The sequence below is a fragment of the Peromyscus eremicus genome, chromosome 19 (genome assembly GCF_949786415.1).
Source record: "Peromyscus eremicus chromosome 19, PerEre_H2_v1, whole genome shotgun sequence".
NCBI lineage: Eukaryota > Metazoa > Chordata > Mammalia > Rodentia > Cricetidae > Peromyscus > Peromyscus eremicus.
In genome coordinates this window covers 63,758,435-63,902,613 of record NC_081435.1, presented here as the reverse complement: position 1 = coordinate 63,902,613, position 144,179 = coordinate 63,758,435, and the positions used below count along the sequence as shown (strand labels likewise).

General features: G+C 42.5%; 1 protein-coding gene across 3 annotated transcripts; it reads right to left on the bottom strand.

Annotated features, from left to right (window-relative positions):
* Positions 1-59,796: 59,796 nt before the first annotated feature.
* On the bottom strand, positions 59,797-137,391 carry Smad2 (SMAD family member 2). 3 transcript variants are annotated; one of them, XM_059246092.1, is made up of 11 exons: positions 137,305-137,391; positions 103,864-104,151; positions 79,068-79,157; positions 77,894-78,087; positions 77,003-77,137; positions 73,866-73,940; positions 67,514-67,567; positions 65,853-66,065; positions 63,789-63,926; positions 63,447-63,591; positions 59,797-60,949 (listed from the first exon to the last, which is right to left on the bottom strand). In XM_059246092.1, the coding sequence occupies exons 2-11, from the start codon at positions 104,097-104,099 to the stop codon at positions 60,826-60,828; spliced, it is 1,404 nt and encodes a 467-aa protein (XP_059102075.1). In that variant the 5' UTR covers positions 104,100-104,151; positions 137,305-137,391; the 3' UTR covers positions 59,797-60,825. The 3 variants fall into 3 exon arrangements, with proteins under 3 accessions (XP_059102075.1, XP_059102076.1, XP_059102077.1); XM_059246093.1 differs by lacking the exon at positions 137,305-137,391 and adding an exon at positions 137,016-137,128; XM_059246094.1 differs by lacking the exon at positions 79,068-79,157.
* Positions 137,392-144,179: the final 6,788 nt, after the last annotated feature.

Below are 144,179 nucleotides of genomic sequence, written 5' to 3'. Positions count from 1 at the left end.
AACTCCTCTGGGCCTCATGTTTCTATAAAATGAGGAGACTGGTAGGATTAACCTATTAAAATTATGAGGGAAATTAAATGACCCAAAGTGCCTGTCACACAGTGCATGCTCTCGATATGCATTTGCTATTAATATTGCCTGTCTGTTAAAGAAACAGAATTCCACACAGCAGGTTTGAAGAAAGAACAAAACACATTTGAAAACCTACTGGATCTGACGATTTCCAAGTCTGTTCTGGCTCTGAACGTCTGGAATTAAAATGACGCCTTTTAACTCAGTCACTTCCAAGCCTGCGCAGCTGCTCTTCTCCCCATCCCTTCTCTGCCTTCTGGAAACTTGCTTGCCCTTCAAGTCTGCCTTAATGAGTGCCTTCCTCGGAGAAACTCCCTAAAAGTCAGCCATAATTGGGACATAATCCTCCACACAGACTCCCAGCCGACTTCACCCTCAGCCTCCACGCTATTGTCTCCTGTCCCCTCTCCTCCTGTCCCCTCTCCTCCTGTCCCCTCTCCTCCTGTCCCCTCTCCTCCTGTCCCCTCTCCTCCTGTCCCCTCTCCTCCTGTCCTCTCTCCTCCTGTCCCCTCTCCTCCTGTCCCTGCACAGCTCTCTAGAGAAACCCTGGCATCTGTAGAGTTTTACTTCACCTGACCTGCCACCGGCTGCTCAAACAGTGGACCCGTTAAATTGCACACAGGGAAACTGAAGCACAGAAAAGCAGGTGGCTGGAGACACTCTACAAGTCAGGGAGTGGGGGACACTGGGCCTTTGGGCTCCCAGGCTGGCTCCGCTGCATCTCGGTTCAAACTCTTATATCCCAGGAATGGTATGAAAGGGCACACATGCATGCACGCACACAAGGGCGCGCACGCACACACACACACACACACACACACACACACACACACACACACACACACACTATGAAGCATTTCCAAACAAGCACTTGGAACTCCGATGCCATCTCACATCTGAACCGCTGCAGTCGCCTCTACTCAGCGTCCTGGCTTCTACCCACACCTCCATTTGTACCCCACCCTCCATACAGCAGCAGGAGGAAAGGATGTTGCTGTCTGCTCGTGATCGCCCAGAATTAAAGCCAGAGTCCTTCCAGATCTTGCACCCCCCACCCAGCTGTTCTCCTCCAGGCTCATCTGTCCCACTTTTGAGACCCAGAGCCATGTTTATAGGAGCACTACCTCGCCTTGTGCCCGCAGTCCACCTCCCTACATGTCCACAATGTGCCCTCCTCTCAGGGACCTCCACACTATCTCAAGCAGCAGCTCCCACTCCACGCTGTTCTCCATCATCGTTTCTTCTGACCGGACTTCTTCACCTAGCAATCTGCCTCTATGCCTTTTTATTCCTCTGCTGGACCAAAGGCTCCAAACAGCAGGGACATCCCTCCGATGTGCATTGCTCATGGGTACCACAGTACCAGACACAATGTGGGGCCAGAAACCTCTTAGAGAATGCCAGTCCCTCCCGATGAATTTTTTAAGCACCCTGTTGCATGGACCTTTGTACTGGTTGGCTGTATGGAGGGAGAGAGTGCATCCAGTCTCCACATTGGAGGGCTCACCGAAGCACACAGCATCTAGGATCCCCCGCTACCACCCCTCGCTTTAGGTCCCCCCACCCAATTGCTTCTGGCTGACCAAAAGGAAAATTTAGTTTCCAGCTAATTAGCTTTGAATTAGGTGGCCCTCTTCAAGTTACCGGACTAGCTTTCTCCCAAGGTGGGAGGGATGTCCCTGCACACACAGAGCCACCCACCACTTGACACTGCTCTTTTGGGAGAGAGACAAAGGCTTCCCCGGCCCAGGCATTGTCTCTGTGCGGAGTTCACCGGCAGGCCAACACAAAGGTTGGATGAATTCTTCATGACTCTCTGAAAGCCTCGCCCTCCAGGACCCTTCCTAGCTTTGCCTACAGGTGGGTCCTTTATGGGGAGATAGGGCATCATCTTCCCCGGGGAACCCACTTCCTTTCTGGAATATCTGAACAGGGTTCCCCTCCCTCTTCTCCTCCCTCCTTTCAGAGATGCACTTTGCAGGTTAGCTGAAACCTGAGGTCCCGTCCATCCTGGACGAAGCAAGGTCACCTAGCATCCAGAACAATTCCCGGGTCATCCACGCCAGCATTTGGTGCTCGGCCAGGCTTCCAGAATAGGGCACGACCCTGCTTCTCAGCAGGATATCTCCTCGATGCTTCAGTAAAGGTCCCCAGAAACGATGTGCCCTTCCTTCTATGAGGAAGGCCCTGGAGTGGTCTTCCTACTTCATCTTCATCCTTACCCGCGCACAGGCTAGCTGCGCCATGCCGCCCTCTGCCGGTGGGATTCAGGCAATGCATGGGCTGCAGTGTTCCCCTAGGTCCTGACCCTCTCTCCCACGACCCGACCCGTGCACCTGTATCCCTACCTCCACCCCCACATCTAAACCGCTGTCCCTGAACTCAAGCCCCTTCCTCCGCCCACCCCTCTAGTCTTCAGAAAGAAGAGGCGGCAATAGTCTGGAAAAAGGAGGGAGGCAGGCCGAAGCCTGGGGGAGGGGCTGGGATTTGAGTTAATGAGCTATGTATTTTCCTTTCCCTATAATCCACGGTATTTGATGCAGCAGCCAATTTAACTTAGCAGTGGGATAATTTGTCATGAGGTTGTTAGGATTCAGAGGGAGGCAACACAGGATGAGGAAGAGTAGGAAAGTCCAAGTGGGTTGGGCAGAAGAGGGGACTCACTGGTGCATCCTAGAAATTGCCCCAGATGCTGTCCTGGAGCCGGGAGCCTACAGTAAGGAGCATGGACAGAGCCTAGGGTTTATAAGCAGCAGAGTCGAGGAGGAAGGGGTCCTACGCAGAGGAGAGACCCACGCCAAGGGTAAGGAGCCCCCTCCCTTGAGGACAGGAGTGTGTGGGTCTCAGAGCCTGATGCTGGTGTTTCCCCGCACACCGACAGAAGGTTTGATGTACTTGTCCAGTGTGGGAATTCACCCAAGTCTCCACGCACCCAGAATAAGGCAGCAGCCGAGCCCTCTGTCCTCACGTCTGTTTGCCTTATGTTCAGAAACCAGAGCGTCTAGATGAGAAGGTCCCGAGTGGGAAAGCCACCATTGCTCAGGTAAGTCCAGAGAACGTATGTTCTGGTTTGTCCCGGACAGCCATCCCAGGCTTAGCCTGCTGTCCCAGGGCAATTCTTAACCATACTCTCTCACACACCAGTTCATTCTGGCGTGGACCACAAATGTGATTATCCTGCAGAAGGGAAACTCAGTCTGAGATGAAGCCACTGCCCACAGATCATCCATAGCCTCTAGAGTCTCCTGACAGCATGTGTGGTTTGAGTTGTTTGGGTTTTGTTGTTGTTGTTGTTGTTGTTTTCTTATCTTTGTTTTGTTATTGGTTTTTTTTCCTGCCAAGTTAAACTAGCACGGAGCACCAAGGTCTGGCACCTGAGGTTACAGATCCTCCTATCAGGGACCTCCTCCTCCAGGAAGCTCTCCCTGACCAGCACAGACAGGACACCATCCATATGGACCCATTCATAACTGATTCCTACTGGTGTGGGATATCCCAATCCTGCATGTAACACTGAATTTGTGTTCTCCACCAGGATTTGGCCAGGCCAGAGAGAAAGAGGTGTTGAGACGATCATGGAAGGGAGATGCTTTGGTGGCAGAGGATCGACGGTGAGATCTGAAGGCGACCATTGCATGGCTTCCACTCTACATCCGAAACTCAACAACGAGGGGGCACCACTAGATGATAATGGAACTGGAATCTGCGTGTTGCTGGCCATTTACACACTGTAGTCCTGGGAAGGAAGAGAGGCTGGTCCTCTCCACCAAGAGCCTGAAAGGATGCTTGGCTGTGGACTGGTCCTGTCTCCATCCGCTTCTCTACTCTTGGGTCCCATTTTTCTGATGTTCAAGCTTTCTGGGAAGCAACATCAGGCACCAATGAAGGCGGTAAGTGCTCCTTTCTCCTCTCTCTTCTGAGGAGGGTGTGAGTCTGTCTTTTCCTTCACCAAGCCTCCCAATTTCTTAATGTACTGCCTCTTCTCCACTCTGATGATCCGAGGGCTGGGTAGCAGCCACTGTCCACTCGCTGGGATGTAGCACCATCTACTGGCCACCTTCAGCCTGGCCGTGTCACTGGTAAATTTTCAGGGCACAGTTTCATTAAATAACAACCATATATGAGGTGCTATGCCAATCCATCAGAAGTACACAAAGCACCACACACATACGCCTATAAAGAGAGAGAGAGAGAGAGAGAGAGAGAGAGAGAGAGAGAGAGAGAGAGAGAGAGAGAAACCATATTCCACGCTTCACTCACATGAAAGTACTTGCTCCCTAGTGGGAAACTGAACCTAACACAATGCAACAGAGCATGCCAGGTGGTGGTGGTGCATAATTTAATCCCAGCACTCAGGAGGCAGAGGCAGGTGGATCTCTGTGAGTTCAAGACAAGCCTGGTCTACAGAGCGAGTTTCAGGACAGCCAGGGCTACACAAAGAAACCCCGTCTTGAAAACACAAAAAGGAAGAAAAGATAGGAAAAGAGAAAAAAAAAAAACAGCATGATGCTCATAGGCACAATTTCCAAGTAACACCATGCAAAGTTCAAATCCTGGCTCTGCCAGTTACAAGTTGTGTGGTCCTAGGTCTGTTATCTATCCCCTGTGAGCCTAGATGCCTCTCTTGTAACATGGGCATAATTAAAATGTCTCTCTCAAAGGAAGGTTGTGAAGAAGTCATTAGAAGTATTAAACATACAGCACAGTGTTTGGCATGCCAGAAATGGCTTCTAAATGCATATTATTATCATTACTGTTTGAATGATAAAATATTGATTCAGGGTAACTGCTATAAAAATTCAAGGAAAGGTCAGCCTTAATGGGAAGTACAATAAAGAAAGTAATCAGGGAGGTAAGAATTGAGCAAACCCTGGGGAACTGCAGGTTGTGTGACCGACCATGCAGTCAACGATCCTCTTTAGACCTCCTCTGTAAATAAAACAAAGCACTTAAATACAGGGACCTGGGCCAGACAATCCTTTGGGTAAGGTCTTTAAGTAATAAATACACACTAGTAGCTGTAATGTGCAAGGAAAGCCTGTGAGGGTGTGCAGTATGGTTGCTGTTCTCAAGGTTACAATCTGTCTCACATCACAGAGAAAAGATGGCGGGCTTCTGATCTCACCTTGACCTCCATAGCAAATCCAGAAGGTGAAGGCTGGGGGCACTGTTTAGTACTATGTCCCCAGCAGACCAAAATCTCCAGAATGCATCCCAGGAGGCTGGGGGTATGGCTCAGTGCCAGAGCAGTTGTCTTAGTACCCATGAGAGTTGGTTTAATCTCCAGCCACCCCCACACAAAGAAGTCTAGGATCCTGTGGTAGTTTGAATGAGAATGGCACCCAGTTGCTGGAACTATTTGGGAAGGATTGGGAGGTGTGGCCTTGTTGGAGGATGTGTGTCACTCGGGGTGGGCTTTGAGGTTTCAAAAGATTTATGCCAGTCCCAGTGCTCTCCCCCATCCCTCTCTCCCTTCTTTTCCCCCTCCCCCTCTCTCTATGTCTCTATTTCTATCTCTCTATCTCTCTCTCCTACTTATGGATCAAGATGTGAGCTCCCAGCTGTTCCTGCCACCACCACACCTTTGCTTCACCATCATGGACTCTCACCCTCTGAAACCTTGAGCCCAAATTAAACACTTTCTTTTATGAGTTACCTAGGTCATGCTGTCTTATCACAGCCATAGAAAAGTAATGGAGAGGAGCCCAGCCTCTTCTACCACAAAAGAGCCAAGTATTTGGGAAAGTCAGGTGGGAGACAGTGATTAGATCCCAAGTCCAATCCCAGTCCCCTAAGGCTTCTGCTTTGTGACCCTCACCCCCAGACATAGACACACACACACACACACACACACACACACACACACACACTTATAAATAATTGCGAAGAGACTAGAAAACAGCTAAGAGAAATAAGGGATGCATGGGAAACCACAACACAATAAGCAATTACAATCCCAGGGATGAGCGCAGAGTATGAGCCACCTGAGAAGGAAAAAATAGTTGAGCTTTTCCAAAATTAACGGAAGAACTAAAGTCATATAATAAAACTGGTGAAAAGGAAATGCATAGATAAAAATGTCAAAAAGCAGTCCCCCAAAAAAGGTGTATTTAAAGGCCCTCCGAATAAAAAGACGAAGGACAGACACATCTTCTAAGAGCCAAGAGAAAAATACTTACAATTCTATACCCAGAAAAAAATGTCAAGAAGGGAAAAGATGTTAAGAATGGAAAAAAAATGCTTAACATTCAGACTTTTAAAATGGACATCAATTCACTAAAGCAGACTTACAGTGAGAATAGTAATGAAGATTGTTATCTAGGAGCTGAAGAGATTGCTGTGGGATGTTCTGTATGGCAAATGTGTTGCTAATTAGTCAATAAATAAATCACTGATTGGCCATTGGCTAGGCAGGAAGTGTAGGCGGGACAAGGAGGAGAATAAAGCTGGGAAGTGGAAGGCTGAGTCAGAGAGACACTGCCAGCCATCACGATGACAAACAGTATGTGAAGGTGCCGGTAAGCCACGAGCCATGTGGCAAGGTATAGATTAATGGAAATGGATTAATTTAAGCTGTAAGAACAGTTAGCAAGAAGCCTGCCACGGCCATACAGTTTGTAACCAATATAAGTCTCTGTGTTTACTTGGTCGGGTTTGAGCGGCTGTGGGACTGGCAGGTGAGAGAGATTTGTCCTGACTGTGGGCCAGGCAGGAAAACTCTAGCTACAAGAGATGGCTCAACACTAGCTGCTCTTCAGTAGGTTCCTGAGCTCAATTCCCAGCAACCACACGGTGGCTCACAACCATCTATAGTGGGATCTGCTGACCTCTTCTGGCATAAAGCCATACATGCAGATAGGGTACTCATACATAAAATAAATAAACCTTTTAAAGACAGACCGAGACACAGAAAGAATTATCTGGGCCAAAGGAAAATTATTTCAGATAGAAGCTTAGAAATTCAGGAAAAAGAGCTGGAGATAAAGTTCAGTGGTAGAGCACTTGCCCGTCATACATAAAGCCCTGGGAACAATCCATGGTGGTGGTGGTGGGGGCAGACACACACAGAGACACAGAGATAGAAATGCAGACAGGAAAGATCACACTCATGTGATTTCAGAGGGGGGAAATAAGAATTGTGTGGGAAACTGGGCTATAAGGACCATTTATGTTATATTGGAGCCAAGAATCTAGCAGTGTTCTTCATGTATCCTGAAATTTTGAGTAAGGATGAATTGAAAAGTAATAGATGAATTTGGTAGAAGAACTTTCAAGTCACTGAAATATTTAGACTGTGACATGGTTACTGATCACTGCTCATAGCCATGTTTACAGTGAGAGAGAACTAAAAACTGAACCAAAACAATATATAAAAACATGAGTGTTTTGCCAAGGACAAGAGCGTGAACAAGGTTAAAGCTGCAGGCAGGGTGGGTGTGGATAAAGCATTAGAGATTGGTGATGCTGGAGAGAAGCCACGGACTTTGCAGGGGATGATAGGAAAGATGCGTTAACAGTGAGACTCCACCATCTGGAGCTCCAGAGCACAGCAATGTGATTCATTAGGATGGAGAGTGCCTTGCTGGAAAGCCATTGCCTGGAGAAGGCACACAGAGGCCACGGCATCGGTGGTTCAGGAAGGCCTGGCAAGCTCCGTCTCAAACCGGGAGCAAATACTCGGCACTGTCCACACCATGCTGGTATAGGAAAGGATCGTGGAGGCTTACACCAGGCACTGTGTAGCACATACGGTCAATACTATCACACATCATTAGAGCACCCCACAACCCCCAAACACACGTATGGGTGCCCTTGGATGTCTCTTAACTCAGCCCAGCTAGCCTGCCTTGACCTTGGCCACACCCTCACCATCTATGTGCAGACCTGTGTTCATCCTGACAAAATTAACAGTGTACTTTGGCAATGAGGCCTGAAAGAAAGCTGATTAGGTTGTTTGGAAAAAGAGACTAAACGCGAGCAGGGACTTTGAGGTTTGAGGGATTGTAAGCTAATTGGTTATCTAGAGTCCAGAGTCTGAAATGTGTTTAAAAATCAGTCACCAAGGTTCCCTTTCCCATCATTCCCCCAACATGCCCACATATCAGGATTCAGATGGACCAGGGGCACTATAGAAGGAAGAAGATGAAGGAAGTTTAGGGCATAGGGACACAGTATCCTTTTTGGTGGCCTGGAGGCTGCTCTGAGGTCTCGAGGAGTCTGTGAACTAAGGAGAACAGGCACTGAGTCACAGTAGATACCTCACCACCCCCGGGTGGTTGCATTACCACAAACAAGATTGTAAACTGATGAGATAGATCCAGGAGAAGGAATGATAAAAGACAAGTGTGAACGCCGGGAGAGTCACAAAGGACTAGAGGTTCATAGAGCCCAGAGCACCGGAAGTTCTAGTCACCATCTACCCTCCTTTCTAGCACCTTCCACGTCACTCAGCCCCAGAACAAGAGTCACTCATCACAAATGTGCCCTGAGTGTTAGCATCTCTCAGTTCCTGAAGTCAGGGGATGTCCTGATGACAGACTCCCACCCTGTCCTTTGAGAAGCCCGGAGGCACTGAGACGTGCAATGTGAGCAGTGGGTGGGTGGGCGGGGGCAGGCAGCCTTCCAGCCGGTGCAGGAAGGGCACATGGTTAAACTGCAAGTTGCTCATGTATGTTGCGGTGAGAACAGAGGCTGGGGTGAGTACGAAGAGTAAAGGGTAACACGGGGCACTGGGGACGACAGACAAGAGGCTTGTGTTTGGATAAGAGATAGCCAAGCGAGACAGATAAGAGTGAGGATGGGCATCCGGGCCAGGGATGACAGTAAGGCAGTACCTCTCCCTCCCCCAGAAGCCCTTGAGGGACATATGTATGCCACTGTTGTCCTCTCGTATTCCTGCTTCTAATGCAGGTAATTGTAGTAGATTAAATAAAGGTAGCTTCTAAGAAAGACTCCTATTTCCAGAGACCACCCCATAGGCAAGGAGCTAATAACCATGAGGTAAACAAGAAAGACTGTAGCTGCCTTTGGTGATTGGATTAGCATTAAGTCTGCTTTGGTAGAGGCAAGTGGATGATATAAATGTGAGAGCAATGAGAGCCTAGTGTAATCAACAGCACTTGAGACACCTGCAAGGTCAGAGGACCGTAACGCTGGTCAAGTGAATTACAGCTACCAGACAGTCAAGGCCAAGAATGATCAAAGCCAGAGTCTGAGATGGACAGTGGGTGGGCAGCTCATGAACAGTGTACCATCGTCTCCCTGATGAGGCCAGGGCAGGCATAGAGAGAGTGTGTAGACCTTCCATTGGCTGGGCCCACAGCAGCCTAGGAAATTAACCAATCAGAATAGAAATTACCCGTCTTTGTCCAGTTTCTTCCTTTGCCATGTTAACAATCTTAGACAAAGGAGTTTGAAGGCTCCTTCCTCTCTTGGAAATTCCTCCCACTGGCTGGAGAGATGGATCAGCATTTAAGAGCATTGGCTGCTCTTCCAAAGGGCCTGAGTTCAATTCCCAGCAACCACATGGTGGTTCACAGCCATCTATAAAGGGGTCTGAAGCCCTCTTATGGTGTGCAGACATACATATAGACAGAGCACTCATACATTAAAAAACAAGAAAGGAAGAAAGAAAGAGAGGGAGGGAGGGGAGGAGGGAGGGAGGAAGGAAGGGAGGGAAGGAGGAAGAAAATGGGACTGGAGAGAGGCTCAGTGGTTAAGAGCACTAGCTGCTCTTCCAGAGGTCCTGAGTTCAATTCCCAGCACCCACATGGCAGCTCACAACTGTCTGTAACTCCAGTTCCAGGGGATCTGACACCTTCACACCAATGCACATAAAATAAAGTTAAATAGATTTTTTTTAAAGAAAGAAATTGCTCCCACTCTACAGTTTTTTTCTCCTCACTTTCTCACTTTTCAGTCATTGGTGGTGGTGGTGGTCATTGTTATTTAGTCAGGGTTTCACTATGGAGCCCTGGATGACTGGGAATTAGCTCTGTAGATGAAGCTGGCCTCAATGGTGCAGAGATACACCTGCCTCTGCCTCTTGAAAGTCAGTAGCAAAGACATGTACTCCCAGGACTGGCACCTTTCTGTAGTTCTTAATAAAACTTGCTTGCCGTTTTGCACACTCCAGTGAGAGTCTCTGTCATTAATCATCATGAGATAACAAACTCCCAGGCATTGTCTCAGATTGACCTTAGATGACCATGCCAGGTGTTTTCAGACCCCTGGGTCATACACAGCTGGGCTCTGAAAGGTCCCATTACACTCAAACACTGCATTACAGCATATTGTCAGGGACAGCATAACAGTGGAAAGGGACATGACAATACGGGATCTTTGAAGTGTAGTGCAGGAACCATATCAGCAATGACCTATAGACCAGAGAAATTAGCAGGAAATACCAAGACAGACCATCCTCTACATCACCAGTCACCTTGGTCTCCCCCCCCCCCACTGAGTCTTGATTTCATTATTGTTCTCGTCTCTCTCTCTTCCCCACTCCCAGCAAAAGCCCCTCCCGGAGGTGCGTTTTGACCATCTGCATCCCATGAGTTTCCATGTGCATTCTGCGTGTGTTGGGCTCTAGCCAAGGCAGTTAGAGTCTACAGAAAAACAACCGAGCAAGGGAAACAGTAGCTTGTCCTCGCTGGCACAGGACAGTTTCCTGGAATTAGAGTTCTTCTCTAACACCTTCCCAAGCTCCTGCCTCCCAGTTTAATATTAGCCTTCTGGTATCTCTCAGAAGTGGACCCAAAGCCTGGAGTCATGCCGATGCAGAACGCCACAGGGCCATCAGCTTCCCTTGGTCTCTAATTACAGACATGAATGGTTGGGTCCTCCTGGCAAGGTGCTCACCCCTGCATCTATCAGTTATGAGCTGGGATGAAACAAGACAACAGTTCCTAACACAACCTTGCAGAAGAGCTGAGAGTGTCTGCACAGATGACATTACAACTGGTGTCCAAAATGAGCCACTGGAGGTCCTGTCTGGCCTGTTAGAGATTTGTAGGCCTTGCCCAGTGAATGAATGATGTAATTCACGGAAGTATTGAAACACATGGCAGGGCCACCTATCAATAAGATCCACAGTGATCTAAGTAGATCCATGTCAAACTCATGTTCATGCATGGTGAACAATCTCTGACAAACCTCCATGGTGGCCATTGTTACTTTTCAAACTCATAGCATGACGCTGCTTCAACTGCACACAGCTAGGTGGAGAATTCTTGGTGAATTCACTCACAGGGAGCCAAGATTCCTGGGAAACATCCATTGTCATCATTTTACCTCTTCTTGACAGAACCACTTTCCAAATGAATCATAAACAGTTCTGCCTCTTATTTGTTTGGTTGTTTGCTTTTTCTACATAGTGTCTCACTGTGTAGCCCAAGGCTGACACTACCTTGGCCTTCCCAGTGCTGGGTTTATAGGCATACACCACCCTGCCTGGCTCTATGTCCTCTTAAGGGGAAGACACTGGATAGATGCAGACTCTTCTCCACCTTTTAGAGTGATTCTTGGATCTACAGTTGTTTGAGTAGATGGCGACTTTGTGCCAGGCATGGGGAGACAATAGTGGCCATCTACATGCACATGTTCCTTGTCCTACAACCCAGTGAAACAAAATTAAACTGGAGTCTAGAAAGACTCCTGAGTAGTTAAGAGAACTTGCTGCTCTTACAAAGAACCCAAGTTTGAGTTCCAACAGTATCATATCAGGTGACTCACAACCACCTCTAACTTTAGTTTCGGGGCATCCAATTCCCTGTTCTGGCATCCTCAGGCAGATGCACACACAGGGTGTACATACATATACTCAGGCACACACACACACACACACATACAATAAGTTAATAAATGTTTTCTTCTAACAGACAATTGCACTCATAATTAACCACAACCAAGTGGTAAGCATCAAGAAATATGTTCTGTGGCTATAAAAGGAGGGATCTGAAAGAGAAGAGGAGAAAAAAAAAGGTTTTCTTGAGAACTGGATGTTTAAGCTGAGACTGAGGGAGATTAAGAGAAAGGAAGGCAGGGAAGAAAGGAATAGGACCCAGGGAACAGGTAAAAAAACACATGGCTGGTGATGACCAATATGGCTGGCGTAGAGGCCCCAGGACAGTGACCACTGGTCTGCCTTGTGCTTTAGAGGTGTCTCAAAGCTACAGAGCAGGCAAATCTACAGAAATTGAAGGCAGATTTGTGCCAGTACCAGCAGTGGGGGGAATAGTTAGTCACTACTGCTGGTGTCCACACTAGGGGGAGCAAGATTCCATTTGAGGGCGATGAAGATATTTTAAAACAAATTGTAGTGACTCTGTGGACATAGTGAAACCATTATATTGTACACTTTAAATAGGTGGACTGCATGGTATGTGTCTTAGTTAGGGTTTCTATTGCTGTGAAGAGGCACCATGACCATGGCAACTCTTATAAAGGAAAACATTTAATTGGGGCTGGCTTACAGTTCAGAGGTTTAGTCCATTATCATCACGGTGGGAAGCATGGCAGCACACAGGCAGATATGGTGCTGGAGAAGGAGCTGAGAGTTCTACATCATGATCCGCAGGCCACAGGAAGTGAACTGAGACACACTTCCTCCAACAAGGCCACACCTTCTAACGGTGCCACTTCCTGTGAGCTTATAGGGGCCAATTACATTCAAACTACCACAGAATGCAAATTGTACTCCAGTAAAGCAGTGTGTAGAAAGTGTCAAATCCCATTTACTTGATCTGGAGGAGACTGGGCCATTGTTTTCTTTATACTTTATGATTTCTATTGTTTTCTGTATTTTACCCCACTTGTCTGTCTGGATTGTTTCTTACCTCCAACCTGGCTCTCTGCTGCCTCCATCCTCTCCCGCCCCCATTCTCACTTTCTCCTTTCTCCTCCCCACCCCCTCCCCCTGCTTCTCTTCCTCTTTCTCCTGCCTTTGGGACACGGCCTCTAGGTTATAAGAAAGCTCAGGCCTCAGGTGGAGGACACATGTGTGCTCCAGCCAACCCTGGAATGAGGGGCCTCCACATGACGTCACCCTCAGCCTCGGATCTACCCCAGCTGTTAAGAGAAAAAGGCATATTATCCCCCTGAGTCCTTCAGAAACTGCAGATCCCCAAGGCATTAGCTATCCGTGCTGCATAACAAATACCCCCAGAAGTTAGTGGCTAAGACAAAGCTGGTTTCTCACAGCCTTTGTAGGTTAAGAACATGTGTGTGAGTTAGCTGGTTTTTATGTCAGAGTCTTTCTCAGACTGAGCGTGTTGTCTTGGCTTCTCACCATCTCTCTCCCAAGCATTTGCATATTGTCACTCATAGGTTTCCTCTCCCTGGGGACTGCTGAGTCGTCCTCACTTGGGCCTCTCTCACATGGCAGCCTACAAGAGGGCTGAGATGAGCAGTACTGAGGTGGGCATAGGGATGGTTTAGCTTCGGGCCCCATTTGGTTTGGGCTATTCACACACACCCTTTGTCATAATGCACTTGGCAGCCTAGTTTCTTCACCTGCCCATACTACAGACACCTTCCCCTCTCCAAACAAGGCACCTGGCAACTTCAGAACTCCCTCAAACCTGATTTGCACCGAGCCACACATGTTCTCAGCTTTGAACCATGCTATGAGTTTCCCCATCTCTAATAGCAATCAAATTTAAACAATTTATATTAAATATGCTTCTAATGTATCTGGGTATGAGGAATAGAAGAACTAGCCCAGCCTGAACCGGTTTGGGGTGCATGCACAGTAGGGCAAAACTGTTTTTTCTAGTAACCTTTCTGGGTGACTTCCTTGTGTACCATCATATGCCTATGCATAATTAATTAGTGCATTAATTAAAATCAGATCCATTATGGGAAGGGAAAAAATATATGTATGACACAAATTATCAACCCAAATAGAGAACAGTCTAAACCATAATCCTTAATGACCAGCTCTTCCTCCTGACTCCCATAAAAGGAAGTTCCAGATGATGACCAGGACCCTTGGGTACTCTCCTGTTGACGTTGACAGTGTCTCCTTCTATAGCCCCACTACTGCTTTGATCTAAATAAAGCTCTCTCACCTCTTCAGCAGATCTGCATGAGTCCTTATTTTCAATCACTGGGATAAGAGGCCAAGAACCTGGAAACATCCAGCCCAGGACCCAACCACCAGCAACAGTAGCAAGACCAAAGACCCAACCTCTGATAAAGTGACCAAAGACATTGCATCACTCATGTAACAACCATTCATTGGAAGCAGGTGGCGAAGTGCAGCCCCAGGTAGGGGAAAGGATTCCACAAGATGAGAACAGCACCTGCCCCAGGAGAAGCCCTCTTGCTGAATGAATGTTCTGTCATCTCAAGCCAGAGGTTTGGGAATAGCCTGGAAGATGGTATGAGACAGACAGAAAACAGCAGAGTTGGGGAAGAAAATCGTATCTGTAGAATATTTACTATGTGCCGCCACGATCATTTCACAAATACTAAAGTGGAGGCTCAGAGACATTCTGGAAGTCACCATAGCTGAGCAGAATGAGAATAAATGGCCCCTGACCTTTTCACTTTCTGCTCTACTTCCTGGACTCTGGAGAAACAAAATTTCAAACTTTCTGAATATCCAAGAGTTTTTTTTATTCAAGTGTGTGTGTGACTGCTTGCATGTGTTCGTGTGCACCACATGTGTGCTGGTGCCCCGGGAAGCCAGAGGAGTGTCAGGGTCCTGGAACTGGAGACAGTTGTGAGCCACACACTCTGTGGGTGCTGGGAACCGAACCCAGGTCCTCTGCAAGAGCAGCAAATGCTCTTAATCACTCAGCCATCTCCCCAGCCCCTGAAACAGTAGTTTAAAGATGACTTCATTTCTAGTCCCTAAATTTAAGCATCCAGAAGCTATTTCAAGGCACTCTCCCTACACACAGCTCTTCATCTCTGGGTTATAAAAGACTTTCCTCTTACCGTAATTCTGTATTTTACTAAAGCTGGCAGGACAAGTGGACCCGGCTTAGCTGGATTTTCCTCCATAAAAACAAGCTTTTGGGAATACTATCGCTTACCATGGTGAGGACATAGATTCCAGGAAGCTGGTTTCAAATGCTAAAATAAGCACATGAGGCAGCCATCTGCTGGAGTAGAGGGAAAACTAAGAGCCAACTGCTCCTGCCTCGGCTTCAAGCCCACCCACCCCTGCAGAGGTAACTCAGACTGGACACACACACACACACACACACACACACACACACACACACACACTACAGAGCTCATTTTGTGTCAGCCTTCCCTGGAGTGTGGTTGACATACCAGTGACATGCCATTGGATAAACTGATTTTCCCTCTCCCAGCAGAAAACAACTGTACAAAGCTTCTTCATCTTGGTGTCCACTTGCCCTTCCCCGTGCTGAGATTCGTCTGACTTGAACCTGTGTGGTCCTTGTGCATGCTGTCACAGTCTGCGAGTTCTTATGTGCTTCAGCTCTGTTGTGTCTGGAAGGTGCTGTTTCCTTGGAATCATCCATCTCCTCCTGCTCTTCTGCACAGATCCCTGAGCCTTGACGGGAGGAATCAGATAGCAGGAATTAGATAGCACTATCACATTTAGGGCTGAGTGCTCAAAGCCTCCCATTCTCTGCACGTTGTCCAGGAATAGCAACTTCTTAATTGGGCTGGATAATATATTTCCATTTAATTATTAATATGATGGGAATGAGATCTACCGTTTCATCATTTGCCCTCCATCTGACCATTCTGGCTGTGATGTTCTGGCTTGATCAAATTTGGGGATTTTGTTCCTTCTGTTTGAACACATTTTAGAATCCAATCTTGATGTGTCTGTTCCCTTGTCTTTTTTTTTTTTACTTTTGTTTTTAAGATTTATTTATTTATGTATACAGTATGTATGACTGCAGACCAGAAGAGGGTACCAGATCTCATTACAGATGGTTGTGAGTCATCATGTGTTTGCTGGGAATTGAACTCAGGACCTCCGGAAGAATAGTCAGTGCTCTTAACCTCTGAACCATCTCTCCAGCCCATCTGTTCCCTTTTCAACTTTAACTATTTGCGTTATTTTTAGAGGCTGCTCCAGGGATCACAGTAGGTACTTTTTCTCCAGCAGTTAATTTCACACCCTTTGTACATAACAGACATTTTATAGCCCTATAGCTGCCTTTATTCTCATCTTCTACCCCACCCATGAGACTCTTCATGCCATGTGGTTGTGTACAACACATCACGCCACGCATTACATGTACTAGATGCTCTAAGAAATGCAGTTATCTCTTTTGTAAGCAGTAGTGTATTATTGGAAGGAAAACTAAATTTTACTTATTTACCCAAACCTTTGCCATTAGTGATCTTCTCTTCAGAAGGTCTGGGTTTCCCTCTTGTATAGTTTCCTTACAGTCTGAAGACCTTTCTTTCCCATACAAGTCTATTGAAAACGTTCACGTGTATGTCTGTGGGTACAACTACACATATGCATGCAGTCTACGCATGTGTACCCACTGTTGTCATCTGAATATGAAATGTTCCCCATAGCTTCATGGAGTCAGAACTTCTTTACCAGATGAGGGGCACTGGAGAACTGATCGTCTCCTCAGGGTACTACCTAATTGATGAATTAGTTACTCAATGGAGCCATAATACGATGCCGGTTCTAGAGGGTTGGTTAAAAGTGGGAGACGGGGCCTGGTTGAAGAGAGCAGGTCACCGGGGTGTGTCCTTGAGGCCACATCTTACCCTGACTCTTTCCTCCATGTCTCTCTCTTGTTCCTGTCACAAGGAAAAGAGAACCACTGAGCAACACACTCGAGCAGTTGTAATGTTCTGCTCAAGTACGAAAGTTCAAGCTGACCTCTCTGAAACCGCGCAAATGTCCTTACATTGTGTCAGGCATTTGGGCCACAGCAACAACAAATCTCCTGATACCGTCGAGCATGCTCAGATACGTGTGTACACGTTTACTTTTCTGAAGGGTGTGTTTGCTGGGTGTAGAGTCTTATGCTCACAGTCGTATCTGTTTGAGGGTTTTATCAAATTAAAGATGTTTCCCAGGGTTTTTGCCTCCATGTTTTTCTCATAAGACGTCTCTGGACATTAAATTATCATTTTCCCAGCATGCCAACCTCACTGTGTCAGTTTTTTTCTGGTTGCTTATACATTTTCTCTTCACCTTGGGTCTTTGGTGTTTGACGTATATATACATATGGATTTGGGGTGTCCTCTTATGAATTTATCCTGCTTAGGATCCACAATATTTATTTATCTGGGGGAGGGCATGCACATGCCATGGTGGGTGTGTGGAGGTCAGAGGACAACTTGTGAGAGATAGTTCTCTCCTTCCAGCAGTATTTGGTGGCAAGTGCCTTTACCCTCAGGGCCATCTTGCTGTTCTGCATTTTTGGATCTATATATTTATGGTTTTTTTTTTTTTTTTTGGTTTTTTGAGACAGGGTTTCTCTGTGTAGCTTTGCGCCTTTCCTGGAACTCGCTTTGGAGACCAGGCTGGCCTCGAACTCACAGAGATCCGCCTGGCTCTGCCTCCCGAGTGCTGGGATTAAAGGCGTGCGCCACTACCGCCCGGCTATTTATGTCTTTTACCAAGTTTGGAAAGTCTTGAGTTATTATTTCTTCAAATGCTTTCCTGACTAGCTCTTTTCTCTCCTCCCTCTGAGACTGTCAATACATGGACATTAGATCTTTGGCTATTTTCCTGTATGTCCTGGAACTTGGTTCAGGTTTTTTTTTTAATCTCTTCTTCATTTCCTCCTCCTCCTTCTTTACCTTAAGTCATTTTCACCTTACATGGAGTGACTCTTTTGTTTTCTGTCATCTCCATATTGCCATGAGATCCACACTACCGTTAAGAGTGTGAATTTTAAGCTGGACATGAAGCCTCATTCAGAGACAGATGGATCTCTGGGAGTTTCAGGCCAGCCGGGAGTATTTAGTGAGACTCTATCTCAAAAGAAAAAGAAAATTAATTTCTAGTTAAGATAAGCCATTTTTCACTTCTAGAAACTTCATATCATTCTTTTGTATTCTTGTTTATATTTTTAAATCATATACAGACTTTTATTTTCCTTGATTTAATTGAGTATGATTTTAAACATGGGTTCAAGGCTGGAGAGAAAGCTCAGTCAGGAAAGAGCTTATATAGTAAGCATGGAGACCCCAGATCCCCAAACCATATGTAGAAAGCTGGGTGTGATGGTGTGTGCTTATATTTCTAGCTGAGGTGGTGAAAGGCAAGGGTTTGCTACACAACCAGCCTGGCCAACTTGCTGAATTCCAATAAGGTGTGTGTGTGTGTGTGTGTGTGTGTGTGTGTGTGTGTGTGTGTGTGTGTACATATATGGCCATGTCTGTAGTGGTATTTGCTCTGCCTATAACCTAGGGATATACAGCCCAAAGGAGCCAGTGCTTCCTGCCATTGTATGTGACCTCTTATAAGAAGGAAACATGTGACCCCTCTCCTCTCCTTATAAGAGGTCAGGAAGCACCGCCTCCTTTGGACCTGGATAGCCCAAGGTCATGGCGGAGCACATACCACTACACATGTCAAAGGATATATACCACTCTGAAAGTGTTTCTAGAATAAAGGTATTGAATTATACCCCAAAGAATAAAATAAATGACTATTAGTCCATTCCGATAAAAATAATATAATTGATTAAATAAGAGAAGGGTTTAGAAATATTAGGAGAGAAATGTCAAGAATTTGTATAATAATATCCTCTGAATTGGAATTTTTCATCCTGGCTGGGGGCTTGTTAAGATTCCAGAAGTTCCAAATTGAAGCATTTCATCCTAGAAGGAGACTCCCTTAAGATTCAGGAAGTAAACAACATACAAATCTCTGGAAGCCCCTGAAACTTAGATGATTCACAAGACCCTTCACTCCCGAGGTTATATAAGCAGTAAAGGCTACTTGGAGGGGACTCTCTCTACCATGGTCATGTGTCTACAAGTCAGGCAGACAGCTCCAGGGCTTCAGCTTCCTGAGCTGTCACTCATTCTGGTGTATACTTTCTGGTAATGCAGCTGCCTTTGAGCTATCCATACTCCTTTACCCATAATTCTGTGTTACCCCAATAAACCTATTGGCTCATCAAGTTGGACTCTGGTAGAACTTTGGGGGTTTGTTTGTTTGGTTGGTTGGTTGGTTGGTTGGTTTGGTTTTGATTTTTTTGTTTGTTTGTTTGTTTGTTTTGCTTTGTTTTGATTTTTGGTTAGTTGATGATGCCCTATCTGGGATAAGCAAATACTTGTTCACATTCCCCCAACAAAAGTCACCCACCGGTGTACCATTGGGAGAGTGTTCCCAGTAAAACTGTATTGCATTATATCCCAAAGACTAAAATAAACATCCAGTAGTCCACACTGATGTAACCAAATGATTGAACAAATAACTGGAAAAGATGGACCGCTCTTCCTTTCTAAGAACTCCAGCTAATAAGTAGAACAAATGAAGGAACTAGGTCACCATTACATCATCACAATAGCCATCACTGTGGGTGGGATCCAGCAGTGAATGTTAAAATTAGTGGACAAAGGCCTAAGGAAAAACAGGAGGTAGTTTCAAAATATCTTCCTCAAAATATTTACTAATTTCCATGGCAGGTCACATTCACAAACTCTGACACATCTCTCTCCAGGAGGTGGATTTTAATTCCCCTCCCTTTGAATGTGTGTTGGACTCAGAGAACCTATTCTAACAAACAGCATAAAAAGGGTAAATATACTGATGGTGAAAGTTAGCTGACACCACCTTCAGCAAGTGACGGAAGATAAAATCACCAGTATTAGAATATAATGACATCATGTGCTCTTTCATGAGAATAACACCTCGCTTCTCCGCTCCTCTCCCCCAAAACCTGTAATCTTGGTCTAATCATGGGGAAGCATCAGACGAACCCAAATTGAAGATCATCCTACAAGATACCCAAACAAGGTGTGATGGTTCATTGTGATTGTCAACATGACTAGACTTAGAATTACCAGTGAGACATTCCTCTGGGCATGTCTGTGAGGCATTGCCAGAGAGGCTAAGGGAAGAGAAAACAGGGAGAGGCCAGGGGACATCACAGTTGGAAAGGACTGAGGAAAACATGAAAATCAGTGCAGGAGGTAGTTTCATGAAAACATGAAGATGATGCCCTGCCTTGGATCCTGGAACACGAAGCAAATGCTAGGCGGGTCTTGGTGGGAGGTGGGTGGTCTAGGGTAGTCGATCTCATTCATGGAATAAACGAGGGATTGGATGTCCAGGAGGAACACGAAAGTAACAAAGGGAGAGAACCCGCAAGCAGCGAGCGTGGCACACAAAACGCAGGAGCAGAGAAAGTGAAAGCGACTGGACGAGGGTGCAGGGGCCCCCGATGGAGGGGCAGAGAAGCGGCTGCCACACCGAGACAAAGGACAATGAAAATGACAAATTGTATTACGGCGGACAAACCACTCCCATCTGGATTGGAGAAACCCCAAGGCTGGGGATCTGCCAGGGGCCTCTGGGTTGGACATTTTATAGGGTCCCAGGGCCCCGACTCCCTTATGAGTCCCACCTATGGTACCTTCCCTTGGACAAGCTGTTTTCTACCTACTGGGGGCTTTTCTTCTGGCTGGCCATTAGCAATCAAACAGTTGGGCGGGGCACTAATCTTAAAGGGGCCTTCCTTGCTTTCCTAATCAGTCTAAGGTCCCCTGCCCCTCCTTTGGGAATACTAGTACAAAATTTCCAGTTAAGTTTTTGCCATTGTTAACCCATATTGGATTGGTTAGCTTCTTAGCTATATTAATCTCTCTCTTCAGATCATGGAGATACTGTAGGTTCCTGGTGTTAAGAGGAGCCAGGTAAAAGATGTAAACAAACACCCTGTACTCCACAGCAACTCCTCTATAAGTAGAAACTATTCCAGGGGGAAAAGATGCTGTTCTCAACCTCCCATCAAGAGTGGAGAAGAATGACCATCTCTTTGCCCACTCACTGACACTAGGGATTGTTACCCTTTGAATCTTTGCCAGTTTGACGGGTAAAATTTATCTGGCTTTGATACCTAATTCATCATTGTAGGAGTTACTAAGCATTTTTCGTGTGTACTGTATCCCTTTGCATTGTCTGTGTGTGTGTGTGTCTGTGTGTGTTGGCTATTCAATATATCATCCTCCATTTCTTCAGCATTCCTATTCAATAATTATTATTCTGCTCATTTTACAGCTGTAAAAACTGAGGCTCAGTAGGGTGAAAAACTAACCCCCAAACTACCTAGCAGCAAGTAATGCAGTGAGCTTCAGCCGAGATCCACTCAACTCCAAGGCCCATGACCTTCCAGTATCTTGGATAAGTTGGGACTTGGCTGTGTATCTTACCCGCCGGCTTCCCACTGCCTCCTGGGATGAAGATTAAGTAAATGCTAAAGGTTCCTGAAGCAGTCTGGCGGGTTTGGCTCAAAAGGAAGAAGCAAACTGAAAGATGTGATTAGTTACCAGTTAAGGACTCGAATCCATTCCTATTGGCTACCAGTCATGGGATCCATGGCAGGCAGTGGTCTAGGCCATGGAGGTCATGTGCTCAGTAGTAGAAAGTCTTATCAGTGATATTCCCAACCTTCCATTACCTCATCTGGAATCAGTGGGATTGTGTTATTTATTTTGTTTCTCTACAATAAAAGTTTTCTACTTCAGGTCAATTGTTGGATTGAAGGTTTTAACAAAGACCTTCATTAAACTCTAATTGTATGAAAACAGATGCTCCAGTGGCTGGAGAGATGGCTCTGTGGTTAAGAGCATTGGCTGCTCTTCTGGGTTCAATTGCCAGCACCCACATGGCAGCTCACAACTGGATGTAACTCCAGTTCCAGGGCATCTGATGTCCTCTTTGGCCTCCTTGAGCACCAGACACACACTGGAGCACAGGCAACATATCCATACATATAGAATAAAATAAAAACAAGTTTTCAAAAAAGATTTTACAAAAGAAAATAGATGCTACAGCTTTCTCCTTTCCCCGGTCATCTGATACCTCCCTTCTCGGGATCAAACTTCAAGTCACATGACATGGGAGAGTTCCCATCTTCAATTGTTGGCCCTTGCCAAGACCTTCTGCGGCCATTGTTCTTGCATTGACATGTTGACTATGGCATTTGTATATGTCTTTGTGCTGAATGTGACTCATCTTCCCACTAAGACATTAGACTCTCTGATGATCAAAACAATTACTTCACTCCAAATATTTAGCAGCTTACTCTCAGCCTTCTTAGTGCCGCCAAGTCACACTAGCAAGAATCACACTTAATGTATACCAGGTGCTACTTGGTGCTTCCTATACACTTTGTCATTGAACATCTTCAACTCCATATGGCAAATAGGATGCTGAGCACAGACAGGTACATTCATTTGCCCAGTATCACACAACCAGAAACTGGAAGAGCCAGAGAGTCTGACTTCAGAGCCCACGTGTTCTCTGATGCTTGGTCTGTAGGGATCTTTATTGAATTATTGGTTTGAGAAGTTAGGAAAACCCATTCTAAAAATACTTTGAATCATCAAAAGCAAGAGCCAGCACTGAGAAGAAATTCTCTGAAGAACCCTGTCTATAGCCTTGTTTCCTAGACTTTCATCATCCACCAATAGAACCTGTTCTCTTAGTCACTTAATATCTTTCAAATTGACTTGTTTCTGCTTAAGCAGATTACTTAAAAAGGAAAGTGACCTCATGTCACTATTGTAAATGGAAAGGCAGTATCGCTTACTTTAAGTAAATGGTAACCTAAAAATAAATACTATGGAAATGAAACAATGCCAATAAATTATAGTCAGATGCCCTTGCCTGCCAAAGCACTGAGCCTTGCTAAATCCAAGTCTCTCTGCTAAAATGGGAGATTTAGCAAGCCTTAAGAAAGGTAGTTGTGACAGACTTATCAAAGATAATCAGAAGTGCAAGAAAATGCAAAAAAGGATTCCCTGTGAATTTAGGCTTTGGGGACAGAAATGTCCATGTGCTAACTCATCATTAAAGGGCAGGAACTCAAGGCAGAAGCCTGGAGGCAGGAGCTGATGGAGAGGCCGTGGAGGAGTGCTGCTTACTGGCTTGCTCCTCGTGGCTTGCCCAACCTGCTTTCTTACAGAACCCAGGGCCACCAGCCCAGGAATGACACCACCAACCATGGGCTCGGTCTTCCCACATCAATCACTAATGAAGAAAACGTCCCACGGACTTGTCCAGAGGCCAATCTGATGGAGGCAGCCCCTCTATTGATGTTCTCTCTTCCCAAAGGACTCTTTTGTCCAGCTGACATAAAACTAGGCAGCACAACAAATAAAAGAAGAAAGGTTGCAGGACTTACTGGAGAAGAGGGGGACGGCCTGCTGAGAGTGACATCTGTCAAGGCTTTCTCACTGCACCTTGGTGTACCATGACCACCTCAGAGCTATTGCATAGGTCTACCCAAGCCTGGGTCTTTAGGAGTCCCCAGCTCCTGCCTCCGAAGTCAGCCTTAACCCCATGGCAGCTCTGGAAACTGCTCCTTTAGAGCCGAGGAAAGCAATTCTCTTTCCCACGGCAGGTGCGTCTTGCTCTTATGTCCTGAAGGGGCTGCCATCTGGGATCCATGGTTGACAAGCTCTCCAGCTGAGGGGGCTCTGGTGCAGGACGGTACCCTTAAGGTGGAGAGCACTGCCTACGGGGCTCACTTTTCTCCCTCCCACTGGGGATCTAACAGTCCACTCTCTCTGTGCCTCTTCCTTTTGGAACCTAACACCACAACACAAGAACCTCCGGCCACAAGCTGGAGGAACTCACAGCCCTGGACTCCCGATGACTGTGCCTATAGCTACCCCGATGGTGCAGGAATTTGGTGTGCCACATCATGGAGAAGGCATACAGAAGCCAGTTTCAGCAGTCAGGTGGCCCTGGCAGTAGTCAGCAAGTTGAAAACTCCTAGGTCAAGAAATCTTGAATTACAGTCTTCAGCAAGAATATGACACTAGATTGTACCACTGCAGAAAGAATTACCTAAATATTTCTCCTTCCAATGTTATGGCTCCTGTTTTTGATTATTCAAAGTACTTTTTATTTTTTAATTAATGATTTATTTTTATGTCCATGGGTATTTTGCCTGCATGTGTGTCTCTGTGAGGGTGTTGGATCCCCTGGAACTGGAGTTACAGACAGTTGTGAGCTGCTGTGTAGGTTCTGGGAATTGAACCTGGTTCCTCTGGAAGGACAGGCAGTGCTGTTAAACCCTGAGCCATCTCTCCAGCCCCCAAGTATTTTTTACAATGGAGGGAAGTTCCAGGTACAGCCTTGACAACTCAGAGATGAGTCACAAATGGTGGGTACCTCCTACCTAGGTCATGGCTTGATTACAAAACTTCCCTCGTAGCTTCTCACATATGGGTCTAAGTTGCCAGATAAGCTTTGGGGGAGTGATTGGATGCTGAGGGCTTGACCTATAGGTGAACAAATGTATTGATAAGCGTAATTAGAGGTGATGAAGAGTAAGAGGTCTGCTACTGGAAGGATGCAGTCATTGGGAGCATGTCCTTGGGGCTATACTTCGCCCTCAGCCCTTCCTGTGTCCCCCTTTCTCTGCTTCCAGGCTTTCATGATGTGAGCTACTGTGCTTCAACATGCCATTCCCAACCACGACAGATCAACACCCCTGAAACACCCCTGAGCTAGCCAAATAATCCTCTTTATGTTGTTCTCTGGGTGTTCTGGTCACAGTGAGACAAAAGTAATTAGTTCAATCCCTGAGATGGGGGCAGGGTAGGCCCCCGGAGCAGGAGGCAGGTGGGACACCCAAACCAAAAACATCCTTCTAAAAGTTCCAATTTGGGCTGGGCAGTGGTGGCACATGTCTTTAATCCCAGCACTTGGGAGGCAGAGGCAGGTGGATCTTTGAGTTGGAAGCCAGCCTGGTCTACAGAGTGAGTTCTAAGACAGCCAGGGCTACACAGAGAAACCTTGTCTCAAAAAACCAAAAAACAAAACAACAACAACAACAAAAAGGTCCAATTTTGAACACCTCCTTTTAAAAATTTCTTTGCCAGCTAAATTGCACAAGTTTAGAATCTGTGTACGTTTCTTATGTTTTCACCTAGGACACAGATCTGCTGATCAGAGCCTAGTGAGCCTGACCTGAGAGACGCTAGCATACGAGAAGCCTGCTCAGACACGTGAGAAAAGAAACTCAGTACTATAGATAGGATTTCTTTTGTTTACATTTTAATTGATTTGTTGTATGTGATGCCCGCCATCACTCACATGTGGAGGTCAGAGGTCAACTTGTGTGCGTTGGTTCTCTCCCTCCACCATGTGGGTTTGAGAGATCAAACTTGGGTCATCGGCCTGGGCAGCAAGTGCCTTCACCCACCTGAACTATCTAGTCAGGCATAATTAGGACTTTTAAAACACCCAAAGCCATGGGTGGAGCCACCTTACCCTGGGTATCCTTTACCATCTCTGCTGACCTCTGACCTCCTTCAGGGTTGAAAAGAGCTAGTTGCTACCCCACCCCCATTCACTAGTCCCCTCCGTACTGGTGAGAATGCTGAACCCAGAATGGTACATGGTTTGCCAAGGCCACACATAGCTAGAGAGATGAAGCCAGGACTATGTCCTGGATCTCCTGATGCCTGACCTATCCCTTCCATGACTACATACTCCCCATTGCTCAGCTTCCAAATTTCAACCACAGTCGTGACGGTGTGGTATGGGTGCAGCTGGACTCCATCACAAGGAACAGTTCCTAGGGGAAGGCATTCAGGACTGTCTACACCCAAACAAGTAAGGGACTTCAGGATCAGAAGGCCAAAACCATGCCGTAGGTTCCCTAAATTAAGCAGCCGCCAAGCACGCCCGACTTGTTCTAATTACCCAGAAGGCTGACGGAGTCTGAAGGCTGCAGGCTTTATGGTGGGGTCAGGGTGTGAGTCTAGCTTGGTATATGATCTCTGAGGAGTGATAAGGGAAAGGTGTTGCTTTTCCCAAACACCGTCTAGATGAAGTTCAGGATTAGACCACCCAGAAAGCGCTTGTGCCACACTTCACAGAACACATTCCATATGTGTTGCTCCCAGCCTGTGATGAAATGCTGACTCACATGGAGAACATATCCAAGCCTGTGGTGTGGACAGAGAAGCCAGGTGTTAACTTTGTGTTCTCAGGGGCTATGTGTTCTCAGCTCTCAGAGGCTCAGGTCCTCAGCCTCTCATTCATAAAATGCTAGTTTAGACCCTGTGTTTGCCTGCTGGAGCCACTTCAGCAAAATATCAGAGACCGGAAGCCTTATACAGCAAAAACACATCATCTCAGTTCTGAATGCTACGAGACCAAAGGTCAAGTGTCAGCAGAGTGAAAACTTGTTCCAAGTCTCTCTGTCTCTCTTGTCTCTCTGTCTCCCTGTCTCTGTCTGTCTGTTTCTGTCTTTCTCTGTCTCCCTGTCTGTCACTGTCTCTTTGTCTCTGTCCCTTTGTCTCTGTCTCTCTGTCTCTCTCTGTCTCCCTGTCTGTCTCTCTCTGTCTTCCTGTCTCTCTGTCTCACTATCTCTGTCTCCCTGTCTGTCACTGTCTCTTTGTCTCTGTCTCCTTGTCTCTGTCTCTCTGTCTCTATCTCTGCATCTCCCTGTCTCTGTCTCTCTGTCTTCCTGTCTCTGTCTATCTCACTGTCTCTGTCTCTATCTCTGTGTCTCCCTGTCTCTGTCTCTGTGTCTCCCTGTCTCTGTCTCTGTGTCTCCCTGTCTCTGTCTCTCTATCTCCCTGTCTCTGTCTCCCTGTCTCTGTCTCCCTGTCTTCCTGTCTCTGTCTCTCTCTCAACCTTTCTGGAGGCTGGTTGGGAATCTCGGCATTCCTGGCTGGCACACCTATCTCCTGTCTCTGTCTCCAGCATCCCACCATGCTCCCCTGCACACGTGTCTAGGTCCCAATTCCCCTTTTGTGTAAAGGCACTGGTCACATGGGCTTGAAGCACACCGAATGACCTCATGTGAAGTAATTTTATTTTCAGTGACCTCATGTGCAAATGATGCTCACATGCTAAGGTGGAGCAGGTGAAACCACCCTACCCTCCGCATCTCTTGCCATCTCTTCTGGCTTCCAACCCTCCTTCAAGGTTAGAAGGAGACAGTCTCCCCTCCAGTCTCCTCACTGCTGCCCTTGCCAGATGCAGCCCCTCCCTCCAGATGCGGCCCCTCCCTCCAGATGTGGCCCCCTGTATTTGGACTTTTCAGCCTCGGGAACCACAAGCCGAATTCTGTATTTTAAAGTCTAGGGGCTGGAGAGACGGCTCTGCTGCTCTAGATGCTCTTCCAGAGAACCGTGGCTTTGATTCTCAGCCCTCACGTCACGTGGCTCACAACCAAACTCCAGTTTCAGGGGATCTGCCACACCCCTCTGGACTCCACAGGCACTGCACACATGTGGTGCAGACATACAAACAAAACATCCACACACATACAATAAAATAAAAAATTATGATATTGTGTCATAGCAATAAAAATATGCTGAATATCCATGCACCTTTGATAGCCACCTTTTATCACATGCTTAAAACTTTCTATGTTGCCACCCGACTGAACGTTCCCTCTGCAGTCTTTCTGCTCATCAATTGGTCTTTGAGACATATTTAGGTTGTCTATAGTTTACATTTTAGCCACTATATAAGTGTGCTCTGTGTATATGAGTTCTATGTTTTCCTTTTGTTTTGTTGTTGCGGCTGGCCTTGCAAGAAGATTCTTTTCTACCAAGTTTCTTGTTCTCCCTACGACATAGCCCCAGAAGTGAGATGCCTGGAATGAGAAGAACACCCTCAATTCTTCTGGCTGCTACTAAACATCTCTGGAAGGTGGTTTCTGTGGCTTCGCACTCCCACCGTATACCTATGGACACCACCCACCCCACTAGAGATGCTTTCATCAGACTGTTTATAATTTTGCCAAGCTAATGGGTATGAAATGGTATGTTGATGGGATTTTAATTTGCGTTTTTCATTTTCAGCAGGGAAGTTAAGCATTCTTTCTTGGCTTTATTTAAATAGTCTGATCCTTAGCTATCTCTCCTGGTGAGATTAGATCCAGTGGAAGAGCAGAGTAGCTTTAAATTGAGTCCTGGGTCCCGATAGCTAACTCCTCTAACCCTCCTGGTCCATGGGGAAGAAATCTGGTTATCTGAATTGTCTGTGCCTGTTGGCCTTGTGGAGAGTGAAAGATACAGCCAGGAAAGGGGCTGGTTTCACCCCACTCCGCCTGGATGGCTGGAGGCAAACAGTGCCCCTGGTGGTAAACTATGGTATGGCAGGTACTGTAAAGTTAAAATTAATCTTTGCCAGGCTCAATGGCACACAGCTATAATCCTAGGAATTTGGGTGGCTGAGGCAGGAGAATTACAGATTCAAAGCCAACCTTAGCTATGTAGAGAAACCCTGAAAAGGGACAAGGGGGGGGGGAGAGTGTGTATGTTGGTTCCAATATTTTAACTTACTTCCTGTTAAAGCTGACGGAGCCCCTGTCTAGCTGACCATTCCCAAGCTGGCTTTACCTAGAGAAGCATAGAGTCACTCTATGAACCCTAAAAAATAGCATAGCCTTGAAACTGGGGTGCTCCCGAACCCATGGCTCCAACCATGACTCTCACCTCACCTAACTAACCTGAGCTACGAATGAGGCTCTTATTATTGAGGCTGATAAACCTAGTGGTATTTTTTTAAATATTTTCTTTTAAATCCTCATTTAATAGAAGAAGCAGGGGCCAGAGAGATGTGGGTGGAAAGGACCACTCAGCCTTGAGAAAGGCAGTTGCATAACTCCTCATGGCTCCTAGCTCAGAGCTCCAGGAGCTGGATAGGAGGCACCAGGAGTGTCCACACGACTGAGGGCACACAGCACTTTCTTTCTGGTCCTCTCCCTGCACAGGGCATTGTTAGTGGGCAGATGGGGGCTTGACAGGAAGTCTCTTTGCCCTGCAAACACAGAGGACTCTCTCAGAGAGAAAAGCATGAAATGATGGAGCCGGCCAGAGCACACTGGGGCCGGCCAAGGTAGTCCCTGCTTAGCTGTGCTCAGGCCGAGACAGAATTTGGCTTTGACCAAACCCTAAGCAGAGAGCCAAAGCAAACAACAGCAGGACCCCTGCCCCGCCCAGGCCATTACCGCAGTACCTGGTGACTTGGACCTCCCCAGGGAGCTGTCTTTGCAGGAAATGGCCCCAGAGCACAAAAGAAGAGCGGTGTGTGGATGGGTCTCAGGAAGGCTCTGGTCTCCAGGAAGGAAAAACAGAGCCTGGACTAAAATCACAACGCTTGACAACAGGGAGTCTCCAGGGCACTGGGGCACCTGATGATGGACATGCAGGAAGCATGCAGGGAAGGGGGTGGGTGCTTGGTTGGATCCAGTCCATGTTTCCCTAGTCATGCTGGGTGGGACACTCTCTCCAGTCTGGTGGCGGCAGGGACAGAGATGGAACTGGACTCAATGGTCCTGTCTTCTTCTACAAGACAAGATATTGTGGTTGATTTGCTTGAGCTGATGGGCTCCATCACAGCCCCAGGACAGAATTATTCCAATACCACTGCCTGAGGCTAGCTTCTGAAAACCATATATATATATATACATATATATATATATATATATATGTTGTATTTACATCATCCCCCCTCCCTCTTCCCATGTCTCCTGATCTTCTCAAATTCATGACCCCTTTGTCTTTAATTATTATTGTTACATACATATATAAATATAATATGCTGAGTCCACTTAGTATTGCTTAAGTGTATATTGTTTTTTAGAGCTGACCACTTGGATAACGAATTAGGGGGCTCATCTCTAATCAGATGACTGATTCTCCCCCCTCAGCCTTGTAATTGCCTATAGTGCTTCACTTCGGGGTGGAGCCACAAGGCTAGCATCTTTTAAAACTTATATTTTAGACTTCTTACCATAAGAATAGGTGCCTTCTTTGAAGAAAGCCGCAGATACTGTAACGGCCCCAGTGAAACACTGTAAACATTCAGCCACAAGCCCTGCACACCTGCCCCATGTCCTCCCAACTGTTATCTCTAAAGCCACGCAGCTCAGGCAGTCTGGAGAGGTTGATGACACAGCAGTATAGGGGTTCAGAGCTCCCAGGCCAGCTGCTAACAGCTGGAGAGGGGAGAGTCCAGGACAGGATCACTGTCCTCACTACAGTGGTCCCATGAGCTGGTACTGAGCACCAGCCCCGCCGAGCGCCGTGATGGAGGAACGCTAAGCAACAGAGTGAAGTCTCCACCTCCAAGATCATGGTGATGGCGCTGTGTGAGGAAGCTTCTAGAGAGTGAGGAGAATGGGTGAAGGACGGAGATCAGACGGAGAATGGGTACAGACGGAGATCAGACCAAGTGAGCGGCCTGATAGGCTTCCTGGTGGGAGAGGAGCCCATACAGGTAACCAAAGAGAGAAGATGAACCGAGGAGGCTCAGGTGGGCCCTGCTACCTCTTACTCATCAGGGAAGAGCTGGAGTGAGGAGCGAGCAAGGTTCCAAAAAATCAGCCCTTACTCTATACCCCCACCCCATCTCACCCCACTGGGAAACTTGTGCTTAGCCAAGACTCCTATCTCCCACCCATTTAGAACCTACCCTACCCCCTTTCCCACCCTGCTTAAACCAGCCGTGAGAGTCCTTTGCCTCCCCTCCATCGTCTCAAGGCCTGAGAATATACTTTAAACCCAACTCCATCCCCCACCTCTCCTGAGCCCTGCACCCAGTTCAGCCCCTCTGTTGAGGGAAGACATTGGCTTTGCTCTGGTCCAGGGGGGCTAATGGAGGAGGGGCACAGGGCTGGCCCTCGTCTGTTATTTTTGTTACTCACCCCATCAGTTAGGTGACCCTCTTCTTCCCACCCGTAGAAGAGGAGGATCAGATTCACCCCAGCACAGGACTTCCCCTCAGGACCCACCAAGGAGCTGACAGCTGGCACCAGGGTGAGAGGAACACAAGAAGTCCCAAAGCTGGGAACTTCCACAGGAGCCCCCCAGCCCTGTTTGGGGTTACCAGAGCTACGCTGCACACACCGCTCAGAACAGTGTTATAGCTCCTAGGTCCCTTTTTGGTGGAAAAATGTAAAATGTATGGTGTGTGACTCCGTATCTTGTTGATATAAACCTCTCAGGGAAGGCAGATCCTGTCCTCCCAAATTTTCACATTATCCTGGGGGTTTTCACACTCTCCTTCAGAGAACAAGACGGGCTGGGACTGTCAGCCTCCTGCCTCAGGAACCGACCGTGGAAGAGGGTGAGAGTAGCTGGGGCATACAGGCCCGCCCCAGTGTGCGATGTCAGATTGATTAAGTTCAGCATGGTCCTGAGCTCCCTAATGTTTTTCTCTGAAATGTCTCAGCTCTAAACGATCGTGACCCAAGGCAATTTACAGTTACTTCCATTTTTTTTAATGAAGTCTGATTTAATAGTCGGAATGGTTAATGGCCTCGTCTGTCACACATAATAAAACAGAGCCTAATTGTGTTTTAAAAAGGCCCTTTTGGTATGAACAGAAACAACTTGATTGAATTGTGAGAGGGCTTCGGCGTGGGCTAAGATGGCTTCCCAAGAGTGTCAGGCGAGCTCTTGCTGAGCTGCCGTTCCACTCTCCCCTCAGCCGCCATCGTCCTTTCTACCACAGGAATTTCTGAACTCCCCAAACCAGTTCAAATCCATGCCGTCGGCTGGCCTCCTCAGGACGCCCCATCCCAGTGCTCACAGAAGTCACACAGCCTCTTCTAATTACAGCCCTCCAGACCCTCCCACGGCAGCAAGTGTCCTGTACCCATTTCATACCTGGGAAAACCAAGGCTGGCTTGTGCCCAAGTCTCCAGGGTGGTGGTGAGTCAGGAGGGCCCTGACAGCTGGCTCTCCTGCCCAGCCAGATCTTGAAAAGCCTTCTTCCCCTGTGGCTGGAGGAGGCCCACAGCCAGGCAGGTATTGGCATGAGTCCTGCCCTCTCGGGAATCACTGTGGGGAGCCACAGGACCTAAAACCCGCGGGGAGACTGCAGCAAAGAAAGCCATTCGCTCAGGAACTCAGAGCGCTTTCAAAGGGGCCTGAGATACGTTTTCATATCCTTGATCAAATAGGCTTCTGTAAAATACATACATGGTGCCCTCCTATAGGAGAGACTGGAGAGCCACAGAGGCCGGACAGGGCTGCCTCCCTGCCCTGCTAGTGTGCAAACCTAGCCTGCCTGGCTCCTTGGCCAGGCACAGTGGTTTGTGCAGGCCAATGGCTCAAGGGCAGTCTGGCAGGGATGGCTCTCTCTGGGGTAAGGGACAGTGGAAAAGGGCACTGAGCTCGGGATCCTAGGACTAAACTGGTTCTAGGTTGCTTCTTCTCAACCTGCCCTGTGCCCTTCCCAGGGGACCAGCTCTGTCTGTAAAGCACGCAATGTGGAGTTATCTCAAACGTACCTCCAACTTCAGTGAAAATTTAACTGAGGGTGAACAAGGCTGGACATTCACAGGCCCAGCCTGAGGCTCTACTGAATGCAACAGCTGAAGGGCAAAGGAACATGTCGGTCTTTGGCCAGAGGGGCTAGTGGCTGGGAGAAGTATCTAGAATTGACAGCAAACCTCCTCTACACCTGGCTGAGCAAGAGGCAGTCTACAAGGCCTCTGGCTTCTTTCACATGGTGGTAGGGGCTGTGCAGAAAGGGGGTCTTGTTCCCAGGCAGCTACAAGATACAGATATAGAGTAAGAATGGAGCTGCAGTCAGTCAGAGTGGGCTGTAGTCAGTCAGGGTGGGTCTGTAGTCAGTCAGGGTGGGGCTGTAGTCAGTCAGGGTGGGGCTGTAGTCAGTCAGGGTGGGCTGTAGTCAGGGTGGGGCTGTAGTCAGTCAGGGTGGGTCTGTAGTCAGTCAGAGTGGGCTGTAGTCAGTCAGGGTGGGCTGTAGTCAGTCAGGGTGGGCTGTAGTCAGTCAGGGTGGGGCTGTAGTCAGTCAGGGTGGGCTGTAGTCAGTCAGGGTGGGGCTGTAGTCTGTCAGGGTGGGGCTGTAGTCAGTCAGAGTGGGGCTGTAGTCTGTCAGAGTGGGGCTGTAGTCTGTCAGGGTGGGGCTGTAGTCAGTCAGAGTGGGGCTGTAGTCTGTCAGGGTGGGCTGTAGTCAGTCAGAGTGGGGCTGAGTCAGTCAGGGTGGGGCTGTAGTCAGTCAGGGTGGGCTGTAGTCAGTCAGGGTGGGCTGTAGTCTGTCAGGGTGGGCTGTAGTCTGTCAGGGTGGGGCTGTAGTCAGTCAGAGTAGGGCCTGGATAAAGCAGATTCCGCGATGTGATTTGGACCCTGTTTTTGTCTGGATGGACGTGGAAGGTGAGTTACCCTACAGGACTGTCCTCGCCTAAGAAAGTGTGTGGTGTGCAAAGAGCAGAAATCCCACAGCAGGCAGGGAGATTATTTCCCAGACTCCATTCCCTCTCTCTCCAAATACCTTGGATGGCTGGAATGAAGGCCTAGCAGGGCTAGGGAGGTGGCTCAGCTGGGTAAGTGTGAGGACCTGAGTCTGAATCCCTAACTGCCAAGTCCAAGAGCCATCAGAGGAGCGAGTTCCCATAACCCAGCACTTAGGAGGCAGAGGGTCACTGGTGCTTTAGTAACTAGCCTAGCCCTAGGGTCAGTGCGACTCTGGGAGGCCCTCCAAGGACGAAGGTGGAGACTGATGGAGTAGATCACTCAATAGCATCCTTCGGTCTGTGTGTGTGTGTGTGTGTGTGTGTGTGTGTGTGTGTGTGTGTGTATACAGTAGTGTGGGCCTGTAGTCTCAGCTACTCAGGAACTTGAGGCAGGAGGACTACTAGAGTCTAGGAGTTCAAGACCAGCCAGGGACAGCACTGCAAGACTCCAACACAAAAACAAAACAAAAACTTAAAAAAAAAAAAAAAAGAAAGAAAGAAAGAAAGCCCCAAGTTTTATCTTTTGATGCCAAAAGTTCTGACTAGACACAGAACACATTCTCCTTGGGGACCCGAGCAGGGAAATGTTTTGTTCTTGATTGTCTCTGGCACCATCTTATAAACATAAAGGAATGTCTCCCGAGGTGAACTTGATGTTTCACTTGCTTTCTGTTTCTTTACTTAGCCTCTAATAAACATGCCCTCGTTTTCCGGGTTCTGTCTCCCCTGCCACCTGGGACCCCCACTTTTGTTTGTAACAAGGGCCCCCTCCATACTGCGTGCAGACAGAGAAAGATGGCTGAAGAGACTTCAAGACAGGTGATCTTTTCAGTCAGCATTGGGCCAACAGCTCCGGAGCTCAAGGCTGTCCACTCTCAAGGATCCACATTCCTCTCACCACTGTGGCTCTGCCCCTCTTCTTCATTCCAGCACCCAGGCTGATGGGGCAGCCTCCCCTGGGACATGGAAGTCTTGAACAGAGGCACAAGGGCACACGACATACTCACACCATCTCATAAGCTCCTGCTTGCACATTTTTGCGCAAGGTTAGCGCTCAGAGTGGGCGTCATCGTGCGGGTAGCGTAGCTTTTCCTCAGAGGGCCTGCAGAATGTTTTCAGGCCAGTGCTGGGCTCTGGAGGGGCCGGCAACATTCTCCACTTCCCAGTCTGCTCCGTTCTCTCCCACTTCCACCACCGTTGTTTCTTCTCAGTGTGCCATGGCCCTCCCCTTCACTCCAGCCAGTGAGTGAGTCTTTCCTACCCCACCACAACAGAACTCGTTCACATCCTCCAGCTCTCTGAGGTAGGCACACACATGCGGCCCTCCTACTCCCCCATGCTGTGTGCCCTGTGTTTCTACCCCTGCCCTTCTTCCCCACATCGGCCTCCCGCTGCCTCTCAGGCCAGGCACAGCACACAGCACACTGCTTTCCTCTCTCTGCTGAGTCCTTCTCTGAGAACCAGATGCGCTTCTCAACCCTCTACTACAGAAACCCTCGCTCGTCTGCCCTATCACTCTGACTTATGATTGGCAAGACTCCCTGGAAATGCTTTCACGGTGCTATGACAAGTTCCTTCACTCACTCTCTCTTGGTCTAAATCACTTGGGATTTTTGTCCCCTGCTCACAGAAACTGGTATTATTTTGTCACCAACAATGTCTATATTCCTAATCTAACAGTCCTTCAGTTGTCTTTTTAACTCGCCGGTAATATTTGAAATCCCCTTTCCTCCCTGAAACGTCATCTCAAGAACATTAGGCCTTTGTCCTCCGATATCACTGCTCACCCGCACCCAATCTCCTCACTAGCGCCAATTTGTCTTTCTAACCCTTGAACTTCAGAGGATCCATGGAAACGTCTGTACTTCCTTGCTAGCCACATGCGCTTCCTAAGTAGCCATTAGTCACATAGCACTGGAGTCCAGAACTTCCAACTCCAGCCTTATCATCCCCCTACACTTCACATTTATATGCCCAGTTGCTAAGTCAACTGCTCCACTGGGATGAATGAAACATATTCCGAACTCAGCTCTGGATGCCCCTCACACCTATGTCCTCTTCCCCCATTCTCCTAGTCTCCTGACTGACTGGCTTATCAGCAGCTTCACACTTGAAGCCAAACCACAAACATGTTCTCAACCGATAGCTCACCTGTTTGCTTCATCTTCAGAGTGCATCCTAAATCTAATTCCTTCCCTTGGCTGCCACCACCATGTCATCTGGATCATTTTGGCAAGAGCCTTTCAGCTGAGCTCTCTGCTTCAGAGTGATTCTCTGTGACCAATCAACATACTTCTCACAGTTCCCTCAAGAGCTTGTGGTACAGAACAAAATCCACGGTGTCTACCAGGGCTGGCAAGGCTCCTGAGATATGGCCGGTCACTGCTGTTTATCTCTTTATCTCTCAGCATGCTTCCAGCTGCACCTCAGCCATCCCAAATGTCCCCAGACTCGCTAAGCATCTCCCTCCTCAGCTCTGCCACTCACTCTCCCCTCAGTCTGGAGCGTTCTTGTAGATAGCCACATGGCTTGCTATGATGGGCCTCGGCTCGTGCATCCTCTACCCAAGTCTTTCCTCGTCACTTCTGGAGCTTTTGCCTCAGATGGAGTGGTGTGGAGCCTTTCCTGGCTATTCTCTGGAAAACAGGCTCCTCCCAATGTTGCCTTACTCCCCTCTCCAGTTGATTTATTTGTAGATCACTTATCGCTATGTACACTTCTCCTCCTCCTCCTTCTCTAAAAAATAGGATGTAAATTCTATCACTCTGCACCTGTGTGCCACAAAACCCAGGAGCCACCTAGGTGCTGGCTCCAGGAAGGAATATATATAGAGAAAAAAGAACAGAGTGGAATACTAGCCCTTTCTCCCTTCACCCTGGCTCATTCTATTACAAGAATCAGCTCGATGTTGGCTTTTCCTCTGGGAGAAGATGGGGAGGGAGCCAGCTGACAGCAGCTGTTTCCCTGAACCACATCCATTGCTCTTTTGTGCAGCGTTGGATTTCCCCCACATTTTCTTGTGATCAGGCTTTCTCCTCCATCACTCCATCAGCTGGGATGCTGTGTGCTCACTGACGGTCCTCGGCTTCAGTCACTCCATCAGCTGGGATGCTGTGTGCTCACTGACGGTCCTCGGCTTCAGTCACTCCATCAGCTGGGATGCTGTGCGCTCACTGATGGTCCTCAGCTTCAGTCTTCATCTCACTTGGCCCATCAGCATCAGGGGCATTTGACCGGCTGACTTATCTGTGTTTCCTCCAACCTCGCTGGCAGCTCCATCTCCTTGGCTGGTTCCTCCTCACCTTCACAAGCTTGCTGTGGGCCCCCCTTGAGCAGCATGTCTTTTCTCTCTGTGTCTATAACCTTGGCAACCGCACCCATGCCCGGGCTCTACACACACATACTTCAATGTATGACTCATCTTTATTAACAGCATTCTTTCTTTCTAGCCTGAAAAACTACCTTGACCAGTTGGGATTGTGTGATTCCTGAATGACACATTCTCTAGTTTTCTGGGCATTTGAAGCTTTGTTGACGGAATATATTTTTCAGGATAAGGAATTCTAGGTTGACATAATTTTGTTATTGTGGTTGTATTCTTTTAGCACTTAAAAATTCATTGTCTGGTAACTTTTGGGGTGAGAAGGTAGCCATCATTGTCCTGACATGCCTCTGTATGTGCTATGACATCTTTCCCTTTGAGCTTTTAAAGATTATTTTCTCAGCTCTAGTAACTTACCCAACAGTTTAACTGTGCGTGCTTATATACGGCTTATTTGTGTTTGCCCTGAATAGGATTTATTGATTATCCTAGACCTAGAAGATGCTATTTTGAGGAAAATTTGGAAAACCTAGAAAGTCTGAAGAAAGTAATTTTTTCTGCTGACTTTCCCCCTTCTCTCTGTTTTGTTGTTGTTTTGTTTTGTTTGAGACAGGGTTTCTCTGTGTAGTTTTGGTGCATGTCCTGGATCTCACTCTGTAGACCAGGTTGGCCTCAAACTCACAGAGATCCACCTGCCTCTGCCTCCTGAGTGCTGGGGATAAAGGCGTGTGCCACCACCACCTGGCACCCCTTTTCTTCATGTTTTGTTTGTTGTTGTTCAACCTGACGGAAGCTAGAGAAAAGGGAACCTTAATTGAGAAAATGCTCCCATCAGATCAGCCTGTAGGCAAGCCTGTAAGGCATTTCCTTGATTGATGATTGAGGTGGAAAGGCCTAGCCCACTGTGGGTGGTGCCATCCTGGGCAGATAGTCCTGAGTTGTGTAAGAAAACAAGCTGAGTAAGCCATGAGCAGCAAATCAGTAAGCATTTTGTTCCATGGCCTCTGCACTTGTTCCTGCCTCCAGGTTCCTGTCCTGCTTGAGTTCCTGCCTTGGCTTCCCTCAGTGATGGGCTGTGATTGGGACATGTAAGCCAAATAAACCCTTTCCTCCTCAAATTGCCTGTGGTCATGGTGTTTTACCACAGCAATAGGAACTTATCTAAGGCAGTGAGCATGTGACGTAAGTCTCTGTTTAAAAAAACCAAAGATATAAATAACAACAAAACATCTGCCACTTTTACAATAGTTTCTAAAGTTATTGTTGCTCTTTTGCTTATAATTATTTCCTAGTCTTTCAGAACTTAATATTTGTTTTAATGTTCCACCATGATTATGGTGGGGTTCTGTGTTTTGGAAAAAAGTCACCAAAGTGATGTCTCTCTCCTATTTCACAGCAAAAGGCCATACTGGTTATTGCAAATTGGACTAGCGTATCATTTCATGATAAAAGGCTATTTTTCCTCCCTTATGATTAACAAATTATTCGTGCAATTATCTAGATCCCCAACCATGTCTCACCTACTGGTTGGTTCTAGTGTTCATTGGTGAGTCCAGCCTGAATCAGTTAGCATCATGGTGGCTAGGTAATGGTGATTTCCACAGATTTATTGGCTGATATCATTTGTGAGAACATGTTCTATTTTCTCCTGCTGGAGACCATTCTAGAGCTTGATATTAATGTAAATCTCTCTGGGATCTAAAGTTATGGATTTTCGATAGAAATCAATACAATATGGGAGACCCTGAGATCAAATATGATGATGGAGGACCTGGTAAATACAAAGCCTTGAAGATGGGACCAAGTTGGCATATTCAAGCGCAAATAAGAAAGGCAGGGAAATGGGAACACAGCAATGTATCCAAGGGAAACACAAGGGGTAAGGCCAGAGAAGTGGCATGTCTAGGTCATGGGGAGCTTGTGGGCCAGGTGGAGGGACTCTGGCTTCATCCTTACAGCAACAGGAAAAGAACAAAGGGTGTGAGATGATCTGATTGGCTTTTTTGGAAGGTCACATTTCTCTTACTAATTTGTCCCTTCCTAGGAGGTGAAAACTTGGTTGAACTAGTTTTCTAATGCTTTGGGTTAAAGAGGGCAAGTACCCTTAATCATAGCTAGTGGTGGCACACAATGATATAGCTTTATGGAAGGCAATTCTATAGTACCTCAAAATTGCAAACAATTTGGTCCAACAATTCTGCTACAGAGAATTTGTCTTATTTGCATATGCAAAATGACATAAGTATAATGTTACTCAATGAAACATAATTTATAATAGTAAAACACTGGCAACAATATGTGTTCGACAGCAGGGGACTAATTGAATATGTTATAATGCATTCATACAGTGGAATATTATGCAGTTGGCAAAAGAAATGAGTGCATTCTTCACTCACCAACATAGAATAATTTCTAAGAAATAATAAATGACACAAGCCAGAGAACATTCAGAGCATTTAAGGAGGGATGAATCATACAATTGTGTCTTTGGTCATGAGCTACATCTTGGGAGGATATAATGTATCTGGTAATGGTGATGTCTTTGAGGAAGAATAAAAAGACCTTAATGGCTACTCTCTTATAGACTTTTCCCATTTTATTCTTTGTAAGTTTATTTCCTATGAAGAAGTAGGAAAAACATTAGAAGAGCTTTTGTCATGGAAAGCAATAAAAACTAGCTATCATTTGGGGCCCATATGACCTGATACAGCAGATAGAGGCAGGGGGATCAGTGTCCTGTCCTCCATGGACATCTGAGCCCCAAAGAAGTCATCTCAATAAAATTGCCCTGCAATCCCCAAGACAAGGGTATTATCAAGACTGAGGGTAGATGGTGATGGGTGGGCAGGAAACAGTCAGCCTCCAAGTGCCAACCTGGTGCTGACCCAGTTCTCATTATTATCCTCATTGAATCAACTCCACCTGCCCCACTCCCCAGACCTTCTTCTGCCAGCACAGAGTCTGCAGCCTGGGACCTTCTTCCTCCAGTCACCTTCTTGCCTGCTGCATAGCTTTGCTTGGAAACCAGTTAACTCACTTCTTTATTCTCTGATTGCTTAACACACATGCACACTCGCATGCACGCATGCACGCATGCCTCAGTTCTCCCAAGGACTACCACCATTGCATCTCACCCCATATGACTTCTCAGAGTGATCCTTCAGATCCCAAGCTCCTCTCTCACATATCCATGAACATCTTCTCTTACTCAAAATGTATTTTACAGAGGGGCCCACAAAGTCACATAGAAACATTATGTAATAAATAAAAATTACATAATAAATAAAAAAAATTACGTAAAAAAAAACCTGAGAATTAAATGCATGTGTTCAGTGCCATTTCACAGTATGTTTACTGTGTTATTCATCATCAAACATTATTGTGTGCAAAATCACATGCCACATAGTACTCTAACAAAATACTTCCACCTGAACCTCTATGATTTCTTGCTTCAGATAACATACATCTGTTATATATACTGAATAAACCTTCCCTGTAGCATATACCAGACTTACTCTCAAGATGGCTCAGTCTCTAAAATCAACGGGATTATTCACATTAAAAAGTTGCTGTTGTTGGTTTTTTGTTTGTTTGTTTTTTAGACAGAATCTCTCTAAGTAGTCCTGGCTGAACTGGAGCATGCTATATAGACCAGGCTGGCCTCAAAGTCCCAGAGATCCTCTTACCTCTGCCCCTCAAGAGCTGGGATTAAAGGTATTTGTCACCATAGCTAGCTCATTATCCACATTTTTAAACTTCATCCCCTTTGGAATCATTATGTGTTCCCCTCTTGCCATCTCGAGACCAGGGAGAAGCCAAAATTACTTCAGACAGTCTTGAAGACATTAAGCCATCCTAACAGTTACAAGCATACTGACATTGCTTCTTGCTTCTCTTCACACAATCATGTCCAGCTTCTGTAATCTTTCACATGATTTCTAAGAAGGTCAGCTAAGCAACCCAACTTGTTAAGGCCCCAGAAACACAGCTTAAAAGACTCCATTTTGATTTGGTCTGAATAGCATCTTAGTACAAAGCAGTGGCCTCCCATGGATTTTATCTGCCAGCTCTTAACATGGTATCTGGCACATGAGCTCCACCCAAGACCACCTACACATTCCTGTTCTCAAAATATTTCTAGACTTCTCTGTACAAACTGATAGAAGGGTTTACTTATGAGCCACAAAGAAAAAGCAGTCTCATTACTTCATTTCCACTTTTATTGCCAACACCAAATGGCACCTTACATGGCAACCAACCGAGTAATTTGTGGCTGTTCCAGAGTCTGCCTGCTGACCTAGTAAAGAACTTGAGGTGCTGGCAGACCTCAACACCCAGCAACACCCTTACCACCGTCACTGCTGGATGGGCATGGTGCCCTGTGGCACCTTGGTGAGGATGGAGGTTACTATGTGCTACTATGGAAACAGACAGTCTCTGAACGCACAGCCCAGAAGCATGGTAGTTTCTCTTGTTTCTCCCTCTCATTCAGTTGCTTAAAGCCTATGGCACATGTCTGTTGGTGGCAAAACAAAAACAAACAAACAAAAAACACTGTCTGTGGGACAGTGGGAGGTGGGAGGTAGCTGGTGTTCCCTATTCTTTCTGTATGAAAACTGAGCAAGGTGGGAGTTAAGGAAACCCACAGGGGTCTGCAGAGTAGAAGAGCCAGATTAGGTGTGCTACGTGAACTCAGGAAGAGGGGCTCCCTGCCTGCACCCACCCTCTCAGTACCCAAGCAGGACCCAGAACCAGAAAGACCATGAAGCACTCTTGAGTCCGTGCCAGGCCTCTCAGACTCCTTTTCCCTCCAGGTCAGAGCCTGAGAAAGGGGCAGTGGCTCATCTCTGAAGAGCTTAGTTGGTTGGCAGCCATGTTCTCCTGTCTGTAATCCTCTTTAAAGCGTCCCTGCTTTCCCCATTGCTGAGTGCCACCCCCCTCTCCTGGCCTGATGAGTAGGTTTGTAGGGAGCTGTCATGCTTTCCCATCAGGTGCCTGTTACTGAAGCAGACAGCTCTTTTAGAATCCCCAAACCAAAAGGACCAAACTGGCACTTCCTTTTGACTCACGCTCTTGAAGACTTGGATATGGAGTTGAGTGGATTCCATGAGGAAGTCTCTCAAAGACATCTAGTTGCTAAAAGTCATCCCAAAGATGATATTCTCACAAAGGCTAGTGATTATACAGTCAAAACCCATTTCTTTTTCTGACATGAAGTCAGAGGGCTGTCCACACCATCTGAGCTGAACACTATACACCCATGTGGCCTCTAGCTGCCACTTCCAAATGTGCACTAAAGACAAGATGCTGTCCACTGGCTTTCAGGGTCAGGCTGAGTACCTCCACACTTACTGAGTCTCCCCATCCCAAGCCAATGCTGCTATGAGAGAGGTTACCCATGTGTCCCCACCCCAGCTCTGCTCCACACACACAGGTGCTTCACAGCTCATTAGAACTTGTAATCACAAAAGAATAAAGGACAGCCATTGATCAACACGGACCCTGTCTTAGTTAGGGTTTCTATTGCTGTGAAGAGACACCATGACCACAGCAACTCCTACAAAGGAAAACATTTCACTGGGGTAGCTCACTTACAGTTCAGAGGTTCAGTCCAGTATCACCATGGCAGGGAGCATGGTGACATGCAGGCAGACATGATGCTAGAGAAGGAGCTGAGAGTCCTACATATTGAAGGCTACAGGAATGGTCTGAAAGTCACACTGAGAGAAGCTTGAGCAACAGACCTCAAATCCTGCCCCCCACAGTTACACACTTCATCCATCAAAGCTACACCTACTTCAGCAAGGCCACACTTCTTAATAGTGCCATTCTCTATGAGCTTATGGGGACCAATTACATTCAAACTACCACAGACCCTGTGGACAGAAAGAAAAGGGGAGGGGCAGCCTGTCAAGTACGATGAGGAAAAACCTAAGAACAAATGAGCTCTCAGGAAGGAAGGCAGCCCAAGATAATTAGTCCAGTCAGGTCTTCTGAGCACCCTTCAGTCAACCTATGGGCTTTTCTTTTCTTTTCACACCTGCTCTGTACAAGATACACACAAATGGATGGAGTTACAATTTAATAGTAGAATGCATGGCTTTGTATTTGATTAGCATCCTCAATATCTCTTTCTCCCTCTCTCCCTTCCCCCCCTCATACACACACACACATAAATTGGGGGAAAATGAATCTAGTGTATCTAACCCCAAGGGGTTTAATGACTCACGTGTTACTAATGAAATATGAAGACCCATCTCTTGAACCCCCCCCATTTAGGAAACCACTTTTAACACATGACCTCAATATGTTGTTTCCTTTAACATGTTCATCACTGCCCCCTCCCTGGGGCCCACTGGGTATTTTTGTGTATGCATGCATCCTGTGGACAACCAAGTGTTAATGTCAGCTATAGCTATAAGAAGGGAATCATGTTTAAAGAGGTGGTTATAGAAGACTTTATGTAGGAGCTGAATTTAATTGGGTCTTAAATATGAGTGAATTTGAAATGCAAAGTAAGGCCAGAAAGCTTTCCAAAGCAGAAAGGCACTCTCAAGCTAGCAAGGGAACCAGGGGTGTGCCATCCTAATTATTCAGTGTGTTCACTGGCATGAACAAAAGGCCAAAGCAGGGATGAGAATGGGCCACAGAATCTGGGGAGGACAGCAAAGATTCATGACAGAGGTGGCATCTGAACTTATTTGTGAAGAGAACAGTGTCATTTTAGTCCATCAGGAAAATGACAGAGAAGGTACTTAAGCTCCAGATGAGCACAAGCACCAGAGCCAGAACGCAAACTGAGCACAACGTCTATGCTGGGTCAGTACTTGGACAACACTGAACATTGCATTTCCTTTTATCCACTCCCCACCATCTTTTCAATAAAGGTGAAGCAGGTAGCTTAGAGTGGCAGGGAAGGAGACAGGGACTACTGGAGTGTTAATACAGCCACTGCCCAACTGCAACTTAGGTCTAAGCACACGGCCCTTCTTGACACCTTGAGCAGCAATGAGTCTCTGCACTCACTGCTTTTCTGTGCCTGGGCTGCCAATGTGTGTATGTGTGCACCCAGTGTTCAAAGGCAAGCTTTGCTGAATAGGAAACGGGAGCCCTAAACTTTAAGAGTTCCCTTCACACAGCAAGAACAACTTCGGAGGACTGAACATGAGTTGTACTCCAGACGGAAGAAACCTAGGTAAGATGTACAGAGGCCTCTGCTTGGAAGAAATGGGTTCACTTCCAGTTAGAGAAAAAGGCTCAGGAAGGGAAAGCAAGGTTAAATAAGATCAGTATGGCTGTGTGTCCCTTCCCTCTCAGAGTCAAGCATCCAAGGGCAACTGTGGAAAATGAAGAGGTGACAGCAGTGAGGAGGGGTGGGTCATGAAGTAGACATGATTGGCTTGAACTGGTCTCAACAGCCTTGGCTGTGGACAGCAGAGATGGGAAATAGCAAAGTTGTCTTAACTTTCCACTTCTCATTGAGGAGTTACAGAGCCTGTGAACTCTAGGAAATGGAGGTGGAGAAATGAGACTGGTGACGTAATGGAATTCTATGGATGCCTTGCAGAGCCAAGGGCTGAGCACAGCTCAACAAACATGAGCTCAAGTGCCGAGAGGAGCTTGAGGATGGGTGTTTTTGTCACAGTGGGGATAGTAGGAGTCCCCACTGCAGCAGTGAAGGCACACCTCACCAATGGTCTCATGGGCCTAGAGATCAGTCAGCTTTCCTTGAGAATGTTAGCACCTATTGAGGAAACAGGAAAGACAGTGAAAATGCTGGCATAGAAAACAATTTTTCTGAGACAGGGTTTCTCTGTGTAGCCCTGGCTGTCCTAGAACTCGCTCTGTAGATCAGATTGGCCTTGAACTCAGAGCTCCACCTACCTCTGCTTCCTGAGTGCTGGAATCAAAGGCATGCACCACCACTGCTCGGCTTCTATTTTTTTTGGAAGGGAACTCCTAACTCTACTTACTACTCACAATTTATGAAGTTTTAATGTCATTAGTTTGATTTTTCAGATTTTTATGTGTTTGCATGAATATACTGTGTGTCTTGGTTACTGTTCTGTTGCTGTGATAACACACCACGACCAAGGCAACTCATATAAAAGAAAACATTTAACTTATAATTTCAGAGGGTTAGTTCATGATCATCATGGTGGGAAGCACACAGACATGGTGTTGGACCAGTACCTGAGAGCTTTACATCCTGATCCACAGGCCGCAGGCAGACACATACTGGGACTAGCATGGGCTTATGAAACCCCAAAGTTTGACCCCAGTGAGATACTTTCCAAGGCCACACCCCCTAAACCCTTTCAAACAGTTCCACTCACTGGGGGACCAACCATCCAAACATATGAGCCAGTGGGAGCCATTATCATTCAAACCACCAAGTTTGTGTACCACATGCATGCATAGCCTATGGAAGTCAGAAGAGGGCATCAGATGCCCTGTGACTGGAGCTACAGATGGTTGTGAACTGCCAGGTGGGTACTAGGAATTGAATCCAGGTTCTCTGAAGAGCAACTGGTGCTCTTAACCACTGAGCCATCCCTTCAGACCCTATCTGTGTAGTTTTAGAAAACACCCCAAAATTAATACCCTAAAAGTACTTTTGGGTACTTTTAATGTAAACATTTAAAATGACAGATCCCCCCTCCCCCCGCCCAGTCCACCCATGTAGATCTCATCCACTTCTTCACAGGATCATCCATGTGTCCCTCCTAGGGTCTTTTCCTGTTAGCCAGCCTCTCTGGAGTTGTGGGTTACAGTCTGCCCATCCCTTCCCTCCCATTTAGTATCCACTTATGAGTAAGCACATACTATGTCTGTCCTTCTGAGTCTGGGTTACCTCACTCAAGATGATATTTTCTGGATCTATCCATTTGCCTGCAAATTTCATAATATCATTGTTTTTTACTGCCGAGTAGTACTCCATTGTGTATATGTGCCATCCGAGGAGTGGGGGATGAAAACATAGGGAAATGGGAGGGTCAAACTGGAACAGGGACAGAGTGGGAGGGCAGGGAGGAAGTACCATGATATATGAGGCCATCATGGGAATAGGAAGAGGCAGGGTGCTGTGGAGACTCTCAGGAATCCACAAGGTTGACCCCACCTTGGTCTGCTGGCAGTGATCCAGAGGGTACCTGGACCGGTGTACTCTGGTGACCAGCCTAGCAAATAACCTGTCATCATAGAGCCTTTGTCCAGTGACAGATGAAGGCAGATACAGAGATCCACGGCCAGGCACCAGGCTGAGCTCTGGGAATCCAATTGATGAGAGAGAGGATAGATACTGCAGGCGAGGGACATCGAGATCATGATGGGAGGACGTGCAGAGATGACTGGCCACACTAGTGGAAGCCCATGAACTGTGGACTGGTGGCTGTGGAGCCCCCATGGGACTGGACTAGGCCCTCTACATACGGAAGACGGTTGTTTGGCTCGAACTGTTTAGGGGGCACCCAGGCAGGGGAATCGGGATCTGTCCCTGGTCTATGGGTAGGCTTCTGGAATCTGGTGCCTGTGGTGTGACACCTTGCACAGCCTTGGCGCAGTGGGAAGGGGCTTGGACCTGCCTAGGCTCAGTGTGCTGGACTTTGCTGACTCCCCATGGGAGACCTTGATTTTGGGGATGTGGGGATGTGGGGTGGCTTGGGAAAGAGGGCTGGGGTGGGAGGGGGGGTCTGTGGATAGCATGTGGAGTAGAAAATTTCTTAATAAAGAAAAAATAAAATAAAATAAAATAAAATAAAATGACAGATTCTGGCCTAATATCTGAACAACTTATCAAAACCTTAACTAGCAAGTATCCACATTCTCCTGCTATATTAAATTAATTCAACACTATACACATATCTATGAACTATTCAGTGTATCTGAATGCTGTTGCTAGCTGAGCAAACTCTAGTTCATTGTACATTTTGATTTGGACACTTGCAATGGACAAAATGTTTTGCTCCAAACACAGTAATAGAAAAAAATAAGGCATGTTTAAAACACACACACACACACACACACACACACACACACACACGGAACATTTTAGTTCTTATTTTTAATTCCAAACACCAAATTTAAATAGACCAACATAGACCTTTCATAGTCCTTAGCCTAAGCTAAACCTTGTATTTTTACATATCTATTATGGCTTGCTGTTTGGATTACTACATTTTTTACTTTCTTGTGACTGTTCATTTCTCTGCTGAGTGGCCTTTGAGGGAAGCCCCATTTCCTGTTGTGCACACACATACCATTAAGTATAGAGAAAAATACACACCAACGGTTCTCTCTGGATGTTGGACTGCAGATGATTTTTGTTGGTGTTGGTACTTTTAATTTTGTAAGAGTATAAAAGAATGTTTGGGATCAGAAAAACAAAAAAGTTAAAAACAAAAAATCTCTCAGCCACTAGCTGTCAGTTAAAGACCACAAAATACTTTGCTGTATTCACAGGAATATGATTATCTAAATAAGTTTTGGGGCTTGTAGGCAGAATGTGGGGCAGGCAAGCCCATTTAAATACATACCAAGCAATGCCCTCAGTCTTCTAAAAGCCACAGGAGGTAATGCTGGGCACAACATGGGTGATCAACTTGGGAACTCTGATCTCTTTGGCCACAGAAGCTAGCTAGACTCTGGTAATACAGAGCAGGACACAGGTAACTGGCCTTAAAAAATAAAATAAAATAAAATAAAAAAAAGGAAATTCAGCACCAGGATCAAAACATGCATGCCTTAATCAGCCACATTATGGCTGAACCTTATCAGTAACACTTCCTCAAGCACCTGCAGCTTCTGTAAGTGAACAGCAGTACAGCAGGCGACATTGTTACATGAGGGAAATCCCATGTAGGCTCTGGAAGCGGCATCAGTGCTCACTGTCCAGATGTGGTTTCTCTGGACCAATGATTCCTTTTGCTTCAGTTACGAGGCGAGAACTCTACTTGTTCCGTACAGACCAGTGTGAACTTCTAGTCACATGACAACAGCCAGGTACACTGGTAATTCTGGGACAAAACCACATTGTTTTGGTTTTAACTCTTTGCAGGGTCTTGTAATAATGTGTATTGATTCTATGTTCAATGAATTAAAATACCTTGAAGCATTCATTGAACATTGTTAAAACTGTTGAGGTCTCAAGTCTCTCCACCTGCCTCTTGGCTGGCCACTATACAGCAACAAACCAAGAGCCTGGCAGAGGGATTTCCAAGGCTGTGGTGATATTTGTAATCTAAGAAATAAAGCGTGCCTGAAGATCAGAGGACAGAGCCAGCCACAGTTAAACATAGAAGTCAGGCAGTGGTGGCACACACCTTCAACCCTAGCACATGGGAGGCAGAGATGTCTGGATCTCTGTGAATTCAAAGCCACCCTGGACTACACAAGATTAATCCAGTTTAAAAGAGAAACAGCTAGGCAGTAGTGGCACACACCTTTAACCCCAGCACTTGAGATCTCATGCCTCTGCTACCAGTATCTGGGAAGCACACATGCCATGTTTAATTCCAGTACTAGGAAGGTTGAAACAGGAAGTTATGGCTGGGTGGAGAAAGTATATAAGGCCTTTCTGCCGAGGACTCAAGAGCATCCAGTCTGAGAATTCATGGAGATAGGATTGGCTGAGTTGTCATTGAGGTGAAAAGTGCCTGTGGCTTGTTCCTTTGTCTCTCTGATCCTTCAGCATTTACCCCAATATCTGGCTGTGGGTTTTTACTAAGATCATTTAGGATTCGTGCAATGCAGGGCCCCAACTTCCACATTCTTTGTGACTTTCTCCACACTTTGTTCAACTCAGAAATGTGGTCACTTTCTGCTGTGTACCTGACCTGTCTTACGTTTGACCAGTGCTGGTCAGCACAGATCATGTAGACTTGATGGCCCTGTGGACTGGGTGTGGTCACTTTCTGCTGTGTACCTGACCTGTCTCACATTTGACCAGTGCTGGTCAGCACAGATCATGTAGACTTGATGGCCCTGTGGACTGGGTGTGGTCACTTTCTGCTGTGTACCTGACCTGTCTTACATTTGACCAGTGCTGGTCAGCACAGATCATGTAGACTTGATGGCCCTGTGGACTGGGTGTGGTCACTGTTGCCCAGCCATCCCCAAGAGTGCACTGGAGTGACAGAGGACAAAGTATACAGGGGAAAATGCCAAGCCCTACTAACTGAGGCCACAGTATGGCCAAGTAGGCAAGACTGTTCTAGACACCCAGGGTAATCACAGGCCTTGCCCGTAAGCAGAATGCTGCTGCATAACTGATGTTTGCTATTGAGGTTTTGTGGTTGCAATACCTTCTTCTGAGTTTGGCATTCAGTAACTGTCTCCCCTCATTTCACAGTGAAGGTTCAGTGACCAATGCACTGACCCCCTGCTATGTTCAGAGTTTGAATGCTCATATTTTACCACCTTAACCATTTTCAAAATCAATACCCCACTATGAGAGAATTCAGGAAACAGGGAAATTGAAGACAGTAATGAAATGATTTAATCACAGAAATAGGCACAATCAGACCCCTGATCCTAAGTTTATTTTCAAACTACATGGGAAATGACAACCAAGGCTTACAACTACCTGTTGTATGGTATTTTGTGTTCTGACAAGTAAAGCTTGCCTGGAGATCAGAGGGCAGAGCTAGCCACTAGATAACCATAGAGGACAAGCAGTGGCGGCACACATCTTTAATCCCAGAATTTGGAAGGAAGCAGGAAGAACAGGAGTTCAAGGCCACCCCGGGCTTCATGAGATTGAACCAGTCTAAAAGAGAAACGGAGCCAGGCGGCAGTGGTGCACACCTTTAATCCCAGCACAATCGGGAGGTGGAGACAGGATCTTGCCCCCATTCACTCTGAGGGTTCGTAGAGACAGGAGGCCCCATTCAGTCTGAGCATTGGGAGAGGTAAGAAGTTTCTGGTGGCTGCTGCTCTGCTTCTCTGGTCTTTCAGCTTTCACCCTCAGTATCTGACTCCAGGATTTTATTAAGACTAATCAGGACCGTACTTCAACTATCACAATATTCTAAAGCTCTGAAGGCTGAAGCAGGCTGTTGAGATTTGTACACTCATTGAAGATAGTGATCATTACAGCACAATTTTCTTCAAGCATTCCATCCTGTGTTCTTGGTTAAACAGCCTTTAGATGCTGCTGTTTCTGTTGAGAAACACTCAGAACATTTGTAAATCATACAGATCCTCCCACCAAGACCCATAAACTTGAAGGGCTTTTTTCTAGCCAGTCACTGACTGTATTAGGCATATGAAGAACTGCTACCCTCAGTGGCCACGATGGTTTGAGTAAAGGCACACTATGCACTGTTGTAATGGTCAGACATAAACTGGAAAGGTTCTGGACACACAAACACCTGTTCACTTTTCTAGTTAATTTTATTCACCTGTATTTGGTTTCATTTAAACCTTAAATAGTGGGGGAGTAACAGGATGGGGGATAAAACACTATAATTAAAATTTAAAATTTTGTAACATTATCAGTGATTTTCACTTTGGAAATGGTATTTTTCTATGCCTCTTGCTCCCCTTAGCAGGTAGCCTGTAATGAAGTTCCTCCTTTAACAACTGCAGAGCATTGCAAGAAACCACAGTGCTTTACAGGCCACTAATTCTGTTACAGATGAAAGCATTCAATTAATTCTGCAAAATTCAGTTCCTTACAGAACATGTTCATAGATGACCAAGAGTGTTCTAAAATGCCATACACAAGAGCCTGGCTTCAAAGTTGAAATAAAGTAACTAGGTAAAGCTCTTGAGTAAAACTTCCAACAGAAACTGGCAAGCTAGACATTCCTACTGAAACACTTTATTCCAATGGTAAATGGGCTCATTTTAATTTTCACTTTTCCATTTTAGCCCACTTTTATGCAATTAACCATTAAAAGTGAGTCATTTGTACAAACATGTCACTTACATGATGCAGTGTGATTAAATACTGCCAATAACAAGCCAACAGAGACAAGATCTCTCGTGAAAACTTACGTTTTAAAGCAGAGGACAGAAACCTCAAGCTGAAGTTCACCAAGCATGGCCTCCATAGCAAACTGCCGTTAGGCAACTGGTTAAAGACTGGCAATTTGCTACTTTCAAACACACAGGCAGCACTCAATTTCAGAGTTCCCTAACACATTTCAGCCATGCAAATCAACAATTAGCACTTTCACATGCATAGAGGCTACAGGTGTAATGTAGCATACTGCACCCCAGAGCGCCCCATCCTCAGCTGACGTCCCTCATGACCATGTTCCTGACTGCTCAGCAGCAGTCTCAGCTCACAAACACAAGGCATCTGTGGCGTTTACCTCCAGGCACCTAGACTGTTATCAGATGTGGTCTTTATGGTAGCTTGTGGTCCTTAGTCTTGTGCTCAGCACCTCCGATGGCCACTTAGTAAGTAATGTCTGGGTTTCTTGCATGGTCAACAGCACAAGGTTTGTTCCAAGACCTCATGCTGACCAACTCCAAGTCATTCCCTAAACTGAGTGAATCCTTAACAATGCACTCACAATCTACTTCCTGAACCATACATTGTTCAGAAACACCTTTTCTTTGCTCTGGGATCACATTTCTTTTCAATTTTACAACTTTTATAGTAATAAACAGTATTATGAGGCAGAGAGTGTCAAAACAAAAAACTAAAACCACCGGCCAGGTTACAATCTCAAATTCTATTTACTATTATGGCAACATTCTACCCCCAAGCTTCACCAGGAAAATGCTTGGTCTATCATTGACTTACCCTTGAACTTATTACTTAAAGCCAGACTCAATGACCTTGACGTCTATTAAATGTGTTTAAGAATACAAATGCTATAGTCCTAATATGTGCAATGAAGCATGAACGTTTTTTCAACAAAATGGTCAGTTAAAGGGTTTTTACAAATATCCACACAGCTATTCACTGAAGAAGAGATTCCACTGAAGAAGAGATTCCTATCTGTGACCTTCTCAATTTTAGGAGGACTTTATTATTTTGGTGAAAATAAGTCTGTCAAAATGAAGCTGGAGCTCATGAGATGATGGGAAGGAGCCTGGAGGAATGGTGGAAGGGAAGGAGGAAAACCACAGTGCTCCTAAGTTCTTATTCTCTGTGTGTCTAAGTGTGGGCACATGTGGAAGTCAGAGATCAACTGTAGTCAGTTTTCACCTTTATGTGAGTTTGGGGAACGGACTGAGTTCAGGTCTAGGTTTGCACAGGAGAGGCTGTTACCTACTGAGTCCTCTTGCCAGCCCCCCCCCCCCCCCCCAGTATATGCCTAACAGCTAAAGCAGTCTTCACCCCACCTCTTGGACATGTGTAGTATTCAACAATAGTTTCACCAGATGACATCAACCTATGCTTACTTCTGCTTCCTGTACTAAAGGAATTCAATTTACACGGCAGAAAGAGGGATGTACAAGCAGGAAGCACCCAAATATATAGCTTAATGGCTCTCCATGTTCTTGGGCCCCTTCATACACAACATGGCCACAGAGTCTCCAGAGAAGCAGCAGTACAGTAGGCTGGTCAACAGGGAGCCTAAGGTTGGGAGGGTCACTCCACAGTCAAGTTACCTCAAGAATTGCTGCAGCAAGTGTCTTTTACACTGTTAATAGTTAGATGCTACAGCAAGCCCCACCCCACCCCACCCCCACCCCCGAGACAGGGTTTCTCTGTGTAGTTTCGGTGCTTGTCCTGGATTTCACTCTGTAGACCAGGCTCCCTCTGCCTCCCAAGTGCTGGGATTAAAGGCGTGCGCCACTACTGCCCGGTGACTACAGCAATTTTAATAGTAAACCAGTGTAAGTTTTTCTCCCAATAAAAAAGAGTTAAACTATATTAATGCTGTTCACTGCCAAATAGGGTTGTGCACCTCAGCTTTTCAGGTTTTCTTGATTTGAAGTATGGTTAAAATGACTTGCAGTGTCCACAAGTGAGGAAAATACAGACTCGGCGACCGAAGTATGGCTCAACCAGAACGCTTCTCAATTATTTCATGATTATCATGATATAAGATTAGGATCTCTAGTACTTCTCAAGGAGGGAGGTCTTAAAAAAACAAAACAGAAACTCAAGCGTGCGTGCGCATACACACACACACACACACACACACACGCACAAAAACACACACACACACACACGCACGCACGCACGCACGCACGCAGAGTTATGGGGTTTTTTTTTGTTTTTGTTTTTTTTTGGTTAAATGTATTTTCAGGGTGAACTTGAATTTCACCATTTTTGTTTAAAATGTAAATGTTACCTATGATCCCTAATTTGCCACAGGCAAACTGAAACTAAAATGTCTAACTAGTACTGTGCAGTGTGTTTTGGGTAAACAGGGCCAACCTCTCTGAGAAAGGGACAAGGTAAGTTTTTTTGTGTCACAATTAAAAAAAATATATACACACACATACTCTTAAGATCATACTTGCATATGTAAAATCCACATTTTTGTATTCACATAATTTAGACAGTAGATACCAAAATGTAATCACCGCAGAAAAAAAGGCCACCTTATACTAAAATCAAAACAAATCTGATCCCATGACATGGAAAATAACTCCAATGTTTCTTTTAATGCTAGGAAAATTGACCACCTTCCAATGGCAACAGTACTGTTCACACAGGTAGAGAGCAAAGGCAGAAAGGGAATGCACAGAGCTCGATAAAAACGGACCAGAATCACAGAACATTTAGGCAACATTTTCTTAAGCAGAACTATTTCTTTAATACATTAAATAGACTAAATATTTGGTGTGGATGGGAAATAAGTATTTCACAATTTTAACTTGAAACCACCTGTAATAAAGCCTTAGCTCATGGTTCAGTTAAAAAAACAACCCCATGCCATTGCCTGACAATGTTAAGAGAAGGCTTACAAGTAACACACATAACATCTCCATCACAGTGCGCAGAGACCAGCCACGGAGGATCACCAGAAACAGCACAGGAGTCACGTCGGCCATACTATTACCAAGTCCACGGCGTCTTAGAAAACCCTTGATCCCACGCTCAGTCTAGCTGGCAAGCACCTTGAGAGTAGGAGGACGTAAGACTTGAGAGCAAAACTCTGTCAGGACACTGATTATTTCACCTGCTTTTGGCTGACACATTTAAGTAATTTTAAGACAACATTCACCAAAAAGAAACACAGTATCACATTCTGGCTTCTTGAGCAGGACAGACTGGGAAATAGTCCAAGCTATTTCCCTTATGAGAGGAAATCTATACTCACATTGTTTCCATGTTACACCTCATAAGGACACAAAATGTACTCACCCCTAAACAGATCCATAGCTATCTAGTTGCCTCTTTGCATTTTTCTGTTTCCATTTCTCTTTTCCAACCAACTCTGTTTGCTACTTTTGTTATTTATTAGAAATCTTAGATTGCATTCACAGTAATAAGTGATTAGAGGGCACATAGGTCAATCCTGGAAATACTGACAGTCACGAGGCAACCCACTGCAGTATCAATTATAATGACATTGACATGAGAATAAATCCTGAGGATACCTACGGTGGACGACTCTTCCCAGGACCCCTGGGGCTTACTTTGGTCTAGCACTGAGCCTTGCACATCTGGCACACTTGTCCGGGCATGGCAGGTCACCTTTCCTTAGCACGCCTGGAGAAAATACTTTCCAAGTACATAAGGCTCCTCCGTAAGGACATCAGGCTTTTGGTTCTCTTGCTAAAGGCTACTTCCTCCAAACTGGCTGACTGCTGGAAACGCAGGACCACCCCAGGGCCAGTTAACACCTAGCAGTAGTGCACCGCACTTTATACTCTTGAGACTCACTTTCAGACCAGACGTCCTGAGTCTCCTGCCCTGTCCAGTTACATAGTGTCTTACCATATGCTGAGATTTTCTGAGCCAAATGAATGTTCCAGTTCCTTCTATCTTCTTCTATCCTTTTAAAACATGAAAACCTTCAAGGCCAGCCATTCCCACATTCTTGTTTCATAGATGAAGACAGCCAACGGAAAGCATTAGCAAAGATCTAGCGATGCTGCCGTACTGTGCTCTCGGGAAGCTTGGCCCTGGGGGGAGGGAGCATCAGCACTCTCTGTGCTTTCTGATTTGGCTTCCTGCAGAGCTGCAGCCCCAGCCACTGTGGGTTCTCTTGGTTTAGCCCACTACAAAGTTTTGCATTTTATAGATCGCTGCCACCAATGAAAAAACAAAGAGTCCAACACTTATGCCTTAAACATTAGGGTCAAGAAAAGCATAACTGGAGTCTGAGGTAAAGCTGGTCAAGTGTGTGCCCAATCTGCATTTTGCCAAGAAATAGGCTGGATATGTATATGTACACACAGACGGGTAAATTCACAGGCCAGAGGCTGAATCTGGTGTCTTCCAAAAATTGGTTACTTTTAAATTAAGAATTCATGCATGTTACCTAAATGCTACATTTAATTATTCTCCTGACTGAAACCATTATCTGTGAACTACATTCCTGGGGGGAGGATAAACATGCACCACCCAAGCACTGTCCCTCTGCAGCCTGTTTCTAAGCCACATCAGTCCACAGATGTCAACACTGAGAGTGGCAGAGAGACATTTTCTTAGGGACTTTCCCCAGGAAGAAGACTTCTGTAAGCTTCCATCCCACAGACAAAATGCTCCCAAAGCCAACCCTCTGCTACAACACTGCAAAGGGCCCAACTTAATACAGCCTTTATTAATGGACATCATCTAGTGACCAGCACTGTAACCAGCCAGGACCTTAAAGCCACAGCTGGAAGGGAAGTGGAACCATCCGTGTGTTTCCATAACTCTAAAGCTTTACATTTGTTCTTAAATAATTATGTTGTGGATTTGATTGCTCAATGATTATTGTAAGTCAGAACTGGGGAGCAAATTCTTATCTTCCACCCAAAAATAGTGAACCAGAAATTTTTGAAAAGTTTTCTTTTTTTAAAGAAGGCAGGTTGGGGGGCTGGAGAGATAGCTCAGTGGCTAAGAGCACTGGCTGCTCTTCCAGAGGACCCAGATTCAATTCCCAGCACCTACACGGCAGCTCACAACTGTCTGTAACTCCAGTCCAGTTCCAAGGGACCCAACACCCTCATACAGGCAAACCAATGTACATGAAACAAAAATAAATCATTAAAAAAAATTTAAAAAAGAAAAAAAAGGAAGGCAGGTCATTTTTTCTCAAAACAAAGAAAACCAAATAAAAAAATTTATCATCCCATGTATAGAATTAATGAGCCCATCTCACCTCTATTATCCTTTCTTCCCAGGGGTCCTGTATCTCAAGCATTTATGAGACTCTGGGTCCACTCTACGACTCACAAGAGCAAGCCAAGGAACACTGAGGTGTTAGTATACAGAGGCCCAGAAGCCTTAGAAAATCACTTCTATTGACCACAGGCTAGACAGTCAGGCCTGAACCACCTTCATTTAGGCGAGCACCAGGTACAGGGAGCTTGACCTCGTGATGATACTTCCTGTCTCTGCAGCAGCAGTCCTCATGGGAGAAACAAATGAAGAACAAGCTGCCACATTATTCCAAAGTCAACCCTCAGCACTGGGTGTAAAGGGTAGGGAAGAGGACTAGGAAAGCTTTACTGGTGGTAATGAACTTCTCATGGTTTTTACCACAGAAACTAAACATCAGCATTCCAGCTGAACTGTCAAATTGGACTGTGGTAGACTTCATTTTAAATACACTGATTGAGTCATAATGGATAATAGAGGATAATGTCTATAAGCAAATGAGGAATGTCTTTACTGGGATCTGAGATTTAAACAATGTAACCACCATCATTGTTAAGATGACACCACTGTTAGTTTTTCTGAGGGTATATGTGTGTATACATTCATACATATATATGAAAACTTAAAAGGTTTGAGGCAGCTCTCATATACATATAAGCTAGCTATACTGTCCAAGATAAAAATCTCTACTCAAAGAAGTCACACAAACATGAAACCAGGTCTTATCACAACAGCATTCATGAGATTAACTCAGTATTTTCTGGCTGCAAGTACATAAATTACATTCCAAGAAATAACCTGTCCCTCAATCTCCTCAGACAAAAGGTAGTCTGAATAAATAAATCAAGGAGACTTGAAAAGAGAAAAGGCCCCAACAGCAGGGATCTGTCTCTCTGAAGACCACACACCATCATCACCGATTGTACTAAAACTGACACTTCAGAATGCCCCCAAACAGGAATGAGATGCTGTTACCATCTAAATTATAATAAACAATACCTGAAAATTTGCTGCTCGTCAGTCACAAGGACATTTAACGGTGCAAAATTCCAGAGCCACTTGTACGATTAGCACAGCAGACCAAGGACTACTAGCTTCCTGCAGACGTGCACAGTCCTAAGGGGAGGACGAGGGATGCGAACACACAAGAACCGCAGGTGATAGAGGGCGGGATCAAGGGAGCCTGGGGTGGAGCAAGTGTGGCCCACGATGGGAAGAGAGGAATAAGGAGCAGGATGTATCAAGCCACCAAAGCCTTAAGCCACCGTAAGAAAGGCCCTTGGCTGGCCCTGTGAAAAGACACTTGAGAAAGTCGTACAGAGGGAACAAACAGGGCAAGCGGGAAGGGCCATCCTAGATTGTCTCGTGGTACTTTATACCCCATTACCAGCCCAGCTACCCTCCAGCAAAAAAGACCCTTAACTCTTCCCAGTACTTAACAATCTTTGAAAAAAAATGTCCTAAGGACACAGGTGGGCAGCTCTTGGAAGAGGTAGGGAAACCAAATGGGCATCCGCTTTCTTTGATTTCAACTAGCAAAGCCTACTAAAATGATTGCTTTCACTTGGAGCCTCAGTCTGGATGAACTGACCACAAAGGCACAACAAATGTGAAGGTGAAGAAACGAAGAGCAATCTGACAACTTAAAAACAAATCAACTAGACTACTACACTAAACTGCATATTGTTTACGATTTAAACAAAAAACCACCCTAGATATTAAACAATCTGCAAATATATCTGGAATACAGATAAAAGTACAGAATTAGAAGATCAAGCTCTCAAGAAAACACACGCAGATTCCTTCTGGCAAAGTGACCTGAAGGCAACAGTAACTCCCACAGGACTAAGCCCAACTCGAGGGCCAGGCCACTGTCGCAGAATCACAGTGGCTGGGAAATAACAGGCCTCAGAAACTACGCGGCTGACTGACTAAACGTATACCATAACGTAGTCAGTGTTAACTGGTGTGGCTCAGACTCTAGCAGGAAAGCGTCTTTAAATCAGAGCCCAATTCAGTGGTATTCCAAAGACTGGCCTAATCCAGTTGAATTTTCTAATCTGGTTAAAAAGGATTTCAAATTACCGTGGAGCCGAGATGCTAAATAATGCAGATAACTTAAATCAAGACAAATCAACCAAGAGGGAGGTCTCAAGTATCATCTGGAACAAAACCCAGCCCTATCAAAGTGAGGGAAGTCAACAAAAACTAGGCCATGGTAGACAAAGCGTAATGCAAGCCCACACATTTCACCGGAAAGCAAACATGACCACTGAACACTTCACACGAGTGCTTCCACTGTGACATCCATGCTCCATGATACCAGGACGTCTCAAGGGAAAATCCCATTTCACACTGTACAGAAAACCTACACTTGAACCCAAACCACAGAGCTGTGTGCACTGTTGGCATCCCTCTGTTAGCATGTCTGATAACCTCCCACTATTTTCAAAGCTGCCCTCTGCACCCACAACTGTCCCCCGACAGCCAGCACAAGTTTTTCAGTCTGTGAAAACTTCCAATGAGGGGCAGTTTACAGTGCTTATCTCCATCAGGCTCAGAAGCAATGATGCTCAGGACATTTCCTCTATCACAAGATGGGCAGTAGAAGCAGTGACAATCAGTGTGCAGCAACAAGTCCAGAAGCAAACAGTAGCTCTCCATACTGGTGAATCTTTACATAAAAGAGCAGTTAAGGTGGCACTGACCTGGTGTAAGTAAGAGATTTCCACAACGAAGATCTGAGGATCAGACTAGATTGAGATGACCAGCAGCCTATCTCAAAGCAGTGCCACCTTCAACCAATTATCAACTGAAGGCCCATTCTCATCTTTATGTTTGGGTGTGTGCATTTATGTACAGAACTGTGATGCCTGATAGTGAGTCTCCGTAAGCCTTTGGGTTTGATGCTGTCCCAGCAGTGCTGATCTCCCTCAGCTCTTCACATGGCTCCGTCCTTCTAGGTTAGGTGTTAGCTCAAGCGTCGCTTTCCCAGATGCCTTCCCAATGTCCTACCAGAAGCATCCTGTCTGCCATTCTCTAGACAGTACCCTGTTTACCTCCTACACAGACACTTGAGCACAGGTTAAGTCAACTGCTATCTCAGCAAAGGCAGGAACTAGAGCTATCTTGTTCACCTTTACCCAAAGGTTGAAGTTCATGGCACATTAACAGGTGAACAATAAATATTTGAGTAAAAAAATTACTATACCAAATTTACATGAACATATACATACACACACAAATATAGGAAAATGGGAAATATCAAATAGAAAACCAAATGCTGAAAAGCATCAAAAATGATACCTGTACATACATGTGATTATGGTTTCAAAGAGTAAGTACCAAAGGTATTTGTCTGCAAAAATATGAAAATTTACAAAAAGGAGATCAGGAAGTACTTCCATTTGTACGGAGCTGCAAACAAGAAGGGAGTCAAGACTGGACGTGATGACTGTGGTGTGCGGCAGGACAGCCGGAATCCCTTTAGTGCAGAGCAGAAAGGGTCAGTGACCACATACCCAGGGTCGGCCAACAACAGCTCAGACCGCAGGTAACTGCAGGCTACAAATCTTGATAAACGGCTTAGCTCCCAATCATTAAAATTTTGAAATTAGGTAATAGAACATTCTATTTATAAATTACATACAATACACTGTAAAAACAGATGGCCCCTATCTACTGACCATATCTCAGTGTCACTCTATGTATTTGCAAAAGCAAGTACATTTGCCAAAGGTCCGTTTTGTAATACAATCTGGTAGTTAAGTGAGAGGAGGCAGAAGGTCAGCTGCCTTTATGGAAAGATCCTTTATTATTAGACTGGCTTTGGAAGAAGGAAACACATACTGAGGTGATTCTAGAATAGCCCTGAAAATAATTATACCGCCACCTGTGCATGTTTGGAGATGACAGTTATCAATAGACCAACAGCTTACACAAGTCCATTATCATCTGCTGAAGTCTGGCTCTGAGACAAAAGACTTCCTCTCCCCAAACCCTCACTGGACCCAGGATTAACTGCTCCAGCAGCCACCAGTGCAGCTGTTTTCCACAATGACATCATGCTATACTGTGTTATATCAGAACAGAAATGGGATGAAGAGTCCAGAAGCTTCCAGTAAGGTTTCCTTCTAATAAAATTCAGCAGGAAATAAACACACACAGAAAGAACGATTGCTAAGATCCATTGGATACATTAAGGTCAAGGATTTCCAAGTTAATCCGCTTTTCTTCCCCCAAGTTTGTTTATTTTTGGTAAAAGGCAGAAAAATTAGTTTCTACAAGGAAAATCTGCTTCTAAATGATAATTTGAAAATCTTAATATATATATATATATTATATATTAAAAAAGACACAAAAATAATGGCGAAGTGGGGACAACAGATTAGGTACTGTGACTTTATAAAGGCTTGCCTAGACCAAGAAGCAGCATACACACACACACCTCAGGTATGCACACTAAAAATGTATCCAAACAGCATAGTACTGCAATACTGGGTCTCCATACATTACCTGTACACATAACTACTATTGTTATTAATAACCTGTGGGACACTGTCTTATGCCCAGCAAGACATCACTAAGTCTTTAAGTCTTCTCTTCCCCCTCAGGGGAGGGCATTTCTAGACACTAATTTTCCCATCTAATATTCAAACATAGGAAACAGAATCCACAAGGTGCTTTAACTGGTGAGACCTCAAGTGCTGTTTTCACTCAGGAATTTTTGGATAGCAAGGAGTCCACGGGATCATACACAAATACTATGACAGAAGAGTTGTTACATGAAGTCTTTTGATGGACTTGACTGGTGCTGGACTTTATGACATGCTTGAGCATCGCACCGAAGGGGATCCCATCTGAGTTAATACTTTGTCCAACCACTGCAGAGGGCCATTCAGATGAAGTTCAATCCAGCAAGGAGTACTTGTTACTGTCTGCCTCCTATTTGAAAGAACACAAAAAACAATTAGGAAATGAAAAGGCTGTATATAGTAAAATCAATTTTTTAGAATAATTATTAAATTTGTTATTAATTAATTATTAGTTTAAAATGATTTTTACTGCTAAAATGATCTACTGAGTTTTGTCCTTTGTCAAAACCTGTATTATTCATGTGTGGCACATGTATGCATATGTATGTGGACAGGTGCATGCAGAGGCCAGAAGGGTTGTGTGTGGAGGCAGTTTGGGTTGGGTGTCCTCCCCAGTTGTTCTTTACTCTGTCCCCTTGAGTTATGGTCAGTCACTGAACCTGAACCTCCCTATGCTAGCTAGAATGGCTGACCAGCAAGTTTCTAGGAACCATTTGTCCCCCAACACCATCCCATGCTGAGGTTACAGACACACACAGCCATGTCTGGCTCTTCTCAGTGCTAGAGGTTAGCCTCAAGTCCTTATTCTTCCATAGCAAGGGCTTTTACCAACTGAGCCATCTCCCTAGAATTTCATCTTTTTCAAAGATTTACAAAATCATCCTTTCCTTCTGAAGTTAAATTAGTATACTCAGGGAATACTTAAGAGAGAGAATTTAGGTACTACTATTAGTGAGGTTAGGAGGAGAGCCATAAACCAGGAAAGACTGCCTCAAGGAAACTGACACATTTGATCACCCTACTCTTACATTTATCAAATGAAGTCTAAGTCAAAAAAAGATTCAAATTGAAAGTCTGCTGACTGCTGTGGGATGGTCTGTATGTCAAATTACTCTGATTGGTCAATAAATAAAACACTGATTGGCCAGTGGCTAGGCAGGAAGTATAGGTAGGACTAACAGAGAGGAGAAAAGAAAGAACAGGAAGGCGGAAGGAGTCACTGCCAGCCGCCACCATGACAAGCAGCATGTGAAGATGCCGGTAAGCCACGAGCCACGTGGCAAGGTGTAGATTTATGGAAATGGTTTAATTTAAGCTATAAGAACAGTTAGCAAGAAGCCTGCCACGGCCATACAGTTTGTATGCAATATAAGTCTCTGTGTTTACTTGGTTGGGTCTGAGCGGCTGTGGACTGGTGGGTGACAAAGATTTGTCCTGACTGTGGGCAAGGCAGGAAAACTCTAGCTACAGCTGACTCAAGCTAAATCCTTGCCACACAATGTTAAGACTTGGAGCTAACTTTTCTTTAGATACATAATGAGCAACACCCTTGTCAGCAACATCCCTCTGGTTGAAAAAGCAAAATGAAAACCTTCTGGTGCTTTAACAAAGGGGCCATTGCCTATTCCCTGGATCACAGAACATCCTGCTGCTCTAGTCTTAGACATTGGATTTAGTGTCCATCAATACATTTACTTTTGCTTCCTTAATATGACATACTTCAGTCATGATAAAAGGTTATCATCAGCTCTCCATTTGTAAACAATTCATGCCCAATAGCATTTAGGACTGGATGTCTAAGGAGCTGCAGATGGCTGGCCAGTTAACAAGTGTGCATCTGCTCTTTTAGAAGACTAAGTTCAGTTCCCATCACTGGTATCTGAAAACTCATAAACACCTATAACTCCAGCTTACACCTGTAAATTCAGTTAACACCTCTATTTCACAGGCACTCACACAAGCATAGATCCATGTATACACAAGATATAGACATATAATTAAAAACACTACATATCCAAGCATGTATATAGTGCTCTGAAACACATGGTGTCACTGCCTTACTAGATCCTTCATTTTCAGTATGCTCTAGCCAACTTCCAAGAAGAGGCATCTGAATTTCCATGCCTGAGGATTTCTGCTCTGCTTGCATGGGCAGCAGGCTGGGAGGTATAGTACACTAACATCTGCTGACTGGGAGAATGCACAGTAAGACCACAGGTGAGGGAGGCCACATATTCAGCAGATCTCAAGTTAACTGTCCAGTTTTATTTTTATTCTATTTCTAATCAAACTGCTACTCTGCTATCAGAATTAGTTTCTCATACTGTTCTTTCCTATCTTCTGAATTTTATATGCATCTTCTAGAATCTAGATCATAAGCCATTCTAATCAGAAAGCTTTCTTTGAGTACAAAGTAAAGACACCTCTGATTTTATAAAGTGACACTAACCTTTCAAATATACCCTTTTATGGTTACTTAACATTCTACATTATGTTAAAAGTGCATGTTTACACACAATTTAATCATATCTTCTATAATTCCAGCATGGCAATTTTCCAGTTTCTTATCTTCAGGCCTCCAACTTTCTCAACTAAGGGTCTCAGATAGCCTAGCATGGCCTTGAACTCCCAGACATGTCACAGTACCTGGTTTATGTGTTTCTAAAGATTGAATCCAGCACCTCATGCACAATACACAAGTATTCTACCAACTCCTTAACCCTCTTTCTTCTATTATTTTACATAAAGATCTGTTGAAAACAGATAGAAATGAACTACAGAAGATGTAAAAGAGAATACAAACAATCACTGTGAAGAAACTAGAAAACTGAGCATGGAATTCATACCGGTATTCTGCTCCCCACCCCTTCACAAAACTCATTCTTATGGTGCACATTCGAGTTAGCTGATAAACGGCTTCAAAACCCTGATTAACAGACTGAGCCAGAAGAGCAGCAAATTCTTGGTTGTTGAAGATCTTCAGGTTACAGCCTAGAATAAGAAATTGTAAAACATAAAAACACTATGATTATTAGAAAATAATTTTAAAGAGAATCTATGTTTTAGAATGAGCATGCAAATCCTAATTTAATTTAATTAGGAGCTCCTAATTCCTAAAATCGTTAGCAAGTAGAAAGGTTAATGAAGCAAGCTGGTGTGACAGGTTGATTTGCAGGGTGCATCCATACCTGGTGGAATTTTGCACACTGTTGCAGGGTGCCAGCCGTACCTCTGGTTACAGTTGGGGCTCTGCACAAAGATCGCACTGTCACTCAGGCACTCAGCAAACACTTCCCCACCTATGTAATACAAGCGCACTCCCCTTCCTAAAACAAAACACACACGGTTAGTTCCAGAACACCGACTTTTCCAGTGGTCCTGAGAGAACCATCTAGAAGGAATTAATTCTAAAGTATTCTCATGACCTTTTCTTACAGCCATGCTTTCCTGAATTGTATTCTGAAATATACCACAGCATTTTCCCCAAGAACCTGTAACAATAATTTGATTTTTTTTCAAAGTAATACTCAAGAAAAACATTTCAACAGTATAGAAAAGGTACACAATAGTGAGACAGTTCATACAAATTACCTGGGGCTTAAAATTCGTTTAAAAATTGAGTTAATTTTAAATTAAATTAAATTAATGTCTGGGAAATTTCCTTAAAGAGCCCATGAAATTAAGGAAAGACTCGACAATATACGCCCACCTTGCTACGCAAACGTCTACTTTGTAGTGCAATCACAGACTAGGTGAAGAGATTTCCCAGACAGAAGTGAGGTGGCAGCAGATCAGCCTGTTCTGCAGCAGAGGGAAAACCAGTGGTGCAACCTGCAAGCTGCGTGGAGAGGGTCAACGCAGCTGCCGCCCTCCTACTGTTTAAGACTCAGGAATTGTGAAACATCAACCATGCATTTAGCTATCAAGAACGGATAAGGTTCAAGCCAGACGATATACCCAGAGGGCAGTATGCCTGTGTAACATGGTCCTAGATTAAACTCCCAACACAGGGGTGGATGGGAGGAATAGCAATGGAGTAAAGTCCAGACTTTTCAGACTATTCCCTGACCAAACCACATGATAAACAAACAACCAAAAGTTTAAAAAAATGTAACAGATAATCTAAAATTATAGTGAACTAAAATTTTATCGGGAGACATGAGTAAGGGCAGAGGAAACCACTAATTTTCTTTAAAATACAAAGGTCTAATTAAAACACAACACAGAAAATTAAAACTATGTAGGTCAAGTCAGGGGGCTGCTCCCAGCCTTTCTCTGCAGTGGTACCTGGATGCAAGATGACCTAATGTAACAAGATTTGAGAAGTGCACACAAAGCCAACAACACATTCCCTGGCCGTTATCATTTCACAGAATCAACATCAACTTTTGGTAATCGACATCGTTTTTCACAGGAGGAAATGGTTAGTTAATCCAAAACAGACAAAAGAAAGAAGGAATCAGACAATGCTCAGAATCTGTAGCTCTACACTTTTTGCCTCACTGGTTAAAAACAAAATACTAAGGTTCCCAAAAAATTTGGGTATATGTGGATTATAATCACGGAAACTTACATTAGATTCAAAACTGAGATAAAATGTGTTCATCTTTTAAAAACTTAAAACAACAAATCTATTAATGCAAACAAGATTTATGAGAAATAACCATTTTCAAACTTAAATCAGGATCAAGTGGTAATATTTCAGTTTGACAAGTTTCTTCACTGTCTGGATTCTCAGGTCCACATTTCATCTCTTCACAACCCTAGGCCATGAAGCCTCCGGGATGCCCCACTCTGCTGTGGAGAAGCAGCAGGCAGCATCTCAGTAGGACTGGGAAAGCAGTGCTGACCTCACACAAGTGCCCAGATGCTTCGTGAGGCTGTCGGATTATCCTCCGTTATATTTTGAAGCCCCAGATTGTATTCTGATTATATAAAATCACTGAGAGGAGAGGAAAAGTGAAAAAAGATCACGACTGAACACTGTCTTTTTTTTTGGACTAAAAGAGACTGAGCAAGCTAGTCATTTTAACACTTTTCATTATCAAGAGTGCCAAATTAAAAGTAAAAAAATCAAAGACCAAAGTTTGCAGATTAAGAATCACCAAGACCCTATTAAAGGGATTCACAGATGGAGACAAAGTTGGGCTTTTTCATACAAGCTTTTGATCTAATACCATATACTGTCCACAATATGAGTAAAGTGAGTTCCCCTGCCCCCGTAACACACACATAAAGAAGATCAAACGTACCTATATGCCTTCTTGTCATTTCTACAGTAGCATTCCGGTTAACATTGGAGAGCAGCCCTAAGCAGAACCTCTCTGAGTTTGATGGATCTGTAAAGCCGTCTACAGTAAGCGAGGGCTGGGATGCGTGGAAGGTCTCTCCAACCCTCTGGTTTAGTTCATAATATGCTATTGAACACCAAAATGCAGGTTCCGAGTAAGTCACTGGCTGCAAATCTGAAGTAAAGGAAGAAACGTTGCATGAGCAACTCAACATGAGCACACTCCACGCCAGCAGACAGGCAGCAGCTCAGAAGTCACTGTGAGCATTGACATCGGCTTAAACAGATTAGACCAGATTTCCAGTGTTTCATATAAACTTTGTTTCCATAGATGACACCAGATACACAATTTTTAAAAATTTTCCCATCTCATAAAGTTAATTTATGTTGGATTATTTATCTTACTAGCATTCATCTAGTTCTTGTTTAAACACAAAACAAAACATGGGTCAGCCTGCTGTACTTGGATGCATTTCTTTTTTTTGTTTTGTTTTGTTTTTCAAGACAGAGTTTCTCTGTGTAGCTTTGTGCCTTTCCTGGAACTCACCTGTAGACCAGGCTGGCCTTGAACTCACAGAGATCCGCCTGTCTCTGCCTCCCGAGTGCTGGGATTAAAGGCATGCGCCATCACCATATCAAATGCATCAAAAAGGTAATTGTGAATAGGACAAAATATAAAGCTGAGTGAAGTTGAAAGCTACATAAGAGCTCTTACGGTGGGAGAATCCAAACATTCCCTGACATTGTCTACCCTCCTACACGTTAAGAAGCAGAGTGAAGGACAAGTGTGCAAGTGAAAACAGGTAATGGCTGTAGTAGAGTATTTTATTTATGTATGTTGCATTTGTTTAACTCTGTGAAGCTGTGTTACTGTACCTGTGTAAAATACCTGTTGGTCTAATAAAGAACTGGCCAATAGCAAGGCAGGAGAAAGGTTAGGCGGGGCTGGGAGACAGAGTATGAATAGAGGGAGAAATCTGGGAAGAGGGATTGGAGAGCTAGCATCAAGAAAATGAGGAGGACTCCAGGGGCCAGCCACCCAGCTACACAGCAAGCCACAGGGTAAGAGTAAGATTTACACAAGTTAGAGAACCAGAAAAGCCCAGAGGCAAAAGGTAAACGGGATAAGTTAAGGAAAGCTGGCTAGAAACTAAGCCAAGCTTAAGGCCGGGCATTCATAATTAATTATAAGCCTCTGTGTAATTTTTGAGTGCCTCCCCCCCAAAAGAGCCAAAAACCCCCAGCAAATGGCACCACTGGACAATTCACTAACAGAAAAGGAGTATCACATGCAATTAACTTCTGTAATTTTGACTGAGATGTATCTTAAGGAAGATCACAACAGGAAAAAAAAATGACAATTTATAAGACACATCCTAAATAACCATCCGTCAAAACCTTGTACAACTTCATAAAAAACACAGTTTCAATGACTCAGACTGTCTCATAAACTCCTGCCAACAGAAAGCAGCACCAACACATTGTATCAGTCCTTCCTACATCACTGATATAAACCCTCTGAATTTTTTTTTATTTTTATTTTTTTGTATACATACACTAAGTAATTTCCAGAGAGGACTTTCCTTAATCCAGTGAAAACAGTAGGAAGTAACAGCAACTTACCCAAGCTGTGATTGACAGGCGACAGAGTGGTAGGAGACAGCTCAGCTGGGGAGCCTAAATCAGAGGAAGAGAAGGACACTGACATTTCTCCAGAACTTATGATCAAGTAATAATATAACAGTTCTGACGTTTTCACCAGTAATAAGTACACAGACAATTATGCCCCAAGAATTAAAAATACATGACTTATTTTAGTTTAACTCAGGGGGCTGCAATCCATGAGGTACAAAAAGTTAAGCACTGAATAACTTCTGTTTCTTTCTAGCGACATAAACTGACTTGTAGTCTCACCACCCAGGTCACCCATCCAGAGAAACCTACTACTGACAGTTTTTTGCGTATCTTTCCAGAAATATTTTATAAAATATATCAGCAAATATATTTCTGCTTTGTGTCGCCCCCTTTTCATGACAAACAGTTAACAGTTCTAGACATCTGTATGAGTTATCTCATTAGAAACCATTTGTGCTGATGTTTCTATATTGCTCTTCTATCTACCTGTATCAGTCGGCAACCTAACATTATATCATGGTACCCTCATGACAGATGATTGCTTACTTAGGAACCTTTGATTAGTCCCATTTTTTTTTTTTCTGAAAGGAACTCAGTAAGTACCAGATCAAAGGGTTAGTAGTGCCTTTGCAATTTTGACAGATCCTGGCTAAATTATCATCCACAAAGGTTGCACCAGCAAACATTCCCATTACCACCACCAAAGCATAACTGACAACAGATGAAAACATGGTCTGCACAAGCACAATTTTAAGCCATGATGGTAGTGCGTGCCTGTAATCTCACCTCCCAGGAGGCGGAAGCAGAAGATCAGGAGTTTAAGGCCAGCTTCAGCTACAGAACAAGGTGGAAACCAGCACAGGTGGGCTACAAGAGACCTTGTCTTTTTATTTCATTTTGAGACAGGGTCTCAATATGTAGCTCTCGCTGTCCTGGAACTCACTATGTAGACCAGTGACTTTGAACTCACAGAGATCCACCTGCCTGCCTCCTAAGTGTTGGGATTCAAGATGTGTGCCACCATGCCAGGCTAAGAGGCCCTGACTTAAATGGACATTTTCATTTACATATCTCTTAGTTGATTTCTATTTTAATTCAGTTTTGTGACATCTGCTTTGCTCACTCTCCTCCTGCACTGACCATTTACTGACCTGCAGGAGTTCGTACTATCCCAGTCAGGGTTGCAGAACATTTGTCATTTGTTTGGTGACTCAATTCTAATTCTGATAATGCAGCATTTACTGGGGCTCATGTCCCAGTTTAAGAAAACAGCTTTGAGAATGACTACACTTGTCTGTATTGTGTCTAGGGCTTTGCCACTAAGCAGGACACCTGGCTTGGTTGGAGCTGAAAAGACCCATCACTTATTCAGAACTTCAACACCAACCTTGTGAAAGACTCACAAGAATTAGTAAACACATGAGACAGCTGTAAGGGTCTGTGACCAGACTTGTGGCAGTTAGGTAGATGCCATTTTCTATGCTCTAACAATTTCAGTTATTATTTTCACAGCACACTCCTTAAGAATTCAGTAGATTCTGTAAATTTCAGTTAGCAAATCTGAGAGATTTCTTTATTCTGTGAACTTTAGTATTTATTGAAATTGGCTGTACTAAATTCTATTTCCTTAGAAAAATATTCATTTTTTGTTCTGTGTAAATATTCTAAATCTAATCCAGAAAATACAAGGCACAAATACACCAATTGAGGGGGAAAGCCAAAGAAGCAGAATTTACACTGCATTTGTTGTCAATGTTAAATTCTCTTACTACAATCACAATCAGCACCAACTCCATGAGCAGCGTCCTCTATACACTCAGGCAAAGTTTCAAAAGGATCATGCTCCACATGCAGCTCCAGCTGCCAATGTACAGACTGAGCCTGAGGGAGGCCAGAGAGCAGCACTCTGCCCCATTCACCCTACAGACCACACATACAATAGCATGGGACACAGGTAAAGCTGTAGTTACCAGACACCAATCAGACAGTGAGAACAGGCAAGCACTATTTTTTAGAAAACAATTTATTATACAATCATGTTCTTTCTTCAATTTGAAAAGAACGTTGGCAAATCACAACAGGTACAAATGAGAAAGGTCAAAATATGCTTAGAACAATGAACTGAAATCCACGGTATTTCCTGGAACAGATATAAATAACTGGAGACTGAGGAGCTGCCCAATCATTCCTATCTTCTAACATTGACAAAGCTATAAAATACTCATCAGAAGTAACCAGTAAGCTTGCTGTTTAATTCTGTCAGGTGTGACTAAAGATTTTCTTTTCAGAAAATATTGTTTTAAACAACTGGTAATTAATCAATGAATCACTCACATTATAAATGCTGCTGGAGTCTGGCTATAAGACAAGAAGTGCCTATCTGCAGCCAAAGCATCTAGAGGAATGCTCATGTATCCTGTGCTTACTTACAAGTTCATGTATGTTGTAGGATGAGTTTCTCAGAAAGGAAGCATTGTTTTTGTAAGTGTTTTTATAAGTGTCAAGGTTCACTACCAAAATGTTGAGTCCTACCAAGAAAAACTAATGAACTTGTATTTTTTTGCACTATCACTGTGTGGTGATATCTGCCAAATTAACAGCTTTAAGAGAACGATTCTTTTTATCATTTTTTTTTTATTTTTAAGTAGTACATTCTTATTTTTACCCACTTTCTTTCTATTAATTCCTATCTTTTCTCCTTTTTTGACTTCTACATTTTTAAATTTAAACCAGTTCCTAGAAATCTCATGCATGTGTAAACACTTTCCTCAGTTTGGGGATCTACTTTAGTGTATCTTTAAAGGTGATGCTAAAACTTCACTACAAAAACAAAACAAAACAAAAAACCCTCAATTTCCTTTTGAGAGTATTTTTAGGGCCACAGCAACATTGAGTATCCAGTGCAAAAAAGGTCTCATATATACCTCCCTCTCTATCCATGATCCCATACTCCAATGGTAGATACGCTACACTCGGTAAACATACTTAGATGTATTGTTATCAAAGTCCACAGTTTACAACAAGGCCCACTCTTGTGCTTATTATCTGTAGGTTTTGACAACTGTATAATACACATCCTCCATTTTTACTATCACAGAGATCAGCCTCACTGCCTACGGCTTTACCTACTCAATTCTTCTTTCTCTATAACCTTAAATTCTTTCCTGTTTTCAGAAGGTCTGCCTTTTCAGAATGTCAGGCGGTTGGGGTCGCACAGTATATATATGGCATGTACAGATCATTTTTCATTTAGTATATGTGTCATTAAGTTTGACCATATGCTGTCATTTCTTCTTCATGCTGAGTGACATGAGACTGTCCAGATGTACCACAATTTGTCAACATCTTGGTTTTATTAAAAAATTTTTAAATTATGGATCAAGTTGCTATAAGCACCCAAGGTCACTTTTTGTGTGGAGGATTTAAGGTTTCAATTCATCTGAATAAGCACCAAAGAACCACACTCAGTATTGCATGTTGAGTATGTTGGTTGTACTATAGAGCCACAATTATAAAAGAACAAAACAGGTACCCAGACTACAGGAAGCAAATAGAGGAACCAGAACTAAACCCACCTAGTTACAGCTATAGTCAGACAGACAGACAGATACAGACACAGACACACACACACTTAACACAACCATTAGAAAAATCACTTTGGAGACTGCATCTCACAGCATATAGGAGTTGGACTGAGTACAGAGAGTAGTAACAGGCTTGCCCTGCATGCACAAGACGCTAGAATTTTCTATCACCACAATCAATAAATTAATGAATAGAACCTTTAACCAGATAAAGAACATATATAAAATATTCAGTTAACAGTCTCCTTAATAGAGAATTATCCAAGTATTCATTCTGTAATCATAAATAATACACAACTATTGTTATTTTACTTCAAAACATTATTGTGTGTGACATGTATGCCACAGTGCATGTGGGAAGGTCAGAGGACAACTCTTAGTTGCTTGTCTCCTCTCACCTTCATGTGGCTCAAGTACAGAACTGACTTGTAAGAGAAAAATTATAGGTGGTACATGTCTGTAATCCTAACAATTTGGGAGGCTGAGGCAGGATGGTGCCTGCAAATTTGGGACTAGTGTGGTGAGTTTCAGGCCATTCTGTGTGATTATGGTCCTGTGTGACTGAGGTCCTGTCTCAAAGCTCAAAAAACAAAAACCTTAAAAAGTAGAATATATTAAGTACCTACAAAGTTCATAAACTATTAAATATGTTACTAATATTAGTAATTCATCCTCAAAACCTTATTAGTTTTATATAAGTCAACTATAACTCATATAAGAAAGTACCACAAATTGAATGGCTTAATATTACTCTCACAGGGGTCAGCAGGGCCATACTTCTATTGTAGGGACATAACTCACGTTGTTCAGCCATTCAAAATGTGGTAGACATCTGTGTTGTTTCCATTTGTGAAATGAAATATATAATGTTTACAACACAGACATTCTTGCAAGTTTTGCATGGACCTGTTTAAATTTTCATGGGTATAGATCTAGGAGTGAAATGATGGGACTACGTAGTAATCTTGTATTTAATTTTTGAAGAACCAACTTTTCTAAAATGGTTACAATAACTTACATTCTTACCAGCAATACATGAACACTTCAGTTTTTCCACAACCTCACTAATAGTTGTTACAGTCACGTTCTTAATACAGATATCTAGAGTGTGAAATACTGTTCCACTTGTAATGTATGATGTATGATGTTCAACAATTTTATATGCTACCTACCACAGTGCAAAGACACTGTTCACTGAAGAATACATATTTGAAAAGCCAAGTATCAAGTGCATTAACATATGTAAAGTGCTACATCCAATGATCATTAGAATATCATCTACTTTCTATCTACCACTCCTACAGTCAGACATAAATACTGGCTAGAGCAGAGGCATCTTTCCTGGGCATCTAACATATGGAAGGAGTCAAACAGAATTGATTCAAAGCTCTCCCCTTCTCCTCCAAAATTAATTCATTTAAAAATAATTTAGATAGGCTAGAAAAGGTAGCTCAAGCCTGTAATTCAACCACACGGAGGCTATGACAAAATGATCTGAGTTAGAGGACAGCCTGGGCCACACAGTAAATTTCAGGCCAATTTGAAGTACTAACTGTGGTGGTTGGAGTAAGAATTGGCCCTCATTGGGCTCAAACATTTGAATGCTTAGTCACCAGAGAGTGGCACTATTTAAAAGGATTAGAAGGATTAGGTGTGGTCTTGCTGGAGGAGGTGTGTCAATGGACATTCTCTCTGCCTATGAATCAGGATGTAGCTCTCAGCTACTGCTTGAGGACCTGCCTGCATGTAGCCAGGCTTCCTGCCATGATGCCTATGGACTAAACCTCTAAAATGGTTAAGTAAGCCCCCAATTTAATGTTTTCTTTCGTAAGAACTGTCTTGGTCTCTTCAGAGCAACAGAATAGTGACTAAAACACTAACTAATCCTTATGGTAAGACAGGTTGAATAAATTACACTAGACAAAGACATCAAAGCATTTTCAAGGGTACCCTACTTGGTTCCCCTGGGCTACAGAGTTTATTATTTGACAAATAGCTTAAAGTTTTGGGGTACATAATATTCATTACTATATGCTAAAACAATAGTTAATTATCAGATATTAATCAAATTTAGATCAGGAACAAGGTACTTTGGGCAAATGGTTTACTATTAATTTAGAACTCACTATTAACTCACAGAAAAGCTGCCCCCCCCACTTCTGTTCTCAAATACAGTCACTAGGATGACTGTGGTCTTTTATGAAAGATATTTATTCATGGGGTAATTAGAACTTTGACAGTAGTGTAGAATACTTGGGGAAAAAGGTATTGAGTACTTTCAAGTTTTCACTTAATCTGGTAAGAGAAACATCTATCAACTGTGCAGACTGGTGCATGCTCATTTTTATGTCAACAATGCCCATTTGACAGCTCAGATACTGTCAAGACGGGAGGTTCGCTTTTTGGGTACATTTCTCAACTTCTCTAAGTGCCAGCACATACTACTCTTGAATTAATAGTGTACATTTTCACACTGTGATGGGTAGCTATTTTGTGGGCATGTGTGTTCCATGGTGCATGTGTGGTGGTCAAGAGACAACTATGGGAGTTGATTCTCTCCTATTCTGTGGGTTCTGAGGATTAAACTCAGGCTGTCAAGGTAGCAAACACCTTTAGGCACTGAGCCATCTTATTAGGCTCCAGAATCAAGTTTTATTCCTAAAAATTCTTGATCTGTGGTTAGTTCAATCTAGTGATATGCTCTGAGATCACAGAAAGCCAACTCAATGACTGACAACTGAGACATTCATATTTACCTGTGTCCATACTTTGGTTCAACTGTTGATCACTTGTTTCTCCATCTTCACTGATATATCCAGGTGGTGGCGTTTCTACAAAAGTTTAGAACAAATCAAATATAGCTGATTTGATTTCAGCTTTTATTCCCTGCTACCATATACAAGCAATGAGAAAATCAAGTTAGTATGCATGTATGTGTACACATATACATCATTATAAAAAGCAAAACTAGGTTTGCAATTGAGGGTCTAATCCATGACTTAAGGGTAAATCCCTAAAGCAGGCCTGTAACAAAACCCAGTTTTCCCGGCATATTTTCTTAAACATTATTTACCATCTGGTTCATGTGCACATATTCTGGAACAGCCAAAAACCTAACTTCAAAGATGCCTCTCAGTAGGATTCAAAGACATTAGTATTCTTAGTTTTTTTTAACTAGTAGACACCACACACGGATGGATACTTGGGAGAAGACTGATGTACCTACAGCTGGGATCTCAGATGACACTCAACTGTACCAGGCAGGTTACAGTAACATGACTCAGTGTTGACCTATCCTGAACACTACCTAAAAAAGCTCCCACCACCCCTGCTGGGATTTCTGACTGCTTAACAATTCTAAATGACTGAAGCAGAAAACCAGACAAAGCACCTGCTAAAAATATCAAGATTCTAACACATTTTCTGAATAAAATGTTTACATTCAGGAGGCACCTGTATAATTGAGTAAATTTCAAAGACAATAACATGTATACAATTTTATCATTTGTGATTTTAAGGGGAAAAGTTCAAAAAATTTTCAACAGTGTATCATTTTCAATTTTTAACAGTAACTCAATGCAGACACACAACATAAAAAAGATTCTGACATTATTCAAGGGGAAGGATGAGTTTAATCCCAGCACTTGGAAGGCAGAGGCAGGAGGATCTCTCTAAGTTCAAAGGCAACCTGGTCTACACAGTAAGTTTGTCTTAAGAACAAACTGTACTCTCCCAAATTCTCATCTAGAAGTCAGTATATCAAACGTTTATACTGAAATTTTAAAAACAAAGTATCTTCATAGATCCAAACAATAAAGAATAAAAATAAAAATAATTCATATTAATTTTAAAGATTAAAACTAAGAAAATTTAAAAAGCTGAGCTCTGCCGGTCTGGACATCAGTGTTTCAAAGGTCTAAGATGGAAACGTTCAATGTTAAGACACTTTACCTCATTCTATATTTATCATCCTCCATTATTATTTATCTATCAATTGATAAGCTATTAACATTAAAATAATGCTAAAAGTTCCTTTGAGGAACTGGAGCGATGGCTCAGAAGTTCAGAGCAGGTATTCTTGCAAAGAACCTGAAGTCAGCTCCAGCACTATGTCAGGTGACTCAACTCCGGGGGAGCCAACATCCCTTCCTGTGAGCACCTACACTCACATGCACATATACACATATTTATGTATAATTTAAAATAGTAAAAATAAAAACTTTGAAGAAATTATTTTGAAATGGGACAGAAGTAAATTCATGGGTTTTGCTGTCACTGGGAGCTGGAGAGCCTCAGTGTCCAGAAAAACAACTGGTGTATTTCACTTCTAATTTGCTACTTTATAAAACACTAACATCTAAATAACTAAAAGAATAAAGAAAAAAAAAGTCCAAATCCCTTAACATTAGGCGAATAAGCATTCTGAGTAACTTTGCAGGTAATTCTCTGGTGTCCGTCTCAGAAGACCATAACACCCTCACATTTTAATTGTTAGCATTATGGAGTAAAAACAGCTGCCACATCAAAGACTTTAATGTCTCACTTCATCTCTCTCTCTCTCTCTCTCTCTCTCTCTCTCTCTCACACATACACACACACACACACACACACACACACACACACACACACACACACACACAAACTCCCACTCCTAGCCACTTTCTAAGAGATACTCCCAAAAAAGGAAAGGTTTCATTTTATGATTCCTCTCTTCCCTCACCTCACTCCACTGTCCTATAATCTTTTCTCCTCTTCCTTACTAATGTCACAAAAAGTTTCTACATACTAGCACCTGGGGGCTAGAGGTGGGCGGCATGGGACAGGGATGCCCTTCAATCTAGTCTTCTGAAATAAATCAATACTTAAATGAGCTATTAAAACAAATAAAACTCATTTTTCTGAATCAAACATCATTTTCATAATGTAATACACCAAATACAAGTCTTTGATTCCCCACGTTTCTATTGTATAAAATAAAAGTTGGAATAGGAAAAAAAAAACCAGAAAGAGATGAGGATATAGATGAGGCAAGCAGGCAGGCAGAATACAAATGATTCCTGCTTAGTTTTTGCAAACAAAGAAAAGGCTGTTTTTGCTAGAAAACAGTCACACTATAGGAGTTGGCACTAAACTGTGCAGTGTTACTGGGCCACCTAAACAAGAGCCAAGAGCAGAGGTGAGCTCCAGTGAAACGGCTCAGGGCATTTCAATACTTCTTCTGCCTGCCAACCTCACCAATCCCGGGCATTCATGCACAGGTGGAAAGGGACACCTGAACCCAGAGCCGTCCCCTCCTCTCACACATGTGCACACATTCCCCACACACTCCACCAACGGTTTTAACAGTAGAATTTGAGGACCATGTAGTTGAATTCACTCATTTTTTTCAGCAGAATTAACTAAGGCCCAGGAGAAACATAATCAAGCGTCTTCTCTGTTTCAATGTGTTGTTTGTCTATAAAACTAAAATATTGTATGTACTAAGTGTTTATTCACCGTGAGCACTACCAACTGACCCATGGAAAAGGACTGTCTAGATGGGTGGTTCTGTGTTTGGTCCAGGGATACACTATGCTGACGCTCTGCACGTCTCTCTCTACTTCAGCAGCTATGACACACTTACGAGGATCTTTTGCCTACTTCTCATAGTACTTTGTTTAAAGTCACTGCAAAAGAAAATAAAACAAGAAGTAACCCTTCTACCAAATCAACTGTTTAATGTGTTGGACGTAGACACTGCACAAAATCATCATTCAACAAACCAGACTTCTCCATCCAGAGACAAGAACATTCTGAAAATTGAAACCACATTACTAACACTTGGCATTTGTTACAAGACTGTTACTAGACTGCTATTTACCTAAGTTTAAAGAGATTTTCAAGGCAAAAATACCTGGGATATAATTACTCTGTGGCTCAATTCCTGCTGGGAAGTTAGTGTTTTCTGGAATGGAGTGGGTATAGTCATCCAGAGGTGGCAGTTCTGTCAGGATCTCCGTGTGCCGAGGCACTAATACTGGAGGTAAAACTGCAAGTTCAAGAGAGCTGAGTTAGCGCAAGCGTGGGAAAGGGAGGCTTCTTTACTCCCAGTTGGCAAGGCAGAAGACAAGCGGCTTCACTTTTCAAAGTCCTGGCACACCTCTCTGCTACTATGACACTAAGAAACTGACAAATCTCATCGTGGAGTTCATTTACATAAGTCACCATTGAGGTTTCCAAATTAAGGTTTATTTTGTACTGTGGGGAACAATGTGACCCTCTCAATACTATAGTACCATAAGAATTTATAAAATTCCATTAGAAATGGTGAGAGAAAAGTCATCACTAAAGTCAGACATAATAATTTTTCTAAAAATGTAGGATTTGTTTTAGCTCACTAAATCCAAAGTCCTACTACACACTCCACTCGATTACTTCTCCTAAACGTTGTCAACAAGTGCTTCTGACAGCAGGCAGAGGAATGCCGACAGCAGACACTAAAGACACACAGACAACTCTCAGCAGAGAGCAAGTCTGTGCAACTTCCTGGATACGTACCTGGATGTCCAACAGAGTATATTCCCAAGAAATGGACATGGCCCTTTTCCAAGATAGTTTTTCCATAAAAGTTTGAAAAATAAGAAAGCATTTAAAACCCCTACCAAATAATATACTCAACTTAAGGTAGTTTATTACAATTTTACATTAAAATTTCCCTGAGGCACAAGGTATACTAGCCTCCAATCAGCCTTTTAGTTTAAAAACAATAAAACAAAAAACCAAAACCCACCTACAGTTTTCCTACCTGGTGTCTCAACTCTCTGGTAGTGGTAAGGATTTACACATACTTCATCTTTTTTCAGATTAAAAGCATATTCGCAGTTTTCAATCGCCTTGAGCTCATGGTGACTGTGAAGGTCCGGCCAGCGCCATAACCGACAATATATAACATGTGGCAACCCTTTCCGATGTGAAACCTGAAGACGACCATCAAGAGACCTATTCAGAAGCAAGGGGAAAGAGGAGGGCAGTTTGAAAAGGAGAGACTAGGTGTCATCAAAGGGATGAATTAATACTCTAAGAGCACAATGGAGGACACCACGGCCATCAACTTAGCTTTAGTGACATCCAGGAAGAACAGTGCCCTCTGGCTTGGTGTGACTGAGACAGCAGCGGCACGAGCTGCTGTCTCATATTGGTGTGCATATAACAACTCACATGCCAATGGAAGGCTAGCCTCATGGCAAGTGATCTACAAAGTGTCATGTGGTTATACTTGAAAACTTCATCAGTGTCTATTTTTAATAAGCTAGACTCTCAAAGGCATTAATTCTGAAGCAACTGGTTGTCAAAAAAAGGAAGTAGTATGAAAATGGTGATAAATATCAACAATGATGTGACAGTAACTTACTCGGACTAATGTAACTTGTTATTTAAGTGTGATTTTTGATATCTGAGGCTTATTTATGAAGCTCACACAGAAATGCAGATGAATGTGATGAATGTGAGATGGAATGGACAAATACCAATGTGCTTAAAAGAGAATGAAGTGATTTAAAAAAAGGATGAAAGAAAAACAAGTTAGCCTACTGTTAATTGTGATATAGCAGTTCATCAAATACCAGTATAAAGAAGAGATTAACAAGAAATTTAGGAAAAACTAGTCATGTATTTACTTAAAAATTAGGTCAATAACAAATTTGTCTAATCTTGGACTACAATGGGTATATAGATATAAAAAGGTCTTATTCTTTATGGGACACAATCATTTAAAGATTCAAAACTAACGTTGCATTGACCAAAACATCAGCTGAAACATTTCATATCTTTTTAATACTGGCAAGCAGATATTTACATGCTATGCCTCATTTACAGCAGTTAACATCCTAGGCAAAAGTTACACTAAGCAACCCCGTCGAGGTCTTCCAAGCACACCCTCCCACAAGTCTCTAGGGTTCCACAGAGGGCAGAATATTCACCTGGTTTGTTCAGAGAAGCTGTAAAGGCCTGTTGTATCCCACTGATCTACCGTGTTTGGTGTACTCAGTCCCCAAATTTCAGAGCAAGTGCTGTGCATAAAGTGAAAAACAAAAAGTTGATGTGAACATGGAAGCATGGTTATTCAAAGTACCATGATGCAAAGCATGGAGAATGTACAGAATACTTCCTTCACCCAGAAAATATATGTGGTTTCACCCATTATGAGTCACTGCTGGCCACTATATTTTCTATATGAAGGAAGCCAATAAAATGGAACATGTGACTCCAGATAAGTTATGATTATGTTTTTATATGTGAACACCAATGCTTGCTAACCTAATGAAATTATACCTATAATGTCCTTTCCAATTTCCTCTACTCCAAGAGTTCATTCTATGCCATCAACCCCATTAACAAAACTTCATTTCATTACTCAGTTTTAAAAACAACAGCAACAACAACAAACCCACTTCAATTAAAAATAGTTGTCAACTGGTACTTTTAACATAGAAAAAGTCCCACTGAAAATAAACATTTATCATTTGGGTGTGGTAGAACACACCTATAATCCCAGCACTTGGAGGGGAGCGGCAGGAGGAAAGGAGTTCAATGCTTGCCTAGGCTACCCAGTAAATTCAAGGCCAGCCTGGTCTATGAGACCTTGTCTCAAAAATAAGTAAGTAAAACAAACAAAGCAGATCTCCCCACGGCTAAGACTCCAGGTTGCCTATCTGTACTACTTACAGAGGTTCAGTTTTACTGAAGGTTCTGATTGCTTTCTTGCCATCGTTTATAAAGGGCACAGCAGATAAACAAAAGTCATTCTAATACAACACATTTTAAAATTTCTTTTCACATCTTTCCAGAACATAGGCAAGTCAAAGATAATTCACCCTACTTTCCATGAACTACTACTTCATCTCAAAGTAACTACTGGCCTGCGGGCAAAGGGAAGAATTTAAAGGGAACTTTCAGAATGGAGTTTTGATGGCCTTGTTTCTTGCCTACGAAGCTGTACTTTAATTCAATTCCACTTCACACATATTACCAAAGTCAACAAAATGAGAAAAAAAAGAACATTTCTAATAACCTTTAAAAATAAACTGATTAAGTTTCACACCTGCTCATCATTAGTGAGGTAAGTGGATCAGCACCGGGCAATGGGAAAGCACAGGCTCCCCTGAGGCTAGGGACGCTCTGAGGAGTGCTTCTCAACCCCTACTGCTGCAACCCTTCCATACAGTTCCTTGTACTGCAGTGACACCCTCCTCCCCGCCAATCATAAAATAATTTTGTTGCTACTTCATAACTGTAACTTTGCTACTGTTATGGATCATAATGTAATTATGTGTTTTCCGATGGTCTGAGGCAAACCCTATGAAAGGGTCTTTTGACACCCCAAGGAGTTATGACCTATAGATTGAGAACCACTGGTCTAGACTGACCCAGGGCCCCTTAAAACAAATTACAACGAAAGAAAACCCAAAATCATGAAAAAAAAAATTAAAGGAGCTGAAAAACATAAATAGGTAAATGTAAAAGATGGTATTATTTTCTCATAATTTCTAAGAAATAGAGGGAATCAAGAAAAATTTGCAACTGAAAGAACACACAGATGTAAGTTTTTGACAACAGTAAACAGAAGTGTAGAAAGCAATGGCATTACAAAGCTAAAGATGTTTACTACAGTCTAAAAAGCAACCAGAATTAAGACAACTTATACCTAAAGGAATACAGAAAATAAAAATGAAATGAGAAGAAAAAATAACTTCAAAGAGACCTGACAGAGGAAAACACAAAAAGCCACAAAGAGTAATAGAAAACAGAGCCCAACAAGATTTAAATCTAGTCACAGCAACAGTAACTTAACATCAATACTCTCTCACCTCCTCCAATGAAAGGTAGAGAACTGTCACACAACAACAAAGTATCCATACAAAAATCATGTACTTAAATAAAGAACAGTTATGACAGAAAGCCACCTACACAGGCATAATGTTTAATTAAGGAAAAGGTAGAGTAATATCAGAAACAAAGGTTGACAGAACATAGACAAGTGCAGGTAGTTTAGGGGAGAGGACCCAATTCTTGCCCTTGGTAGGGAAGCTGGAAATATTCTGGAAATACCTTGTCCTGGCTGAAAGCCAGGAATGCTGTAGAACTATTTGGGGATGGTGGTCCCTGGTCTGGTTTCTAATGATTTAGGGTCTCAACTCTTGAGGGGGAATGTTGTAAGGATTAACAGCTTTGGGGGACATTGAGGATGGGACATCTTCCCCCAACCTCCCATTTTCCTGTAATATTAGAAAGGCAAACATTGAAATCGCCTCTCCTTAACCTCCTGGACAAATTAAGAGTCCATGTATCCCTGGGCAGTAACATGTCATTCCGATCTACTTCAAATAATAGAACAGTACATACTATTGTCTTTTCTCTTAAGAGTTAATGCAGTTAGGCTTGTCAATCACCTGGCCAGAAATCCATTCGAAGAAAGCTGATTTATCTGAGGACATGATAAAGAAATGGAAGAAGGGGCTAGAGAGATAGCTCAATGGTTAAGCGTTCTTGGTGCTCTTACAGAAGGCTTGGGTTCAGTTTCTGGCACACATACGGTAGCTTACAATCACCTCTAACTCAAGCTCCAGGGGATCAGACGCCATCTTCTGAATGCTGTGGGCATGCACGTGGTACACACACATGCAGGCAAAACACTCATATACATAGAATAAAAATAAATAAATCTTTGGAGGGCGTCATTCCTTTTTTGAAATAACGTACTTGTCATCCCAAGACACCTTTCCTCTATGCAGCCACTTGCAAGGCTCCCACCACAGAGTGCCCTGGGACTTGCACACTCTTTCCTAAGTTACTCAGGAGTGTGTACCTTATCCCTTTCCTTCTTTCCCACCTCTTTTTCTTTCAGATACTGGCCAAATCCTGAGCATGTTTTCCTGGATACTTAGGGCTTTCACTTTCTCTGAAGCCCCTGCCTCTTCCAATTTCATATGGCTGCTTTGTCAAAACTCATTGCTTTCTTTGACCTTAAAGGGAATAGCTTCTCTCTTCCTCTCTCTCTCTCTTCCTGGCAATTGCCAGGGCAGTTTTCCTATCCTGGTCCTCTCTGAAATTCTAATAAAATTGTCCTTGAGCGTCTTTCCTAGTGTATGTTTAAGTTCTCTTACTGACAAAACTTAGAATCCAGCCGGGCGGTGGTGGCGCACGCCTTTAATCCCAGCACTCGGGAGGCAGAGGCAGGCGGATCTCTGTGAGTTCGAGGCCAGCCTGGGCTACCAAGTGAGTTCCAGGAAAGGCGCAAAGCTACACAGAGAAACCCTGTCTCGAAAAACCAAAAAAAAAAAAAAAACTTAGAATCCAGAAGGTAGCCCCAAATTCCCTAACAGCAATAAGACATAAGACTATGACCAAAGATAAAAACATAAAGCACTAAGGACCCTGAAAGTATCTAAAATCGGTTTCAAGAGAAGTGTGGGTTGGGGATACAGCCCAGAGACAGGGTGTTGTCTAGCCTGCAGGAGGCCACAGTTCCACTCCTAGTAGGTACCACAGGAAGAAAAGGGGGATAACAAAATACAGGAAGCAAAACCTGACAGATCAGTGAGAAATCAACACCGGAACAATCTCAGTTATTCTTTAAATAGATAGAGACACATACAGACAGACAGACACATCCTTACCCATCTGTAAGTCACAGAAGATCTGTACAGTATTAACAAATTCTCAAGTGTACATAAAAGTATTTTTCTTAAAAAAACCCACATACTGGGGCCATAAAAAGTCAATGAATTTTAGAATAAACAATACACATATAAATAACCTCTAAGTGAAATAAGAAATAACAAAATAAATTTTAAAATATTTTAAATGATAATGATGTCACAATATAAAAATGTTTGGGGAGGTGGGTGGACAGCTAAGAGATTCTGTAAAGACAAATTTACAGCTTAAAACACATTAAAACAAGATATTCTGAACCAGGCTTGGTAGTGCAGGTCTGTATAATACCAGTTACTCAGGCTGAGGCAGGAGGATCCCCAGTTGAATGCCTGCCTTGGCAACTTTGTGAGAAGTAAGAGGCAGACTAAGGACACAGCTTGGTGGTAGAAGTGCTGGCCCTGAGTGAATGAGGGAAGCTGGCCTACGTTCACTCCCTAGTACTCAAAAAGGAAGGCCCTGGGTTCAATTCCCACTCATAAAAAACCAATCAACTGGTGTTTTCAATTTTTATAGAAAACGATGCGACTCATCGGCACTGCCCTGGATGCTCTATCCAGTACCACAAAGAAAGAAAAACTAAAAACAAAGACTACAGAAAAGGAAGAACTATTAACTGCTTTCTTGGGACTAGTGCCTTAACTTTACATAGAAACCCTAGGGCGACTATGAAGAACCTCTACAATCCAATGGTGAACTGAGCAATGTTGTAAGATATACAAGCAAATGATAAAATCCACTGTATTCCCATTATCCCAGTAACAAATTAAGTATAAAAATGTAAAATACTTAGAAAAGGATTCAACAGGATATATAAAACTTGTTTATTAACAACTAAAAACAAAACAAAACAAAACAGAGACAAAAAAAAAACACCTGTAAATATACACTGTATTCATAGATGGAATGACTCCATATTGTGATGTCTCATTTTAACATAGTCTTTATCTTTCCAATCTATTAGTCATTATTTTTTGCAAAACATTTTTGTGACACTGCAGTTGATGAAACTAATCCGAAGTGTATGAAAATGCAAAGAATTCAAATGTGAGGTTTGCATCTGTGTCAATCTGTGTGTTACTAGGGATTGAATCCAGGATCTCCACATGCTAACTGTATTCAACTGGTGCCCTAGGGAAGCACTCTTTCACTCAGCCACACCCTTCACCAGTCACATAAGGGATTCTGAATAGCAGTAATAGTGATCGACCAATGAATCTGAGAAATACTCTGTTGATCGAAAGAAGCTCAACATTTAAGACTAGATACTGAATTGATTCCATTTACATGAAATTCTACAAGGGACAATACACTGAACTGACAAAGTCAATTCAAACCTTGCTTAGTGGCAGAACCATTGGGAAAGAACTGTCCAGGTAACTGGCAGATCCTATATGACACACTGGCGCATTTACTGGCCAAACCTAATATGTGTGAACACCTGATACATGCACTTCATATATGAAAATTTTATGAGGTTAAAAAAATAAGAGCCAGAAATGGTGGCCTAAGCCTATAATCTCGGCACTTGAGAGACTGAGACAGGATCTAGATCCGGTTCAAGCCAGGCTGGGATATATAGTAAGACCTATTTTTCAAAAACAGCAGCAGCAACAAATTACATTTCTATGCATTCAAACAATATTAGTGGAAATCAACAAGAAACAGCTATATGGTACTCAACGTGAAACACAGAACATGCTATACAAGAACGAAGGGTTTGCAAATATTACAGATAGCAAAAGGTCTGAAAAAGACCTGCAATGTGAAATAAAGTGTCCTAAAGAAACAGGTTTTTTGTTGTTGTTGTTGTTGTTGTTTCTGTCTGTTTTGCGGTACTGGGGGGTTGAAAAGTTTCGTTCTCTCTAACAATGACACCAATACCCCAAACACATTAACTCTACATTTCCTAGTTTGACTGTCTAACTTCAATTATACCAGAAGAAAATGCTCTAGTAACTTCTGACTAAATTTAATGCTGTTTACTAATGGAATTGACAAAGAATGTTATAAAAATGTGACCTATGATGTAATAGACATTTACAATGATGTCTTGCGTTACTATTAAGACAGATGAGCAAGCACACTTGTGTCTGCATCGTATGCAAAGCCGCAGAGTTCTTTGTATGGAACAGTTTCTCTAGGGCAGATTACCACACATGGATTATATAGCTTTCTTGCTTCTCTATTCACCCTGAATAAAAAGGGTGTGGAGAAGAGAAATGAAACATTTATTAAAACCCTAAGGGCACAAATATGACAACCATATTCATCAGCATACAAACATACTAGTTATCTCTGTATTCATGAAATTATTTAGCAATAAACTTAGAAGAAATCCTTATCAAATTTCCCTATTAATCCCATTCACAGGAAGTACCATAACTAACATATTTAAACTTTCCCTGGGTCTGTTTCCCTGGTTCAGCAGTAAAAGCACTTGCCACAAAAGTCTGACAACCCGAGTTCAAGCCCAAGACCACATATCTAAAAGCCAGACAGAGTGGTGTGCAGTATGTAACGGCAGCACCCTGAAGTGCCATGAGAGGTGGGGATGGCAGGTCAGCCAGCCTGGAGCATGCAGTGCGGCAGAGCAACAGCAGATCGCACTTCAGCCCGGGAGAAGGGAAGGACTGACTCCTGAAAGTTGTCTGACTCACACCATGGCATGTGTGCTCATCTACCAACACACACACACACACACACACACACACACACACACACACACACACACTTTCCTTCACCTAAAATAACAATAAACTCGCATTTGAAGCTCAATTTAAATTTTAAAATCTAACATATAATTTATAAGCTGTATCTTAGAATACAATTTTATTAACTAATGTTTTGTACTTCATTTTAAATGTCCATGAACATGCTTGTGTTAATACACTTTTTACATAAAGGACATGTTTATTTATGCATATACATGTTATTGGAAAATAAAAGACAGTAAGAACTCAGTTCAAGAAAGCACTCACTTGGTATTGGACCTCCCAGTACAAACGTGCTATACCAGCACAAAAATTAATCACAGGTTTCAGGCTAGCCTGCGCTACATTTGAGGCCAGCCTAGGCTACATTATAGATGGAGAGTTCTTTCTCCGGGTCCTGCCAAGCCTCTTGCGGAGGGAAGGACAGGAGCAGCAGTGAAGGGTAAGGTTTTTAGCGCTTAGCTATTACTCTGACCTCTTGGGCTTTCATCTCTGCATTGGCTCTGTGTTTCTTATTTAACAAGATGGTTACATCTACACTACATAGAAAATTCAAAGCACACTTGAGTTACATAGTGAGGTCCAATTTTAAAACTCAAAGGGCTAAGGATATAGCTCAGTTGTAACATGCCTATCTAGCAGGTGTAAGTATCTTGGGTTTAATTTCCAGTACTACAGAAGGAAAAGGAAGGAGAAAGCACAAACCAGGATGGCAGGCCATGTACCCATCACTCAGGAAATACAGGCAGGTGGATCACTGAGTTCAAGGTTAGGGAAGACTGGGAAAGGGAGGAAGGGGGAGACCAAAAAAAAAAAAAAAAAAAAGGAGGAGGGGGATGGGGAGAGAGGGAGAGAGGGAGAGAGGGAGAGGGGAAGAGGGGGAGAGGGAGAGGAGAGAGAGAGAGAGAGAGAGAGAGAGAGAGAGAGAGAGAGAGAGAGAGAGAGAGAGAAAGAAAGAAAGAAAGAAAGAAAGAAAGAAAGAAAGAAAGAAAGAAAGAAAGAAAAGCAAGCACGTTACTTTGGGCAAAAGAAGACACATTCTCCAGAACCCAGTAAGTCTTTAAACTAGTTTTACTATTCATATTCATACTATTTGTATGATTTACAACTATAACTAACAACCATTGTTTGAGCAATTTATTTTTTTTATAACCTTCTTTGTCTAAAGAGAATGCTTCTTCTGCATATCAAACTGGGTAAGGATATAGGATACCCCTTTGAAAAATTAAAGCAGGTTGAGAATTGAACAAAATTAAATGGTTAATCAATTAGAGAAGGGCCTCAACAAAACAAGCTTCACTCGAGACTCTTTTGATGAGTGATATACTCACATAATATGGATTTGTAGGGAAGACTCTAAGAAGCCACTACTACTTCTACTGATGACAAACTAGTCCTTTCATTTTTAAATATCTCAAAGTTTGTATTTTAGATAAACTCAGGAATCAACAATGATCATAGTAACAAAAGGCTTCCACGACTGAATACTCTACCTGCCACCACCCTACACAAATGAAAAAAAAGGACACCTACCTCTAGAAAGTTGTGTGCATGCAGGCCAGAAGACAGATCACCCAAAGAACATCTAGGTGTCTGTCTTCTCGACTTTTTTTTTTACGACAGGGTATCTCAGACACTACCTGATCTGGCCCATGAGCTTCTGGAAATTCTGTCTCACCTCCTACCTCCCAATAGAGATAGATGCTGGGATGGCAGACTCCACTGCTACTACACTGATGTTGATGTGGGCTCTGGGATCTGAACTCACTCAGGTCATCAGGCTTCAGCGGCCAGGTGCTTTAAACCACTGAGCCATCTCCCCAGGCACATTCACCTTATTTTTATGACAGAGTTCCTCGCTGGCCTGGAATTCACCTAGTTGGCTAGGCTGGCTGACAGTGAGTCCCAGGGTTTCACCTGTCTCTGCCCATTCCCACCAGGTGCTGGGATGGAACTCACATCCTTGTGCTTGCCTGTGCTTCCTTCCCAGTCCTCTCCATAGACTTTTCTTGTTCCTTCCACTGCACCAAGAAAGGACCTTTGGAATCCGTGCCTTAACATATTAGCAAAGAACACAGGTAAACAATGACTAGGTCTTCACTGATAAAAAAAAGAAATATATTTCATTAAAATATAAATTCCATTTTATAGCTCAAGAAGCTACAACATAGACTAAGCATAGTGGCACATGCCTTTAGTCCCAGCATTTGGGAGGCAGAGGCAGGTAATTTCTAAGTTCCAGAACAGGACGGTCTACAGAGTGAATTCTAGGACAGCCAGGGCTTGGCCCATTACGACACTGAGTAACATTAACTCTAAGTTCTGTGATTTGGCCTTTAAGAATTTCTAGGCAGTGGAGGGCATGGTAGCTGGCAGATTGCCTGCCACAGTATGTACAAAGCCCTAGGCTTAATTCACAGCACTGCATAAAAGAGTGCGGTGGCATGTGCCTATAACCCCACACTTGGAAGGTAGAGGAAGGAGGACCTGGAATTCAGAGTCCCATCCTCAATACAGTGAGTACAAGGCCACCTAGGTCACAGAAACCTTGTCTCTTAAAAGGTTTCTTGAAATTCTTATAGCCTGTCCTCAATTTTGATTCTTCCTTCTACTTGTCAGGTACAGATTACTTACCTTTGTGAGCTGCGTTTTACCACCCACCATCCTTGTTGGCCATACACTTGAGAAAAGGCCCTGTGATGGTTCTCGCTCCACTCTAAGGACCCCGCTTGCTCTGCTCACTCCCCATGAACTCTCTCTCCTTCTGCAGTGATGATCTGGTTGTCTTCCCTCTCTTTCGTTTCTACTCTAAATGACGAGGTTAAGTAATGCTTAAAACTCCCTGTACAGCGTATTTCCTCTTTTTATAGAAAACACCAACAAAATTGCTATCTACACACACACACACACACACACACACACACACACACGTTTTTCTTTTAGAAAGTAAGCACCTGAAGGACACAATAAGGAGGTTTTCTCTATATTCTAATGTGCCTAGCACACTGTCAAAACTCAATAGAGGAGAAAAGACATGGTAGACATCTCAAATCAACATATACTTCATCGACACAATAACTATGTTTCCTTGGTTCACTTGTAAAATGTATAATGTATGGCACAAACCTTAATGGCACAGTTTGGTTTTTTTTTTTTTTTTTTTGAGTTTTAGAAAATACTTTGAGTTTTATAAATTGTGTCATTTTCAACCTTTTTAAACCCATTCCTCATGTCCCTTTCTTGATTAACTTTCACTCCCCCTATTTCCTACTTCCAGTGGCAACTGCTAAATTCATTTTCTCACCTTAAATTTATAGTCTTCCAGAATGTACTAGAAACAGAATTCTACACTGTATACTCTTTGGGGTTCAGCCTCACTCAAGCAGCACAATGATTCTGAGATTCATCTATGCTAATGTGGAGCACAATTCTTTCTATATGTGTTTGCTGAGCTTCCCATTCCCCGAACAAACCAGTTTTTTTTAGTCACTGTTTGCTGATCGCTATATACCCAACCTGCGGCCAGGTTGTCTCACTATCAGGACTAAAGCTGCTACAGACATCCAAGCTGGAGAACACATCTGTTGTGGACACAGAGTTTCCTACTGGTGTTGGGTCTAGAACTCCTGAGATATTACCAGATGCATGCTTGGCTGTATTGAAAATGGATAGCTCTTCTTCCTGAGTGGATGTGCTCCCTCATGATCTGAGAGTTCCAGGTACAGTCTATTTAATTATTCTGGTGACTGTATTGTGGTATTTCCTTACGGTTTCAGTTGTAGTTTTCTAGTGACTAATGATACTGCAGTTCCCTGTCCCAACTGGTCCTTTGTATCTTTTGTGACATATCCAAATTTGTCAATTTAAAACCTGAGCCACTCATATTTCACTAATAAATTACAGAATTCCTTATAAACTCTGCATATAATCTTCTCTCAAAAATATGTTTCACAATTATTTCTCCCCCACTCTGGCCTATTCTCTCTAAAACACTCTTCTGGTGAGCTGCTTTTAACACCAACACAATCGGGCATAACTTTCACTTGAAGTCAGTGCCCTTTAAAGAGAGAGCCTACTCACTCCCAAGCCACAAATATAAAATGTAGTCAACTCCCTATGTTTTCTTTTTCCTTTTTTCGGTTTTTCGAGACAGGGTTTCTCCGTGTAGTTTTGGTGCCTTTCCTGGAACTCACAAAGATCCACCTGTCTCTGCCTCCCAAGTGCTGGAATTAAAGGCATACGTGGTTTTCTTAAACACGTTTTCTGGTTTTAACTCCTGGATGAGAACAATGATTCACCTAGGATTTTCTGAGACAGTGTAACAGGAGGCCCAGCTCTTTCTTCCATGCAGATATCCAACTGTTCAAGCGCTCCCTTTTCAAAGACTCTCCTTTCCTTACTGGACCACCCTGCACCGCTATCTTTATTCAAACACCTCAACAACTTTTAATATTTTCTCACACTTTACTTTATGTATTTATAGTGCATGTGTGCACACATGCATGTGGAGGTCAGAGGACATCTTGTGGTGAGTCCTGGGGACTGAGCTCACGTTGTTGTATCTCAGGCCTGGTGACAAGCACTTTAACCCACTAACCCGTTTCCCCAGCCCTCAGTTTCCCTCATTTTACACCACTTATTTCTTTATATGTCAACAGCACTCTGTAAGTTTTGAAGCCCAATAACTTAATATTACTGAGGGGCTCAACTAAGAAACAGGATTAACCTGTCAACTCATCATCTGGCAGTTTCAACACCTGAGTTGTGTCTTGGTTGGCCACCTCACAAAGAGGGGACACGTTTTCTTTCTCTGAAGTTGAGTATCTAGGACTGCGAGCAAGACCTGGTGGAGCATGCGGTGGAGATGCTAGGTTTGGTCACGTTCTTTCACCATTGACTTCTGCTCAGCAGGCTGGAGTCAAATGACACGCTCTTTGAGCAAGTCCAATCACTTTCTCCCATTTCCTGTAAAAAATCTACTTCAGCCAGGCGTGGTGGCACAGGCCTTTAATCCCAGTACTAAGGAGGCAGAGGCAGTCAGTGGTCTACAAAGCGAGTTCTAGGACAGGTAAGGCTGTTACACAGAGAAACCCTGTCTTGAAAAACCAAATAAATAATCAACAAACAAATAATCCATTTCTTTAATCTTCAGCAGGCTTACTGTAAATCTGCCTGCCCCACACACGTGGTTAGCAGTGACCTTCAACACCATTTAAAAACATGTGGGGCTTCCCTATGTAGCTCATCCCTTGCTGGCTCTCAGCTTTCAGTGCTGGTGTGTCCAGTGTTGTCAGAGATACAGTGGGTTCTTCGCTGGAATTTTAGCTACCATGCATATTTTGTGTGGATAAAAGCAAAATCTATCATTCCATTCGTCTTTTCTTTTACCAACTGGCAAATGCTATCTAAAATGTGTCTGTTCTTGTTTCTCTATGACCTCAGGCTGCTTCAGTTCGTGCAGCTGTTATGTGACATAGGTCAGTCTAACGGAAGATATACTGACCGTGCTAAGAACCCATTCTTCTTCCTTTGGCAAAGCTTTGGAATGTCATGGAGAGACCTTAGATCTTTTCTCTTGTAAGCAAACTGTATTCCTAGGGATTTAGTTTTACTAATGGAATTATTTTCTTACTATCACCCTTCTACTTGTTTGAGCTGGTATTTATAAAATGTTATTGGCTTCAGATAGACAATGAGTCTGTGAAGGACAGCTTCACTGGATTTACTCATTTGCTTTTTTCCATGTTAATAATTATGTTACAGAAAGAATGGTGATCCACTCACTCACCTTTGTTTTCTAGACTTTTCATTAACTCACTGAACTGATTAGTTCTTTCACTAAAGTAATGAGCTGAAACACAAAAATAGGTGTTTTTGTCTAGTTACTGATCTTAGAGAAATTAAGGTCTTCTGTAATTAAATGTATGTCATCTCTTTTCTTAATGTCTCAATCAGATAAGAGACTCCAAGCTGCTGGGAGTATAAATGGACTATGAATTTTGTTAAGATGCTTTTGACCTTAACCTTCAGGTTTCTCTGCTGTTAATTCAGTGAATTACAACAATTAAATTAGAAGTCACATACTGATATTGCAATTAGCATAGTATAGATCATAGTCAAATTATGATGCATTTTCCTTCTATTGCACATCACTTGAGTGCATGCCAACAATCTTTTCTGTTCTAACCAATACTAACAAATAATTCCTTTAGTAACATCGTTGTCAAGTTATGGTTAAATAAACACCTGCACCCTTCTTTGGTTTGGCACAGCCCTTCTTAGATATGGAAGGACCCGAAAGGGAACCTGCAATGCCCCCCGCCCCCACTCCCGTATTTTTTACATCTACCTCTAAGTGTTTTCACAATGCTACCTGAGATCCTCCTACACGCTCCCTATCTTTGAAAACTACCACAGATATACAACATCCTTGGCCACTGAAATCATTTAATATCAAGGCTAAAAAGGGTTTGTGGGACTATTTCAAGCCACTCGAGAAATTATGAACTTTTTACTTAAACAAAATATAGCTAATGCTGAAAGAGGACAAAGACTTTAATAATACAGCACATGGATCTTCTAATTTTATTTTCACATATAGTCTAACAATTCAAAAAATAGTATCCCAAACGGGAAAAAAAATTCTAATACACACATCATTTTAATCTTTTAAATCAGATGCAGAAAAATCTGGAATATATTCCAGACATAAGACAGGGATGACTAAAAAATGGAATCTTGTAACAATGAAGGCATAGATTTTTGCAATGCTTTCATTTGGTTGTAAAGAAATCATTTATGGGACTGAGGGATATCTCATGGGTAAAGCAGCTGGCTTACAGCCAAGCCAGATGACCTGAGTTCAAACTCTGGGACCCACACAGTGGAAGGCGAGAAGTAACTTCTGTAAATTGTTCTCTGACTTCCACACACCTACTCCCCTACAAATAAATAGTTTTTAAATGTCTTTATAATATAACAACAAATATTCAAAAATTAGCACACCATCAAATAGAAATGAATTCCCATTTATATAGCAAGGGTTTTTCACATGTAGCAAGCAAATGTTTAGGTAATGTGCAGACTACCTTCTATTTATACCTAGTAATGCACATGCCATAAGCCACCATATACAAGCAATAGAGAAAACCTTTTTATTTATTTGAGACAATGTCTCACTATGTAGTTCTGGCTGGCCTGGACTCACTATGTAAACCAGGCTGGTTTCAAACTCACAAAGATCCACCTGCCTCTGCCTCTGGAGTGTTGGGATTAAAGACACGAAGCACACTTGGCTTGAGAAAACTCTTTTAATTTGCTTTTTCATTATAAGCTTTTGTTTAGTATCTATCTTCCTCAACATAAACGAAAATAACCTTCCATTAACACCCTTCCCCATCCCCTACCACTCTAGCAAAGTTAGGAGAAATTATATTCTCTGAAATACAAGTAAGAGCCTAAAAGGTAGTTTTAAAAGAAAAAGGCCAAGATGATTGATTCAACCAGTGTCTTCGAACATGTTTCAAGTCTCATTTCAGCATCTAGGAGTTTCAAAATGATACTTCCTATAATCCTTTAATAACCACAAAGCAGGGCTCTTGGTAATAAAGACTAAACCAGGGTGAGGAGGCGGCTTAGTTGGTGAAATGCTTGCCACTCAAGCACGAAAGACTTGAGTTTAGCCTCTGGCACAAGATAGACAGACCCAGCAGCAGATGCCTGGAATCCCAGTGCTGGAAAGGCAGACAGGTCATTCTGTGACTTACTGACAGGCCAAGTCTTCCTGAATCAGTGAGCTACAATGCAGTGAGATCTGCCTCAAAAATAAGGTGGACAGTGACTCAGGAAGACCTCCACTATCACTTCTGTTCTCCACATACCTTAAAACACAAGTGTCCTTATGTAAGTATACATACATACATACACACACACACACACACACACACACACACACACACACACACACACCACCCCACCCCACCCCAGCGGAATGATGGTAATAAAAGGAAACCCCAATTAAAAATGGTTACAAAATACAAATGCTTGTAATGTCCCTCCAACCTCATGTTTCCCTTTGTCCCCAACCACCAACATGGAACTCTCATTTCCAGAGGAAGACAACACGTGGGACACGCTGGCCCCGGTGAGAGCCCTCCTCCCACTGCCCAGTACTACTGTCCTCAACAAGCTCATGTCAAATTATATTCCTTAAAGCTATCACAAGTTTCTAGTCATGTCCCGACAAGTATGCATGGCAAATACCTTTAGAAATTAAAAATTCTGCCACATTTAATTATACTCCACCTTCCCCAGGACTGTCCAGGTGTCACAAGGGCTCTGATTTGACAAGGAAGAGGTGAGACCTTGCAGAAGTCAACCACCTCTAATGCTGATTCTCTTCCCTCCATGTATTTGCTAAGGAACTAAGTTTTCGGGCCGCTATGACTAGATCATGCAGACCCAACAGTTGGGTTCTCCTCTTCTTCTCAACCTAACTTTCACTATCTTATCAGTCCCTGCACCATTGACCCACCATACCCCAAATGGCAGGCCACTTTCATCATGACCTTTCTTTACTACAATGCTATAAAGAAAGTTCTGGATGGCCTCTCACTTTTTAAGCTTCCCTAAGAAGTCAGGTACTGTTGTCCTATGCATCTCTCAAACCTCAGCAGACACAGAACAAACTAAGAAATCATTCTAAAGACCTTCAATTTGAAGGACAGGAGAAATACTACCACAGATCCTACTCTCTTCAGTCAAGTTCTATTTTACATGGTCTACAAGTGAGTGAGGGGTTTAAGCATAGTAATGCTTAAGCAATCAAGATGGCTCAATGGTTAAAGGGGGGCTTACTGTCAAGCCTGATGACCTAAATTTAACACCTAGGTTTCCACATGGTTAAAGGAAAGAACTACTTCCTTCAAATTGTCCTCTGACCATCACACCTGTGCCATGACATGATGTGCATACACATGCACACACACAAAGACATAAACACACACATTCTGCGACTGAAAAGTGTGTGTATGTGTGTGTATGTGTATAACAATACTTGTCTCAGGAAACCCTTTGTGCAAGCCCTACAGGATGTCGGGATGCTTCAACTGTGAACATGGGTTACAATCCACTGTTCTCAGGTTTGTGGTGACTTCCATCTTAACATTGCTACAGTCCCGCTTGCAGGTGGGATGTAAGCAGGAGACAGGGGCCAATGATCCAGCTCTGTTCAGTATTCCTTTTCTAACAAAGACAAGAAAGAAAAAGGAAAACAAACCTGTTCAGAGACAATGGAGAGCAGGTGGAGTAATGGAATCCAAATGAGCTAAAACTGTGAAGGGAGGAAGCTTTGGAAGTCAACTGAACTTCCATGTCTCCCCAACCCCAGTCTGGGGGAAAATCCCTTCTGAGGAAAAGAACACAGTACAATTCTTGACGTCACACAAGTCTCTCCTCAAGATGTTTAACAGTCTTAAATGCTGAAGACAAAGAACTAAACTTAGAGCACAATGGGGCAAAAGTAAACTTGCTAGAGTTTGAGGGGTCAGATGACAGCCTACCAGGTTTTGTATCAAAATCCCAGGAGAGCACTGTTTGTAGATGAGGTGTAAGCCAACACAGGCCTACACCAAATTAAAATGCAACCAGATCCAATGTAGTTCAATCAGCCTCTCTCACCATATACCTTACAGTGGTAAATCATTGTCATGAAATCAACATTTGTACCAATTATAAAGTCTTCTGTATTTGAATGTTTTTATGCTATGTGACAGGGAGATACAACCAAATTTATATGATGTATGAAGAGGCAGGAAAATCTGAGTGATAATTTAAAGAATAATCAGGCAGTATTAATAGACAAATAAGATGATCCAAATATTAGGAGCTGGAAAACACTTTAATGTAACTATTATAAATATATCAAGGAAAAGACGAAATGGACAAAAATTACAATAGATACCTGGATTCCATATAAAACACTAAAACTAAGGCTCATCATCAGAAGAACTTATTAGATAGAATTAACTATAGACTGGTACCATCTACCACAAATAAAAAATAAGATCAGTAACTAATAGGTTTGTCAACAGAAAAATCACAAGTCAAAAGGAGTGAAGGAAAAAAGAAAGCTAAGACTTGCACAACACAAGAGACATGTAATTTTAGCCCAAGGACAGAGAAGACTGAAGGTAACATAAGATAACCTAAAGTGGTGTCTTCCTGTATCACCACTGTACTTTCCCCATGGTGATGTGCTTACCTGTGTTGTCAGCAGTGACTACACAAGCCCTAAGTACTCTCCTACAGACAGGGAGAACAGAGTAAACACTACTCTTAAAGGCTGTCCTGAATGCTAATGATCTTCCCAGAATGCAGTTAGCCATACAGGAATAGTGTGGGCAAACTCAAAAAGCTCCAGTTAAAACTGCAAACAGATTAAGGATATTAAGAAAACAAAATGGTTATCATTACTACTTTAGCTAGAACGAATTTCTCCCTGAAGCCAACACAATAAATTATGGCACAAGAAAGATCTTGCTTTTTTTTGCCCCAGATGTTAAAAACTAATATTATAGGGGCTGTTTAATCTGGGCATAATTCACTAATTTTTATAAAAGAACAAAGGTCCTAGGGCTGGTGTGTTTTCTCTGATGAAGTGAATGATAAAAATAAAATAAAATAAAATCCAGTGTGGGCAATGGCTCAGTGGGCAAGAGTACTTGTTGCAAGCACATGTGGGCCTGAGTTGGAATCCTCAGAATCCATGGACAATCCAGACAGAGTGTGAGCATCTCTAATTCCAGACCTCCTAAGGGGAGATGGGAGGCAAAAACAAGAAACTCCCTAAAAACTTGTGACCCAGCTACCTTGGTATACACGATGGAAAAACAAAGCAAATCTGTCTCAATATAAGGTGGAAGGCAAGAATGCCATCTGAGGTTCTCCTCTAACCTCCACACAAACACTGTGGCATGCATGTACACGTGTACATACACACGTACACACACACACAATTTAAAAGTTCCATGACTGAATGTATTATACATATAAGAGGGCTCTGAATGTGTTGTAACAGGAGACCCCCTTGAAAACCCTAAAACCATAAATGTCAGCATCTGAAAACCATCAAGAGTCTTACAAGTGCCTTTCAAAGCATTTTACAGGATCCTTAACAACAAACCAGGCACTTTCACAATTTATAAACAGAATATATAAAAATTGTAATTGCATGCTAAGGCTGATAAAAAGGTATCATTATTTATAACCTCAAAGTTCTACTCTTGAATTTATAGTGTCATTGATCTCACTGGTTTTACAAATAAACTATATATCTGAATTAACTAAATTATACATAATACAATGTTGCCTTACCAAATTTTTTTCTAAGCAGGATTGGTAATACAATTAAATGTCCATAATTTAATGCACATTCTTTTGAAAAACATAAAAGGAAGCTGAAGACGTAGAATATGTGTGAATGTTTCAAATAACCTCTACTTATGGCCAATGCTTTATAGTTTACAACTTTCACACTATTTCAATGGGCCAGAAACTAGACTGTGAAATAATTCACACCGAAACATCACCTTTCCCACACAAGGAAGTAGTAAAGTAGAAGCCACATCCACTCTGCTAGGATCCACAGCTCAATACTGAGTAAGCTAACTCAAAACCAGGCAATCAAAGGCCAATGCAGAGCTCCCCGATCAGTGCTCCATACAGAACCACACTTATCCCCACAATGCATAACTGGGAGGGAGAATTAGCCTCTTCTGAAGCAAACACCCATGTTTAAGAATGAAAGAATACTATAGTTTAGGTTCCAAATGACTTCTCTCTAACTATCCTAGTTTGGCCCTGACAAGTAAAAGCTTATGAATAGGAAGCCAGAAAAAAAGTTGACAATCTGAACAAAGTCTTTTTGATTACTCTGATGTTTAAAAGTTTAGAAGATACAAAAGAATAACCAAGTTATCAATGACCACACTAGAAACTTACTATCCTGAAGGTACACCAGCCTAATGAGCAATATGACCTTCACTGGGAGGAAAACTGGATGAAAGAGAAGATGGTGTGAGGCTTTTTTCCAACAGTATATTCTAGGCTAACTTTCGACCACCTACACATACTGCTTCCATGTTTCAAAGTAACAGACTTCTGGAGGCAGGATGTGTGTGTTGTGTGTAAAAGAATCCTAAGAAAACAATAAACTTGTCTTTTTATTTTTTTAATTGGATTTTGTTTTCTTTTTCTTGAGACAGGGTCTTGCTGTGTACATAACCCAGACTTAGTGGAATTCACCATCTTATCAGCCTCTAAGCACTGAGACTACAGGCCACCAGGTCCAGTTCAAAACTGCCTTTTAACAGAAACACTGCTTCAAAGAACACCAAACACAGCACTAACTTCAGCAGCCCATGAACTACAACTGGAATGGCACAGAGAAAAATACCAAAGTGAACAAGAGGTAGTTTAAGGAGACAAGAATTAAATTGCCCTAAATCCTATTTAAACATTTTAACTATATTAACTTTTACCTATAACATTAAAAGATTATAGACCATTTCTTGTCCATCCATAAATAACCACCATTAAAAACTTGGTGTACCTCGTTTTTTAAAGTTTCATGATTAAACATAACATTTTAAATACATGCTTTATCAAACTACTGTTTTAGTGTCTCATTATAAACAGTGAGTCTAACAGAAAGTTGCTGGGGATGTCTTTCTGTATGCTGTGAATGTGTTGCTGTGAATGATAAATAAAACGCTGATTGGCCAGTAGCCAGGCAGGAAGTATAGTATAGGCGGGACAAGCAGAGAGGAGAATTCTGCTAAGTGGAAGGCCGCCACCGCCATGAGAAGTAAGATGTAAAGTACCAGTAAACCACAAACCATGTGGCAACTTAATAGATTTATAAAAATGGGTTAATTTAAGATGTAAGATCTAGCCGGGCGGTGGTGGCGCACACCTTTAATCCCAGCACTTGGGAGGCAGAGCCAGGCGGATCTCAGTGAGTTCGAGGCCAGCCTGGGCTATCAAGTGAGTTCTAGGAAAAGGCGCAAAGCTACACAGAGAAACCCTGTCTCGGGGGGGGGGGATGTAAGATCTAGCTAGCAAGAAGCCTGAGACATCAGGCCATACAGTTTAATTAATATAAGCCTTTGTGTGTTTACTTGGGTCCAAGCGGCTGCAGGACTGGCGGATGAGAGAGATTTGTCTTGACCACGGACCAGGCAGGACTGGAGAAAACTCCAGCCACAAAAAGTTTTCTTGGTTCATCAAGATGATGATAAGTCCTTAAACTGAAGTGTGTGTCATCTTAGGAGATTTCCTGTCATAGCAGCATCCTGCAGTGTGTGATAAACTTGACCTTGTCTTGCAATAATTATCTGGGTTTTGTTTGAATAAACCGATGAATTGTAGTTAGTACCTGTAACTTTACATTTGTTTACAAGTGAGACCAGTAGAGCTTTCTGTTTTACCATCCTTGTTCAACTGTGCCATCAAACAAGTTGGATAAGTTTTCTTTATTATCAGAATTAAAGAAACTAAGAGGATTTCAAAAAATTCTTTCTTACAGTAAAAACCATTGCAAGAACATGAGAAATCTTTCACTGCTCCCTTAACTGTTTCCTCAGGATGAAAGACTAAAAAAGTGATTACATTGACCAAAGCTCTTTCAACTTAAGCTTGGAAAAACAAATTCTGTGTTCCTACACACACATGTATAATGGCTATGGCTACTATGGAATGGTTATTTTAGGTCCTACAGTAACTTGCTTTTAATTTTATAACTCCATTCCCATCAAAAGTTCTGATTTTGCTTTATTTTATTGTAGCTAAACCGTACTAAAAATTTTTAGTTTTTTCCCATTCTGATTTTATGACTGAGCTTTCTCCCTTTCTCTGGTCTTAAAAATGCAGAGACAGGAGGATTTCCTGCAACTGTGTTGCTTGGCCCAGGCTGCCAGGTCCAGTTCCACGTGAGTTGCTCTGTGCCATCTGCTCCACTGCACATCATGCATGGTAAGAAAGACGACTACTGCTGTTATCTTTCCAGCTTCCAACTCTCTGAGGCAGCTGCAGGAGGGGAAACAGGAGGACAGAAAGCCAGGGCTGTTCTGGGCAATTTTAATCCCACTCTAACACTAGTGGGGCAAAGGGCACAAAGGGGGAAACTGCTCCAAGTCAACAAAACAGATATTTTAGCTGTAAACACTTGCTATATTCTAAGCCAACATGTTCTCCACCAATTGAGCTTGTAATTTTAGGCTTGTAAAATCTTACGGTGTTTTATTAAAAACTTACTTGTAATTTTAAGTGAATGTGGTTAAATACATTTTTGTATCATATTTTAAACAACTGTTTAAACTGGTCTTAGATTACCCACAACACTCATAAACTTACATAGCTTAGATTACCTTTCCAACTCTCACCTCCCATCTTTTACACTACATAAATGAGGTGACTGAATTTCAATTAAAACCTACTGTTGAAAGATATTTAATAGTTGATATGACTAATAATTGACTTAATTTTTCTACTTCTACTAAAAAGTTTTAAAATATACATCAAACTACAATGTAAGAAGCTATAGTTTTTTGATCAGTAACAATCCATACAAACAAATCTAATTTGAAAAAAGCACAACTGTCTGTCACAGGGCATGGAGAAATCAGGCTCGGACTGACCAGGGAGCTTCCTTCCTGTTGGCTAGCTTCATTGTACAGGAAGGCACTACTGTGGGTTGCTGGGGGAAGGCACCACCAGTCTTGGCCAGTTGTACATCCTGTGAACTACAGTAACGACAGCCAGGGAAAGATCTGTCCACAATGCAATGGTGGCAGGAGTATGACTGGACAGCCAACAGCTTTCTGAGTGGATTTAAGGCCTGTTCCACCCAAGAAACACGTACCTGGAGCCGTAAATCTGCCCAAAACCTATGGCTGGGGAGTTCACAGGCTCCAGGGGTGAACCCACTACTATCAATCTACTAAATGGACATAATACTAAATTGTCCTTTAAATTTCTATCTCTATACTCATAGATCAGTGCCACCCAACTCTCATCAGACTTTTTTTTTTGTAGACACTGGTTAACAAAGAAACTTACCAGCGATCAGTGTAGAGATCAGTGTAGTCAGCCATAAAAGGAACATCAATATCACACCCACCCCAAGTCTCAAGGACCACTGTGGAAGAGGGAGTTGGGAAGACTGGATTATAAGTGTCTTCTAACCATGACAGGTCCGCTACATTCATGAATTCACATAGCTTAAATACCCCAAACAGGACCTGGACAAGATCAAGGCAGCTAACATTCTAGCACCGAGTGGGAATGGGTTCACAAGTCCCCACCCCTATTGAGGAACTATTGACTGATGGCTTCTAGAAAAGGGAAAGTCAGTTTTCTTAAGGGGTTTGGGCTCTGGTGGATCAAGCATATTTAAGTGGATGTCCCACACTCACGAGTATAAAGCATATTTAAGTGGATGTCCCACACTCACGAGTATATGGGCAGCACTAACTGGAATCACTGGTGCTTTTTTTTTAAAGAGGATAAAGTTGGAAGCCAGTGTGGAGGGGTGGGATGGGGGTGTAGGTCTGGGAGGATTTGGGGAGAAGGAGAACATGATCAAAATACATTGTATAAAATTCTCAAGGAATAAAAAAACATTATTTTTTAAAAAGCATGGTAAATCAAATAAGCTTCCAAAATTCAAGAAAATCTTAACAGTAAAACCAAGGTAATCTTTAATTGGGTAAAAGTATATTTCAATAATGAAAAAGATCTAAAATAGAAAGTCTCGAAAAAGAGACTCTAAGTAGAATGGAAAAGAAGGGAAGCTGTTACTAAGGTGACCTCAAGGATAAAGCTCCGCATGGATACTTGTAACTGTTATCTGCTACTTCAAGAGTTCCACTCTGGCCCACCTCACTACAACAGCAATGGAGCCTTTGGATGTACCCACTGATTACCCACTAGGTGATCCCACCTCCACTCTAGACAGCCTCACAACCCACCTCCTCATTCAAACAGCAAGCTTCAGGTACAGTAAGAGACGTCTCAAAAACTATGGTGGAAAAGTGATCAGAAAAGACATTCCAACACCAGCCTCTGGCCTCCATGTGTCCACATGGGGAATAAGCTCGCATGCAGTTCTTAAAACTAAGCTGCCAAATCAGATGTGCAACACACTTCTACAATCCTAGCATCCTGGAGACTGAAGCAGGAAGATCTCAAGTTCAAAGCTATCCTGGGAGACAGAGAAAAACTAAGAGTGACGGATATAGCTTACTGGTAGAGTATTTGCCTAACATGTATAGACCCTATATTTGTTCAATGCCCAGCACCATTTAAAAAAACAAAAGTGTAAAGATAAACAAAATTAAGCCACCATCTGGGTCTCCTGAATTTAAGACTTTTCAACAATTCCATCCTTCTGAGTGAGTTATGCTCACGTACAGCATGGTGTGGGTTCCTGCCACCTTCAGAATCGCCCCCACCATCACCAGCCCCTCAGTTTATACTCTAAGGACATCTACTCACTGGGAATGAGCAATCCTTTACCTGTCTCTCAATCCCAACTTCTAGTCCTGCTTAAACAGGTTTTTCCTAACTAATTTCTACTCTCCACCACAGAGACTCCCTAGGAGAAGGCTTCCCTGGCTTCCTTTGGACAGAGGTCCCTGGTACACTTCTTTCCTAATAAGTAGTATACCTGCCGCACTACATAAGTTTACCTCCCTCATCAGGAAGTAAGCAATTCAATAGCATATCCAGCACATATGAGCCAAGTGGTGGACACTTAAAACCACACAATGAAAAATGAACAAGTAAAGTTTGACTTAATTTTAGCTGATTTGCCTTACGTCCTGTGATCTCCACTTCCAAAACACAGGCCAATCACAGTCCTTCTGAGTATCAGCATAGCCATGTCTGTCCAATTCTGCTCATCCTGCACTAGACTGCCACAGCGTTACAGCTCTTCTTCACACTTCCATTCACCCTAATACACCCCCCCCCCCACTCACTCACATACACACCTGCACAGGCCTGCACAGCACTGCCACCCCTGTTCCCCCTCAGCACTTGTCTACTGGCCAGGGTAGCTTGGTAAGATACAGACCTTTTTAAAAAAATCTTTTTAAAAAATGCAGTTTAAAAAAAACAAAACAAAATGAAACAGTCTTTACTTGCTCCTTATGTTATTTAGTCAACCATTCAAACTCGCCCAGCTCCCTAAAACGCTGGGTTTTGTTCTCCCTGCCTTGGAGTCTTTACACTGGCCCTTTTCCCCTGGAGACCAGCTCAGACCTCACCTTTCCAGCCAAAGCAGCTCTGTAACCTCCACCTCACATGCTCTCCATCCCACCCTGCACTTTCTTCTGATTTCATTACTTCCTCCAATTATGCTCCTTTATTTACAAGTCAATCTCCCTTAGGAACTTTCTATTTGCGCACTACTATATCCCTATTTGTCTAAAAACAATACCTTACACACACCAAGCACCTCATCAGCATTTGTAAAAACAAAAGAACAAACCAAGAAAGGTAACTCAAGATATACATAAAACAAAGTAAAAATGGCTAGTCTATCAAACAAGGCAGAAAACAATCTGCTAAGGAGAAGTCTGGTCTTCCTGGGATCCATCATCTACAGGCATCGGGTGTGTACTTCTCACAGCTCACTGGAAACAAGCAAAGGCAGCCCTTACCTATGGCCCTGCCATCACTCAGAACACTCCGACTTTGGGATACACACATGCAACTGTAATGTGAATACACGTAGATCTAGAACACACTCTCAAACGACCTGCCACAACCCTCCTAACTATGGTACTTACCTATAAAATGATGAAAATTCTACTCATACTTTCAACCTCGTGAGAAATAGGTCCTTCTAATGTACAAGGCCGGCCTCTGAGATGAGTTCAAACTACAACCCAGCAGACTCGGCCTCACCTACAATCCTTGTTAAAGTGTGTGTCTCATCACGAGACAGCAGAGCTTTTAACTATTTACTGATTGACCAAGGCCTAATGAAACTACCAGCCAGTACTTGTCAGTCACAGTTTTGGGTATTTGTTTAATTTCCATTCAATGACTCTTTATTCAACTTTCAATCATAGAGATGGGAATAGCATACAACTTCAAGTAACAGAGATAAAACAATATATTTCAATGTTGCTTGATTAAATCTCACTACTCAGGAAAATAAACCATAAAATAAACAACATTTAACTACCCAAACAAAATAATTACATTGTAATAATCACTATGTAGAGATGACTGAAGTAAAAGAAATCCAGCCTCTTTCTCCAGGTTCCCTGGCCTCACTTACCTTGGTATGGTAACACATTTAGTATTGCAATTCTGAGTGGTGATGGCTTTCTCAAGCTCATCTAATCGTCCTGTTTTCTTTAGCTTTTTCACCAGACTTTTCACCGCTTTCTCACACCACTTTTCTTCCTGTCCATTCTGTTCTCCACCACCTGCTCCTCCAGACCCACTGGCTGATTTTTTCCATCCCAGAAGTCTTTTCACCACTGGCGGCGTGAACGGCAAGATGGACGACATCTTCTTACCAAAGGTTACAATCCACACTCAGAAACAGCCTGGCAAATATATCCTAGAAAAGACATTGAAACATTAATTTTAAAACTGTAGTTTTAAATTTTAAAAAGTAGTGATTTCAACACGCTATAAAAGCAAGCCATAGCACAGAACAGAAATTCAAATTCTTCAATCTGAAGTTTTATACTCATGGAAATGCTGAATTGTAGCGACAAATCCTTCTAAAATTGGGATGACTCAAATCTTGGGCAAATATAATTTTGCAAATAAAATCTTTATCAATGTTCTGGACAATTTTAATAATGTAATTTCTCCTTATTCTTAATTTTTTCAAATTAACACTTGACTAAAATATTTTCACAAAGACCAATTTTTTTCCACATTTTTAGGACTTTGGTCTATTCTAAAAAGATCTAGCAAAAATCAAGGCTTGCATATATAAGAAAGTGGTAGAATACTTGCCTAACATCAACAGGCTTAGGGGTGGGGGAAGACTTAAAAATAAAATATATACAAACCAACTGTCCATAGTTTTATATTTTCATTAAGAATAAAGAAAAGTAAACAAACTTGTGGATAAAAGGCTCTATTCAACCCTGTCAGCTTTAATTCTACCTATTCATAACACCCATTTTCTCTTTTATCTAGTAATAGACACAAACTAAGCACAATTTTTATTCCTACAACAACATGCCATTCTTTAATATCTTTTATTTTATGTCAAAGTAACAGGCTTGTAACAGTAACCCTTCAAACACCAAGTTCAGGTATAAGCTATTGAATTCCCTATGGGACACAATGGGCTAATTCCTTTACATCATTACTTACTTCCCTTTCTCTTACTCTGAAAATCACTTTGCAGTTGTAATTAAACAATTATGTGTGTATTGTCCGATGGGATCAGCAGTAAGTTCTTTCTTTCTGTACACCTTTTGGTACCCATAGACTCAACCTTTCCATTTGCTTTTTTCCTATGTACTTTACCACCAAACTGTCCTCTCTATGCCACTCCCTCAATGAAATTTTTAATCATACACATAAAAAAATTCAACTGGATGTATTCCATACACTCACATCCTAGTGCTCATGTTCTCCCCCTCTGAACTGAACTAGCGATCCCCTGTCCTGCAGCATTACTAGGAACTCCCTTCACCTCTCTGTGAGCTGAAGTTGCTATCTTCCTAATACCATGCCTTTCTTTATCTTTCTTATACACTGCATCTATTGTTTCGTGGGGTATGTAAATCCTGAGAAAGGGATACAGATGTCTGTAAGACTCTGTCAGAACACTTTTTTTTTTTACACAATATTATTTACTTTTAGAAATAGTAATATACTTCTCCCACTTGTTGCAATGATTAAGATACGGTACTATCTTACTTTTCCTTAAACAACAAAAACAACAAAAGCAAGTCTCCGATAGTTATTTCAACTCTGTAATTTGGTACCCATAAGAAAAGTACAGAGATCCTCCTCTCGGTCCTTATCAAAGCCTGGAATCATCATTACCCATCATTTGCCTGACTGGTTCAAAGGGAAATTCCATCTTATGGTTGTTTTTTAGTTCAGGTGCAAAACAAATGATGCAATTCACTTGGACAGCTTACCTCCTGAGTCCTCTTAAATCCAGAACAATCCCTATCCTAACTGATTCAGGAAGTAACAGCTATGTGAGTTTATACTCTCATTGTTTTCCTTGTGGTGTCACTAATTTATCCTTCTAGCCATACAATAGGAGGTGAGCTATATACTTTAGATTATATTTCAACCACCAACAATAGACACTGTGTGGTCCGTATCACATTACTTATCTATAAGCCAACGATGTTCTACCTGCTGCAGCAGCTAGTGACAGACTGCACCGGTCTGCAGGCTAAAAATTTCTATCACCCTTCCACACAGTATGATCCCCCTATAATTCTTTAAAAGGAACATTTCCTCATCAGCTAGGGAGGGCTGTGTGTTTATCCTAAAACACATTTACTTAAAGCTAAATCAGGTTAAATGCTTAAGTACTTCATTTTAATGTCTATTATTTCTATTAGTTCCCTGGGGCTGCTGTCATGCATTACCATAAACCTTTATAAGGGTATGGAGGCCCACAGAAGCTATCTAGTGAGAAATTACTCAGGGTCAGAGAATCTGAGCTTGCTTTACCCAGCAAGGCTGCATAATGTAATGATTTGACCACAGTGTGGTTACCAGGTATTTGGAAGGGTCTACACTTGGCTGTACACTGCTTTGATCTTGCAAGGGGGAGGTCTTTTGCCTCTCCCCTTGGCATACTATAAAAAGTCCTTTTGAATAAATCTCTGGGTGGTTGAGTATTAACCCAGGCCCTCCCAAGGCTATCCTGTTTCTCTCTCCTCATCGTCCAGGCTTATCTTTCTGATATTTGCTCATTTCTCTCTCCTCCACCTAAGAACCCTTCAAAAGGCGGGAGCAGGTTGGAGCTGGACTCCTACATAAGGACACTTGCCACTGTGCTTGGGGTCCATCAAGAAAATTTCGAGTGGGAGGAGGGAGGACAGGGGAATCCGTGGCTGATGTGTGAAATTAAGTTAATTATAAAATACATACATATATATATATATATATATATATATATATATATATAATTTAGAACAATCTCATCTTAAGATCCATAAGTGTATCTTATAAAACCCTTTTATCCAAATGAAATTACATTCACAGGCAGGGTGGGGTTGGGGTGGGATTCATTTAGTGCACTATAACTGGTTTACTCTCACGTCCTTTTCCCTAACACTGGAAATTTTGGTTTTGAATAAATACAGTCACTTGTATTATCTTACTATATATAGAAAGAAGTTTGAAGTAATACCAATATAATTTCTAAAACTGAGATTATTAGACAAAAGTTTAAGATTTCTTTGCAGCTCTATCTACTGAGGACAATCTGGAAAGTGCCTTAGAAAGTCACCTAAAATAACCGCTTTCTCTAGAGGTGTTAGCAACGTGAGACAGTCAGATTCATTTCTGTATTCCTTCCACTTCTTAAGGACTGTTCTTTTCCCTAAATTGTACACTCATCATGTAAATGTACATCATTCCAAAGTCACACTACATAACAAGTGTCTGCCCAGCTCTTAGCGTCTTCAGTCAGGCAAACCATTCCTCTAGTGTTTTCTAGTCTGTGTTGTTTTACAGCTATAAACACAAACCACACAACTCTACTCACTCTCAACTTATCATCCCTATATATTATGTACACTACTACTCTGTAACTAGATTTTTGCACCAACTTTATTTCCTAAAGTCAATCTTTATCAGTTCACACAGTGAACTTAAAGATAGGCCAAATTAAAATATCCAAACTGAACCACAAAGATGTGTGCAGGTTGGGGATCCCAGAACATCCAGGAAGAAATGCTAATTATGCTTATTTAATGTCTAGTCTTCTCAATTTGAAATGTCTCAGCATGATGAGCTGGAACCAGGTGCAGTTCAGTGGGTAGAGCACTTGGAGCATGGGTGAAGCTTTTGGTTCAATTATCTCCAGTTCAAGGGGGAAAAAAACTAAAAACTCACATGGAAATAAAAAATATGTAGAATAATCAAATTTAACTTTGAGAATGAAAAAGGAAACTAAATGACCTATATTACCTTATTTCAAGACTTGAAAAAATAAAAAACAATTAAAAAACCTAAAGTGCCTTAGTAATTATAGAGGAAGCACAGAGGGGAAGGTTATGTACGTACTAGTAGACAAGGATGTCCAGAGAGCCTACAGATTTACAGCCCACTGTCCACTAAGGCACCAAGTTTAGTCTACTTTTCAATAACTTTCCAGTATGTAAATGAAAAGCATCTACCACTTGCTCATATCATTCTTCATGGCTAAGCAGAATCTTTAGCTCTTGGAGGAGAAAAGAGTATTCATGACTTTAAAAACTTAAAAAGTACCAACCATCAATTCCTATAAATTAAACCATCAAAGTTAAGAACACTTACACAAAGTTCCACTGAAAGGTGAGTAGGCAAGACATAGACTGGGGAGGTTTTACAATACATATAGCTGACAAAGGACTATTAATTTAGAGTGTATAAAATTAATAATCAAAGAAAATAGTTTGTTAAATAAGAGAGGAACAAATTTACAAACATTTAATCAAAGAGAGTAAAGTATCATACTAGGGGATATTTAATACCACCGTCAGAAAAATGCAAATCAAAACCAAAATGAAATAGATTTCATATCACTTAGGATGGTTCTAAATTTTTCGCCAAGTGTTGGTGAGAACACAGACCACCTTAGTAACCTATTGGTGCCATAACAAACTCTCATGCACTCACTGCCTTCAAACAGCACCGACAGACTCAACCAAGGTGTCCGCAAGGCTGGCTGATTCTAGAAGCTCTCAAAACAAGTTCATTTCCTAGCCTTTTCAGCTGCGTGCCTTTTGTCATCAAATCTCCCACAAGTGTCTACTAAGAACACTTTTGATTATACTTAATGTCTACCCAGATTTATTATGTGCATCAAGTCCATTTTGCCACATGAAGTAACATTCGCAGGCTCGGTGCCTGGGACCTGTGCATCTGTGGGGAGCATCTGGAGCCACCGAACACCCTTGAACTGCTGACGAAAGTAACAACGGCAAGACGCCTTCCTAAAGAGTGGAGCACACACTTTCCCACAACACCACTGCATTCTCAGAGACACAGTCAAGAACCAGGAGACCAGAGGGCTATGACCTGAATTCTATCCCCAGAACCCACGTGGAAGGAGGAGAACCACGCCTGCAAGCTGTCCTCTTACAAGCTCTCCATAGCATATTCTTCAAAGAAATACCATGTTCATTTTTAAGAAATGGTCTGGACAAACAGGCCTGTACTCTGAACCCTCGAGTGGCTGAGGCAGGAAGATTACAAATTCAAGGCTAGCTTGTCAAAATTCACTGGTGGACAGGATGGGGAGGGGGAGAGAGCTGTTTTAAGAATGCTCATAATAAGCCAGGCAGTGATGGCTCACGCCTTTAATCCCAACACTCAGGAGTCAGAGGCAGGCAGATTTCTGTGAGTTCGAGACTATCCTGATCTACAAAGTGAATTCCAGGACAGCTAGGGATACAGAAAAACCCTATCTCAAATAAACAAAAAACAAAAATCAAAACAAAACCAAAAAAGGATGCTAAGAGTAAGGGGCTAGAGTGATGGCTCGGTGGTTAACAGTGGTTAACAGCACTTCCTCCTCTCAGAGGACTCAGGTTCAGCTCCCAGTACCCTTATCCAGTAGCTCACAACCACCAGTTCCAGGGGATCTGATGCCTTCTGGCCTCCATGAGCATCTGCAAGTACGTGGTGCACATAAACTCATGTATGCACATATACATATACACAAATAAAAAATGTTCACAACCATAATTCATTATAGCCCCAAACTGGGAATTATCAAAAATATTTTTTTTTAAATTTTGGTTTTTTCAAGACAGGGTTTCTCTGTGTAGTTTTGGAGTTTTGGTGCCTGTCCTAGATCTTGCTCTGTAGAACAGGCTGGCCTCGAAATCACTGAGATCTGCCTGGCTCTGCCTTCCAAGTGCTGGGATTAAAGGAGGGCGCCTTATTTAACATTTGGAAATGTGGTGTATTCAAACAAGATACTGCTCAGGCACAAAACCAGCAAGCTATTTACAGTACATAACATGGGTAAATCTCAAAAGCATCATATATACATAGTTTGATCCATTTATGACTTCCCAAAACAGACAGAACTAATTTAGTGGCAGAAGTCAAAACAATGAGTCAAAGGCACTGGGGAACAGAATGACAATGCCCCCAAAAGCACCAAGTACCCTCCTGAGACAGGAACACTTTCTCTTGTCAGTCACACGAGCGAGCACACAGCTAGTCAAACCTACAGAACTGAAAACTATGCATACTTTCAGATGTGTATTGTAAGTGAAACAGAAATCAATTAACAATTAATGAAAAGGGCAATAGTATCTGACCAAATACACTGGGAAGCTGATAAATGGGTTAAATAAATGTCTTTAAAGCCTTCTCAAAAGCTTCACAACAGCAGTACACACTATAACCCTAACATCAAGAGGGAAGAAACTAATTCTCCAAGAAATACAAGCCTCAGAGTGAATTCCCACAATTTGTTATAGGCTGTGCAAGTGCAGGGAGGCATATATTTGCAAAAGGCATGGGGAAAATTTTTGTTTATTTTTTTGAGAACAAAACTAAAAGCCCAAATAATTAACAAGCAAGACAAATGCATTTAAGACAATTGGCTATGACTGTCATAACCAAGCTACACTGTAGTAAAAACAAAGAGTTAAAAAAAATATATTAAGCATTATCTCAGAAAGACTTTCCACTTTTTAAAAGATCACTCTCAATGCAGATATTCAATAAAGAACATAGGCTGTGTAAAAAAAAAAAAACTTTCATGATCAAAATAAAAATGATATTCATTTCCCTCAGATGGAAAAAATAGCTAATGGATCCCCAGACTCATTCAAGACATCCACCCAAGGGTCTCCCATCAATTTAGCCCCAGGACCCATTTAGGGACATATGGACATGACAAGAGCCATTAAACTGCCAACAGGAGCTGACTAATAAAACACAAGCCAACACTACAAAACACCAAGCTTCAATCTGACAAAAAGGCAGACATATAAAACCCCATCGGGGCACGATAACCTTCCTAACACTAGCAGGAAGCAAAGGTCCTGTTGTATTTCTACTGTACCAAAGTATGCTCTAGGGAAGCTAACTATGTAACGCCATGTAACACAGTCTCTTTCTAGCACACAGAACATGATTAATTCAACCTTTGGACGGGAGAGGTACCACAGAAGTGACACCAGAGCAGAAGTCTCAAAACAGCCCACAGGCTGAGAGTTCAGCATGTCTTCTGACATGAGGAAGCATTTTAGGAGCTAATCATTAGAATGTGGTTACTGGAAGCACTGTGACAGTACATAAGAGGGGTTAAAGCCAGCACAAGTTTGTGCTCATCAAAAAGACTGCAATTCCAGAGACAATTCACATGTACTAATGAATGACCAACTGGATGTGGGTAGGCATTTATGATTCAAAGGTATGTGGCCTGCTTCCTGGCCTGGCAGGTAGTATACACTAGTGCATTCAACACCATCGGGAACACCAGGGGCAAATCTCAGGAGCAAGGCACCAGAATCAGTTTATACATACTGTTAAACAAGCAGATGTGCCACTCACATGGCTAGGGCCCCATAAACTACAGCAGAGCTGGAAGGCCTAGACAAGGCACACTGACAGGTGGACCAAGCTTAGCAGATCAATTGCAGACCAGCTGAACCCAAGGCTTGTCTTGAGGCCATTAGCCTACTGTGGCTACTGAGACCTTTTAGGACAAATCCTTTTCCTGGGTTAGTGACTGATCCATGTGCCTTGTGAAAAACTGGCAGAGAAAGAAAATTCTAAGACTCTGCTGTAGTGGGTATCTGTTCTATGAAGCACAGCCCTAGAGACACAGCAGGTAACTAACTGCTCTACCTGCCTAGACCTTGAAGTACATGCCCCTGGGGCATGCATGGCCTCTGGCTACACTGAAGACCTGAGAAGCACTTACACCTCCGGTTCTCTTCTCTCCCTGGTGGGCTCGTTTGTGGGACTGACTGAGATGACCGGAACCCTGTGAGGCTGTACCCCATCGTGAGGCTGTGCCCCAGCAATCCAGAACCTGTGACAATTCTGCTCTGTACAGTGAGTTTTTCTCCCAGAATAAATTCCTTTGCCCTTTAAGCAGACTCCATGGATTTCTCACACTATCTGGCGCCCAACCACGGGGATCTGAGCCTGATGTGCCCCTACTGGGGCTACTCGCGTGACCAAACCCTAACTCCCGCAGGTACCTGGTGAGTTTCTCTACCCTGCGGAGCCCACACACAGCTCAAACCCCTCAAAAGCTGCCTGGCCCCTGTTCAGGTGACCACTTGCATACAGCGGCCTTGCGGGAGCCTGTAGGCCAGGCAGCTCACTCGGCCTGTGAGCCAGGCACTCCCAGGTCAGGTGGCTCACACGGTAGCAGTTTTTGTAACCACTGCCAGAAACACACACATTCAGCGGCGGATGGAGCACCATGTCAGAGAGAAAGGTGCCCACCCTAGGCGTCTTTCTAGTTCTGTGCTTGTAGCTGCCGGATGGGGTCATAGTCCAGTCCAGTCCAGGTTCCCCCACCCCCACCCCCCGGACCTGATAGAGACTGATGGCAGACTGTTACTTTACTTTTAAAACTATTTGGTATAGCTGCTATCAAGTCCATATTTTGAAACTACTACCGCCACTACTGCCTTGTGCTGACCTTGCAGCTGCCGAGGAGGGAGAGGGCAAGCTAGTGAGCGAACTGAGCTCAGGAGCGCAGGATGCATAGCCCAGCCCAAGCTTGCCCCCGCAGCCATCCTACTTCCTTGGGCGGTGCCCTCCCGGATGCCCCAGCTGAATCTAGCCTCTGTCACCACCATTTGGCATCCTCTTCAGCATCCTCCATGGCTGTCCCACCCACCTGCTTCCATCGCCATTGTTTGGTGTACTGTCTCATTTGTTGAGATCCCAGCAGCTCTGCCCAGAATTCACAGTAGGAACTGCCTGAAGTAAGTTTTGATTCAAGGAGCTGAGTGAGCTCACATCAGACCTGCTTTAGGCTACACTCGTGACACCTGCTGACCAAACGTCGCTACTACACCCAAAAACCACCACAGGAATAGGACATCTGGAATATCTGGACACTCAGGACAATCTCTTGAGATCTTATCTGAGGTAAAATTATTTGATAAATTTATACCTTAAACTGGTTATTAAATAATTTTTTCTTTACAAATTTTAAGTATTTCTCATAAAATGGTGAATAATGTAACTATTTAGGAATCTAAAAACTTCTTTGCTTATACTATGAATGAAATTTTACAAGACATATTTGACTTTCCTGGGATGTATACAATGTTTGCTATAATGGTGATTAGCATAGTGATTCATATACCATTGAAAAACTGGCTTAATAACACCACCAAAAATGAGACATTAACGCAACTGATAGAGACTTTGCAAAGTGGTAATGAGAACTTAAACAGAAGAATTCTTTTTGTGGAATCTGCTAATTTACCACAAGAACTTCAGTCCACTAATAACTAGATAACCATATTTAATTCTATTGATAATAAATGTGAATACCCAATGGATAAAATAGTAAATATTCAGAGCAATCTTAATGTCATTCAGATAATTTCTAAGGAGGAAAGATCATCATTGATAGAATAAAGTCTTTGGAATCATGTTTCTAATGAACATAAAAAATTGTTTGATTCCATGAAGTCACTGGAATCATTCACAACACAGCAGGTTCAGACTCTACAGAAAGCTGTAGTTAATTGATTTCAAGCTTTGGAGAAGTCTGTCAGAAATGATAAAGAAACGAATAAGCAGAAGGTCAAGATTAGGGAGGTCATAACATCACCAGTGCCTTACAGAACTAGAAATGACTTACCAAAGGTAACAACTCCTCATGGTATGATCTACCCTGTAACTATTTGTGAAAAGCCAGCAACTGATAAGTATCCTGAAGGGTATGTAGAATATATATGGCAGCCTACTCATGTGAGAGATTTAAAGAATATCAAGGACGCCGAAGTTACCAATGGTATATATATTCAACATGAGAAATAGATGTTAAATACGTGGTCATCTAGAAACAGGATCATGCCTGATGACTGCAATTGGTTGACACCTGCTGCATTAGAATATAGCCAGCTGTTACAATGGAAAAGCTGGCTGAGAGAAGAAGCTAAGACCCTTGAGCAGCAACGTAAGATTAGAGGTTTTAAGCTCTCCCAAGACCAAATTCTTGGTGAGGGCAGCTTCACTGATATAAATGCACAATCTATCTTTGATGAGCAAACATTATCCATATGCCATACAACAGCCTTAAATGCTTGGGAAAAGATTCCAGAACCAAGGAAACCAACTGAACTTTATACAAGGGTCATCCAGGGGTCAAAAGAACAACAGTTACTGATTTTTTACACACTGACCTGACCAAGACTATAAACAAGACAATATCAGACCAAGAATTAAGACAAGTATTAGTTTAATCTTTGGCTTTGGATAATGCTAATATAGAATTCAAAATGATACTTGCACCGTTAAAGATTAGATCAGCATCTATAGAGGAATGGATCTAACACACAAATCGTATCTTAACTATGGTGATGAGGCTTGGATAGAATAAGCAATTTCCAAAGTTGGAAGGAGCCATCAAAATACCAAATGTCTGAACTGTGACAAATCAGGTCATGTAAGAATGAACTGTACAGAGAGCACTCCTACAAGCAATGCTTCTTCTAGAAATAACCCAAACAGGACCCTAAACTTCTGGATTATGTAGAAGATGCAGCAAAGGCCAACATTGGACTAATGAGTGCAGATCAACGAGACATACAAGGCAATGCTTTACTGGCAGGAAACACCTCAGGGGACCTCTTGTAGGCCTCCAAGTTGAACGTGGTCCAATCATATCCAGTCACTGTGGAGGAAATTCCTCCCCAGGATAATTAAATAACCCAGTGCCTAATGTAAAGAACGAGACTGCACTAGATGACAGAATAGCTTTGATAGATGGCTCAAAAATTCCAAAAAACACTAAAACAAATACTTTGGCAGATTTCCATATATAAACAAAGACTAAAGCTTAGAGTGCAAATTAATAACATTTTAGAAGGCTTAGTGGACATGGGTGTGGATGTGACTACAATTATGCCAAACTCATGGCATCTGAATTGGCCTCTTCAAGAGGTAGATTCCAATTTCTAGGGATTGGAACCCTATCTCAGGTAAAACAAAGTATGAGATGGGTTGAATGCATAGAGCCAGAAGGACAGAGAAGCCTGAAGCCATATGTGGATAATGTGAATCTTTGGGGATGAGATCTGTTACAGCAATGGAATACTCAAGATAAAAGTTCCTCCAATCTCAGAAACAGAATGTAGACCAATACATGTCTCTGGGAATAATATTATAAGACACTATAAAAAAAACAGCCACCAACCATTCAGGCTGTAAATAAACAGAGCACAACCTCCATTGAACTCTCAGAAGTGCCAACGGGCCTACCTTTAAAATGGCTAACTGATAAACCTGTCTGGGTTGGACAATGGACAAGAGAAACTACAAGCCTTGGAACAGTCAGTTCAGGAGCAGTTAAATGGAATTTAACCAGCTCTTGCAATTCTTCTGTATTTGTTATTAAAAAGGAATCTGGTAAACAGAGAAGGCAGATAGATCTGAGACCCATTAATAAGTGGAAAAGATCTCTGATTTCGGGGCTGGAGAGATGGCTCAGAGGTTAAGAGCACTGACTACTCTTCCAGAGGTCCTGAGTTCAATTCCCAGCAACCACATGGTGGCTCACAACCATCTGTAATGAGATCTGGTGCCCTCTTCTGGCCTTCAGTCATATATGCTGTATATGTAATAAATAAATCTTTAAAAAAAAATCTCTGATTTCATTCTGAAAGGAAAATTAAGACTTCATCAATTGACAGGAATGGGCCCAGCAGAAATTGTAGTACCTTTAACTAATGAAGAAATTTCCTCTTTATGGAAAGATAATGAATACTGGCAAAAAGCCTGCAGTAAATTTTTGGGAGAGATTAACAACTGTTATCCCAAAAGCAAGAGAATAGAACTCATAAAAAGAACTGAATAGGTCCTTCCTCACATTGTATGGGAAAAACCAATCTCTGGAATCCCACATTCTATACTGATGAAAATAAATCAGGAAAGGCAGGACGCAAATCAAGAGATTTAAATAAAATGGTTCAAAGCCCCTCCAATTCTGTACAAAAGGCAGAAAGAACTGTATGCCATTCTTATGGTACTAATGGACTTTATGGAACCTCTTAGTAACTGACTCTCAATATGTAGCGAGAGTTGTTTTACATATCAAAACTGAATTCATTCCTGATAATACAGAATTAACCTCACTATTTATACAATTACAGGAAAGCATCAGAAATAGGGATCATATATATATAATATTATATATAAACACATTAGAGCCCATATGGGCCTGCCAGGCCCTCTAGAACAGTAAGGATGAGATCGATCAGTGATTAATAGGTAATGTGCTAGAAGCCTCAGAATTTTGTAAGAAACACCATGTAAATAGCAAAGGTTGGAAGGACTTTTCCATCACTTGGCAACAAGCCAAAGAAATTATAAAAAAAATTCCTACTTGTTCCTTTTATAACCACACTCCATTACTTGCAGGAAGCAATCTTAAAAGATATACAAAGAAATGAAATTTGGTAGACGGATGTGTTTCATTTCACAGAATTTGGAAGATTAAAATATACACTGATACCTATTCAGGATTTCAATGGGTAACTCCTATGAGTTATGAAAAGGCTGATTCTGTAATTACACACCTACTAGAAGTTATGGTCATCCTGGGAATACCTGTACAAATTAAGACTGACAATGCTCCAGCATATGTCTCAAACAATTTTTGCTTATTACAATATAGAGCATATTACAGGTATACCACACAATTCCACAGGTCAAGCAGTCATTGAAAGATCTAATTGAACTTTAAAGGATATACTAAATAAACAGAAAGAGGTAACAATGACTCCTAGAAATAGATTACATAATGCTTTAATAACCTTTAATTTTCTCAACGCTGATGAGAAAGGGACAACAGCTTCAGAGAGACAATGGACAACAGAAAAAACTCCTAAGCTAAATCAATTGGTTTAGTTCAAAGATGTATTGACCTCGGAATGGAAACCAGGATACATCCTATGGAAGGGGTTTTGCTTTTGTTTCTGCAGAAGAAAAGCTATGGATGCCAAGAAAATTAACAAAAATTCTATTTGAATATGAGAAACCCCTTGATGATGAAAAGTAATAACTCATCCACCTATGTGACAATTCTACAAGTTGTAAGAAAAACTCAACAAGTAAGGGTCAGGGCAGGTTCTGTTTTTTGTCTTTACAGGATAAAAATATTCACCTTCAAGAAATCATATGGCTCTCTCCTTTAAACCCAAGCATATTGCTGCTAACAAAACAAAACAAAACAAAAAATTAGGGGATTCTGTCTCATATAGGAAGAGCTGACTGGTGTGAGACAAAAGAAAACCAATGATCTATGGACCATTGTTGTCAAGATTCTACTTCTTTCCATGCTTATTCTTGATTTCTGGGAATCCTTCCTCGAATCATCCCAAATCTAAACTTCCCATTTTCATATTAATAACATTCAAGTTTTCCAGAGTGAAAAATAAGTCCTTCCAATAGCAATCTCTTAATTCTCCAGAAGGAAGAAAACAATGATTCTACCCAGTCCAGAATGATACCATTGTACCTAAGAACATTATTCAATGATCAATCAGCTTTGGACTGAAAACTCTTCAGGATAATTCAATGATGAGATGTTCTATCATATTACACTTATAGCTAGAACCTCAGATAATTTTACCCATTACTATGAGAGACTAGCTACAAACATTAAGCTAGTCCTATTGAGATTTAACCATTTACCTTTCTTATAGGACCCCACAGAAATACCATCGCCCCCTAAACAGCAGGAAGAGATTTTAAGAAAACAATGCCCTCTCTCCCAAAAGTTTTCATTTTCTCAGGGTTGATGAGTAAGTTGTTATAGGGTTGGGGGTGGAACAATAAAATTTAGACTCAGGATTGTTTGGGAAAGAGAAAAAAGGGGGATAGATAGGTATAGGATATTAAAGAAGATTACTGTATCTACTAGTAAACTAATTCAGAAAACTATCAGTTTTAGATAATTTTCACAATGGATTCTTGTATATTGATACAAAAGTAAACTTTTTGTATTCCTATTTAAGATAATTTGTTAATGTGAAGCCTTAGACTTTGTTATTTAGGTAGATAAGACTTACAGATTAATAGTCACCCATGCTTGTCATATCTATAGTTATGTTAGTTACATTTTCCAGATTTACAGAAACATATGTCAGATGGATAGGTAATCTTCAAACACTTCATAGACCTGGAGAATATGGCATTTAAATGTTTTTGATAACTTAGAATTCTGTTGACATGAGACATGACTGCTCCTGGCAGCACCAATCCACTCCCAAGAGAATGTTGGGCTTCTAAGACACTCTGTTGCTCTTCTTTTTGGCACAAAGGGCAAAGAACTGCCCTTGCCTCGACTGCTGACAGTATGAACGCTGTCCTTTCTAGATGAGCAGAACACAAGGAAAAGCAACTACTGAACCTTACCAAGATAGAGTAAGATGGTCTTTTAAAATTCCTGCTTCTGAAAATGGTCTGTCAGATATTACAGGCCTGTAGGTATAATGGATGCCCCAACGGTGCTGAGAAACTTTAGGTGAATGTTCAGGCTGCCAGCTGTCTGTCTATTCTCACCATCTTCTGGAAATTGCTTGCTTGCATCTCCTGTTTTCTCAGGTATTATCTGGTTCCTTCTCGTCTTTGATGGGATTGAAGACTAGATAGTTACAGTTATAATCCTCTCATATCTTAGCTAAGAATATTTCAAATACTAAAGTTAGATTTTTTAGAATAGGACAGCTTTTGCAGTAATCTCTGTAACATGCCATTTACTTATGTTCTGAACATCTCTGGATTTTAGTATGTGTCTCGTTTGATGTTGTTCTTGCTGGTTGTATTTCCATTTTTGTTTAGGTTATTACTTTTCTCCTCTCCCGGACAATACTTGATCATCATTCCTACTGTATATAGTTTTATATTAGGTTAGAACTTTCCTATTTAGACAAAAGAGGGAGATGTAGTGGATATTTGTTCTATGACCCTGAAGTACATGCCCCTGGGGCGTGCATGGCCTCTCGCTACACTGAAGACCTGAGATGCACTCATGCCGCCATTCTCTTCTCTTCCTGGTGGGCTCGTTTGCAGGTTTGCGGGACTGACTGAGATGACCGGAACCTCGTGAGGCTGTGCCCCAGCAATCCAGAACCTGTGACAATTCTGCTCTGTACAGTGAGTTTTTCTCCTGGAATAAATTCTTTTGCCCTTTAAGCAGACTCCATTGATTTCTCATATTACTTTGCCTTACACGTTTCTATAGTCTTGGTTCAATTATTCTAGTCACAAGAATTTAGGCTAAAAACAACAAAACAAAAAAACTAAACTTCTTGACTTGGTCCAGCAAGAGCGCAAGAGATTCTCTTTAGTGTCAGAAAAACTCTAGCAGATTCCCCACCGCACTGGAGTTAGGAGTGAAGATGTGACCTTACAGATCTCCATTTTTTTCTATAAAATTACTCTATGGAAATGAAAACACCTTAAATATAAACCTGTTCTGGGTTATCTAAATGACATGATCTGTGCTGCCACATATACGCGTTCCAAGCAAACACCTCGTTACCAGCATTAACTTTCTCTGTCATGGTAACCAGGCTGATTGACATCTCTCTGGATGATTCTTACATTATGTCATAACATTTTCAGCAATACTTACTACAATACTGGATGGTCATTTATTGTACTTTAAATAACAAGTATTTAGCCACTGCTTGAAATCTAAATGCATTGAAAATAGACAAGACATGGCAATTTGTTCCAAGTTGAATACAAATGGAACACAAAAGAAAACTCAACTTATAATCATATCGCAAAAACGTGAATGAGTCATTTATAGAATAGAAAGGTTTTTTCAAAAGTGTGGCAGCAAGCTCACTGACATGGAGGGTTTGTATTTTGTTTTCTAGTATCTGCAAGAACTAAAAACTATGTTCAGACAGTATCTGTTTCTAACTCCAGCAACAAATGATAGTTATATAACATAGGTTTTCAAAGAACAGAAAGACAGTCTTGACTGTCAAAGACAGTTTACAAAATATCTTTCTAAAACTAAGATCCCAAGATTACTCACTGTAAAGTTTCAATTAAGTAAGATCTGACTATCGAGTTTCTAACAAGGTCTTCTAATTATTGATAATTCTCCAAGTTTTACAAACAGCATTATCTACATATTTTATTGAACTATGATTCTTCTTCTATGCAGTCTTCAACTGTTGTTCTTTTTTTAAACCACTTTTGATGTAAATGATACCAGAGAATATGCATTCTAAAAAAAAAACAAAAAATCTCCAAATGACTAGGATGTTTTTTTTCATCCTCTGATATCATCTCCTGGAATACACAAGTTCCATACAAAAATCCTATAGAAGATCAGAAGTGTAATTAATTTGTGAAGAATACATCTGTGTACGAAAATGTGATATTTGCAGTTACTTTACAATCAATATCCATCAAAATGTCAGTAATTTTTTCCACAAAGGTCTCATACATTTGCTAAATTTACTCATTCCTCCAAGTATCTTTATTATTGAGATGGGATGTTAAAAACAGTAAGGTTCTGAGCATGGCTTACTCTGGGCAGAGCAGGTTTAACATGTGTCAGTATCAGAGTTCCACTTCTAGCACCCAGAACAAACACTCCATATTAAATACCTCTACCCTTATGACCCACTGTGAAATGTTAGGACCGTATAGTAGTCAAATACAAGGCATGGCAAATATAGTAAAGACACTCTACACACACATGCCTTGCTACTTCCATTTCCTCCAGGTGCTTCTCATCCTGTCTGCAACTGTTCACTTACGGGTTTTTGCCACACTGTATATCTAAAATTTTGTATGCTTTATAAGTTTATGTTGAACCCCCCTCTGGTCAACCGACCTTCTTCAGTCAATGTTATAACTACTTGTGCTGACCTATACATATAAAACAACCTATATCCTAGTTCACTCACTCCAGCTGAATACAGTAAGGCCTTGTATGGCTCAAGGCCACTGGTGAATGTCCTCTTTGCAATTACTCGAGCTCCAGTTTTCCAGTCTTAGGAGTCCACCATATATGGTCTGGTATATATGCTTTTCTACGCTCTGTGAATGCTCTCCTAGTGCAAGTACTTTCAAACTCTTTAACCAAGAGTCCCACGGCAAGCACACCTCACACTGCAACCTAATGTTCATTCATGCACACACTCTTTAGAGACATTTCCCTGCATGCTGTACTCTACTTTGCTAATGAACCATGACTGAGGAGAACTAAGACCTATCAGTTTAAAAAAATCAGACGGGAAAAGGTAGGTAACAGGTTTTGATTCTATGTTTGTAACATTTTAAAAACATAATAAAACCACCACCTTGAAACATACTATCAACAAGGAGAAATGGTGCAGAGGACTTACAAATGTACATTTTTACCAAGTACTACCTAAGTAGTTATACCAATTGCTACTTCTCCAAAGAATTATGAGCCTATTCAATTATCACCAATACTTGACACTTGTCTGGACCTTCTCATTTTAGTTGTAGGATGGGTTTTATATACAGGGGTCATGATAAGGACTTTGGGGACATCTTCGTCACTGCTGTTTGGGTTTCTATTCCTAGAACCCCTTGTTCATATTCACTGTCTTTTCTCTTAATTCACAGCAATCACTTATATATTCAATTACATAAGCTTTATACATCTTCAGGCAGCAAGTGATTTTTGAAGGTCTTTTGTATATTTTAACATTTCACATTAGTGTGGTAAGATGTATCAGCTATTTTAAATGTTATTTGGTGATATATATTATTTCTATCATTAACATCATCCCATGTGGTGTTACCTTCTAAGAATCTAACGCATTAACATTTCACCTCCAGTAGCCGATTTGGAATACATTTACAGATATAGTGTCTTCCCTTCTCGATACAGACCACGAAGTGCACCAGCACCATGACTTCTAAGGTTTCTTTGACAGTGTATGACTCTGTGTTTCTTGGCTTTCTGGTTTTCTTCTGGTAGTCTAAACCTGAGGCAAATACCACAGTGCATTAACCATGAAGCTACATATTACTATGCCCAGATATCTATAAATGAATGCTCTTTCACCTGCTGGGATGCTAACTGGGATGACACTGAATTTATAAGTTACTGGAAGAAAACTGACAGCTTTATGATACTGTTTCTTCCTATAAATGCAAGCGTTTCTTCCTATAATTTGAATTGCGAGTTACATTTGCTCCTAGGTATTTTGTAATTTCTGTTATCATTTTAAATGGCATGCTTTTTAAATTTAAATTGTTTGTTACAAGAATACAAACACATTGATGTTTACAGTTTTTAAAATTAATTTTACTGAGGCATAGTTTGTATATAAAATATAAACGTTAAAGATGTGGTCTGATGAATTTGTATCTACCATCTCACTCAACAAAGCCTTTCATCCAAGAAGGTTCTCCCATTCCTTCAATCTGCCTTCCTCATCCATGCAGCTGTTTACCGATGTGAACTGTACACTAAATAGCAATTTTATCAGTTATACAAATTCACAGGTTTAACACATTTTAATCTCATCTTCCTAGTTTGCTAAACAGTTTTGTTTTAAGTGCTGGTTTTTACAATTTCCTCCTGTCATCCATCATGAGCTTCCTATGGTATTCTCCTTTGCTGTGATAATTTTGTCAATGCAATGAGTTCCATTTACAATTTTGCTAATGTTCAATCATCCTTACATTTAAGGCAAACTCCAACTAATTATGTTTTTTATTGAATTAATACTTACATTGACCTCCAACTCTACCATGTTCATTACTACAAATTCTTAGACTCCTAAGTTTCTCACAGAACTACCTGCACTGCTGACCACGAGACTTTTGGTTTGTTGTAGTATCCAAGACAGCAGATCTTTCACACACACCCCAAGCACTCTAACTGAACTACATACATGACTAGTCCTTCCTCAGGTTAGGGAAACAGTACTCTCTTCATTCCCTTCTAAATGGTTTCTAATTTTCACCGAGGGGTTCCTCACACCATATATTCAGAAGTATGTGTTTTGTGGGTGACTAGAGGGTTCAGTGGATATAGGTGTATTGTCAAACAAGCCTGATGACTGCGTACAATCTGTAATACCTAGGTAATCATAAAGAAAACGAACTCCACATGGATGTGGCAGGCAGACCCTACCATTTTTGAAGTATGTATTTTACTATCACTATGGATTAGGGGACTGTTATGTTGCTGGCTTAATTGCACTGGAACCAAAGAATGTGATTTAGGAAGGCATTTCTGAACCCTGGAGAAAACCACCTATTCTGTCACTGTGGAATGTTTGCTAACTGCCCCACTCCAAACCTATATACTTTTGTCATTTTGACTTGTTTTTCAGTGATGACGAGTGACGGCTGAATCTAGAACGTGAGCTATACTCCCAGCCCCTTGGTAACTTTTTTAAATCTATCTTTTCTTAAATTACTGAGGTGTGTTAAAATTTCCTATTATAAAATGTTTATCCTTCTAATTCTAACTTACTTTACAGATTACTTAGAAACCCTTTTCTTTTACTAGTAAATTATGCAACCATACTTTCAGGAATCTATCTCCAAATCAAAGTCCTAATCCAAAATGTGAAATGTTTTAGTCCAACATGACACCACAAATGCAGAATTCTGCACTTATGCCCTCATATGTTTGATTGCAGTCAAAATGTAAGCTCACTAAAAATACTATACAAAATTAGTTTTGTGCTACATGTACAGGGTATATATGAACATAAAAATCATACTCAGACTTCTGCCCCATCCTGACATCTGTATGTATATGCACATATTCTAAAACAAAACAAAAAACTCAATTAACACTATTCATCCCAAGCATCTAAGACTTCCAATTTATTCCTAAAAAAAAATTTAGTTGAATTTTTTTAAGGTCCATTTTCTTTCATCTGTAAATATAACCTAAAATTACCTACCAGGATATGGTGGTCTGAATGGAATGTCCCCCACAGCCCCAGGCATTTGGTTACTTGGTTCCGCCATTGGCAGTGGTGCCTGGGGAGGTTTAGGAAGTATGGCTTCACTAAGAAGTGTGTCGCTGGGGCAGGCTTGGACATTTCAAGTCACATGCCATTCCTTGTTTGCTCTCTGCTTTTTACTTGCTTCTCAAGAAGCTCTCAGCTGCTGCTGTGGCCATCATGCCAGCTTGCTGCCACACCTCCACTCCACCCACATGATGGTGGTACACTCTTATCTTTCTGGATAAGAAACCATAACCCCTTCTGCGTTAGTCAGAAGTCCTTCCTTCTCGGGGCTGCACTGGTCATGGAGTTTTATCACAGCCTGTAACTAGTACAACACAGGCTTACAGACATATTCATTTCTACCATTTTTTCTCCATTACTCCCTTATGATCAATTTTTCTTCATTTCTATCTGCTCATCCTCACAGACTTATCTTATATATTCTATTTTAATTCTTCAAAGGGTGACTCTTAAAAATGTTTGAATGGGAAACCTGAACTTATCAGTGGATTACAGGTAAAGACAGTAGCTTATTAAAAGGCATAATAAAAGCAATTTTAAATTATAAATAATAATAAAGGATCCAGGTATAGTGGTACATACCAAATTTCAGCTACTAGGGAGGCTGCAAAAGATATCTCTTAAGCCCACAAGTTCAAGACCAGTCTAGTGCAACACAGCTAAAAGTCCCTATGCTTCCCCTTAAAAATAATAAGTGAATTTAAAAAAAGAAAAAAAATGCTCATGAGAATAGCGAAAATAGGTAAGGAAAGAGGAACACACAACTCATAGGTGAAAAACGGACAAATACTAACTGCAAATAACTTAGAAACTATTAACTCTAGGTCATCTGTAGGGGACGCTAAGAAACAACACTCTAACCCACCAGCTGAAACTGGGGTCAGGAGGGAGAAGATAAAACTGACAGGGCTGGATGAGAACTGATCCTAAGAGAATCTGATCTCTAGAGTAACTCCCCAACCTCCATATTTAACCAACTGCTTCTCTGTCTCACTGTTCAGTGGTGTAAAACAAGTCCTGACCAGGAAATGGCTAGGTATCACTGAACAGAGTAAATGAACTCAAGTACACACTAAGGACTTTCTCAAGCCCTGGTCTCTGTTGGGTCCGGGCTCTTACACATCAACAGCCAGACTTATACCTTGTTGGTCAGACTCTTAATACTCTTCAAGAGACTGTCAATCAACCTCAGAGAAGACATACACACACTGATATCGAGAGCTTATCAACAGCAGCCCACTCAACTCTCTCCCGTAAACTTTAAGGAAATAAGTCTCTCCCCACATCTCCAGTTTCTGTACAGCTTTTCAAACCCCAACTTCTTGGTGAAGCATATAAACAAGCATTGACTACCTGAAGAAAAATGGCAAATAAAAACAGAAAAGAGGAGCTTCAAGAACACTGACATCACACAGAGCAGGAAAAAAAATCACTCCAGACAGAGCAGTAAGATCCAGCAAGGCTGAAGCAAAAGCAGCATGCGCTCAGAGGGAGCAATGGAGACTAGGAAGCTGAGTGCAGTAGTTCAGGAAGACAGAAATGGGGAAAAGAACAATCACCCCCACCCACCCATCCACACCCATATATGGAGTAGAAGAAAAACACATGCAAACTCTCCAAAGAGCAGAAATGTGAAGAAAACAGGAGGAGCAGTTCTTAGGTCCAAACAGGAGTTCCAGAAAGACAACAGAGGTAATCGAGAGGAAGGATGTCAAAGAAACCAAGGAAAAATCCCAAAACTACAACATAGGTGTTTCCACATAGAAGGGACCATCACAGCTGCAGTCCAGCAAAGAGTCAAAGTCCACCTCACACCACAGTTGGACCACAGCTGGTGACAGGAAACCTCACAGTGCTGAGGACAAAGCCGGAAGTTGAGTACAGAAAAAAGGGAGGTGAATGGCTCTGGTTTTCTCAACACAGCACCAAGGTAACTAAACAATTACTCCCAACCTGAATCTCTATTCTCCCAGAAATGGAGTGACTCTCACTGTGGTCTGATGGGTGCTAGTGAGTGCATCTTCAAATGCCTCGACCCATTTGGATGTCTTCAAAGAAATGTCCACTTGAGTCCTTTACCCACTCTTTAGTTCTTTTGTCTAGAATTCTTTAAATAAATACTCCAGATACTAAACCTTTATAAGATACACTATTTCCAAATATAATCTCTCACTGTGAGAATTATCTTCACATTTTATTTTCTTTGATGCACAAAAGCTTTTTACCTGTCATAAAGCCCAACTCACCTTTTCCACTTGTGCATGTACCTTTGGTGTTGTGGTCACAAAACCACTGCCAAATCTCATACCAACCGAGCTTGGTTCTGATTTGGCCACTCTTTCCCCTTCCAACCACTCAGACTGGAAGCATGTCTTTGTAATTACTGTTAGGTAGTATTTATTAAACATAATGAGATATTCTACAGTCTGTGTTTTGCACTAAGTGTTAGAACCCTAAACACTGCATATCCTAGCCTTATAGTCCATCACAATTAAGAGGAACCATTTGAAGAGCTGTTGAGCCACACATAGTTAAAGGCTATCATGCCAGACAGAATAGCTCCAAAATATGTGAGAAACTAGTAATAATATAATAATAGGGACATTCTGGAAAACAAAACTACAGGTAGGAGATAAGAGAGAAATTACTTTGCACTTCAATTTCCTATGTTGGTGCTTTTGATTTTTGGACTATATATATAACTAACTATCACCTATGCAAAAAGATGATAAAATTATCCTTCCCTAAGACAGATATTCTTGGTCCATTACTCTAAATCTAAGAGACATAGCTGTACAGGCACTTAATGAGGTAAGGTATCTGCTGCAACACTGTTTCTAATATCACAAGACTAAAAGTAATTTAAATGTCCACCAACAGAGTTCTGGTGAAATATGGATGCAAAAATATCACACACCCTCAGAGGGTAAAGGCACTTGCCGCCAAGCCTGATGACCTGAGTTAGTCCCCAAAATACTTACGTTGAAGAACCAATTTCTCTAAGTAGTCTCATGACCTCCACAAGCACACCATGACATATGTGTACATGTACAAGTGTGAATGTGAATACAATACACACAATATGTAAAATGTATAAAAGCCAGGATGTTAACATAACCAGAACAAAAAGCATTCATTATGTACTGACATAAAGCAATCTACAAGATGAACTTTCAACTGACCATAGATGCTAAAAGGCAATATTTGCCCATGTGTGCTTACAGATGAACGGAAGTTTGGTAGCACTATTTGTCTTTGCAAAGGCAGATGAATGGCAAGGACTTATGTATCCTCTATTGTCAAGATAGACTAACACACTCCCATTATGCCACATCTAACTGTGGTTGTAGTTTCCTTTACATTTACTCTGCTTCACCTTCCTGGGATATTAAAATCCAGCTGCAAACACATGTTTCCTAGCTCTTCCTAAAAGCAGGTGTTTCAATACCACAAAAGCAGCTTGACTTTTGACTTAACTTTTCCTACCATCTCTCCCTTTCTCAACTAAACACAAGAGAAACTATGTAGTCATTTTATCTGACATTTCTGTGTGTTTGCAGTGGAGAAATGGTCCTAACCTGCATCTTTTCTAGCACATTTGTTTATGTCACCACAGGAAACCTAGAGTGGGTATGATCACACATACCTTTGATCCCAGCAGTAAAAGGCTGAGTCAGGAAGATCTCAAGTTTCTCTCCTGGGCTACACAAGGAGACCTTGTCTGGGGAAAGTAAACAAACAAACAGTATTTGGATAAAATAGTTCATTACAGCAAACAGTGGTAAAAGTAGCACAACCATTTGAGAAAAGACTATGAAACCTGACACTTCATCTAAGAGAATAGGAGAAAATCTGGCAAGAAAAATCCATGCCAAAAGTTGAAATGGAGAACAGAAGCAGGAGTTAAATACAGAAAGCAAATGTAGGGCTGGAGAGGTAGCTCAGTGATAGACCACTTGTCTAGCTCGCATGTAAGCAGCTCTAATCACAGTCACTGGGGTGTGTGTGTGTGTGTGTGTGTGTGTGTGTGTGAGAGAGAGAGAGAGAGAGAGAGAGAGAGAGAGAGAGAGCGCAAATATAAATTGCTCTTTAAAAGAGCTCTGAAAGGAAGAGAAATTTCAAATATCTTTTAAATGACCAAGGAATACACAGCACAAGCATGAGGACTTGAGTCTGCATCCCCAGCAGCCCTGTAAAGGTAAGAGGGGATCAGAGACGGGAGGACACCTGGGGCTTGCCTGACACCAGCCTAAGTGGGAAACAGAAAGCTCCAGGTTCAACAGAGAGCCTGTCTAGCAAGACTAAGACAGAGATGGAAGATTCCTTAATGTCCTTGAGGCTGTGTCCTGTGCACAGGCGCACATGTGTACACACACACACACACACACCCTACACATAAAAAATAAAATAAAAACTGAGGTGGGGTTGCCAATGCAAGCTCAATGACCTTAATTCTTCCTACAGAACCTACAAAAGGTGGGGAGAGAATCAACTCCATAAAACTCTTCTCTGACCTCCACATAAGCACCTTGGTTGGCACCCACACCCACATCATACACAACAATAAATAAAACAGATGTTTAAGAAAAACTTAGTTAATTATGTCAACAAAAAATTGAAAAGACAATGATGAATGCCTTATAGGATACCAAAAGCTCCAACAGAAATAAAAAAAAAATCACTATTTTAGACTGTTGGCAATCTATATTTAAACACAGCACATTAAGCAGAGAAAAACATCACCAATGACCTGAAATTTCCTGTGTTAATCAAAGAAATCAGTGGTAATGAAGGTAGTAATAAGGATTTTTAAAATTAAACATAGAGCGGGGGATATAGCTTAGCGGTAGTGTTTGCTTAGTAAATTCAATCCCCACCACTACCCCCAATTAAAACATATATTTAAAAAAATGAAAACCAGATTTCTCAATTCTCTTAGTAACAAGGTTCCTTCCAAAGCTTGAAGCTAGTCAAGAAGGACCTAGGTCAGCCCCACAGAGGATGGCAGGTAATGTGCCTTTTAAACAAGTAGAAAACATTCAAACGTGCAATTTTATGGACTGTTACAAACACGTGTGTCTGGATTTAACCCATGAAGCAGGCAGTTAGTTCAGTGAATCCACCTCACACAAGGGCCACGCTCTATGTAGACAAGCTATTCCATTTAGTTCCGCAAGATCCACCTGACACAGAGAGTGAGCTCTGTGTAGACAACCTGTTCCTGGCCAGTCAAATTTACACCTTTAATAGGCTGTGTGGAAGCTGCATCTCTATCATCAGCTCGTAAGCATCCCAGATCATAAACGCACACCAGCACAAGACTGCACAGGCCCAAATGCCAGTCAGCAGAGGGCCATGCTCTCTCAATGGCCTTTCCAGTTCCCGAGTCGGTCTTGGCTAACTCTTGAAGCATCACCTAGTACCCACATCAATCACGTGGCAGTGCTTGTTGGCTGCAATCAATTCAGCACATCTAGAGCAGCTGGTGCCAAGGGAACTGTCCACAACGGTACAGGTGGTCTTTACCTGTGATGTCCAACACAGCAGCCAATGCCTATAATATGGCATCTAAAGTTAAATTAAAATTAAAACAATATACAATTTAACTTCAGTTCCTCAGCCACATCATCTGTATCTCAAGTGCTAAACTGGCACCATAGTTGGCTGCTACATGACACACACACAGCCCAGCTTCTCTAAGACTCTTGCTCCCCAAGCAAGCTTCAAAGGTGTCTGTGAGCAAGAATGAGGGGGTGGGGAAGAACAGGTAGGGCTTTGGCCACAACCCACTCCCCCCTTCCTACTTTTATTACCACTTTAAAACAATAACAACAACAAACACTTTATTTTGGATATTTTCACAGAATATTCTTCCTCCCTCAATACACTAAACCTACAAGTAAGTATCCCACCCAAAAAAGGAAAAGCAGCTGGGTTTTGCAGGTAACTCAACGCAGCCCCTTCAACTGCAACTGCACGAAAGTTTCTACTTACAGGCTTTATAGACTTATGGCCAATGAAATTCCACATTTTCAAAAACTGAATCTAGAAGAATCAGTAAAAATTTCACATTAAGTTCCAAACTTTAACAACAAATTTAGAATTTGTTCAGGATTTCTTTATGGGCACAGTCATAGAAGACAGTGTCTGTAGAGGCCAGGAAGCTAGAAAGGAAATGGGGGTGGGGGGGACATGAGGAGTTGGGGAGAGGATTAACCAAACTAATGATGTATGAAAGAGTCATATGGAAACCTACTATTTCGTAAGACAATTTAAAAATAAAGTAAAATAAGAAGAATTTGAAGGAGGTACTCTGCACAGGCGGATAATGCTGCTTCTGAAAGTCACGTGTTATTAAATGAAATAAATCCCCAATGCCAGATACCTTTCCATGAGTTGTTATGAGGGAGATCCCACCCCCACGCCCTGCAATGCGTGTGTGTGTGTGTGTGTGTGTGTGTGTGTGTGTGCGCGCGCATGCGTGTACATGTGTGTATTATTGTCGTTTCTCTGGGTTAACCACCAGAACTAGATGATTACCATATTGCCCAAGATATTACACTTTGATTTCAGCACATAAAGAAATCAAGCTATAACTGAGCTGGAAGATTCCCCCTGCCAGCTAGCTTTTATAGTACTGAAAGCTAGAGAAAAATCATCACTGTTTGACCTAGCTGCAAGTCTTTCGAAGTATCAACCTGCCAGGCAAGATGTGCCCCCAGGTGTGATAGTGGAATGACTGTTATGGAGATGACCAAATACTTTCTGATACTGTAAACCTGGAAAGCCCATGACTGGAGATCACAGGTCATAAGGAAGAACCTACTTCTAGAGTCTTGCTAATGGGGCAAGGCGTCCAACTGTCAGAATTCTAAGTAGTTACTGACTAGGCTCTGCAGGGAGTGGTGCTGGTTGATGCAGACATCATAACCAGTCAAAGTGCTCAGAATAAGAGATGTGACGAGTATCAGCCCTACACAAGACATCCATATCACATGCCTCCAAGGCTTAGGAGACATCAATGGGAGAGGGAGCAGAAAAATATAAGAGCCAGAAGATGGGACGGAGTGCTGTGAAACATCATCTTCTGGCTATGGTGACTATTGTAATCATGAACTCACGGCTGCCGTGGTTACCTGCACAAGACTGGTCCCATCAAGATTCCATTATGGACAGGAGGGGCTCATAAGGTCCCATAGCTATAAGTAGTCGATGGTGCTGGGGGAAGAGGAGTCATATTCCTCAGTGGCATGCATAGTCACCATTAAGTTATCCCTTCCCTTTTCAAGTAAATAACCACAACCCATGTTCATACAAACCCCTCTACTAAATAACAACAGGTCAAAGAAAAGAGCATGGAAGTAGAAAGGAATATGTTGAGAAGGGGTTTGGTGGGAAGTGGAGGGGAATAAGGCTAACGGGGGTGGGGCGTAGTTTCAAAGAACATTATGCTAGTGTAAAACTATGAAAGAATATCTTTAAAAACAAACACAAAGACACATCCAATCACCAGGCAACTGTCCTATGAGTGGATTCAGCTACAGCAGACTGCTCACACTGCAGGGCCGAGGGAAGACGGCAGATCACAAACCCCTCTAACATGTCTACAGCAGACTGCTCACACTGCAGGGCCGAGGGAAGACGGCAGATCACAAACCACTCTAACATGTTAGCCACCTGGCCAAACTAGAGGCAATGCCTAAATCCAACCGGCTTGACAAAATTCTGTTTTTTCACATAAGAACCATGTTTAGCAACATAAATCTAGAATCATAACTAAAGGCATCACCGTTACAACATTACAGAAAATAACCAAAACTGACCAGGGATAAGCAATAATGAAAAATACTTGTTTCTTTACTACAGCTAAATCAGGCAAGGCTGCCTTATTAAAACGTCACCAACAACTATTGGATAGAGATTTAGAAAAATAACCCCGAGATAGGGAGGACCCAAATAAATAAACAAAGTCATCAGGCATATAGGATTACACCTGTAATCTCAGCACTTGATAGGCTGAGTCGGAAGGATCACCGAGTTCAAGGCCAGCCTGATCTATATAGAATATTTGAGGCCAGTTTGAGAAAGTCTGATCTATATAGTGAGACCCTGTCTCAGTAAGTTTTTTTTTCTTTCCAAAATCAAAGCTAATAATATTAAGAAACAAGAACCCCTGAACAGAGGTGGGTGCGTTGTTCACATCTGCTCTGTCCAGGAATTTCTAGCATACTGTCTCTCAAAGCCTGAGTGAAAGCTCTAACCTGAAACCAGCAAGCTATCAGAAAGGATGCGATTGGCGCTGTAGCCCTAAGGGCACCTTACTTGAGAAAGACTTTTCAGTCTAAAATTAGAGCCCTTGAATACAAGGTACTGTGGATCTTTCATGAAGTCCTTGGCTATAGCACAATGCTCTACCCTATCTGTAAACCATCCTGAATAATCATCTAAGTGTATTAAGTAGATAAGAGGGTCTTTAACAGGTCTTTCCCCAAACCAAATTTCAGTTAAGTGATACACATTTACTGCTAGGCTTTCAGGTCTGGCCATGCTCTGAACAGCCCCAGACATGCTAGTAGAGGAGCTTGGGGTACTCTTCTGGGTCTTGAAGATTATCTCTATTATCCCCTCCAGGCTGTTACCTGTTTTCTCTTAACAAAGACAGTAAGTTAGAAGTCCCCCCATCCTCCTATCTACCCCCACCACACCCTGTTAAGCCTCCCACACTACCCATAATCTACTAGTTTCAGTCTGTGGACTTAGATGACAGATAACTTTGTTAAAGACATTTTAATGAATACCAACAGGTTCTAACTAAGGACCTAAAAGGATCCCCCTGTGCTTTAAGGTACAGACTTGGACAATTAGGCTGAAGGCCTTGTTGGTCAGTGTCTGTTTCTCATCCCAATTTATAGGAAGGAGGTCAGGGATAACAGTACTAGCAAATCATCTGCATTAAGAAAAGCCCAGATAACTAACTAATGGACACGAATGTTAAATTGAGAGAATCCTGTCTCAAAGAATGTTCTCTCCCAGTTCTCTAACTAATTTTATAACAGTCACAAGAGGCAAAAGCGACTCCTTCCACTTTAATAAGGAAACCAAGACTTGGGAGTTTAATTTACCCAATACTACAGGAGAGAAACCGAATACCAGCCCAGGGCTTTGAGTCCAAACTCCAAGGCCACTCCACTACATGACAATGCTGTCCAATCAGTATTCTTGGCTTCACCATTTGCATACAATACTCCTTTCACTGGAACCCAAATGACTCAGGTTCCTTTTCTTTCCTTAACTACTTTCTTTAACTACAGGGCAATGGTTAATCAAACTGAGACCAAGTTAAGCTTAGCAATCGTACATCTGCTCAACGAGCATGGTTCTGAAAGGTCAGCCTCATCTTGGGTTTGAATGAACTGCAAAAAGTGGCAGATACTACCCCCACCCCAAAAAGGATATTGTTCTTAGGGACACAGGAGCTAATACATCCCATCTCCCCTAGTGTCATCCTTTACACCTGACAGAAAGCAACCCAAGTACACTTCAAGAGCCTCCTGTGAATGAATTTATCGAATGCTCAGGCTCCTCAACTCATACTCTAACATAATTCATTTTCTTACTTGGGGACCTTGGCCATGAGACGCGAGTTCTTTCCTAATTCCACTAAGGAATACTGGTGTGACTAGCCACAGAGAAAGTGTGTGTAAGAGAGCAAATGTTACTTGTCCAATAGAGTGACAGACACTGAATTCTTTATGGTCAATTTCTGACACACCTTTGCAATACTTAGTGGAAAACATCTTTGCACTCACAGAAACCAAGGGCCTAAAAATGTCTCTTGCGCTTCTGCTCAGACAAAGCATCTAAAACGATATGCCTCTCTCCACCCCCTAAAAAGGATTCTTGTCCCAAGAATATGAATAAACCTCCATCTGCCAGACTGCACTATATACAGCTCCTACATGACTACAAAAGCACCTGTATAAAAAAGAAAAAAAAAAAAAGTTGCTGCAAACATGGCTTCTGAAGTCCAGAGCATTAAACCAACAGAATCAAAACCCAGCAAGAAGGAAAACAGGCCTAAAAGTCAAATCTGATAAGTTCTGACAGAATATAAAAACACAAAAGGTCCTTAACCACCAGTTCATGAAGCTAAACTGAGTTAGCGTTTTTGTTCACTCACAGCCTCCCTAATGAGCAGTCCTGAGATTACAGCTACAGTTTGTTATCTACAGCATCAAGATGAGAAGGGACCATTGCTCTCCTCATTTAGTCTCTATGGCATTGAAATGAGAAGGGACCGCTTGCTCTCCTCATTTAGTATCTATAGTATAAAATGAGAAGGGACCATTGCTCTCCTCATTCAGTATCTACAGTATGAGAAGGGACCTCTTGCTCTCCTCATTCAATATCTATAGTATAAAATGAGAAGGGACCACTTGCTCTCCTCATTCAGTATCTATAGTATAAAATGAGAAGGGACCACTTGCTCTCCTCATTTAGTATCTACAGTATAAAATAAGAAGGGACCACTTGCTCTCCTCATTCAGTATCTATAGTATAAAATGAGAAGGGACCACTTGCTCTCCTCATTTAGTATCTACAGTATAAAATGAGAAGGGACCATTGCTCTCCTCATTTAGTATCTACAGTATAAAATGAGAAGGGACCATTGCTCTCCTCATTTAGTATCTACAGTATAAAATAAGAAGGGACCACTTGCTCTCCTCATTCAGTATCTATAGTATAAAATGAGAAGGGACCACTTGCTCTCCTCATTTAGTATCTACAGTATAAAATGAGAAGGGACCATTGCTCTCCTCATTTAGTATCTATAGTATAAAATGAGAAGGGACCACTTGCTCTCCTCATTTAGTATCTACAGTATAAAATGAGAAGGGACCATTGCTCTCCTCATTTAGTATCTACAGTATAAAATGAGAAGGGACCATTGCTCTCCTCATTTAGTATCTACAGTATAAAATGAGAAGGGACCATTGCTCTCCTCATTTAGTATCTACAGTATAAAATGAGAAGGGACCATTGCTCTCCTCATTTAGTATCTACAGTATAAAATGAGAAGGGACCACTTGCTCTCCTCATTTAGTATCTACAGTATAAAATGAGAAGGGACCACTTGCTCTCCTCATTTAGTATCTACAGTATAAAATGAGAAGGGACCATTGCTCTCCTCATTTAGTATCTATAGTATAAAATGAGAAGGGACCACTTGCTCTCCTCATTTAGTATCTACAGTATAAAATGAGAAGGGACCATTGCTCTCCTCATTTAGTATCTACAGTATAAAATGAGAAGGGACCATTGCACTCATTTAGCACCTCTGTTCACCTGAAGGAAAGGGCTGTGTACAAAAGCAGCCCCAATATTCTTACCGAGAGTTCAAACACATAACCAAGCCTAACATGCAGGCCACAAACAGGAAATTACTCTGCAGTTTCTCCCAAGACTGTTACTTTATGAACCATACAGATTGCATAGCTGTTTATAGTGACTAGTTCCTTGGAACCCTGAAAAACCAAACTTTGCTGAACACCTACAACATGGAGTCATTTGAAATGTAGCTACAAAATAGGAAACACCAAGCTTTAAGAGCAGGGTCTTGCTAAAGGAACACAAGTGATGTTTGTAATCACAGTGCAGTAATTAAGCTCGGCCAGTGAGCAGCCTTAAACTCAATTAAGTCAACTGGATTTTAACATTAAGCATGTAAGCGGACACTCAATTTAGAAATGTCCATAGACTGGAAGAATTTTTCTTACCGCCACAGGTAAGTTTACGCAAAAACAAAGAAAATTTTAAAAATAACAGCAAAGTTACTTTATGAATTTCACATAAACATTTGCCAAATGACCTAATAGGAAAAAAATTCTTTATGCAGTTGTTTCACAGTTAAATGGAAGGAAAAAAAAAAAAAACCTTAAACTATAATACTTCTCCCATGTCTAGATTCCATCTGCTTCACTAACTCATGAATTGAAACTTTTCCAACTTCGTTTTAACTACTTAACACTTCTCTGTAAAGGGGAAAAGTGCTTTTTACAGGGATCAAAGTAAACTAATAAGGAAAGGTATTTCCAGCATGGCAGCAAACATATTCTTGTATTAGGCTCAAGAGAAACATCCTCTGTATCAGTACTACAATCAGAAAAAACTAAAAGGGACTTTGGAAACTGACATATTAGGCAGGGTACCGTTTTTAAAAAGAGGATCTTCAGGTAAATTTGCCCCGATGATTCGTTTATTTACATATGTCGTTTCATTAGTTTTAAACATTACCACTTAGAATACTCCAACAAGGCCTGACAATAAATAAGTCGAACTGCTACTGCTGAAATATTTTCACCTTGGCATGTTTTTTTTTTTTTTTAAATTGGTCTGACAACAAACAGGTAGTATTTGCCTTTAAGGGCGAAAGGAAAGAATAATAAAATCAACCTCGATTTCTGTTTTTCTTTTGTTTAGGTGCACAAGGAAACCATAACACGCAAGGGTGAGAAGACAAAAAGTACCTGGCCCAAGGACAGTATCCCTAAAACAAAATAATCCAAGCACCGATTGTGAAAACCAAGTCTGAAATATGTACAATCAATTAGCATGCTTCCGAAAGGCGTGTGATTAGAAACTAATAGGCTGCACCCACGGAGCAACTTTCCCCAAGTGCGTGGAGGATGAGCCCGGGAGTCTCAGCCACGAGCGTGTTTGTGAGTACACACATCGATTCGGAACCCGCGACTGTTATGGTTAACAAAGGCTACAGGAGAAAAAGGAAAAAAAAAAAAAAAAAAAAAAAAAAAGGAAAAAGTGGAAGCAAAGTACCACACGCCCATAAGTCGGCTCCCGGGCCCTTCTGCAACGCAAACCGCGAGTGTGGCCGCGCGCCGGGACTGAAGCGGGCCGCAGCCAGGCTGGGCGGGGCGGGGGCTCACGGCCCAGCCCACGGCGCCGACCCCGGCCCGCGCGCCACGGCCCGCCACACCCCACACGGGCGGCCACGTGACCCGGCCCCGCACACCCCTGCCCGGTTCTCCCGGTGCCCCGGCTTTACCTGCACCCAGCGCCAGGTCCCGCCCCGTCCGAGCCGAGCCTCGGACCTTTTGTTCCTTCCTCTTCCGACGGGCTCCGCGCTGCCGGAGGAGTGGGCGCGCGCAGGCGGAACTGCGCCGCGGGCCCCCGCCCCGCCCCCAGGCCCGCGCTCGCCGCGGCCGGCGGACGGGTGGGGAGGGAGGGAGGGAGGGAGGGCGCCGCCAGCTCTACTCGGCGCGTCCCCGCGCCCCGGCCTTGCCTGCGCCCCGCGCCGCCGCCCTCCGCCCCGGCCGCGGCCGCCGCGCACCTACCTTCGGGCGGCTAGCACAGCGCTCGCGAGCCGCAGGCTGGCGACCTGCTCCTCCTCCTCCGCCGCCGCCACCGCCACCGCCGCCGCCGCGCGCGGTAGCCCCGCCTCCCTCCCCGAGCCGCGGGCCCCGCCGATTCGCCGGCGCAGCCCCGGGCTGGCACCCTGCCGCCCGCTGATTGGCGCCCGCGGCTGCCCGTTAGGCGTGAGGCACGCCGGCGGAGCAGGACGCGCACGGAAGACGGAGGGAACACGGCAGGGACGGAAGGAGGCCGGGCGCCGCGGGCAGGGCCGGGGGCCGAGCGGGGCGCGGGCAGGCGCGGGCCGCCGCCTCCCGCCTCCGGCCCGACCGGCGGCACACGCAGCCAATCAGCGAACGGGGAGCCCGGGGTGTGAGCAGCGTGTCGGGGGGCCTGGAATCGGAAGGGAGACGTCGCTCGCTGATTGGTCCCGCCTTCCCCGTCGAGCGTGAGGCGAGGCGCGGCCGGGTGGGGTGGCACGCCCGCGGTTGCGCTTGAGTTCGTGTCCGGCGCGCTCCCACGGAGCTCGTGGAGCAGCGCGGCAGGCCGCGCAGCCTGCCACGCCCGCAGACCCCCGCCCCGGCGCCGCTGGGTGGAGCACCGCGGCTAAGCCGTCGCCCACCTCTGTCGTGAGGCCGGAGTGGACACGTGCTCGGGCCCGGGCCCGCCCCCAACCCGGTCCGAGCCGCTGGGCCAGCAGAGCTCGGGAGTAACCGGAGTGCTGGCCGCAGAGGGGCACGCCCTATGCAAATGAGTGGGCGGAGCCTGGGGCTGGGGGCTAAAAACCGCGGAGTTAAAAAGAGTACTTGTCTGAGGTTGGGGTTAGGGTTAGGTGTTTTTCTCCAACCCGATCCTTGGGTCCTTCTGAAGTAGAAGTATTAATGATGCATATTTGGAATGCTCACTGTAAAGTGTGAGCACCTGGCTGTGTGCTCTTGAATTTGTTGTCCCTATCTCATTTTCCGTTCACTGGGCCCCTGTTCTTAGGCCCCAACTTTTCACCTTTTCCTAGGGAAGAAGCAAGTCCGCAAACTTAAGACTGCCCACGGCTGCATAACCAGGTTCATCAGTAATCTTGATTCTTTAACTCAACCCTGGCAGATGAAAGATTGAACCCCAAATAATCACCTCCAGTGTTAAGCACCAGTATTAGCCAGGGAGCATAATAAACCCAAATTTGAAGTGTCTCAGGTTGCTAATGGTAAAGACAATACCAGACAACAGATTCCCTGGCTGTTTGTCGCGCTCCCATATACCTACCTACCTCTTCAAAAATTTCCTGGGAGATTCCAGTTAATCCAGCAAGCATCGCTAGTAATCCAAAGCAGTCCAGGAGCTTGAAGCAGTTAAGAGTGAAATATGCCCTCGTGAGAGCATTCCAGAGGAGGGGCCTTCATTTGGACCTTGAGTTACTTAGTCATGCCTTGAGACTTACAGGTTTTTTTAATAGGCTTTCAAAAGCTCCACCATTATTCTTATGGGAAAGTTGTGAAGCATCCCAGACATAAGCCAGGCATAGTTTTGAATGCAACTCTAATCCAAATCCAAGGCTTTTGACAAAGTAGTACTCACTTGCAATGATAACACCAACTTACATGGTTATATGCTGATGAAATCACAAATGTAAACATGAAGAGAACGAGACTTGGAAACTAAAGGAAAACTAAGGACCATTAACTCCTTTGTTTGTGAACTGACATTTATGCTAACATGGATTTAGCAGACATTCACCTTAACAGAGAGGGTTTTGGGTGTTTCTTCTGTTAAGTTTTAGAGAAAGGCCACATAACCCTCATTTTAACAGTTTGTGGGCAGAGGATGTACTTCACTGGTAGAGCTCTTGTCTGGCCCATAGTAGGTCCTGATTTTAACCCCCAGCACCACCAAAATAAAAGTTAAGTTTGGAAGGTACCACTTAGGGAGATCTCTTGTCTCAACCTTCCAAAGCCACCTGGGTGTGTGTTTAAGGCAAATGATGCTCAAGTTGGAAGCAGGAAAACGGGTTCTGACTTGCAACCCTTCTTTATACTGATAGAAATCAGCAGCTTTAATACAGAACGGCCTGTTAAAAGTGGTCTTGAATCACAAAATGTAATTGTGTGAATCTATGTGGATTTGGGTGTCACATGGGTAGTTGTCAAGGGGAAAGCAGGGCTTCATAGATTCTAGAATATGCTTCTTGAGTTGGAGTTAAACCATCTCTCCAAAGTGTCAGACTTTGAAATCATAACTCCTCCACTTAGAAAGCCTTCCAAGATCTAGAGCAGTGGTTCTCAACAGTATCATATCCTGCATATCAGATATCTACATTACGATTCATAACAGTAGCCAAATTACAATTATGAAGTAGCAACGAAATACATTTATGGTGGGGGGGTCACCACACCTGAGGAACTGTGTTATAGGTCTCAGCATTAGGAAGGTTGAGAACCACTGCCCTAGAGGATCTAGAGGACTGAAGGAAAGAATAGGGCCAGCCTGGCTACTAATACAGTCTCCAAGGGAACTGAAATGGGAGCATGCCTGCTATCCCCTCGGTTAGAAATGCATCTAAACCAAAGTGGGTCAAGAGAAGCTGAAGGCACATGGAGCAAGGATTACCATGGCAACAATCAGCTTGGCAATCCACTAGGGTACCTGAAGATCTATAAGTAGATCCCTATTGTATAAGTTATATTGAATGAGTCTATTTTTTATATGAATGGACAGTAAGATTAACCCTTCATTACTCATACCAGTATAAAATCAATTGAGCCTAAATCAACTCAAAGTGCATTTAAAAGACATAAGAAAAATTATAGCTATTTCTGGAAAAGGCCTGAGAGTCGTGAGTAAAAAAAATTTAATTTCATTGTCAATTCTTCTATAATTTGGTTGAAAAATTAATAATCTATGCATTAGTTTTTCTAAAGATCCAACTCATGTTCATCTCCTGTCTGTAAATCTCTAAATCCCTTCTGGTCTACTCAGCTCAAAGTTGTATTACTTGTATACTTTCTTTGTTACTCAATACAGATTCACACACACACCATGACTACCTGGATTAATGTTTTGTTCGATGATTTATTCATACAGTAATGGGAGTTTCTTAACTTCTCGAATGTGCTTACTTTGTCTCCACATCTAGATTGTAAACTTCTGAATGTCAAAACAGCTGCTTCCCAGTTGCCTCCTCACACCTTACCACCATGCCGCTGAGTGATAAAAGGTAAGATACAGTGTTTCTACAGCAGACTGGCTGGTGTATCACAGGCCTGCACTGTACAGTTGGTGCCATCCTTCTTTGTAGTTCTCTGCGAAACTGTTGGATATCTTCTCAAGATTGATGTGTGCCACTTCTGGTGAGACTGAGTAGAGATGAACTTTATCACATAAGAAAAGATAGGGTTTTTTTTTTAACTGAAACAATATGGACTGAATGAGATAACCCGAGCAAAAGTTATAAATAACAACTGTATGTGGTTTGAAAATTTATGAGGATATTCAATCTCAGCTGGATTTGTATACCAATACAATGAATCTTCATGCTTTAAGTGAATTTGTATTGACGATGTTTACAAATACCTACACACACACCAGAGAGAGAAGGGAGAGAATGCAGAAGGCCTTTATTTATATGCTAGGTTTTGCTAGAAAGTATTTAGTATCTAATGGGAAATGCCAGAGACAGCCACATGAATATAAAAGGAAAATATTAAATTCAACAGGTATTCATCAGGCATTTGTTATGCACCTACTGTAAAAATATTGGCTGATCATGGAATATTCTCATTCTTTGGCCAAACTCCCTCTCTAAAAAAAGATATATATATATATATATATATATATATATATATATATATATATGAACAGTAGAGTTTTTGAGAATTAGAAATTATAAGACAAATTGACTTTTGTTGAAAGAGAAAGCTGGTGCCTCCCTAGAGCCTTCACCCTACTGGCTGGTGTTCTTGATGCTGGAAGGTACTCTGTATGTTACCAAAGGAGAACTGGAAACACCAATACAGCTATAAACGCTTTGATCTACAGTGCTGTCCTGCCTGCAAGATGTGCTAGTGTTACAGTGGCACAAAGCTGGTGGGAGTGCCCAACCACTCTCTGGTCTGACTTAAGGCTCACTCCACCAGATGGAACCCATACCCAACACTGCCTGGGTGACCAAGATCCTGGGACTAGACAGCCCTGGGACCTGGAGGAAAACCAAGTACCACTGTCTACTAGAGAAATGCAGTGACAAAATGGCCCCTGATGACATCTGCTCTGCTCGCAGACCGGTGTCCTGTTCAGCCATCATCAGAGAAGCTTCTCCTGCAGCAGATGAGAACAAACACAGAGACCCACAGCCAGATATTATGCAGAGAATGAAAGACCTTGGAACATTCAGCCCTAAACAGGATGTCTCCATCAAATCCTTCCCCTCAGGGTTCAGGGAACCCTGAGAAAGAGGAGGCCGCCGAAAGAGAGTTAGAGCGAGAAGGGATGGAGGAGACAAGGCCTTTGAAGTTCAACAGGACCGACACACATCTGAACTCACAGAGACTGAGGCAGCATGCACGGGGCCTGCATGGGTCTACACTAGCATGCACAGGGCCTGCATGGTTCTGCACCAGATGGGACCATGGAGCTGAAAGGAGAAGTGGACACATGTCCCCATCCCTAACCCAGACACTATCTCCAGTTGATAACCACTTACAAATGAAAATTTAGTTTTCTCCAAGGAAGTCTCACTGGGAAAACAAAGTACTCTTACAGGTGGGCGGCATGCCCAGCAGGAGATGCCAACAGAAAATGGACTCAGTGGCATCTTTGGAGGTTCCTTGTCTCATGTCTGTCATGGCAGGGCTTTATTTATTTATTATTTATTTATTTATTTATTTATTTATTTATTTATTTTTAATCATTTTATTTTCGTCTCTCTCTTTTTTATCCTTCAGGTCCTTTGTGTATACTATGGCTTCCAGTTTAGTGTTTTTACAGGGTCCCTGAGTGTGTAAACACGTGGGTCTCTGTCTGCATCTGATTTGTGTCTTTCCTCGGGCTGTTTCCCTTCTGCTGGCTTCTCTTGTCCTATTATGATTTGTTTGTTTTGTTTTATTTTATTATTATCCTGTAGAAGCCTGTTTGTTTTTTAACAAGAGACAGAAAGAGGGTGGATCTAGATGGGGGGGTGGGAGAAGAGGGAGGGGAGACCATAATCAGGATATGTTATATGAGAAAAGAAATCTATTTTCAATAAAAGGGAAAAAAGTGAGACATAGAAGTAGGGTTTTTGCAAATGAGAAATTGTAAGGCAAATTTACTTTGGTTGATAGAAAAATAGTATGGTAAAACAAGTTCTATTTCTCATTCTCTGGGCATCTATTACATTATTCTCATTTACATATTTAAATCCACAAATGATTATTAGATTAATTGGTCATTAGATAACTCATAAATGATTGTTGAAATGTTACATGGAAAATTGCAGTACAGTTCCAGTACATTGAACATTATCAGAGCTCTACATGTTTGGAAAAAGCTAAACAAAAGCCAACATCTAAACCCCGAGAACAATATACAAATTGTTTAAAGTTCTTTGTGAAGGAGAATAATATGCTAGTCAGATGTCAACAATAGGGCCTTATGCCTTGATTATAATAGTCTGTGTGACCATATTGGCTGAGCCAGGCTGCTGTTAGGCAGGGTAAGTGTATGAAGGTATAATACTCTTGAGGAGTCAGTCATGGTAGTGTAATTGCTCTCATGAAGAACTTACTAACTTGGTTGGCTGTAATTGACAATAGATACGTAATCAGTGTCCTGATGACTGAATTAATGAGCTGCAATGTTTGTCCTTATTGTAAATAGTCCTTAGCTATGAAAAAGACATTTTGCTGGAGGATCTGGTGATTGTATTAGCCGATGAGGGGCCAAAATGTAATTAATGGTAGAAAAGAAACAATTATTGTTGGGTCCTAAAGACTGCAGTGATGGGTTTCAGGCTACAAAGAGACTCCATGTCAGCTCTTTCTTGTCTCCATGTAACCATGGAGCCTGATTTAATGTTCTTACTCTGCCAGCAAGGAAACTGAGACCTGGGCTTCCCCAGAGTTCTAGGAACACAGTGCTAGGATCACACACATAGTTTTCTTCATTTTTCTCTCTGGTTTTGTCCACCGACTCTGAACTGTCCCCCACACCCATGCTGCCACACAACTGTCCTGAATTTCACCTTCTCCAGTCTTCCAGTTCCCGTACATTCTATGCATATGCTCTCACGTGCTAATTCTCAGTGAAAATAGAAGCCAATTTCCTACCCTCACCCAAACCCCTACTGACAGACAAACATATTTGATTTCCATATACATTCTAGATACTTCTGCAGAAGTGTGTCTTCTCTTTCTAGAGGCTTTTTCCATCTGCTCCCACTGTGTTTCAACTACCCAGCCTATGTCAACACACTCACACCAAAGTCACACTCCAATCATGTTATGTCTTTGTTTTGTTTTTCTCATCACTATCTGGAATCATCATGTCCATTTAGGGACTGATCTATCTTTTGTCACCCTCCCATTGATGTAAACTCCCATTGATGTAAAGTCATATCTCCTGTCACCACAGTGTCCTTAAGCATGTGTATCTGATTCACTTATAGCATCCTTAATTCTTGTATACATAGTGACCCTCAAATATTTTTGAATGGATATGTAATTTTACTCAATTTCACTCAGACTCAGTATATCAAAACTAGACTGATAATTTTTCCCCTAACTTTGTATCTTAGCTCAGTTCCCTAGAAAACAGCCTGAGACATGGTATAGGTCCTGGTGTTTTATTTAGGAGTTATGAGTCCAGGACATCAGTAGTGAGATGAAGAGCC

What these genes read in the sequence shown, in the direction of transcription:
- Smad2 (XM_059246092.1), bottom strand. Translation starts at nt 104,099, where the DNA reads ATGTCGTCCATCTTGCCGTTCACGCCGCCAGTGGTGAAAAGACTTCTG. An exon ending in CCAGAGAGTTGAGACACCAG is followed by an intron (nt 77,138 to 77,893) that starts GTAGGAAAACTG and finishes TTGAACTTGCAG; the next exon opens with TTTTACCTCCAGTATTAGTG. An exon ending in AGTGTGCAAAATTCCACCAG is followed by an intron (nt 63,592 to 63,788) that starts GTATGGATGCAC and finishes TTCTTATTCTAG; the next exon opens with GCTGTAACCTGAAGATCTTC.